General features: G+C 38.1%; 6 protein-coding genes and 1 pseudogene across 10 annotated transcripts; 3 read left to right on the top strand and 4 right to left on the bottom strand.

Moving 5' to 3' along the window:
• Window positions 1-51,960: 51,960 nt before the first annotated feature.
• LOC113095427 (cdc42-interacting protein 4 homolog) lies at window positions 51,961-80,286 on the bottom strand. The gene is made up of 16 exons (XM_026260954.1): window positions 80,192-80,286; window positions 78,186-78,240; window positions 70,010-70,125; window positions 67,976-68,032; window positions 66,684-66,831; window positions 65,227-65,289; window positions 63,141-63,245; window positions 62,839-62,967; window positions 62,575-62,721; window positions 62,093-62,281; window positions 58,750-58,914; window positions 55,505-55,614; window positions 55,151-55,283; window positions 54,978-55,066; window positions 53,453-53,577; window positions 51,961-53,370 (listed from the first exon to the last, which is right to left on the bottom strand). Exons 1-16 carry the CDS (start codon window positions 80,284-80,286, stop codon window positions 53,219-53,221), a joined length of 1,878 nt encoding a protein of 625 aa, XP_026116739.1. The 3' UTR covers window positions 51,961-53,218.
• LOC113095417 (hemicentin-1-like) lies at window positions 80,227-98,530 on the bottom strand. 4 transcript variants are annotated; one of them, XR_003288338.1, is made up of 18 exons: window positions 98,410-98,530; window positions 93,951-94,220; window positions 93,516-93,845; window positions 93,154-93,393; window positions 92,832-93,059; window positions 90,671-90,910; window positions 90,350-90,577; window positions 88,554-88,793; window positions 88,233-88,460; window positions 87,041-87,280; window positions 86,718-86,945; window positions 84,921-85,160; window positions 84,600-84,827; window positions 83,409-83,648; window positions 83,087-83,314; window positions 81,894-82,133; window positions 81,569-81,796; window positions 81,227-81,482 (listed from the first exon to the last, which is right to left on the bottom strand). XR_003288338.1 is itself a non-coding variant. In XM_026260940.1 (17 exons), the coding sequence occupies exons 1-17, from the start codon at window positions 98,477-98,479 to the stop codon at window positions 80,988-80,990; spliced, it is 3,879 nt and encodes a 1,292-aa protein (XP_026116725.1). In that variant the 5' UTR covers window positions 98,480-98,530; the 3' UTR covers window positions 80,227-80,987. The 4 variants fall into 4 exon arrangements, 3 of the variants coding, with proteins under 3 accessions (XP_026116725.1, XP_026116727.1, XP_026116726.1); XM_026260940.1 differs by lacking the exons at window positions 81,569-81,796; window positions 81,894-82,133 and adding an exon at window positions 80,227-81,130 and having other exon boundaries at window positions 81,225-81,482; XM_026260942.1 differs by lacking the exons at window positions 81,569-81,796; window positions 81,894-82,133; window positions 83,409-83,648; window positions 84,600-84,827 and adding an exon at window positions 80,227-81,130 and having other exon boundaries at window positions 81,225-81,482.
• Window positions 98,531-98,802: 272 nt separating this feature from the next.
• On the bottom strand, window positions 98,803-109,144 carry LOC113095419 (angiopoietin-related protein 2-like). Its single transcript, XM_026260945.1, has 8 exons — window positions 109,032-109,144; window positions 105,727-106,058; window positions 104,071-104,570; window positions 103,114-103,239; window positions 102,418-102,625; window positions 100,370-100,563; window positions 99,121-99,391; window positions 98,803-99,024 (listed from the first exon to the last, which is right to left on the bottom strand). The coding sequence occupies exons 3-8, from the start codon at window positions 104,527-104,529 to the stop codon at window positions 98,840-98,842; spliced, it is 1,443 nt and encodes a 480-aa protein (XP_026116730.1). The 5' UTR covers window positions 104,530-104,570; window positions 105,727-106,058; window positions 109,032-109,144; the 3' UTR covers window positions 98,803-98,839.
• On the top strand, window positions 107,124-111,628 carry LOC113095418 (suppressor of SWI4 1 homolog). The gene is made up of 12 exons (XM_026260944.1): window positions 107,124-107,320; window positions 107,582-107,752; window positions 107,834-107,935; window positions 108,225-108,275; window positions 108,474-108,644; window positions 108,807-108,883; window positions 109,066-109,173; window positions 109,347-109,470; window positions 110,166-110,244; window positions 110,340-110,469; window positions 110,841-111,004; window positions 111,076-111,628. Exons 1-12 carry the CDS (start codon window positions 107,306-107,308, stop codon window positions 111,447-111,449), a joined length of 1,566 nt encoding a protein of 521 aa, XP_026116729.1. The 5' UTR covers window positions 107,124-107,305; the 3' UTR covers window positions 111,450-111,628.
• A 2,150-nt stretch (window positions 111,629-113,778) lies between these two features.
• On the top strand, window positions 113,779-115,622 carry LOC113095420 (P2Y purinoceptor 11-like; annotated as a pseudogene).
• A 59-nt stretch (window positions 115,623-115,681) lies between these two features.
• On the top strand, window positions 115,682-119,087 carry LOC113095421 (eukaryotic translation initiation factor 3 subunit G). Its single transcript, XM_026260946.1, has 10 exons — window positions 115,682-115,799; window positions 115,885-115,931; window positions 116,728-116,816; window positions 116,910-116,969; window positions 117,066-117,170; window positions 118,004-118,193; window positions 118,281-118,388; window positions 118,469-118,605; window positions 118,796-118,902; window positions 118,982-119,087. The coding sequence occupies exons 1-10, from the start codon at window positions 115,777-115,779 to the stop codon at window positions 118,995-118,997; spliced, it is 882 nt and encodes a 293-aa protein (XP_026116731.1). The 5' UTR covers window positions 115,682-115,776; the 3' UTR covers window positions 118,998-119,087.
• A 925-nt stretch (window positions 119,088-120,012) lies between these two features.
• LOC113095424 (DNA (cytosine-5)-methyltransferase 1-like) lies at window positions 120,013-137,182 on the bottom strand. 2 transcript variants are annotated; one of them, XM_026260948.1, is made up of 35 exons: window positions 136,970-137,182; window positions 136,305-136,347; window positions 135,301-135,408; window positions 134,982-135,216; window positions 134,785-134,857; window positions 134,561-134,645; window positions 134,451-134,488; window positions 134,310-134,364; window positions 134,148-134,231; window positions 133,656-133,765; window positions 133,449-133,567; window positions 133,273-133,365; window positions 133,034-133,185; window positions 132,767-132,954; window positions 131,987-132,001; window positions 131,328-131,508; window positions 131,140-131,237; window positions 129,807-129,957; window positions 129,617-129,732; window positions 129,339-129,537; window positions 129,128-129,261; window positions 128,871-129,050; window positions 128,417-128,641; window positions 127,242-127,434; window positions 127,024-127,114; window positions 124,687-124,818; window positions 124,004-124,286; window positions 123,767-123,908; window positions 123,470-123,636; window positions 123,183-123,360; window positions 121,063-121,258; window positions 120,824-120,987; window positions 120,600-120,716; window positions 120,423-120,513; window positions 120,013-120,340 (listed from the first exon to the last, which is right to left on the bottom strand). In XM_026260948.1, the coding sequence occupies exons 1-35, from the start codon at window positions 137,014-137,016 to the stop codon at window positions 120,303-120,305; spliced, it is 4,521 nt and encodes a 1,506-aa protein (XP_026116733.1). In that variant the 5' UTR covers window positions 137,017-137,182; the 3' UTR covers window positions 120,013-120,302. The 2 variants fall into 2 exon arrangements, with proteins under 2 accessions (XP_026116733.1, XP_026116734.1); XM_026260949.1 differs by lacking the exon at window positions 131,987-132,001 and having other exon boundaries at window positions 136,970-137,181.
• Between the last annotated feature and the right edge of the window lie 3,278 nt (window positions 137,183-140,460).

Genomic DNA, 140,460 nt, shown 5'->3' with positions numbered 1-140,460 from the left:
TCTGATGTGTGTCACACTGCGGCATCTAAGACTAGTGAAGTGTTCTAAACAATTGTTTCATTTGTATACGTACAAGGAATTAAAGCTTCGATGCATTGAGGCCGCTAAAAATAGAAATCATGCTGAGAATGCAGCAACGCTTTAAAGCCGAGCTAAAGAAATCTAAAGAAAGATGTACCCTCTCCCTTCTTCTTCTTTCTCTTTCAGGCACAAACATGCACCTAGGCCTCATGAATCTTGATTGTGGGGGGAACAACATTAGCACAGTCACATCTCTTATTTGAGTGCCTCAAATCAGCAGGCATCCCTGCTGAATAAAAGATGAGCCTTTAACAGCCTCCATTGCATCTACACTGCGTCCTTCTCTTTACACTGCTCAAGCAGACTAGTGCATTGGGACTACAGTAAACTTTAAATAACATAAGCAAAGCTGTCTGTTAGCATCCTGCAGCATGTTTGTTTAAGTGACGGAGGTGATGTGATGGAGAGAGACAGACTCACGGATACACCACCCTTGTGATCGTTTGAGTCTACTTGTGGTTTTGTGTAAATGTGAGACATCGGTGTGATTCACACAGCATCTTCTGCTTCTCGATGAGACTGCAGCCGGCCCAGCATGCACTTCTGTTTAATTAAGACTTACAGCCCAAACGGCGGGCATGACAGCTGTTTCATTCGCACCCAATTAAAGGAACCACAGGCCCTGCCTTCCACTGCAGTGTAAAACACTGTAACTGTAAAATGGCACACTCTCCCGTACATCATTTCTTCTTCACATCCTAGAACATGCAGGGTCCACTCACTTTGCGGTTATTTGAGTAAAAATGCTACATTTCTGGTAGGTTCTTTCGCTATGGGTTGGCGTGAGCTTCTTGCTAAGCTAACATAAAAACACAGCACAAACAAATCTTGAGCAAGATAGATTTCAATTCAACTGAATTTCATTTGGTTGTGTTAAGAACCATTTATCACTTTTTGGTAGTGAATTAAGTATCTTTTTACTTGTTGCAATGCATTTTGATATTGATTGCCCTGTTGAATGAAAAAAAGCTTATTCTTGATGTTTTAAAGCATGGCAACTAGTTATGAGCTAGTCCTGAGCAGGAGCTAGTTGCTTAGAACCAGCATTGCCATTTTTCTGCCCTTATTCAAACTATACTTAACCAGAATATGCTTTTTTTTCAACAGGGTAAACAGTTAAATTACGTAAATGTTTAAACAACTCCAACTGGTATTGGTTTATGTTGTAGTGACAGCGTTTTATCATCACTAGCATCCCTAGGTTTCTGCACTGAAATACCAAAAATAAAGTGCCATAAATGTTTGCCCTTCAATCTTTCCGCCTCCATTTGAAATTAATTCTGGCTCTCTCAAAGGTTTGCACAGCTGTTATCCCCCCCCCCCCTTGAGAAAGAGGTGTAAAAGAGGACAGCTGAGAGGAAAGCAGGTTGTAATACGTTTTCATTCTCTTTCTTATCTCCCATGAGACACCCCTTCATAATTGCCCTCGTAATTGCAATTTTTTAACTCACAGTGATTGATGCACCCAGCTCTAATTTCATCACATGCTGATTTGTGAAAGACAATAAAGCAGAAATATTTTGCAGCGAAACCACAGGTCGTTTGTCTTTATACCCCTTCTGGTCGGACACAGCACACTCCACTAAAGCAATAAAACCATTACAGCTGGTTTAATATTATAAGGTTTTAGTGAAATTCGGTTTGACGTCATAGAGGGGACGCTGCAGGTGTGTGGGTCAGAGAGGTGGTTGTGGTGTCTGGGTCAACTCCGAATCATTTCGATAAGAAGAGAACAAGATCAAGACAAGTTCAGAGTGAGATCAGGTGGAATAAAGATGTACTGTGCCCCATAACATGGAAGAAGAAGAAAAAAACCTTGCCGGTACAGCTCCCGATCGTTATCAGGTAAGAATATAGGGTAAGCTAGCCAAGCAGCCGTAATAGGAATCCAGCTGCTCAGCCAAGCCGTGCAGTCGGTGTGATTAAACCTGAAGCAGGCCGGAGGTTCACAAATAGAACATTCATAATCCGCCCGTGTCCGTCTCAGACAGTATTACCTCTATTTCGCTCAATCACAAACTCAAATTCTCCTCAGCCCAACAGCTGCATTACAATTTGTGAGCAGACGCCATACTGTGACCTATAGAGTTTCCCATACCCTCCTCTCGAATACACCTCTCTCTCAGTAGGAAATCTGTTTTCTGATGGACTGCCTGTTTTCTCCCAGAACCCCTTGAGTGTGCCATCTGTGCTCGTGTTGTTGTGGGAGTCTGCGTAGGTGTGTGGGGGCTGGATAGACGGGCACAAACTAACCCACACCAACAACAGGGCAAAGCACTATGTTTACAACAGATTACCCAACACTTCTGCTAGGGAAAACAGTCACTGTTAGCCATGCCCAGACATTATCTCAAGACTTGTTTTCAGTTTTTGATCTGACTTTGTCAACATGATCTTTATGCATCTTTAGCTTTATGCATATTCCTGCTTTTTTTGTGAAGTATTCATCCACAGAAGACATGTTACACTTTATTTTGATAATCTACCTTAAACATTCTATTAACTATGTGACTTCACAAATACTTGCCAGCTAACTCTCATTAATTTGCAGCTACATGTCAAATAACTCTGATTAAAGTATTCGTAGATTGTTAGGGTTTAGTGATTGGTAGCTGACATGTAGCTGCAAAATTACTTACAGTCAGCAGAACATCTCAAGTGGGCTATCGATATAAAGTGTTACTGTTATTCCAAAGACAATTATATTTGTCATCATATTTCATCATAAAATGTAATAACTTTTTCCGCCTGGGAAACAACTTTTCAGCCGATCCAATCAATTTCTGATGGTTCAGAAGTTCTATCCCATTTTTCTTTTCTCCCATGTATTTCTAGTTTCAGAAATATGTAAAATACAGGAGTAAAATGCAAATGTTGTGTTGCAAATGCTGTTTTATTGTCAAAGTGTAGCTGTAGCCAGGGTCAATTTATTCCAAAATATGTAACGGACCCACAAGAGGTAGGGAATATTTTTGATTGACACGTTTTCAAAATCTCTAAAAAATATAGGTAGATTTATGTTTCTGCGGCTGCAGACTCCATGTGGACCTGCATATTGCGGCTACTTTCTATGAATACAAAAGCCTTTTAAAAGCCTCTGAGGCAAACATCCTATGTTTTTCTCTGAGAACTATTACATATGCAAGATAAAACTAATACCATATGCAACAAACAAACAAAAAGCCCAGCATAACGTAGGACATTTGAAAAACATTAAATCAGTATGCACCTGCTGGCAGAGGCGCCGTAATGGGGAATTCTAAAACTATTTAACCCTGTTCCCCAAGTTACTGTAAGTAAAAATTATTATCAAAATGTATTTTCTTCAATTTTTCTTTCAAACATATTTATAGAATGAGCACTGAAAACTTAAAATATACAAACTTTGGGAATTTAAATAGGATCATTTAATGTTTATTGCGATCACGCTTTATTTTAAGGTCCAATTATCGCTGTTAATAACCATTAACAACGACTTTTACCTCAAAAAACAAAAAGATTTGCTGCTTCTTAATAGTTAGTGAGGTTGTTAGTTCAAGTATTGGGTAGGATTAGGGATGTAGAATATGAATATGTCTTAAGTGACAATTTTTCTAAATTGAGATTTATACATAATCTGAAAGCTGATTCAGTTGATGTATGGTTTATTAGGATCGGACAATATTTGGCTGAGATACAGCTATTTGAAAATGCAAAACAAATCTAAATACTGCGGAAATCGCCTTTGAATTTGTCCAAATGAATTCTTAGCTATGCATATTACAGTACTACTTAAAAATTACGTTTTGATATATTAAGAGTGGGAAATTTATAAAATATCTCAACCTGTCCTCCAACCAATACGCTTGTATAGGTCGTTTGTCCAAATCCCTAAAATATGACCCATCAGAGCGTATACTACAATTGCTCCCCTATCGGCAAAAGGTCGTTTTCATATTTATGTTTTGTACTCTTTTATTTGCCCCCTGGTTTGCATTTCGTGTAGCTCAGTTAGTAGATTATTGCGTTATACCTTGATATGTAATCATGCTATCATGGGTTCGATCCCAGGGAACAGATGTGCACGAAAATGTATATTCTCAATAAATCATAATTTAGCACGATTTCTGTGAGGGTTAAGTTTAGGGGTGGGGTTAGGTGTGGTCATTCGAACTAATAAGCCACCTACAGTAGTAAAATATGTAGTAAATACTGTGAGATCAGTGTAAAACGCCCACACATTGCAATTTAATAAACGTGCGTTTTGACTGGTAATGACGTTATACGTCTATTCATGATGACAATTCATGACGACAGACGCAACGCGATACTGTCATTATTTTTGACAGGCTCAAAATATCTTCATGGAACATGATCTTTATTTTACCAATACAACGTTTTTTGCTACAAATATACTTAAGACTGGTTTGTGGTCCAGGGTCACATATGTGCTAATGTGTAAATAGCCAATATACTAGTTATATGCATGATAATAAGCAGCTAGTTAATAGTGAGAATTGGTCCCTAAGCTAAAGTGTTACCTTTTAAAAATGACAAAATTACAAATCATACAGTGTGTTTTTCACTGTATTGACACATTTCCAAAATTAAGAGTTATGAAAAAATTGCGAACCTTTTGTGGTGAAACTAGAAAGTCAAACCAAAACAAATGAGACTTTACTGATGCCACAAACAAATAGAAACACGAATATAATATGAAATGACGTCAGGTCAATTTCTTGCACTGCAATTATATATAAAAATATGTATTGTTTGGCCCTCTGAGGCTGACGATCATCATTTTCTGATGGCTGAGCACCTCTTTTCACTCACTATTTATGATAAAAAAGTTTTAGTCTTCAAGAGTTTGAGTTTCAGTACAATTCAGTACACACTTGATGTGTATAAAATGAGGAAGCGTGAAGCTCGCCTCACTTTGGCACCTGTAACATTACTTAAAATGAAGTTGTATCCCATCAGTTTTGGTGTCCGCAGGAAAAGTCTGGAGCTCTGAAACAAATGACCGGCCTTCGTGAGAGCTCTCAGTGTTTCAGTGTGATTGAGTTGTTCTCTCTGCCTGAGGATTTGGAGCAGTCACAGTTCAGCAGAAAGAGAGTCTTTCCTCTCACACCAGCCCTGAGATAAATGAGAGACCTGTTGGAGAGAAAATTAGAAAAAAAGACAGTCTGGATAGTGCAGCCACGGGCAGAGAAAAGCAGAGCAGAATTCAAAGAGACAGAGAATAAGATAATGGCTAAAAACAACACAACAACTAATTTGCCTTTTCCGAGAAATACGAATTCATAGAGGCCAATCTCAGGGGCATCTCTTTAGATGCACATGCACTGAATTCATACCGTATTCCTTTTGCATATCTGCTGTATAATGCAGGTGTAGCGAATGCAGCTGTCCCCCAAGCTATCACGTAAATCTTTATTATGTCTTTGGGCTCAAAGTGTCAATTCACCACACACCCCATACATAATACATCAAAATATACATTAAAAGACAAGTGCCTGCAAGTTTATAAGCTCTGCTGGAATTTTGAACTGTATAACATCTACATTACCAAGAAGCTACCAGATTATGCTTACATAGCAGATATCCGACACATGATTCCCAGAATGAAGAGTGTGTTTCCCACCATTATTCCTCCAATGTATCAAGGGAAAGACTGTTTCCAAGCTGAACAAACAAAACACAGCTCAAGGGGCAGGGAAGGTGATAGGTGACGGCTGCTCGCCCAGAAATGCCTCATGCGCACATTTTCATTAATATGGAAATTGGGGCGAAGCCACAATCACAACGCCTTACTGATCTTGTTATTAAATTAATTTCCTTGAAACAAGCTGCTGGTGCTGCTGAACTAGTCAATGGAGACTCCTCTTGTCTGTGAATTTCAATGAGCCCTATCAAATTTGCATTCATCACATCTAGCCAGTGTCACCGGGAGAACGTCGCTGCGGTCTCCAGCCCGTCACCACATTCCAACATACACCCTGCAGTCCTCAGTCCAGCGCTCATACGTCACCGCCGCGTGCTGACGAAGGGCCACGCAAGACCCCCCGGAGGGCCCTGTTCCCCATCTTTCCGAATCAGCTAAAGATTCCCCTCACGTCTCAGTCTCACCCACGCTCTCAGACAGTTGACTTCACTGAGGGATGCCGCAGTTCTGTCTCTGAGAGCCCATTTCCCCAGCTCTTTAACACCAATAGAGTGATAAGAGGGTGTCAGAATGGATTCTATGCCATGCTGAGAAAGATCAAAAACCATTTAGAGCAACAGGTCTGCTGGTAGAGCTGGACGCAGACATACTTTGTAATTAATCTCCCTGCTGAAAATTCCTACATGGCTGGTTTGAAGCATATGTTGTGTTATGGATGCAGGAAGTCTCTGAAGGCACACCTACAGACCGCCCATTCTGTTCACGGACCGCCTGATGCATACTGCACATAAAAATTGCCAGCCTTTTCTTGATCTGGCAAGCTCTAATATGACTGGATTATGTGCAACTATACTAGGAGTTATAGCACAGTCCACTTGGAAGCAAATGCAGCAGGTTGCAACATTTCAAAAAGTTTCAACTTGAAAAAAAGTGTTTATGCTGCCTTGAAGTTTAGTCAACTGAAGTTTCAATTCATTATAAGAACATTTCAAGTTCACAATTTACAATAAGGAAGGCTTTTGAGAAATAATGGAATTATGAAGCTTCGCACATGACAAGCGGGAAATCATCCGCCCAACTTAATAATTTGTTCCTTTGAGTTAGGTAAATCGTGCACTCGATATAATAATTTGTTCGCTCTGTTTATTAAATTGTGTGCACTATTTACTACTGCGTTCCCAGGTGCTAAGTAAATCATATACTTAATAAAAATGTTAAGGTGTCCTTGTTACACATTGCATCTACTTACTATTGTAATAACAATAAATGATGCATAATTACATGCAAGGAACCCTAATCCTAACAGGTAGTTTAATAATATAAAAAAATGACAAATTCCCACCTCAAAATTAAACCCAGTTAAAGTGTCTCTGTCCATAACATATAACAAAACATAACAGCAGCAACAGGTTTATGAGAATGCACAAATTATTATTTTGAGCACACTGTTTACTTAAAACAAGGGAATGAATTAGACCAAGGGAACGAATTAGTAATACTTTACTTTTTTTCCCTGAAAATCACTTTGCAGCTAGTAAACTAGAACTGTATGTTCCTGTTCTCACTAAATATATCATTCAAAAAATATGAGTCTTGGATAAAAAAAATAAAATAAAATTTTAATAGTAGAAAATTCCACTATATAAAATAACGTATTCTTGAAAGAAAATAAGTATTCATGAAAGAAAAAAATGTTCCAACAAATATTTTTCAAAATAATGACAGTCAACATACAAGAAGAGTAAAGGTTGTAAAGGTTGCCTGCAGGCGTTCAGGGTGCAGTGTTTATTATGTATTAAGCCTGTTCTCTGTTTAAACTAAGTATTCAGCCAGATATCAAAGTCTTGTCATCAGCATTACAGCGACATCACCACATTAAGCCAGTTTCCAGCTCGGAAACAAGAATGCTTATTATGCGGGGAATTTTTTGTGTTTTATGTTTCTGAACACTTAGCTGCTAACATACCGTAGTGCCGGCTTAATGTTTAATGTTAACAGGCTGTATTTTAACATTATTGTCTTCAATTACTGTATGTTGGAAACTGCAAGTGGAAGCAGAACTGTGACACTGCAATGACGGCTGCATTAGGAGATCTTTGTGTCATGCATGTGTGACACAACAGTTAGTCTGCTTCCTGCACTGGGCTTCAGGTGACCTTGGACAGTAGCTGCTGGTCTGGGATAGCTGAAGCACAGTTTGCAATCGTTAGAGCAATTACTACAAAAACAGAAGGCCACAGGGAGCAATTACACACTCACTGTTTACTCTCCTATGCTAGAGGCCAACGGGGTTGAGGGACTGCTGATAGAAAGAATGCAGGAGAAGAGATGAAATCTAGCGAAAGGACAATGAAAGAACAGGCGAAAGGGCACAGGGAAACAATAGCAGGGTTGGATAAGATGAGTAAAGGGAAAGAATTTGCTGGGGAGGAAATTTAGGAGGAATCCACTGGAGAGGATCTGATGTTAGAGGGGAAACAAGGAAATCCTATAATCAATATTTTGTCACACTGGGCAGCTAGATTAAAAGCCATTTTACATGGTACATGGTAACCCGATGTTCTCAGTTTATTTCAATGGGAGAAAGGCAGAAGATGGAACTGAAAACGACAATGCTTGCTAAGACCTAGCTAAGATGAACTCTCTACTCAAAGATACCTGGAAAAAAATTACAAAATGTATTTTGTAATACATTTGTTTTCAACATTGATAACAATAAATGTTTCTTGAGGAGCAAAGCATCCTATAAGACTGATTTCTGAAGGATGATGTGAGACTGAAGACTGGAGTAATGATGCTGAAAATTCAGCTTTGCATTACAATAGAAAGAAAATATTTTACAAAAGAACTGTTATTTTAAACAGTATGTGTAATTGTGCACTACATGCATTTATTTTGTTAATCACATATACGGTTTCAAAATCATTTTAATACAAACCTCTATCAGTCTCTTCCCCATCTCTTCATTTGATACATTTTAAGCAGGTAAAAAAAAAAGAAAGTTGCAGACAGCAGTAAACAACTTAACACAAGCAGATACAGTATAGCAGAAATCAACATGTTGGTACTACACTTTTTCAATCTCAACAATTTTAGAATAAAGTAATATGTAATATTACAGTGAAATATAAACCTACAGTCATATAAACCCATTTCATGCACATTTACATTTTTAGCAAAAAATCTGAACAAGCTCAATCTGATTTAACCCTAGCCACAAAACAAGTTAGCATTTACAATGCATTATTTTTAAAAGTGTTAACTGAACAAATATATCATATTTCATACACTCTTGGAAGCAAATATATAATCTGCTCAAGGCCCGGTTCCCCAAAACGTTCTTATCGCTAAGTAGTTCTTAACCTATTCCTTAACCTCTCTCTTAATCTTGTGGCACGATTCCCGACACGTTCGTACACTAAGTATATCTTCTGTAAGTCATACTTTCGTAAGGTTGGTCCGGACCATTCGTAAGCTCTCTCTTAGCGTTGTCTGAGCTCAAGACGCTAGTGTACAGCAGTCTTTAGAAACCCAGCGCAGCGAAGTACAAGTCAAACTATGGTATGTTGACAATGTTGTGGCTCAACAATGATTTTGTTATTTTTTAAGACTCATAATAAATTATGTTCGCAATGGATACAGGCCTATTTATGAAGTTGACTTTATGTGGTGGTAGTTAGCCTAGGCTTTTTCGTAATGTTATTAAAACGAATTGGCAATCAATCTTTTGATAATTAAAATCTGGCAAGAGTGAGCGTTATCGGGAAACCGGGCCCAATACTGTATATAGCAACTCCACTGTACAATCTGTATATCATAGCTTCACTTACTCTGCACTTTTATGTATATAAAACAGTATATTCTTGCACTTCTGGTTAGATGCTAACTGCATTTTATTAGCTCTGTACTTGTACTCAGCATATTGACATTAAAGTTGAATTTATCTATCTATGTAATTGTGTAACTATGCTTGGAAACCTGAGAATGCCATGATTTCTGTAAATGCTGGTAATACAGCTGTAGTTCCTTTCATTTTGTGTGACGCTACACTCTGGATGGATTTCAATCAGACAAGCTCATTGTTTTCATGCTATCTCCTATCTGTCAGCACGGATGCTGGCCTGGCTGATCCGAGGGTTGCTCTCAGTATGGTTTAAAGAGGCCGAGGTGGAGGAGGTCAGCACTCTCACTGGTGACAGAGGGAGATGTACAACCCCTCAGTCTCATCTCTGCAGACACAATACTCTCTGCTGCAATCACAGGCTTTAAATCCATCTCTCCATCCTGACCTTTCCCATACCGCACGAAGGAGAAGAAAAGAAGTGGGCGGGGGCGACGGGGGGGATTAGCAATAGCCTGGAAAATCTTCATTTCCAGTTTCAGCGATTGAACCAACTGATTATGCCACTGTATCTCCTCAAGAAAGAAGAGAATAAGCGCAGAAGGCCTTTCCCATGGATACAGCAGTGCTCCAGCTGAGCACATAAACAAAAAGCATTTAGATAAACATTACGGATGCCATTTTCATAATTGATTAGCTTTTATTTAAAAGAGTTACTGTGGACACCTGCGGCGAGGAAGCTCCTGTCCGACTCCTGATTGGGTGGGTGGACGGACGGATGGGAAAGGAGATAGAGAGTCGACTACGACTCAGTGGAACGCAGACTCATTCTGCAGTGGCCATACATCAGCTTGAAACAAAATAAAAGATTTACCATTCTGTCCTACTTACCATCAAACATCCTGGCATTCCCTTGTTATTTTACCAGCTCCCGGTTCAATTTTTAATGCAGGCATATGCTTATGCTAAAACCGCACCCTGCTGCTTTCCCGCCCTCTCAAGTTCCTCCAAAGACAACAACATTCCTGTCAATCCAACCGAACTCAGATAAGAAAAAGATTTGGGGACAAAGGGCCGCATGCATGATGCAGTGAGACATGATTGCAAAGCCTCACTGCTGGTCGGGAAGGTCAAAATATCAATAAAACAGCAGCCGAATTATGTATTGGGTTATTTTCGGTTGCTGTAACTCAACTGGTTGAGGGTGGCAGTAGCAAAGCCAAGGTCACGGGCTTGATTCGCAGGGAATACACAAACTAATAAAATGTTTACCTTGAATGCTCTGCAAGTCTCTCTGGGTAAAAGTGTTTGTCAAATGGATGAATGTAAATTTATGAGGGACTCTGTTTTGATATGAGGAGAGGAGCTCTCCCAAAAGACGAAAGACTTTGATATGGTGAAATCTCTGGCACTCACACAGACACATACCACACATTTCTGAATGAAACATTTGGATAGATTTGACAGAGAGGGGAGAATCACAATGATTCCCATTTTGCCTTTATACTGTCATGTATTTCAAAGTGAAACAGACTATTCAGCTTGACAAAAAATAAAAAAAGCTTCCCATTGATAATTGATTGCATCATAAAAAAAATGGATGTTACATACCGACTTCAAGTTTGCAGTTGACTGTGGGTGGAATGCTCTTCTGAAAATGTAATCACCCTCACGCCATTCCTGTATCACTTTCTTATTTCTGTGGAACACAAAATAAGTTGTTTTGAAGAGATTTTTTGGGAGAACAATCCATTTTTCAAAATAACTTAAACTTTGTGTTTAACATTTTTTAAACAATGCTTTTATTAGATTTATACAAATAGTGTTAACATTAAAGTTACATGGCCTATAATTGATAAATAGGTGTTTAACTAAGGTGTAAAATACTACACTTTGTTCAGTTGTAATGCATTCATGATGAGGTTGATGTCATACTCTGCTATTTTTTTTTTTTCTATATTAATGTTAGAACTAATTATCTAAAAACAAAAATAAGTAAGGTATCTCACTTTGCTATAATAATAATAAAAATTTGATATTTTAAATTGACATTATGGGAAACAAATCAGATCAGAGAATATTTAAATTGCTCAACAGTCAACAAGGTTGTTACTTATAGTATCCTGAATATAAAATTCATATTTTATCATAAATGCACTATACAGTAAGGACCAGTGTATAAGGATAAATGTCAGCCGAACTCACAAAGATCACTGGTATTGGATTTGTCTGTGTAATGAACGACAAACCGCTCGAATGTGTACTTTGCACAGTCATTTTTATAGATGAACTACATACTTGTGCTGCTGCGTTAATGCCGATTTCTCATTTTATTGTTGACGAAGATTGAAAACTAAGCTGTGGGAGACTTACTTGACAAGCTTTTTGGCAGCGTAGAGAAAAAAGCCATTTGTGCCAATGAAAACAGAACAAAATTGAGGCAAATGTGACGATCAAAGTAGCAAAAGATCGAGAGAAATGCACATCCCTCCAGTTTGGCGCCAAATGCGGGGCGAGGGATGGCAGAGAGGATGAAGAGGAAGTGATGAGGGGCCCAAAGGAGAAAAGCGCCTGATGAAATGATTGCAGGATAGAGAAAATACAAGGAGATGGATGCTAGAAACACGAGTCTGTGGCACCAGCACGCTCTGTAATCATCATACCCCTCATTTCCCGCTATTCACCACCTATATTCTCCCTCACAGTAAAGAAACACTCTCAAAGCGAGAATCCTGACCTGATTACCTATTGTGTGGAGTTTATTATTACAACAAAATAAAAATGCACACACACAGTTCAAAACCTCAGCCCGAGCCACATTAGCCAGGTAAAGAGAGAGAAAAAAAACCAGCTGAAGAGTGGGAGGAAACAGACGGCCAGCAGTTTCTATGGAGATTTCAAACTTGATCATGCAGCTACCATGGCGGGCTTAGACAGAGCCGTCAAAGGTCATCATTTATTATATCTCTCATCAGACCGGTGTGTGTGAGCACGTTCACGGGAGTCAATGAGTTCGTGAACGTGTGTTGTGTGATGTGAGTTGTGTTTACCATGTATGGTGAGTTGTAATAGCTTGTCTTCTTTGAGGAGATAGACTGACAATAGTGGATGGAAGGGAGAGGCGATGGATGGCAGACTGAGAATGGGAAAAGAAAGGGAGAGGAGGAGGATGAATGCGAGCTTCACTGATGTCACTCAAACACCAGGGATTCATTAGTCAGACAGCAATGCAGCAACTCAGCCATGAGATCGTGAAACATTTCACACTGGGCTTCTCCACTTCTTCCCACCTCTCCTTCCTTTCTTCTCCTGCTAGGTTTCCTTTCTTGTCAGTGATCCCTGCGAGGGCCAGAGCTTCAAAATCGAACCTCTGGTGCTCTGTCAAACAGACACCCAAACGGGAGGCATAGTTTCATTTGTACATTGAGAAGGCAGGTCGGCCTGGTCAAGAAATATTATGGCTTTTCGGAGCCTGTCTGGCTTTTAAATATGAAATAATGTGAACACCCCTTACTATAACATAATTTGTGTAGGCTACATTGAAATTCTTTGAATCTTTTATTTTTTTTTTCTTCATTGACTATATTGTGTAGTTTGTAAATCGGTAAAAGAGTAAGTTGTGCTCAGCAGGGTTGAGTACCTGCCGTGCGTGAAATAGGGGACTTGTCAAACTTCCAAAATCATATGAGACTGTTTAGCTGTTTAACTCCTGTATGTAGTCACCTACATTAAATCATTTGACACATGTAATACGAATAGCTACTTCTAGCTATGTTTATTTCAAGGTATCTTTTACCCTGGATAAGCGGAGTTGTTTAAAACTGATTCAAATTATTCCTTATTTGTGACCCTGGACCACAAAACAGTTTTAAGTCACTGGGTATATTTGTAGAAGTAGCCGAAAATACATTGTATGGGTCAGAATTATAGATTTTTAATTTTATACCGAAAATCATTCGGATATTAAGTAAAGATCATGTTCCATGAAGATATTTTGTAAATTTCATACTGTAGCTACAGTATATTGAAACTCATTTTTTTTATTAGTAATATGCATGGCTAAGAACTTCATTTGGACAACTTTAAAGGTGATTTTCTCAATATTTTGATTTTCAAATAGTTTGTATCAGAATCAGAATCAGAAAGAGCTTTATTGCCAAGTATGCTTACGCATACAAGGAATTTGTTTTAGTGACATAAGCTTCCAGTACACAGAGACAACAACACACAGAGAAGAAAAAAAAAAAAAAAGATTTACAATTTGACAAATAAGTGTATAAACAATTGTGCTATAAATGATAATGGAATAGGATTGAGTGAGATGCAGGAATGTTCTAGGATGGAGGGTTAACAAATAAATATAAGGATATTGCACGTTTATAAGCATAAGTAGGGAACATTTAACTGTTCATGAGGTAGATTGCCTGGGGGAAGAAACTGTTCTTGTGCCTTGCTGTTCTGGTGTTTGCGGCTCTGAGGCGCCGGCCAGATGGCAAAAGTTCAAAGATGGGGTGACTTGGATGTGAGGGATCCAGAGTGATTTTCTGAGCCCTTTTCCTCACTCTGGATGTATACAGTTCTTGAAGGGTGGGCAGGGGAGCACCAATAATCCTTTCAGCAGTCCGAACAGTTCTCTGTAGTCTTCTGATGTCTGATTTTGTTGCTGAACCAAACCAGACAGTTATTGAAGTACAGAGGACAGACTCAATGACGGCCGAGTAGAACTGTTTTAGCAGCTCCTGTGGCAGGTTAAACTTTCTCAGCTGGTGAAGGAAATACAACCTTTGCTGGGCCTTTTTAACAATGGAGTCAATGTGATTATCTCAGCCAAATAGTGTTGGTTCTTTGTTCATAACAAACCTTGCATGGAAAGCTTATTTATTCAGCTTTCAGATGATGTATAAATCTCAATTTCGACTAGTTTTGTGGTCCAGGGTCACATTTTACAGTACATGCAATAAAAAAAGGAAATCATTTAGAATACTTCACTAAAATATTTGGCAGAAGAAAAAAAATAGAAAAAAACAGCACTCCTTTAGGCCTAAGCTACAAATCTGCATAAAGCCTTCACTAAATAGAAAATAATCTGAAACTGCTCATGTCATATTTATTTGTTTATATAGAAGCAAAAACACAAAATTAATATATTAGTATATTTTTCAAAGCTTTGCCTGCATACTCAACCATGGGTGCACAGCAGTTTGTGATAGGATCAGTGAAAAATATGACTCGTTTGCCTTAACTTTGTGGGTTTAACAGGTGCATCTTATCCAAACTTAAAGATAAAAAAGAAATCATAACATTTTTGTACTAAATTCTTCAAGAGTGTTGCAATCACGGAGCGAGACGCTATATGTGCTGCTGAAATGAAAAAGGGTGCCTACACTCTAGAGAAAGCTCTCTGATCGATATAAACATGCAAGATTTGTTTAGAGGGAATGGAAAGAGCTAGTCTATGTTAGTTTGAAATCATTTGAATGGATTTCTAAAAGCACAACTAGACTTGGCCCCTTCATGAAAGTTACAGTATTTTCAATTCTGACTAACCAAAAAAAGGTAAAAAAAAAAAAAAAAAAAAAAAAAAGAAACAAAGAAAGCAGTTAGTGCGTACATACATACATATGTAACAACACAACAGTTCAGAGTGAATGGCATCTTGAGGTCTTGACAGAAGAGCACATTCTTCCTGAAGAGCACATCTGAAAGCTAACGAACATACAAAGCTCTCCTGCTGCTCCGACACTCTGAAAAGCCTTCACAGCAACAAACAACACTAGCTCAAATGGTTTATTGGCGATTGCTTGCTTCAAGGCGTATTGTTGTGAGCTACAAAAGCTTGAAAGAAAGTTAGAGAAGCAGAAATAAAAATGGGAGGCATCTGTTAGCGGCAGATGAGTGAAAGATTGAGGTCGTCCTCCTTCAGATCCTCATTAAGTATTGAGGCTCCAAATCAGAGTCTGCAAACCCTGCCGTTCCACATGGTGTCAAATATCTCCAGCTGCAGGCTGAGGAGTCGAGCACAGGGACCTACTGTACCCTGTGTAGCTCAGAAGCCCAGTGTTCATGTCAGACTGGAGCACAGACATCCCGCGAGTGACTGAACAATCACAGACAACTCCAGCGCAGACTTGTGCGCATTTTCGTTTCATGTTATACATCGAAATTCACGCCTCAAGGCAGTTCTTCCTGGGGGGGTTCTGCAGAGGCAGTCAGGCTTGTTGTGTTTTTGACAAACGAATGAAATGTTCCTCTGATGCCATCAGTCCCGATCTCGCCGCACATTACTGCAATATCACGGTCTTCATCACGAATGTGTTGTGGCTTGAGACTTCTGTGGGGCTCACCATTTTTTATGGCATATGGCAGCTAATGTATTTCGCAAGATATTGAATGGCACTGCTCTCTGCTGCTTCTTTATAGGTTAATTAAAATTTCATATTCGCCGCTTTTTATCGCCATATTGGTGGGCTAAATGGCAGAAATGAATTATCGTTAGTCCCCTCTAAGCTATTTATGAGAAAGCTGTTAGACTTTGTGCTAGTGGCTTGTCGGTTGTGAACAAAATGTTCACCCATAGAGTCGTAAGTCCTTCTAATGTAATACACTGTCCTATAGCAAACCCGAGATTGAGAAAATAGCCTTGGATGGTGATCTGTGAAGGAGTCTATAGACTGGACAAGCTCACTTAAGAACAAAGACCTTTAGTGAATGAATTGGTGATTTAAACCTAATGAATGAGGGAGTGCAGTGCAATGTTGGTCATTCAGTTTGACATATTCGCTATTAAAATTCACTACTAAATTAACAATTTACATTGTTTATGAGTTTATGGTCATTAGTGACATTTACTATATATGTATATAATATTTAGCTTTTTAGTTTTAATAGACATTTAGTTCAAGTCCACCAACGTTAATGTACGGTTTGATTGTCGAACAAAATCCTAGTGTTATGATTGGTGAGATCACCTGTCAATCAAATTCCTTGCAATGGTTGCAGCTGCAGTTGCAGCTCTTTTGTTGGTGTTGGTTTAGTGAAGTTCTCCGTGGTCAGTTTTTGTTGAAAGAGGGTCTTCATGGTGAATATTGAGGATTGCTGTCACTTTGCTGCAGTAGTTTTGTGTTGATTGGACAATCGCGTTTGACGGTCCTTTATCACTTTTTGTTTTCAACTACTATTCTTTTTTGCTAGTCTTGCCAAGCTTTGCATATGCAGTCATAAAGACTGATGTTTTTAAAACACGAAACAACTGGACTGTTTAAGTTACACCTGCTTCTGCTTAACAGGCTCTCCTGATTTGTCGTTTTTCTAAGTCTCACAAGTCACCCATTTAACCAAGCACTTATACCAAAAAATGCAAGCAAAATGTATTTTTCTTTTTTTTTACGGAGCATGGCCAAAATGCCTGAAAAAAAAAACTAATTAAAAAAGGCACTGAGCAAAGGAATTGGGCCAAACTGGAGTCCATCACAAAAAAAATCTGCTCCACAATATCTCAGAGCAACCTTATTCCGCCAATGTATTGCAAGTAACATTAACACTTTTCTGGATACAATGCAGGACACAATGCCTCATTCTCCACCGCCGTGTTCACCTTTACTCTCAGCGGAAGCTTCGGGTCATAGTTCATTGCTGCGCACTGAAACACAGGCATTGCTAAAACACGAACTACAAGGGATGCTGGGGTGGACTGAATACTCAACAGTTCAGAACAATACAAGCACCTCCCCTATAGTCTCCTGATGGGATAAGCATCTCATTCATTCCGCCTGCTCAGGGTCATTATCACTCATGCGTGTAATCTGCAAATACTGCACGCTTACCGTCAATATTTTGACTCCCATGGAAATGGAATCACTTCTTGCTTTAATTACATTGGTTTGCAGCAGTAAATGAAACGCATACCCCAACCTCAGAGAAATGAAGTCATTCACTGTGGAGATCTGCTTCCACACACACACACACACTCGCACCTCTCATTACACGCCACGTGCCAAGAGAACTGGTGCGCGCAGGCAGGTGTGCTACGTTCCACTCTGCCTCCAAGGAACCAGCATATTTAATTAACCTCCCAGCTGGCCTCCTACCTCTCCCAACACACACACACACACACACACACACACACACACACACAGCAGACATATGCTCCTTAATTACTATGCACATTTCCGTGACTGCTAAGAAAACAGTAGATTGTAGAGTAGATAGCGACAAATACTCAACATGCAGTTAAATATGCATGCATTAATTAATATGCACGCTAGCTTCTGCGGTAAGAAACCAAGGTGTGCATAGTACACCTCCCATTCTATAATACAAAGTTTGCTTTGTAAATGCCATGGCGCTCACTTGCATACTAATAAGATAAATTGAACACAGAACCCCCGAAAGCCCTAATGTTTTTATATCTTCCATCTGTATACCAGACCTTTTTCATCCTCACAAGATGTTATTGATGATCCCCATTTCTATTTGTGCAAAACTAGGTCTTCTGCAGTAGGCTGGCTTCGCCTGCACACAGGTTAGCCTAATTAAACGCTGTTATAAAATATGGATGTTCGCCTTATAGTTATGCTCCTTCTGTTTCGTATGGTAATGCGATTAAAATGAATGAGAAGTGGGAAAAGTCATCAATAAGAAAACAGGGGATGAGGCGAGTGCTTTTATGAGCGGAAATCAGCAGGAGTAGAGGCCGGGTAAAGCAGGCATTAGCCTTTTAAAGCTTCTTCCTGAACCACAACGCACTTAAAGCAGTTAGCAGCAACAGACAGCACTGGGTTTTCTTGAATGCCTGCAGCGTCTAACCTCACATTTACATTAACATCTGCCGCGCTTCCCTCTGACTGACATTTATGTTATCCTTCAATCATTTTAGGACGGCTCTTACAGTAGCTGGGCTGAAACTAGTAATCATGCGGCATTTGTGATTAAAGATCAAATATCGTAGTGTCCAAAAGACGGATATTAGCACTGAAAAGTAGCAAGGGTGGCGATTAATAATTTTCTGGTGTTCAGTTCACCTTTTCAAATTGCTTTTTGTTGTTTTTTATTAATTGTTTGAACTGGACTAATAAAGTCAAAAGGACTAATATCATGCAAGAAAATTTTGTAGCTGAATAATTGAAGATAAAGATTAGAATAAGTGTCCTTCTCTTAATTTAGCCTTTCCATACCCCGAGCAAAGACACTGAAAGTGTCCAAAATAAAGAAAACATGGCACATGTGGCAAGTTCTTAGGAATGCAATTTTTGTTTTCATGTTTCTTTCATGTGGTTTTGGACTTTTATATCATTTTCAAGAAAATATTACATTTAATGATTAATAATATCATGTGGTATTATCAAATATTTTCATAGGTCTTGAATACTTGTTAGAGGGCACATCTTAACCATCATGTATCATTAATTTATAAATACACTGTTTTGGGGAGGGTAGCATGACATTCCTTTTTTTTTTTTTTTTTTTTTGTCAGACAGTATTTTTACAGAAAATATTCAGTACATCCATTTTACTAAAACTGTTGTCTTTCCAAGAAACCATAATAAAAGATTGTCAAAAGAATTTACTGTCACTTTTGATTTAATGCATTCTTGCTGAATAAAAATAATAATCTCTTAAAAACAAAAACAAAGACCAACCCCAAGCTTTTCAAGGGTAGTGTATGTTCTGTGTATTTTTCTAATAAAAAAAATACATAGATCCACACACCAAAACAAACAAACAAACAAAAACCATTCTCCTTTAACCTTTCTAAATATTTGTTGTTTAAAAAAGTTGAAAAGTGGCAGGCAATAAATTGTGGTGTTGTCAATCAGCGTGCATATTGTTTTCTGCAGGCTGTGCACGAGAAGATGAAGATGGATTTGCTACAAGCCCCAAATTGTGTAAGCAGACTTAGTTTTCACACAACATATCCCAAATTAAGTCTATTTTTCCTATCACACAGGCAGTTTGTTTTTGGTTAGTGCCCCCAAACTACACAGACTGCAGGAGGGTTGCTGGACACCAGACCCTGAACCTTCAGGGCCCGAAAAAACAACAGAAGCTTCCTTGTTCCATCTTTTTAAAGCCAGCTGCACAGGGATTGACCCAGCAGAAAACACTGAGGGACAAGTCGAAATAACATTTTAGACATTAAATACTGTAAATTCGAAAACTTCTCTAGGGCCAAATAATTAATAAAAATGAGCAGCAATAACAATGTTCTTTGCGAGCAAACAAACGATGCTTCTTCTCTGCTTCTCGTCTCGGAAGAGAGCGAATCCAAAACATTTGGCACCAAATGGTTTGTTCTGCTGCCAATAACGCTGATTTGAATTTTAACATTAGTCAGAGGACACGGGCAGGGAACGGGGCAGGGAACGAGAAAGAGAGGGACGAGGGAGCAGGGGCTGGTAAGTACAATCAGTCACAGATGAGATTCATTTGTCTCAGTCTGAGAGGTACTCATTCAATTATTCCCTAACTGTTTACTCTGGTGGGAAAAGAGACATGCAGGCAGGAGTATTGATTCATTTATTTTTACACCACACCATTAAACAGCAATACACAAGCAAAATGAGATTGAATTAAGGCTTCTCACTTCCACTGTAGCCATGGCTGAATTTAAGGTAGTGCTTATCCGCCGGTCACAGACTCCCTCGCTCTCGCTCTCTCTCTCTCTCTCTCTCTCTCTCTCTCTCTCTCTCTCTCTCTCTCTCTCTCTCTCTCTCTCTCTCTCTCTCTCTCTCTCTCTCTCTCGGCTCGTGTCGGCGCATGCTGTGAGGGATAGCAGTAAATCGTTAGTTGTGAGACCGCCATAAATTGCTGACTCACGTATAGAAATGGTGCCCAATTACACAGCGGGACTACCTGCCACTGTTATTTGAGCTTTTTAAAGTAATTTGTTATTTCAAAGATTTTTTGTCCGTCTTAAAATTGTACAAAGCAAGCCACACAGCCTCAGCTGAGAAGCCAGAAAGGAGCTTACTGACAAGTAGCTTTTACAGCCCAAATTAAGTTCTTGCTCATGTTGGCAGCAGCTCAGTGCCTTCTGTTTGTGCCCTTGCATTGCTTACAAAACTTCTCCATCACATAGTCTCCGCAGCTAAGAGGTCCCCCATCGGATGTGTTATGTGGGCAGTGAGCCGTGTGGCTCTAAGTATAATTACTCAGTCCGGCCACGGCGCAAGGCAACAAACCCAATTTGCCAGAAAATGGAGATTCTAAACAGAGGATCAAGATGGACGTCCAAATGGAGGGTAATAGAGCAGATGGGCTATGATGGGATTTGGAGTGTAGCGCCGACAACAACAACAACAGGAGGTAGAACAACAGGTTTGTTAAGCAAGTGTAACGGGAACAGACCCATGCAGGACTGCTTTTCTCTCAGCAACTATAAACCAGGTCTATTATACCAGAAACTACACAACATTTTGGTGCTAGAATTTGATAGGGAAAACACTTAAGGTAGAAAAGCTGTCACTAGGGTGGTACCTTTCAAAGGTACACCTTCTACTTTGTTTCACCCCAATAGTGCATATGCATAAGTACATTTGTGTTCTTTGAGTGTAGATTTCAGTACTTAAATGGCACATCTCCATACCTTTTAAAAGGGTACTGCCCCAGTGACAGCTTTTGCATCATTTTTCCTGAGAGTGCTCATATTTCATAGGGGGGACCACTTTGTACCTTATTTACTTATACAAGGTTCACGGTAGTAATTCAATTAAATGGAATTATAGAAATTATTTACTCAACCTCAAGCCATCCAAGGTGTATGTGACATTCTTCTTTCAGACGTACACAACTGGAGTTGTACAATATTTTAAAAAGGAAGTTCTGGGTCTTCCAAGCTTTATAATGGCAGTGAATGGGGGGTTGAAATTTTGAAGCCCAAAAAAGTGCATTCATCCGTGCAAGAATAAAGGTTTTCTGAAGTGAAGCAATGCATTTGTGTAAGAAAAATATCTATATTTAAAACTTTATAAACTGTAATGTATTTTTTTATGTAACTCCAATTGTATCCGTCTGAAAGAAGAAAGTTATATACACCTACATAGGATGGCTGGAGTATGAGTAAATCATGAGGTAATTTTCATTTTTGGGTGAACTAACCCTATAAGGATAGATATTACTACTCATCATTAATATGCACATTTTATGGGAAGATAAGGTACAGATTTGTCCATTAATAGTACTGCCCTGTTGTTATCTACTGATTTATTTATTTTCACATCTAAAGCAAAATATTACAAGCTAAAATACTGTTAAAATAACCTAGAAGATGTGATGATACCACATCTTTTTGAAAAGTACTTTTAGGCGTATAAACCTGAATAGAAACATTTTCAATTCAGCTCAGTTGCACTTTCACAAATGCATACTTTTCCAAAACAGCTTTACAGAGCTTCTCACAACAGCTGCTTGCAATATTGCCTTACAATACGCTGTGAGCAAGGAGATAAAGGTGACATTGGTGAGGAAAACTTCTATAGAAAGATACAACAAAGGCAAATACCATTCATGAATGCAAGTGCACATCGAAAGGAAGGACACTCACAAATATATTCACAAAATTAAAAGCAGATGTGTTTGTATTTCTTGCCTGGCTGCTAACAGAATAAAATAAAACACATTGTTTCCAACTAGTCTTTAGAAAGCAAAGTAAAAAAGAGAAACATCAATCCCTTTGGCCCTTACACTCCATGAAAACCCTGCTTCAGTGTATTAGAGTAGAAACTAAACTAAATGAGGAAACAAAAAGATGTTATAGAAGAAGAAAAGCAATGAAAGTATCCATCTTCTCAGCAGACACCACTTCATCAGTCAAACCGCGAATGCTACATAATAAATGGGGAAATTTGGGCAGAGTTGTGTAAGCTGACTAGCACACGGAGACACAGACACATTACTGTAACTTAAAAAATTATTTTATGTGACAATATCTTCATATAAAAACTATTTCTGTCTGCAGTCTGGAGTATTTTGTCTGCAGAGACAATATTTGCTGAAAGTCTGCACACACTGAAAGCCTGCTGTGGAGAAGGGACTTATAATTCACATCACAGCAGATGTGCTCTCCACACTTGCCTGCCGAGAGGTATTTCCACCTGTTGTTATTCTGCCACTCCTCTGTTACAGCCTCATTTATAGGCTTTCCTGCTCAGGTCAGACCTGCGGCCATCAGGGTTGCACCGAGGGACTGCCTGTCCACACCTACCAATACAGAATCCTCTGGGGAGGTGAACTACAGGAACTTGATGTCAAATCGAGAAGGAATAAATGTTTTTTTCAGGGTGGGCAAAAGTGCAATGATGCGTGTGAACATGCAAGAAAAATCACATCATTATTAATCATATTAATCATTGTGATGGCCACAAACACTGTCATGCCTTTAACATTTTACAGTTGTGTTCTGTCTGCATTGTTTGATTTAGATTTTTTGGTAATAATATAATTGTGGTATGTGCAATATGTGCTGCTGGTCAAGAATAGGATGTCACATTTACCATGCAAATTGTTTCAAAGCAGCTTCACAGCAATAAAAAAAAAAAAAAAAAAAGGAAAAACAAGAATAAGTGTAGATGTTGCAAAATTCAACCATTCTGAACAGTGTTGGTATGTCTTGTTTGCTCAATTTAGTTCAATTTTCATTCAGTCTAGTTTGTTCCTAAGAAACATACTCGATTTAATTTAGTTTCAATTAAATTCAGTTCAATAACACAGCTATAAGCAGCTCTACAGAAAGCAATATTGTCATTATTCAGATGGGTTCGATGTTCATTCAGTTCAGTTTAATAACATTGTCAATGTTGCAAACGTTGCACTGTTATCATCATTATCCAGCTCAATTCAGTTAGTCAAATCAGATGGAGTCAGTGCAGTCCAATCAATAATATTACTGAATATTGTCTATTTAAATCCCAAAAACACACTGCAAATGCTGTGCTATTGCCACAAGCTTAATCAGAATGAGTTTATTGTCAACCAACTTGTCAACATACTTTAAAAGTGAACAAAAAAATCTTGTTTACCTACTTTTCAGGGGGTCCACAGACCATGACAGAAAATCAGTGTACAACTCCAACCTAGCATAAAAAAGCATGAAGAAATCCTACTATTGCTGATTACTTCACATTACAACACATTACTATAACTTCAAACGTTAGAAATGTATTTATCTTACTTGTATCCTCTCATTAGCCAGTGGTTGGAGCAGAAGATCTAACTTGTAGGCTGCAGTGAAATTTGTAAATGTTGTTCAGGAAACCTAAAACTTTAATAACTTCAAACAGGGCTGACTGTTTTTAAGTTCATCCTGGAGTGAGAATTCGGGAATAATTAATAAGCCAGCGATAACTACCAATCAAACATTTTTGAACAGAAAGATTTGTAATGTTTTTAAAGAATACTTTTCCGCTCAGCAAGCATGCATTTATTTGATCCAAAATACAGCAAAAGCAGGAATATTGTGAAGTGTTTTTGCCATTTAAAATAACTGCTTTTTTTATCTGAATATATTTTAAGACTAAATGTATTCCTGTGATTTCAAACCTCATTATTCCAGTCACATGATCCATCAGAAATCATTCTAATATCATTCTTATATTCTGAACTGAGGCATAGTGGGAGCGCGCATGTGAACTGTCACGCCAATAAAGAGCTCCAAAATTGTATTTATCAGTTGAAATTCTTAATAAAGTTACAACAGAATTTGAATGCTGGGACTTTGTTTCCTATTATCAAAAGTGACCTGCTCTGCGATGTTTTTCACTTTGTAAATAAACATGTGGAGCGAGCGGCTGGAATTGGGCGAGATAAAGCACGATGCAGAACTCCAGACACGTTGCATTCTTCATTTTGAGGCTAAAATAAATGCTTTATTCAGAATGATTAAACAAGGAAAAATAAATAGTAGCATAATTATTATTGGGGTGGCACCCAGTGTGGCCGATCAGATGTCAGGGGTGTCCAGTGCCACCCTGGACAACCCTCTAGCTCCGCCACTGCATCTGTTTCACATCCCTAGAAAATAGTGCAAACTCAGCTACTTTGAAGAGCTCCTTCCACACCTGCAAAAGCAGCTTTATCCTCACCATTCAGTAGCCAGAAATTTAATATAGAAAAGAGAAAAGAATGAACAGACATTTTCATAAAATCGTTAGTAATTTCCTGACCTCTCTGCACTATTCTGTTCTTTCTCAATCTCAAGGGCACGAGAAGAGATTGAACAGCAGATTTCAATCATACTGTGTGTGTGTGTGTGTGTGTGTGTGTGTAGGCAGTGAATGAGATGGGTAAGGAGATAGTGGAAGTGCAGAACAGGGTCCTTGGGGTAACATGCTGTGCTGGCACACCAGACTTTTGATAATAAATGAGGAAATTCATGAAATAAGATTTGAATATAAATGCCTGATATGACAGATGGGTGATATGGGTGAATTCAACCACAGTGACACGACATTTAATTCACAGAAGAAAATTCCAAAAACTGCTTTATGTATTTATCAATGCAGTGATTATTCACAGCAGATTTCCACACTGATAGCCACAGCGATGACCTTCATTTGACAAAGACTGTTTCGAGGAAAGAATTGTTGAAGATTTCAAGAAAAACGGTCACAAAAGCATCACTATTTCAAGGCTTCTGAAGCCATAAAATAGCACTGAGTCAGAAACAAACCAAACATATTCCCAAAGTTTTTCCCTGAAGATAGAGAAGAAACTGAAAACCCAGTTGTGACCAGATCGAGCAAGTGAATGCATCCACGGGCACAACAATAAACCACTACCAAAAACACTACAAATCTATTTAAGTTTACATTACATAAGGGTTTATGTTACACAAATCAATAAACCAGCAATGCAAGAAATTGTTTACATAATTTTTAATCCAAAATGTCCACAGGAAACATGTCAGGAGTAATATAGTACTTAAAGGTGTTTAGATACAAAGAAGAATAGAGGTATTGGGAAAAAAAAAAACTGTTAAAACTGTTAACATGACCTTGCAAATTAGCAGATTATTAAGCATAAACACTGTGTATGTAAAAGTTAGAGACACAAATCTATCTGATTCATGAATGCATCTTTGAAAGCATTTCTGTGGCCTGGATCAAGTCCAAATTCAATGGAATCAACTAGAGGCATTGTTGCTCCTTTTCAGTGAAGTTTACTTTTCTTTTCTTTTTTTCAGTGAATAGTGACCAAAATGCATGGTTCACCCAAAAATGAAAATCCTGCCATTTACTCACCATATGCCATTTGTAACCCATACAATTTTTGTTAATCTTTGCGACACTTTTATAGCACTCATATATCATTGCTCTTTTTGTTGTTTTTGATTGCTTCCATTGCCCTCATTTGTAAGTCGCTTTGGACAAAAGCTAAATGACTAAATGTAATCGAATGTAAATGTAAACACAAACGATGTGCAACAAGCATGCATCCCTTTCTCAATGCTTTGAAGATGAATTATCATATGGGTTTGAAATGGGTGAGTAAATGATGACAGGTGAGCTATCCCTTTAAATAGCTGCTGTTCCAAACACTTATTTTTTGTATAATAGAATTTCATTTCATTTCATTTAAAAATCCAGTCCCAATTTATTATAATTGTATGGAAAAGAACAACCACATTCTTCAAAATTTCTGGTTTTGGAATGACATGAAGGTGTAAATGATGACAGAATAGTTTGTTCCCTAAAAACGGTCACAAGAGCCAACACCGATGACAGAGCACATCCCTTCTTTTGTGTGACTGAACAGACAGCATCAATATGTCATCTTCACACATTCAGAGAACACATCAATAGATAGTTTCAATTAGAAGTCATTTTCTTATTCGGTAACAGTTCTTAAAAAAAAACTACAATCAAAAATATTGATAAACGATCAAAACTACTTTATCTACAGTGAGACAGGAAGTGTTCTCTATCAATAAATGGTTTTCTGAAACTACATGGAAAGTTAAAGCAAAAATGTAAATAAATAAAAATTAAGCTTTTTCGAACCATGAAATGTCCAGAGAATTAAAGAATGGTTCCATGTGTGAAAGACCTTGATTAAAAGTGTATGAGAGCTCATTTGAATGATTGTTTGTCTGTGTTCTTGGTTGTGTGTTTAGAGCGTCCTTGCGTGCCCCTGCATGCATCTCGGCTCTCCGCTCAATATGTGATGGACCTCAATGAAAAGGCAAGCTGACAGCCATGTTTAATTTCCCTGCAATAACAGAAAATTGAACTCTCCAGTAGGACGGCGGAGCGAAAGAGCTTTTCATCACGCGCACAATAATGTTATAATATCGGCGCACGTCCCGCACATATAAACACCACACACCTGCATTTCTGTCTCATGACCTGACAAACGCGCTTTGAAGCTCGCTAGCAAAAGAAATCAAAACAGGAGAGGACAAAAACAGCATTAACCGTCTGAGCTGGGGAAAACAAGGACATGAGGGCGGTGTAATCACTGAAATAAGTCAGAGGTGACCTTCCCTCACCTAAAAGAGCAGCGAGAAAGCCGAGAGCGATTCTTTTGTGGAACAGAGATAAAAACCATTAGGCCATGGAGATGAGACCCGGCTTAATTTGTTCCACGTCCGGCTTTCCCCGGGTGCCGTTTACGTGTGTCAGAAGGGGTCACCGCTGATCCCAGGTCTGTAATGAGGCTAAAAAACATCACCTCCGCAGTGTAGCTAAAGATGCGCTCGCGCGGATCCAGCTTCTGCTGCTAATCGTGTTTCAGGCAGCTGAGCGCAGCGCCTGATCCTCACTCGCCTCCAAACAACAACAACAGTGAAGAAGGAAAAATATAAATAAAGAAAATACCCCACCGACTATTTTCTGAAACTCTGAGCTGAGATGAAAGTGTTCAGGCTTTTGATGCAAATGCTAAGATGATGAATATTTATACATATTTAGATGGAGCAGAGCATGTAGGGAAACTCCGTGGAGTTGTGCGCCTCCCTCAGCCTCTTGAAGCTGAAGGCCAAAACGTGTCAAAAATGGCGGTGTTTTAAAAAACACACACACACACACAGAGAGCAGCATGGCTTCGTATAACCATGGGAGTCGGGTATTTGTTTAAACCTGAGTCAACAGAGCCGTTCAGGAACATTCTTGAAAAAGGGAGAAATACAACATTCCTGAATTAAAACTGAACAATATATGTATTTTTGTTTTGTTTTGTTTTTTGTACAAGGAGGTCATTTTCCTGGAACAAAAGCTGCAGTAGAATGGGACAAAATTATATCAGCTCGCTCCCAGTGCTTTGAGCACCGCGGCATAGACAAAGACACATAATCCTGCTGTTAATTTCGTAATTTGGGAGCTGAGAGGGGAGCCCGACACTGACATAATAATAGAGCCATTTCGCAGTGGCTGTTTAATAAGATAGGGCAGAGCTGACTCAGACCTCCTGTTTCAGTTCAGAAATGGACTATGAGTAATGGGTGGGATACATGCTGAGATCTGTAGAAATAGTCAAAGCGTAAACGTCACCCAGGCCAGTGCGAGCTGCATCTTTTGGGTCTGTTGCAGTGGTACTAAACCGAATTCAGGAGCCAAGCTCACTAATTTCTTTCGTTTGTGAGAGGCACGTGTTTAAAGCGCTCTCTATACGTGCCCTGAATATTCCCTCTCCGCTCTCAGTGTTCTGGAATATCTCTGGTTCTGTTTTTCAGCATTGTGACAACATTTACAATGAACTAACAAGCAAATGAGTCAAGGTGAGTTAAGGTGTAATGGATGAGTGTCACTTTAAATGTAATAACAAAGAAATTACAGATGTAATTGGAGGTACTTTTAAAAAAATAAGTAAAATGTAAAACATATGTTCACAATAAGTGCATTGTATTAAATGATTCATTTAAGTACACAGTAATGAGATGAGTCATTAAATGTTTATTTTTTATTTCTAAACTTTTGATAAATATACGTTTTGTTTAAATATACGTTACAACAGAAGTATTTATTAAAAAAAATTATTTAATACCTAATTTTTATGAATACAATGGATTAGATATACATTTTAAACATCAGATCGATTTATTTTGACTGGGTTTTTGATTTGTCTGGCATTAATAAATTATTTATCTAAATTCTCTAATTTGCAATAAATTTTACATTCAGTAGTTAATTTAGTACTTTCCATTTGTGACAACTTTTATAAAATTACTTTTATGTTTTGGTGTATAACAAATAAATGGGCAAATGTTTCCATTAACAAATTATGATGCATTACACTGCACAACTACGTTCTAAATATGTTGCAATTTAGCAGTACGTACTGTTCTTCCCAGGGTAATTCTCCCTACCCACAAACCTTTTATCCCAGGCCCAAACATGAATTTCAATTAATTTTAGCCTCCCATTTCTATAAAAATAAATAAATAAAAGCTTACATCACCTTTTATCTATAGTTCTGCTCAGTGAAGTAGACAAGAGCTGGGCAGTTTCCATTTTAAGACACACACACATATCCCGAACACCAAGTCCATCCACTAACGTGCCTACTTAGGATGGCTACAGGGCACACCGGCGTTCCCAGACGAGTGTGAGATTGTCTTATCTGGATGAGTGATAGCATCTGAGACTATATGAAGCCTGGTGCATGTCCTCCTTTTTTTGGCTGCACAGCCGGCAGCTACAATAAGCACATGGCAGTTTTATCACTTCTGCAACCTTCATAAAGCTTGCCTGGAAAAAAAGACTTGTCTGCTGATAATAAAAACATGTTTTGGAAAGTTGCAAAATTGTTTGGGGACTGTAAAATCTAAAAGATTGATGCCATCCCTTGCTCTTATTTTGGCTGCGCCTGCTCTCTTTGCTTTCTTTGGCAGACAGGAATATGTTTACTGCGGCAACAAGAGGAACGGGACACGATCACTCAAGATGTGCAAGCAGTGCATGGACACTTGACACACATTCATTTTCAATCTGCATGGATTTGTGCCATCAAATTGGCATAGCATTCTTTTTGTAAATTTGTTAAGAAATTGAGCTATTTATTGTGACACAAACAGGCCAGCGGTATAGGGTACAAGATGTTAAAACCACAGGATGCAAACAACAGGTGAAGCTGAGGTCACATGATCTAAAGCAGGCCATTTAAAGAGCTATGAACATCAAGACTGTGCTGAATGAGAGAGTATTCCTCTTGAGATGGACTATAGCCTGTGGTCATAAATGCCCAGACTGGATAGGGTCCTAAAATTGACATCTGATATTTGAATCCTTCACCAGAGAGCTTTGTTTGATTGACCAACACTGTAAGACTCAGTCTGCCTGCAGGCAAAAAGAAAAACCCTCTTTGAACACACCTAGGTGAACCTAAAGAAAACAAAAACCCACGTCTTTTCTCCACAAAATCAAATATGTCCTTGACAGAATTTCCAGGATTCACCAGTGCACAAACATTCTAGCAGCGGGTAGACTCCTCTTCACACCACAATTTGGCACACATGATATTTTTAAATTAATGAATAAATGTTAACGCTGCTCATGCTGACACAACTCTAGAGACTATACTTGCAAAGAAGTGTTATCATTTGGGCTTTTTTTTTTTTTTTTTTTTTTTAAATGCACTGCAAAGAAAACTGGCCAATCAAAAATATTTGTGCTTTTGGTCACATGCTCACATCTGCTGAACAGACTATTTAGCTAAGATGCAAATAGGGTTTATCACCATCTTAACGAGAAAACAGAAAATTATACTGCCGCTAGAACTGGGCAATATGACCAAAATATTATTGCAATAAAATTTCTAATCTCTATTTTCCTCTCTAAATTTTCCTGCCTAACATTTGTGTTCCTTTAAAGTCACCACCAAATACATTTTTTTTATTAGAATGCTGCAGTATTATTTTAAATGATTTATCCATGCACATCGTTAAGGCCATGTACACACTGTAAAGTTTCAGGAGTGACAGCAAGGGGTGCACAATAAATATCGGCCAATAATTAATGCGCATATTATCAGTAAAGCCAGGTTCTCTAATCAGCGGTAAATTCCATCAGGTGCGTGATTTCACATAGAGCAGCGTTTACTACACAGAGCCGACAGACATGTCAATGAATTGGCTGGACCACAGACAATAGGCGTTTCTCAATGTCAAGGATACTTCCTTAGCAGGACTGGTCTTTCTAAGTCACTTCCTTCAGAGGCTAGGCAATACTCCTCTTTAGCATACGGAGAACACGTAAATGGAACAGACTAGGAACTAATGCACGTAATTGCGTCATTACGTCAGTGAAAAGGTCTGTTTGAATAATGCTGTGAATGGAATCATTAAATTACTTTGGACAACTTAACTAGTTATGTATAAAAGAAATGCCGATGACGCAACCAATTGTTAAATGACAGGTCCGGTTCAGTTAACCATTTGTATTTGTATAATTTACAATATCAATAGTGTAAAAGTAGTAATTTGTACTGGCATTTAAAAGTCAAACGTATATTTACTACAGTTATAACAAATTTTTGGTAACGTAAATAAAAACCGTTAATGCTCGCACTCTGACAAGCTGCGCACATAGGATTGTGGGTGATTTGAGAGCACGAAGAGCGGGAAGGATACACATATGCATCCTTTCCTGTGTATGGGATATTCTTCGAACGAAGGACTCAGTCCTTGGTTGAAATTCCGAGGATCCTCGACATTGGAACAGTCCTTCGACGGATGTCGATGACGTAGCATCCTCAAAATACTGGCTTTCGAGGATGCTTCCTTGACACCTAATGTCAGAGGCATCTTACCTGGGCTAAGGAGAAGAAGAACTGGACTGTTGCCCAGTTTTCCACAGATTTTAGGAATAAATTATGGGTAGGGTTAGGTTTGGAATAAGGTTAATTCTATATTTTTGGACATTAATATTTATCCAGGGACATGTGCATTCACGCACCTGGTGGAATTTAGCACTGATTTGGTATTCGGCTTTACTGACAAGATTGCGCATTAATTATCGGCCGATATTTATCATGCACCCCTAGTGACAACCGCATTTAAATTACTGTTTTGCATGTGATCAGAGTAAAATTCTCAAAATTGATGATTGAAACGATGATAACCATAAGACTCATTATGTATACTAAGTATATATTTTATGTATATATTTTTACTATTCCACCATTGTCAGAGTCATCGTGTTTTGTTTATGTTTGGAAGCACTCTTGATGGGTTGCCATATTCACTTACTAAGTTTTGCTTGTTAAGCTTGTTTGGGATTGGCTCATAAAGCAATCCAGTGCATGTTAACAATGTAGGCAGATGCGGGTCACAAAATGTATCTATATGATAAAGTGTTTGGATTTAGGATTATTATGGGCTTGTTCTTATTAGATTTTTCTTTTTTTCTTCTTCTTTTTTTTTAAGCAAGATCCAATTCTAAAGAGTCAAGTCATACCTTGTTCCCTGTGATATCTTGCACCACACATACAGAGGACAGACTCAACTCTGATACATGATAAACCAGTTGATTAGTTATTTTCCGCACACACTGAAAATATTTTTTGTAAATGTGGATGTCACTACAGTACCTTAATTTTTCAAGAACTAATTGTGTTGTAGAATGTGGTCTTCACTTCTACATAGCTCTGAAAAGAGAGGTGTGCTCTGATTGGTCAGCTAATGCATTGTGATTGGCCGAATACCTCAAGCATACGACGGAAATGTTACGCCCCTTAAACATACTGTGATGCTGTGTGTCCCGGTGTTCTAACAAATAATGCTACCTATCTTCTTTCTTTGTGTGAACATTTAGCCGGTGCCATGCATATTGTCCCACATCGTGACGTAGACATGTTTAAGGAGGGCATGGACAAGTCTTAACTTTTATAAAGAATCTCTTTGGATTTGAGACTTTTGTCTTTGCAACTTTAGAAATCTTATCTATTCACTAACAGCTTCTGACACTCCAAAGAGAAACGAAAACATGAAATCACATCATATGACCCCTTTAAGACCAAGTTACATCAAATCTATCAAATGTGCGAAGTAAAATTATTTGTCTATTATTACTATAATTAACAATAATAACATAGAGTTGAAAACCCTTCTGCTTACATCTCCCATAACAAAAGGTCCATTTGGCATTCCTGAAGGCACTTTTCTGTGCTGGTGATCTCTTTCTTCTCTGGGCCCCCTTTCTTGGGACTCTGCTCCCTCTCTTTCTCTCTATCTTTATTACTCTCTCTCTCTCAGGTAATGTTTTACATGGATGCTGGGTACAATTAACAGTTTATGTTTTACCATCCTTCATCTATTTTGTAACCAATTCAAGTGCAACCATAACAAAATACTGTTATTAAACCATTTCAATAATAAATTCTTATAACTTGTCTTGATTCAACATTTACTTTGAAGTGCTACATTTTCCAATATAATATTGCCACACGATAGCAATGCTCTCCCACATAATTTGCTATTTTAACTGCACTTATATTCGTTGTTGGTATAAGTGGAAGTGGGTGGTAATAGAGTCATGTTTCTTTAGTCATTCAGCAGTCCTACAGCCTGAACTACTGTAGGGAAACCACCCTTACTAATAATAATAATAATTCATAAAAGGTGAAAAATGAAATCAATAAAAATATATGCACAATTGTGCTCATAAGTTTACATACCCCTTGCAGAATGTGCACAATGTTTATAGTTGAAACAAAATCAGAGGTATCATGAAAATTGAATGTTATTATTATTATTATTATTATTATTTAGTACAGGCCGTAATAAGCCATATCACAATATATGTTTACATATACTCCACAAAACAACATAATAACAGAATTTATAAAAAAAATAACCCCATTCATGAATCTTATTACTTGTGTCATTTCCTGGATGATCCACGACTGTATTTATATTTTGTGATAGTTCATGCAAAAGATAGATCATGAGTCCCTTGTTTTCCTGAGCAGTCCTGAGCAACTGCCTGCTGTTCTTCAGAAAAATCCTCCAGCACCTGCACATTCTTTGGTTCAAAAGTTTACATCCAGCTCTTATTGCATTGTGTTGCCTTCTTGAGCATCAGGAATTGTTTCCAGCTTTTGTAATAGTTGTGTATGAGTCCTTCAGTTGTCCTCAGTGTGAATATACGGATCTCAAAATACAGTCAATGTTGAAAAAGGATCAAATATGTAGAAGATGCTGGAAAACCAAAGAATGTGCAGGAGAATTTTTCTGAAGAGCAGCAGGAAGTTGAACTGCTCAGGACAAGCAAAGACTCATGAATAACTATCACAAAATATAATCATCCAGGAAATGACACATTGTATAAAGATTCAAGTGTAAACAAACTTTTGAATGGGCTAATTTTTATAAATTAAGCTATTAATTTTTTTGCATATATATATATATATATATATATATATATATATATATATATATATATATATATATATAGGTGTGTGTGTGCGTGTGTGTGTGTCTTATACATTATTTGATTCTTATATTCTGTAATATGCATTTTATTTTTGTATATTTTCTGTTTTTCTCATTTCTAAATTGTTCATCTCTCTAGACGATATTTGTCCTCTCTCCTCCAGGCCAGCACGGGCTGCCCCTTCTAACCCCTGGTTATCCGAAGTTCTTTGTGAGTATCGGACCAAATTAAGCCAGCAGAGGGAAAATGGCACAAATCAAAGGACCTGTCAGACCTGATTATGTATCAGTCTTTGCTTTCATCTTTCTCTGCTGAAGTCCACACTGCCACACATAATCTCTTCAAAACATTTAATTCTCTCCTCTGTCCCCCTCTATCACTTCTATAACAGCTAAAGATTTGCCACATTCTTCACACACAAAACTAGAACAAACAGTAGTCAATTCTCAGTTCCCCACACACAGGACCTCAAACCAAACACACCCACTGCTAAAACCCCCATATTCTTCTTCTGTCCCCTCACGGAGGCAAAATTATCAAAACATTTCCTCTCCAGCCATCCTACAACATGCCCTCTATACCCAATCCCCTCACACATTCTCCAAGCAATATCTCCTACACTCTTACAAGCACTCACAGACATCATCAGCACATCTCTCCTCACAAGCACCTTCCCCACTGTATTCAAGCAGGCTTGGGTAACACACCTGCTCAAAAAACCTACATTAAACACTTCACTTACAGATAGCTACAGACCTGTCTCTCTACTTCTCTCTCTCAGACTGCCTGGCGGACATCTCTGCATAGATGAAATACCGGGAGAAGTTGGGGGTTCAGTGCCTTGCTCAAGGGCACTTCAGCCATGTGTATTTAGTGTGGAAGAGCACTGTTCATTCACTCCCCACACCTACAACTCCTTCTGGCACTGAGACTCAAACCTGCGACCTTCGAGTTACAAGTTCAATTCTCTAACCATTAGGCCACAGCTACATCTTGCAGGTTTGCATTTTCCACATCAGAAAGATCAGGGAAAAGCTAGAAAAAAAATTCTAATTGGACATGCTGCACAACTTCTTGTCCAGGCCCTTGCCATTTCTACACTGGACTAATGCAATGCTCTTCTGGCTGGACTTCCATTAAGCACAATCAAACCTTTACAAATGATTCAGAATGCAGCAGAATGACTTGTCTTCACCGAGCCCAAAAGAGCCCATGTTACACCTCTATTTATCTCCTTGCACTTGGTACCAGTTGCGGCTCGCATCAAGTTCAAGAAATTGATGCTTGCATATAGAACAGCCACAGGCTCAGCAATCTCCTACTTTAACTCATTAATACAAATCTACATCCCCTCCAGAAGTCTGAGTTCCTCTAGTGAGTGACATCTCATGGTACCATCACAGAGAGGCTCAAAATCACTTTCCAGAACATTCTCTTTCACCATTCCTGGCTGGTGGAATGATCTTCCCACCCTATTCAGAATTCTGAATCCCTGGCGATTTTCAAGCGACAGCTGAAAATTAATCTCTTTCGTCGCTACTTGACTGCTTTCTAAATATATTAAAAAAAAAAAAAAAATTATTTATCCCTTTCTAGCTTGTACTTATTTGAACAAATGGCTCCAACTTGGTATTACGAGCAGTTCCTGTGCCTGTTTACCTCTTTAAAAATAATTGCTTTATGTATTCCCCAATTTTAAGTCGCTTTGGATAAAAGCGTCTGAAAAATGACTAAATTTAAATGTAACTGTTGAATAATTGTTTTGTGAGTAGGCACTGGCTGCCCGACAGTTTCTCAAACACAGAAACCATTGCCTGATCCACTGCATTCATTATGCACTTGTTGCCAGTGAATAAAGAAGCACAAGTGTCTAAACGATGAAATATCCTTGCATGCAGCCTAAATGTCAGTGGTGCAATGCAGTGAGCCCCAGGGCTCTAAAGAGAGGCTGAGAGAGTTAGACAACAAGGGAAAGGCAAGAAAGAGAAGATGGGTAAAGGTGATAAATGATGTAACTGCTGGGTTCATCTTTGACACACCACACTTAAGCACAGTGCAGCAACCCTAAGACAACACATATGAAGATAGATGCATTTAGTCACTAACATTCATACTCCAAGTAAACACGTTTTGTTACTAAAGCCATTTGTAATGAAATACACAACTCGTTCTATTCTAGTCATCCAATTAGAAGCGCATTAGTGTGTGAGTCCGTGTGTTATGAATCTACTTTTGATGTTCCCTGGAACTCCTTGCTACAAGGATCGACTCCAAAAAATTCTCATTAGCAAAACAATAGAAATCTGTTAACAAATGGCAAGATTAGCACTGAGCTGGAGAGCCTCAGACATATGTTTGCGTCTGGTTGGAAATGGAGAGCCAGCTGCTGCAGCAGGGGTCGATGGGTAACAGCAGACAAGCCAATAGAAAAGTGTTTGTGTGCAATGGAGGAAAAAGATTGACATTATCTGAAACCGAGATGAGCATATGAGAAATAACAAGTCCCTCCAGCTCCTCCTGTCTCTGGTCATGATTTCAGGCTGCCAGAGCTGATGATTCCATGCTTGGTTTCCGTCAAGTGCCTCTCCACCAGGTGCTGACATTTAATCTGAAAGAATTAGTCTACGCTTTCCACAACACCAATTTACTTTCCTGGTAGAGTGAGTATGAAAACAGGCCTTGACCAACAATGTGTGCGCATCATAATATGGTGGCTTAGTAAGATAATGGACTAAAATAGCAATGCTGCTAACATAACATTTTTCAGTAGATAAAATCCCAAAACCGTGCATCTTTCCCATAAGTAACTACGTTTTCAAATGAATAACAGGGTAATGTGACAAAGCTAAATCACAGTTGTTTTTTTTAACAGTTGCATCGCAAACAGCATAACAACCCTAGACTTTTTCAATGTACACAAAAGGCCTATTTCTCTCAAATATTGTTCAAAAATCTGTCTAAATCTGTGTTAGTGAGCAGTTCTTCTTTGCCGAGATAATTCCTCCACCTCAGAGGTGTGGCATATCAAGATGCTGATTAGACAGCATGATTATTGCACAGGTGTGCCTTTGGCAGGCCACAATAAAAGGCCACTCTAAAATGTGCAGTTTTACTGTATTGGGGGGTCTGGGGGACCAGTCAGTATCTAGTGTAGCCACCATTTGCCTCACGCAGTGCAACACATCTTCTTCACAGAGTTTAACAGGTTGTTGATTGTGGCCTGTGGAATGTTGGTCCACTCCTCTTCAATGGCTGTGCAAAGTTGCTGGATATTGGCAAGAACTAACTGGAACTCGCTGTCGTGTACACAATCCAGAGCATCCCAAACATGCTCAATTGGTGACATGTCCGGTGAGTATGCTGGCCATGCAAGAACTGGGATGTATTCAGCTTCCAGGAATTATGTACAGATCCTTGCAACATGGGGCCGTGCATTATCATGTGGCAAAATTAGGCCTCAGGATCTCTTCACAGTATCTCTGTGCATTCAAAAATGCCATCAATAAAATGCACCTGTGTTTGTTGTCCATAACATATGCTTGCCCATACCATAACTCCACTGCCACCATGAGCCACTCGATCCACAACATTGACATCAACAAACCACTCAACCACACGACGCCATACACGCTGTCTGCCATCTGCCCTGTGGAGTGAAAACCGGGGTTCATCCATGAGAACACCTCTCCAAAGTGCTAGTGCTCACTAACACAGATTTAGACAGATTTGTGTATAATATTTGAGAGAAATAGGCCTTTTGTGTACATAGAAAAAGTCTTAGATCTTGGAGTTCAGCTCATGAAAACAAAAGTGCTGCATTTATAATTTTGTTCAGTGTATTAGTTTTAGTTAAATCGGAATAACCAGATACAGTTCAAATTATCTTTCCCAAAAAGCTTAGTTTCAAGTTCAAGGGCAGCATGACAATGGCTTAACTGTAGTGGTGGAAAGAGCACTAAAAGAAATTGCACTTAAGTAAAAGTATTGCTGCTTAATTTACTTGAGTACAAATAAAAGTACTGAAAAATAATATGACTCTATTAAGAGTAAAAGAGCAGTTTGCTGAAAAACTCAAGTTAATGCATTACAAAGTACTTTAGTATTATTTTTACCCAAATTGAGACTATGTGAGCATTATGGAGCAGGGTTAACCCTAACCCTAGTCTCGCATAGCCACACTGAAGGTCTGAAATTCATGACAGCTTTCATTGGCCAAGGCCCGCCCATGAGGCCGTTTGACTGACATGTCAAACAACCAATCACAGTTCGTTTCATTCAGCATCACGTTTTGGGGTGTGGAAGTGTCGCCACAATAACAGACCGGTGTGTAAAAATCTCTGACATATTTTAGAGATTCTATGGTGCGCACTTTAAATATTTCCATACTTTTGAAAATCCAGCATTTAGATGATCCTCATAATCGCTCCTTGTCACAGCTGTGAACACAACGACATTCTTCTTTTGTGATGGGGTTTACTACCACGGTATCTTTGTTTCCAGGTGGAACGTTAAAGAATGGCGACACACACGTCTCGTGGAATTTCTGTAGAATTCAACCAATACGATGACCACTACGACACTTCTGAAGTGTTTCCACTTTTGTGTCCCATATGCATCAGACGTTTAGCCAATGGTCTGTGGGTGTGACATCTTAGGCTGAGACTACCCTAACCATAACACTCATGCATTTTAATGTCTGTTTCACAAGTGAGACCCTGGAAATCCCTTATTGAAACATGAATCAGATACCACTACAGCTGAATATAACATGCATATAGAAAGGCTTTGATTTGATTGTTTGATTACTAACTGTTTCAAACGTGACTGATGATGCAAAACATAATATTAGTCACATTAGGTTTGACACTATGTTAAGTAAACATACTACCTATCCCTGTTGCCAGGAGCAACTGTTTTATAACTAATTTTGAAAAGTACATTCAAGTAAGACTCAGGAGGAGAGAAGAGAGTGAAAGAAATGGGAAGAGGAAATGCACAGGGAGAAAAATAGGAACTATCTCTGCTGGACCGAAATAGCTCTGTGTTGTTTTAAAGAAAGGGAAAGGCAAAGAAGGGTAAGTGAGGGTATAAAAGAAAAGAAAGGGTTTAAAACAGTGTGAATAGACATGTGCCAGTAAAATCAAATGTGAGTTATAGGTAAGTTTGGGGATTGTTTTTTTATGATTCCGATTCTTGTCAATTCCTACTTTCAATTCCATTAAGGTAAAATAATAATAATAAAAAATTAATTAAAAATCTTAGATATCATTAACATTTATTCTAACTCTTATTGCAAAATATTTCCTTGTTGGCTGAGTACCATAAATGAAAATCAACAGGCTAAAGAACAAAGAGTTAACAGCCTGCGAGTCTTCTTGACTTAAAAATGGTTTACAATTACATTGAAAGTGTAGGTTTTTCCAATAACAAAGGTGGACTCCAGGCACATTTTTGGTAGGACAAAAAAAAAAGCATTTTATTTAAAATTTTAACCCATACCTAGGTTTGAGAATTCAAAATCTATTGCAATTCTAGAAATAAGATGCTTAAGGTCAGGAAATGTTCAATTTAAATTAATTAAAATTAAAATGTCTTCTTATAAATTCCTGTGATTTGCGACTTTTTATGACTTTAAACCATTCAAGCACAAGAAGACTCGTTTTCTGTACTGCACACATAAGGGCTTAGCCATCATTTCCAGAAAAGTGCCTGTCAAACGTCAGAATTTTTTTAAATATTATTATTATTATTATTTTTTTCCTTTGTATTTTTGGTGGAAAGTAAATGTAGCTAAATTGAATACTTTAATTTTATTCTACTCAAGTAAAATTAAAAATAAAAAAATTCCATTTGAAAGTGAATAAATCTAATTTTATGATACATTAGCATTAGAAAGTACTGACAGTGTGCAGGATTCATAAATTTTTGCTTTGATGTTTGTCTTGCACGGTGTCTACACCTGACGCAATAGTTGTCATGTCATGCCTGGCTGCGTCACAACAGCTAAAGTCTGTCTACATTGAACTAGACAAAAATAGGTTTTCAAGAAATGTCAGTTTTAGACTTACAGTCAGGATTAGATGCTTCTAGGTTAGGTTTAGGGGTAGGGATTGGGCTAAATCTATATACTTGGACAGTAATGCTGATCCAGGGTCAACAAAAGATGTAGATCCAGGAACATGTCTTACTTGGCAAAATCATGCTGACCCTCGCACCGCGCTACATCCAGAGTACACAGCATCACTGATTATAATAAGTTCTACAATATTTTGTGGCACCGCGCCACTCGTGTCCAAATAGTGGAGAAATAAATATGAAAGCCCAATAATGATAATAACATATTTAAATCATTCTAAATTGAAACAAATTTCACACCAGAACTATAAGCTTAATGATTTTGACACCATTTTTTTTTTATAAAAAAAAGTATTTCAGCTGAGGAATGATAAAAACGTTGACAGTTAATGAGAATCTATTCTGCTTTTTAGAGCTTAAGCATTTAAGCTGCACGCAACATAACTGCTCCACATACTGATAATTAACTTAATGTTATCATACATTGGTATAGACGCTATTGTAGTATTGTTATAGTTATCTTTATGGTTATCATTCCTGGTGGGAACAGGCCTTTACGAAAACTTGTGGTGGCTTGTCACTAATGCAACAATGCAAATGTCTAGTGATTAAAAAAATTCAGGACTAATAAGCAGTGGGCAAATATCAGAGCCAATAATGCTTAATCAACGGAAGAAATAATTTGCGCTAACGAACACGTCATCATTCAGACCTAGTTTCTATGTAATTTGTAACAAACCAATGTATTAAAAAAAAGGCCCTCTTTGCACTTCTAAGCTACTCATATCAGATTCATTCATATTCCAAGTTCGAAACAAAGAGGGAAGTCACAACCATGTACCCAATAGCAAGGTTAAGCATCTCTCGATTGCTAGCTTTTGGCAAAAACTTGAGCAAAACCATCATTAGCATATCCACCGCTGCGCATGAGGGCATCAGGAAACACCACTTGAGCCTTATGAATAGTGCAGTAGGTCAGTGCGGCTCTACCTATTATTTTTATGAAAGAAGAAGTGAGGACTAACGAGGCTGCAGGCGGGGTAGGAAAGGGCTCAGGAGTGGAGATCCAACGCTGTCAGGCCTGATGTTTTCATAAAGCTCATCTCAAAGCCTGTGAGCAGTTATTTCTACCTCTTAAGATTATAAAAACAGGGATTATATTCATTTTCTGTCAACCTTAGTAAAGTCTTTGCCCATCACAGACTGATTTTGGTACATTCACAGAAGTCAAATAAGCTTCTGCAAACTTTAAAAGAGCACAATGTGTTTGTATTAACAGTTTTGAGCTAGATTCTCTTTCTCTGCTAAGGGAAGTTAAAGAAGAAGTGACCAGAATAGAACTGCCAGCCATCTTCACAGAGAGGAACACTGATTTACTGTAGATGTGTTTTGGTTTGACAACATGAAGAAACCCAAAACACCAACAAGTAGGACAAATAAAAAATGAATCATACTGCCTGGATGACAAGCTGAAAGAGTGATACAAACAGGAAAAAAAAAAACATATGAATTGAATAAAAAACAGTAACCTGCACATGAACTTCCTGCCAGACAAACACACAGTAACACACCAGGGAGAACTATGGTGAAAAACTATGATGCCTAAAAGATCTGTTTATATAAGTGGTAAAATAGTGCATTAGTAGATTATACAAGGATTTTAAATAAAGCTCAGTGGATTTCTATGAAAAGGCTTTTCAAATAATAAAAGAAATGAGTAACAGTAATTAAAAAATAATACAACCCACTTAAAAATAATGAAACCCATTTTTCTATAGAGTACAAAAAAAGTGAATAAAAACATAATTTTGCAATTACAAGAAATGAAGTTGCAATTATGAGAAAATCATGATTATAAAATTATAATTAAGAACGGTTAATTAAAACAACAACAATGTGCAGCTTTGAGATATAGTCCCAGGTATGAGAAATAAAATTGTAGTTATACAAGATAAAAATCAAAATGAAAAAAAAAAATCAAATATCTTTTTACTTGTTTACTTTAAAGGTAACACGCGTTTGATGATCATGTTTGCAGTAATGCTTTACAATTATGGTTAATGGTCGGAAGTACTGTAAAAGGAAGACCATGAAGGATTTTGTCCAAGAAATGGGCAAAATGGTGCAGCGCTGTAAATGATAGAGACTTTAAATGGCAATTTTAGACACATATGTGCTGGTGAATGTGTCTTGGCAAGGACAAACATCAAATGAGATTTTTGCTTTGTAACATCATAAAATGGCAATTTCAGAGCTTTATCAATGTTCTATGACACTATTCAGCAAAAATTCAATAACTTCAATAAGACTGCCATGTTGCAGCGAGTAGACTCTACCACAAGAATGAGCTTATTTCAAGACACAGCCTTGCACAGATCGATCAGATTAACAGTCATATCAAGCCATACGGTGAAACAGTATTGTGCATGTCATACCATTTGACAAATGAGTCATGCTGGAACTGAAGACAAATGACACAATATTATTCATCTCAAGCAACTACAATCCACACAAGTATGTCTTTTAAATGAAGATCTTCCACCCACCTTGTTTTCATCCGATATAAGACATTTCCCTTTAGATTCTCCTTCCTACCAATGTAAGGGCATACACATTATCTCTCAGAAGAGTCACAGTAATTAAACATAATCTCTTTCATCATGAGACAGACACAATAAAGATGTCAAGTGCAAAACAAGACAGTACAGGGAAAGAATATAAGACATTACAACACAATGAAGAAAGTAATTCTTTAAACCATTATTCTTTGAAGCATTAGTACAAGCAGCCCTGTCTCAGAAACCCCCTCAGCCCTCCTGTAGCAAATCCATGCAGTTTTGTAAGAAAAATATCCACATTCTAAACTAAATAAACACTACTCTCTCACTTCATCTAACCATGATGCATGGAAGAAGCCGTTCCGACGGATGACGCAGAACGTAGGCGCTGCGTGATTAAGTGACGATCGCAGAGAGAGAACAAAACAAAACACTGGTCATAAATTAGAAGTACAAACGAGACTTTGTAAAGAAAAACTTAGGAGGATTTTAATATAAGCTAAGAGGATACTTGTTTTACCTTTGCTAAAGTAAGGAAACTTTGTTTTGTTTTCTCCTTTAGACAAACTCGCGAGATTAAAAGAGTGAGCTGTGCACACGTCCTGCGTCATCTGAAAAACGTCGGAAGATTTCGATATAAGCCAAGAGGAGACTTGTTTTACCTTTGGTTTGCTCCTGTAAACAAACTTTCGAGCATTTCTCAAAGGAGCACGCTGCGCATACGTCCTGCGTCATCTACCAGAACTCATTCCGTATATGACAGATACCGGATATGAGAGAAAAGTGTTTATGATGTTTTAAATATGGATATTTTTCTTACATAAACACAAGGATTCATTACAGGAGGCCTATATTCACCCCCCGGGAACTGTGTGAGGCACGTTTTGTTATGGATGTGCATGTTTTATTAAACGTCTTTTGGACTGTTGAACAGAAACACCCACCCACTAAAATAATAATGCTTGGAAGAACAAGGACCATTCTTGATATAACTCCAACTGGATTCATCTGAAAGAAGACACCTACAGTATACACCTAGGATGCTTAGATGGTGAGTAAATCATGAGGTAATTTACTAACTAGGGTGTCTTTAAATGAACTGATCCGGGATAAATTTGCCAATAATCTTTATTAATTGGCGCATCATTATTTGATATTACATAATTGACATTACATATTATTATATAATCTATTATAATAATTTATTTATATTATATCAAGCAAATATCCAGAATAATAATGAGGATTTTTAGGCAAACTGATTCATTAATAATTAGCATTTAAATAATTAATAATGGTAAAAATGTCTTGCAGCTGTTTGCCTTCCTTCTTAACATCAGCCACATACCACAGTCTTCTGCTATAAAGAGACTCAATCTGGAGCGTTACAAACCCACCCACAGACAAGAGTGACTAATATAACATGAGGAGTCATACGCTGTTGTGCTTATTAAAGCATCTCAACCCGGGACAGGGTCAGCATATAATACAAAGTGCATTTTTTTCTGCTGTACTACATTAATGGAAACATCAACATACACCAAACAACTGCACAAAGTAAGACAGAACAGATTTTATTTCATGGAGCATGAATAAGGAGGCTGTTTCCTTCTCTGAAATACACAGCCCTTCTAGGATTGGAATGGCCCATGACCCATCGGGCCAGCATGCAGCTCAGAGGGGCCATCCATCACTGGGCCACGGCTGCAGCCTGGGGATAGAGCTGCTCTCCCCCAGCTGACTCATCCATCAGCACTGGCTCCCCTGCATACTCAAGCAACCTGGAGAGGCCCAGCAAGGCCAGGCAATGTCAAACTCTTCCAAAACCTGCCAAATGCCTTTAGATAAGCACATTGAAACCAGTGACCAGAGGCAGCTTACTGCTTTACTCCAATGAGACCTGAATCCTGGGAATATTCATATACTGTATATTTGCGTGATCTATTGCATGGCAAAATGGATGTTGCTGAGAAATGACCGGGACAAATCTGCTAGCTAATATTTATAACATTTATATTTATAACATAACATGCACTATTTAAACATAATCCTCACTCAATTTTGTCTGATTTATAAAAGAAAAAAAATCAAAAAAAAAAATCTAAACAATTTGGTATCACTTTAGGTGATCACATTAGGAGTTTACTGAGGCAAAAGTATTAGTTAATGGTTGATTAATAGTGAGAATTGGACTGACCAAAAGCGTTCAACCGTGACCAAACATTTGAATAATATTTTATAACCAGGGTTTTAAAGTATATCAGTGCCATAACGGTTATTAAATATGTAATTGTGCGTATTTTTACATTTAGATTACCTTTGCCCACATCTAACACTTAATCTTTAACACTTTTAATTTAATATCTGTTAAATGTAGTCTTTAGCACATTTAAAAAAAAAAAAAACTTATAAAAAACAGTATATATATATATATATATATATATATATATATATATAGTACATCTGTAATAAAACAATTTATGCTTATTTTCAGCATTTTATACTTAATTTGTTAACAACAAGTTAACATGAACAATGAAAAATACTTTAATAAGTTTAACTTAAGTTATAATACTTTTAAGTTTTTATTATGCAATAGCAGTTGTGTTTATAATAACTGAAATAATAAACACTTTAACAAATGATTTGCTCAAAATTAATTGCATTAACTATTGTGGACTAATGGGACCTTATTATGTCACAAGTTTATCTAGACAAAATTTAGAATGAGCAATTTATCGCTTTACTGTATTATGAATTATTGGCTTATTACTATAGCCAGAATTTAATCAAACAACTTTTTCCCCTCTTCTCTTCACTACTAATTTGGCCTCGTTTGAAACATGTTTAGATATTTTGACTGGAAAACAAGCCAAGAAGAAATTCTGATTAAGAAAACTATTTTCACAGCCTTCCCTTTCATATGTTACCGTACTACTTCGGAAACACTACAGGAACTATCATTGCTCCGAGAGCTAACCAGAAGCGATCTCTGATGCAATCAGCCTGAAAGATGATGACGAGGAAGCAGAGTAGAATTTGCATGTGGCTTAACTCAAATCCAGTGCATAGCCATTTAATGAAGGAACAGTATCGCAAGGTTAATAATGATGCAAAGCCATTATCACAGTGCTGCTCTGGGCTGCCATGTCGACAGAGGGTCTCATAGTGTGTGTGTGTGTGTGTGTTTATAAAGTTGACCAACAGTGTGTCCCCAAGTGTCAACAGAGCGGATGAGAGAAGTATACAGTTGTCACTGTTGGATGACACCTGTATACACCCCCCCCCCAGCACCCCACCCACCCCTTTGACTGACAGCAAGAGGCCAGCACCGCTAGCAATTAAAAACTTTAATTAATCAGAGCTATTTAAAGATGCCCATTCATCCCCCTCGGCAGGCGCACAGACGACAACGGAAGATAAACGGCAAAGCTCTCTCCCTTTCCCTCTCTCTTCTTCTTCTTTCCTGCACCTCTCTCTCTCTCTCTCTCTCTCTCTCTGTCTCATGCCTCCATTCTGGTCTGCACGACCGGAGTGACACAATATCAGCGGCGTGAGATTTCTAGGCTTAATAAAGTAACTATATTAATCTTTAAGAGCTCAGCTGGATCACTGGAGGTCTGTAATCTGTGGCGCTTATTAAAGCAAGCATAACTATTACTATTGCTCATGCTTAGGGTGAGAGATTTGAGCAAATCGTTTGTGCTACAGACGTGAACAATACTTCAAATGGTGCGGATTGTGGAGGAGAGGTGTGTTATTAGTTTTCCAATCGATCAAGCGTACTATTTTTACCTGGTGGAGGATAAAGCAGGTGTAAGAATCCTACATTGATGGAAGAAAGAGCCATAACTAGAGACCATATCAAAGAGACTGTGGGTGGGATATTTGAACCACCTAGCAACCGTCCAGAAATCCCTAGCAACCACCTATCAGTCTGCACTGTAGCATGCAGCACTTATATTTTCTAGAGAGAATTTAGATGCTAATAGTTCAACAACTGGTGCATTACAATTAAGAATTTAAACATTTTAAACAATCAACATGCATTTGATCTTTGGGAATTGGGGATTTATCACAAAGCAATGGTTCTTGATTGAGAGGTCTCTTCAGCTTCAGGAAAACGCCCTCGGGTCAAACACAGAATGTGGGTGGCTCATCATTTACTGGCTGTCATGACTCTCAAATGGGACGTATAGTGACTGATGCGCTCAGAGGCTGATTTGTGTTGCCCTGTGTGTGGCACGGCTCACAGAGCATAGTCTTTTATCTCTGCTCTCTTTAAACAGGGACTTCATGATGAAACTACTTTTTAAACTTTAATCAGCAATGTTAGGCTGCGAATTAATTGCTTGCTTTGTCTCAACCTGCTAATGAAAATGAGGGTGATATGGCAAAAACATGAAAACACTGGCACTGAAATACGGATGCATGAAGAACATTGTAAAAGGTCAGACGTTAACCTTAACACAAAAACTGTGATTTCACCTAATCCATTAATTATATTTTACCTGCAAGCTCACGGGATTACATAAAAACATGAATGAAACTTTAAAACCAGCTGAAATGCACATTAAAACTCACAAGTATGTCTAATTTAAATAGCACAGACAGACAGACACAAACATTAAAAAAAATGAACGGATGAACCGATAGATAGATAGATAGATAGATAGATAGATAGATAGATAGATAGATAGATAGATAGATAGATAGATAGATAGATAGATAGATAGATAGATAGATAGCCAGACAGATAGACTGATGAAAGACAGAACATTTACAATAGCTGTTTTGGTTGAACTGCGGTACTAAAGGATAATGTTTGTATAGGGCTGTTCATAAGTGGCTCATTCTCTAGTTAGGAGACTAATGTTGTGTGAAAAGAACATTCAAAAGCTCTCTCAAATGTTCAGATAAGCAATTCCATCCCTGAAAATATTCAGCCGCTGTGATACAAACGCAAAGCGGAAATTGGTCTTTTGATAAGCTGTAAACAAACCACTCAGACATATATACAGTTAGCACAATACAAGCAGAAGCACAGCCACGCGTGTGACATCAAATGCATCATACATTTACACATAAAGAGCACATATGGACACACACACACACTCTTACACACCTTATCCCCACCAGCAGCTCACTCAGTGAGTCACACATGCTGACAAGGAAATGGAGAAAAAAATTGCCGAAACAATTCATCATCCTCCCTTGGGAACGTCCTCCGTCATGCTCATATTTCTGCTGTTTAGTATATGTCATGTTAAATCAGTATGTTAAGTGCTCATGTGCCATGTTTTATCGAAGTTAAAAATCATTAGTCGTTTATAGATTATACACCAGAGTAATACATGTAACCTCCAGACTAGACGTATCAAAATTGTACAGCACAAACATCATTCATCATTCCATTAACAGAATGCAGGTATTGCCTCCTAACAGATTTGGCTGTTATTCCATCTAAGCGCAAATAATTCTTGCTGCATGAGCTACATTCAATACACACAAACCTTGGGGACATACATAGTCTATAGCACAAATAACCTTGCTGTAAAACCTACAAATATCATACTGTGGCAATGTGCTCATCCTGACATCAACTACACAGCAAAAAAATGCAGTTAGGAAAATATTTGTATCTTGTTTTATGCATGTTATATTTGTAAATTTATCTTGAACAAGACAAAAAATACTTAAGAAAATTATGTGTTGCACTGTGCGAAGTCTCTGAATGATAAGAAAATCAAATCAGTTGTTAGACATATTTTTTGCTGAGTACAGAATAATCTTGAATGCTGGAGATGTTTAATGTATCCGCTTTTATAAAGTGCTGGTCTTGCTCTTCCCAGTGAAAGAGTGATGGTTCCAGTGGTGGGGTGGCTCATCTTTGTGAAGAGCCTGTTCACCAGAGACCCCTTCTTTACCACAGACCTCTCAGTTTCAGCCAGGTTGGCACAGTGTTATGGTAAAACTGACCTTTAATGTGTTTTCGAGAGCAATGTCAAAGCATACAAATGAGGCAGAACACCGCCTGAGGAGCAGACAAAAGAGACACAATAAGAGCACATCACAACACAATAAAAACACAAAGAAATTCAAAAAGCATGTAAAAACAGTAAATTAAAGCAAAAAATTATGCTTTAAGATGATTGCATATAAAACCACTGCAGATATGACTCAAGTGCATACGTAGTAGGTACAATATGAAGTCACAATCTTCTTGAATGAGGTGTACAATTTTTTAGCCACTAGCGTCCAATTTTTTTTACATTTTTTTTTTACTGTTTTCAAAGACACTCCAAGCCCCGCCTCAAAATTACACCATTGGTTGACTCAATCTAGTTTTGCCCGCCTCCCAATGCCAATCACGTTAATAAAAAAAAGGGGGGGGGGGGGCTCCCTAATGTGAGTGAAATCATAACATCTGTGCTATTATAAAATATTCTAAATTATCGCAGAGTTGTTGCGTATAGAATGAAATAACTGAATTGTATAAAATAGATACAATTATCCTAATTGCATGTTTCTCTGCTTAATTGTATTCAAAGCTTATTATTTCTTGCACAGTAGGCCTACCAAGGCGATTGCAACTTTTTAAGAAATACTTTTGTGAAATGTTAAAAATACTTTTTAGTATATTACTATTTTAGTTTAATGCTTGTTATGTAAGAGAGAGAATGCATGCATGCAGAGTATGTTTTAATGCATTAGAGTAGGCTGGTGTCTGTTTATAGCAGATAAAAGTGAAAATACTTTGGTAGTCCTCCAACCTACTTAGCCTTACTTAACATAGGTTTTCATGTCAGTGCATTAACAACAGCTGCTTTATTGAATAGGCCCGCCATTATCTTCCTTTTCAAGATTACAAAGTGGAGACAAATTCCAATTAAGTATGTGTTCTGACACAACATAGGGGACGAGGGAGAGGAACAGCCCGGATAATTGGGTTAATTGCAAAAAGCATGCAATTAGCTCTAATTGAAGTTACTACGGCTGTATTCAGAGGTATACTGATTCACTGCAGAGAGTAGATAGAGTAGCCTGTGTGTTTAACAATGTCTTCTAAACATTGGAAGCAATATGTATGCTACAGAAATCATTTATAAAGGTCTATCAAATGTCATGTTTTGGGCAGATAATGAGATGTGATTTATTTTTTAAATCCTCAGGGCTCCAGACACAAGGGAATAAAAATGGAGCCACAGGTAGGCTGCTATCAAGAATCCAAGACATTAGACCGCCGCTGTGTCCTAATTTGCATATCTGCCCCAAATAGTAAGATCACGCATGTTTTTGTCTCAAACATAGAAATTTGAAAAACCGTAGGCTATTCCAAATGTGAAATGGAAAAGGAAGTGATGAGGAGTTAAACTGCAAAGCAAGAGCTGTCACTCACACACAAATAATTTATTTTAAAATGTTTCAGTTTGAAATTAACAGGCCTAATGAATTTAATGCTTTGAATAAATGTTCTTATTTGCAAACATAAACAGTGCATGACAAGGCAGTTCTATGTTGGAAGTACTACTGTTGCACTTTTACATACAGAAACATACATTTTTTAATTAATAAAATTCCTAAATGAATTAATAATCTTACATGATAACAGAATCTGTTTAAAGACTGCAGTCTTTTTTCCTCTTGATAAACCTACACCTACAAAACAAATGCTTTTCTAAGCATCAGACTGTCGGATGTCAAATATCAATTATAAAAATCCCACATCTGGACTGAATGGACTGTAATATTTCTAGTTACTGACACATAAGTAGCCTATTTTTCTATCAGAAGCTTAATACATATTTTGGTTAAATCTAAATAGTTTAGTTGCATGCCATTGTAGCATAAGCAGAATTAAATAATTTATACCACTATATTTAACAATATAATACTCCGTTTCATTTATTTATTTTTTTATCCACATTTGATGAGCGAAAATCTTTTACATAAATTCACATCAAATTATGTAAAGTGTTTGTACAAAAAGTGATAGGCACAAGATCACAGCATTTGAGGGTTTTACATTACAAATTTGGATATGTTTAGCTTTAGCGCCCTCTAGACAAGCGTTGATGCTGAAAATGTGGAAGAAGCTCAGTGATTCTCCTTGATTTCACAGCTGAGAATCATTTTTCTGAAGCACATTAAATGGCCTCTTTATTCAGTCAGTGCCTGTATAGCGAACATGACCAGGCCTGTTGACCGATGCTGCTTCATCAACTGTATATTTTCGTTTTTGTGTGATAACATTGTTAATTTAAGTAGGCTAATTTAATGGTATTTTATTTTTTTTTAATTGCTGTAGTACAGTTTGCAACTGAACATCTGGAGAAAGCTGAACTGCATTAACACCTGGATCTTATATATCTGTGGATTTTTTTTAAAGGCTTTTTTTTCCTTCTCCTTCTTGATTGTCCTATTCAGATTTGCAACGTCTGTAAAAACATCACTCTTGGAGATCTGTCAGTCAACACAACCTTGACTGATTTTAGATTTACTCTAGAAAGACGTGTCTGATTGTTTGTTTTGGACTGGTCACATAATATTTCAAATCTATTGCAAATGCATGAGCAAGAACGACGAGTAGCCTACCGGTTTATATTTGCTGTGCAAATACTGCCACCTGTCGGAAGCCTTCCTTAATAAACCATTAGCCACGAGAGGTCGTGATTTCACGACTGTTCTTTTTTACACGAATGAAAAACACCGATGATCAAAGGTACATTCATCAAGTAGAATAATGATAAAAAATTGGCAGAGTCATTTAGTTCATTCGCATAATGTGTAGCCTACGACTGGGAAGCAACGCAGCAGTGCCGTTAATATAACGTTAGAAGTCAAATAACGTGCGGTCACGATTGTACTTTAGTTGTATTACAGCTGATTTATTAGTAAAGTAATGTCTGTGGCTAAGAGTACTTGAGTTACGTTTTATTTTAATAACCCATCATAAATGTCCCTAAGTTCCCCCCTCAGGTTTTAGAACTGGAAACGGAGCAGATGTATTTAGCACTACTTATAATAGTAAATGTTCACTTATGAGTTAAGGCTCGCTGTTGCTGCATTATTAGTCCATGAACATACTACCATTTTATTCCAAAGAGAATTAATTCCTATTAATCAGAGCTGACACTCCAAATATGGCAAGTACATTCAACAGCAACCTCCTCTTACCAGTAGACACTTGTTAGCTATTTAGCTATGAAAAGCAATGGTGGCCTATTGTGATCATCAACATGTAATATATATATATATATATATATATATATATATAGTATATAGTATTCATGTAAAAGTAGTTTAACTGCTGCTAGAAATAAACATTTCTTAAAAAGGTATACAAATGTTGAAACATTGAGGATTGCACCAAAAAAGAAAAGAAAACGACAAGACAGCTTGTCAACTTGGACATTTATCAATAAAGACAATCATTAAAATAGCGTATTCTGAATATGGTACATACACAAAGTTGAAGGCACCTTGACTTAGCCAAACATTAACAGTTCTGCCTTGGACTTGTTCCAAGACAAACAAAACAAATGCTGAACACAGAGGCTCGAACCCTTGCTTTTAAAAATCTATTAACTATACAATCTTTAATCAAGAACAGAAAGCTATTAAGACAATAGTGGTGCTGTGATGCCTAAAATATATTATTTCATATATCTATATATGAAACTCCTAAATTTGCTTTTGTCACCTAAAATAGTTTTTCTTAACTGTGAGTACACGGTGCATTGTGATCTATCTGAAAAAGAAATTTGTGCAGTCAACTCTTATATAAATGTGATAACTTGTTTATTATACAAACACCTATTTATATACTTAATAAATTATATTTTTATTTCAACAAACTATTTATCGTACTAAATATTCTTAGGTTTGAGAAGTGAGGCTTTTTCTGCAGAGTGACACTATGATTGTCATAATTTTGCTGTGTATGTTAACTTGTGTATTTGTGTAACAGTCTTAAAAATATAAAAAAAAAAAAGAAAGAAAAAAAAGAGGAGTTACTTATTACTTGGGAGCTCAGTATTTTCTAAAAACAAAAATGTTAGATCTAATTCACTCTTAGACGTGGTATTCTTGTTACTGCACATTTAAGAAAGCATATGCAACACTTAACTGCTGTAAAACATAATTTTTGCCCACTTGGATCATCAAAGCAAATACTTCAAGTTAAAACGCTGCTGGATTTCTGCCAGCGGAGATAGTTACGCTTTTCACTCCAGACGCAGAATCACATCATCAAGTTGCAGATGGAAGATCTTGCTGAAGGACATGTTGAGTGGATCACGGTCAGACAAAATATCTCAGCTCTGTTGACAGACTGCTATTAAAAGTCACCATCAGAGTCACCACAGGAACCAATGTGTCTGTTGGGCAATAGCTGCATTTACATGGCATCCTGCTGCATTGTTTTTCATGCATAATAAGGAGAAAAATGATTCCAACCTTCTCTACCTCATTTACTCACATAATACACACCCTGAGATACGCATTCATCCTTAGAGGAGGAGTGTATTTGCCAAATGTGCAGTGATTCCCCCTTAAATTATCCCTCTAAGAGGTGCAGCAAGTCATGGTGAGACACAAGTGGTAATAGTGTTTGGTATAGTGCATCTCTGCTGCAGCGAGTGGAAAGGGAATGAGGTCAATTATTAAGAGTGATGGTAGCATAAGAAGTTGGGATATAGCCCTCATCCCCGTTGTTCCGGCGCACTCGCGTCCATCCGTCTCCCTTATCCTCTTCCACTACAGACAGCACCTCCCCTTCCTGCATGGAGATGGTTCCCTCACTGGAGCCTGTGGACAGATGGAGGAGTATCAGGGGAAAAGAGGTGGGTATGATCTTCGCAAACGCTCAGGCAAAACTGTATAATCATACCTGGGAAATTGTAGAGTGCTGTGCATTGACCAATAGGTGCAGCCAGTTCCTCTTCCTCAAAGTCGTCATCAAATTCAGTGTAGATGACCTGGGAAGATTCGGTGTCATCTGAGATAGCTTCAGGACTGAAAAGAGCACAGGAAAATTCTGATCATGTAAACAGAATTCAAACGGCATAACCGGATTCAAGCAATACAATGCCTAGAAACCTGAACGTGACAGCTGGCATGTGATTTGAACTCTATATTTATTTCTTTGCATAACCACATTACCAAGTAATTGTATAAAAATGGAAGGGGTCAAACGATGAAGAATAAAATCTTCACACATCTAACACTTTAGACTGTAAATGTAACAAATATAATGTGATTTTTTTTATAAACCCATTTCACTATACCTAATTTGTATTTTCTGTACCCCCGCTGTATCATCATAGAATTTGCTGGTATTTGTGAATAAACTTAAACTAAAAAAAAAAAAAAAAAAAAAAAAAAAGTGAATGCCACCTCATGGTGCAATCCCAATAAGGCAAAAAACCACCCTCACAGACCTTTTCCTAGACTGTTCCCGGCTGGTGGAACGACGTGCCCATCTCAACTAAAGGAGGCGAGTCTTAAGCCATTTTCATCAATTAATCATTATCAATTACTACTAACACTTACCTATTCTTATTAGATTATTTTTTTTTTTTTGCCATTTTTGCCTTCATTTTGGTAGTACAGATCAGAACTGACAAAGAGAAGTGGGAGAGATATGGGGGGCAGGATCGGGAAATGTCCTTGAGTCTGGATTTAAACTTGGTTCGCCCATAGCACAAGGGCCCTGTATGTATCGGCGATGACTCGACTTAAAAATGGTGTTAGACTAACTGAGACTTGCCAAAGCACTTATAAGAAGTATAATGCTTCCCTCGTTTGTCTGCTTGCTTCTATTGTTCTCCTCATTTGTAAGTCGCTTTGGATAAAATTGTCTGCTAAATGGTTAAATGTAAATGGATACAAGGTCTTATGCAAATTGCCCCAAAGTCAAATTGTGAATTTTTAAAATGAATTCTAGGACTGTAGGATAGTGACAGATTCATGTTCAATAACATGGAAATAAAACAAGAAACATACTGACTTCAAAATCTTTTCAAGTTTGTCTGCTCCACTTATGTAATGTTTGATTATTTAGATGATATTTTTAGATTTTATTTAAAATCAGAGCATAAAAACGAGAGTCTCATGACCTGCATTTTGCAATTCCCTGCAGTCTTGTGTGCTGTTCTCAAATACACAAATGAAAACGAGTTGATTAAATTATAATATAGAATTACAAGTAGTGAATAAAATGGTTGTCTATGGTATTTCCTCAAGAGTGTAGTAGGAAAACAACATGCAAGTCTTAGTTTATTGCAAACATGCTGATAACTTGTATATAAGAAACAACCCAATAGCTCAGAAGCATATAAACCTCTTATTCAGAATAAGCTTAATCAGAATACACACCATAATCAGAAAATCATGTTCATTGAAATCAAACTGACCTGCTGGGGTTAGGAGCACCGTTATTGTTCAGAGAGTGTGTCGAGTATCGTATCGAGTCTCCTCGGCCCCCTGCTTCTGCGAGCCAGGACTACCAAACAAACCAAGACACCAGTGTGTTAAGAAAAGTCTTTATGAACTGTATAAAGATTTACAGGGAGTGTTAAACGGAAACCTCATATTTGTTGAGTTCTCCTCTCAGTCTCTCCATGTTTTGTGCCGTCTGAGTGATCTGAGGTGCCAAACTGGCAGGATCCCCCATCTGAGGGTTCTTTTCATAGACATCTTTCATTTTATCCAGAGCCTCACTGCACAGACACATAAATAGATTTATTTAAGATCTTGATCGTAGCAGACAAAGACAAAGAACAAACAGATACAGTTACTAGCGGCTCTCAACACCACTGATTCCTCCGAGACCGGAAGAGCTTAGTAAACAAAACCCAGACCTCGGCAACCCTGTGGATTCAGCTGTGGCCGGTTGTCATGGTGATAGTTGTCGGAGAGACGGCACGGCAAGGCGACTCACCTCTGATCCGTCTCCTTCTGCAGCTCCTTGCTGATGTCATCGATCTTCTGCTGCAAGCGTTTCCTGCGCTGCTCAGGAGGAAGATGGGTGAAGCCCTCGGTGTCCACAGGCTGAGGAGATGGGCAGGGAGAGAGTGTCACTCACAGAGATGCACACAAACAAAGAAACAGCCACCCCTCCAACACCACAGTGTACCCTCCAAGCAGTGACAGACGTGAACAAGAGAGCCCACAGTGAGACTTCAGGTTTACGAAAGGAAAAGCTGTAGTGTAACAATTCACCACCAGGGTAACTACACCGCCTGATATAACTGTTGCACTTAAACACAACAGGATGAGTGCTTTAACAAGTTTTGCAATACATTTTTCATGTGTGACAGGTAAGTCAAGGAGGAATGCTTAAATATGTGATAAATAAACCGTTTACTCAAAGGAATGATCTGGGTTAAATAAAATTGCACTTTTAGAAGACCTTTTATAAAGAAGCAATGTGAAGCTAATATGGAATATTCAACAAAATGTCACCTATTTGCTTAAGTAAAAAAAAAACATCAGATTAGGACTACTGTTCTAGGTTGTATGAAGATCTGGTCATGCTACATTATTGTAATGGACACTTCGCAGGGAGTTTGACTGACAGGCAATCGAACCGATCATAATGCCGAACCTGCCATTTTTGTCGGACAGGAGATTAGATTAACGTCTGTGGACTTGAACTTGAAACATTGTGTGTATTGAGATCTTTCTACGGCTGATGTTCATTCTGATGTTCATTCATGTTTATTTTATGCTATAACTATTAAGTGTAAAAAGATGATCAGTTCACGTGCCACTTGAACCGAGGCAATACAGTGATCTGTCACGACATATTAAAGAGCCACAAAATGGTATTTATTGTTTGAATTTCTTAAAAACATTTTTTTTAAAGACACATTTTAAAAGCAGAGACCTTGTTTCATACCAGAAGTAACCTGCCCAGTCTTGTCTGTCAGTACGTGGTCAGTTTTCTGTTTGCTCCACAATGTATTTTTTCACTGTGTGAGAGTGGGTCTTTGTGAAGGGTCAACTGATGTCTACAGAGTTTGCTCCATTTATAGTGTGTGACTTGAGTTATGTATCAATGCATAGAAAAGTAGAATTTAGTTTTGTTGCAAGGGCTTGGCATATGTGTACAACCGAATTCAGTCTTTTTAAGTATACTTCCATTTGCTAGCATACCTTAAAACTGGTGATCAACACCAGCACAACAGAAAGTTTGGGTCTAAAACCCAGTTTCTATCAGCGTAGTACTCGCGCAGCCAGATCTGTGCGGATTAACTTTTCTGTGCTTGGTAGTTTGGTCACAAAGTGGCAACATCATTGGCAGCCCGTTGTTTCACATGGTTGAAACAAAAACAGACAAGACGTTGAGAGATCCTTGTGGTGTGAGGGCTTAAAAGAGACATAAAACTAGTTAAAAAAAAAATACAAAGACTGACGACAAATAGTGCAGACACTAGACTGGGATTAAACTAGCGTCAAGTGCTTTTTTGAGCATGCGTTTGCTTCAAAACTGAAGTATACTTCGGACATTAATGTGTTTACTTGCTTTAGATTTTGAGGTTGGATATAACTTTGAACAGGCAGGTTCACTAGCCTAATGCTAATACTTGATAACAATGTTAAAATAATGGCTATACTACAAAAAAAATTACATTTCATATTTAAGCATTTATTCACATAGTGCTGTAGACTTGCCATTTAGACATCTACCGTAAGTGTATTACGGTTTTGTTTGTTTGTTTTTTGAGGCAAATGAGGTAAATAGAGTTAAAGGTCCATTTAACCTGGAATATTCCTTTGAAGAACCCTTGATTTAAACCACATGCAAAAATGTATCTATGCAAAAGATAAACATATCCAATACTGAACACCATAACAGCCAGAATCAGTGCAAAGATTCTTTGCTTTGCAGTGTCTCACCCTGGAATTGCTTGTCACTGTTTAAAAGACATGATGGATAGTGTACTGTAAATTAACCCAGAGGCTGCAGTGCCTTTCATTAAAAATGGCCACCTCTACAATAGCGAATTATAGAAAATCTGTAATTTTCAGTGAAGATGTGGAGGTGGTCATATTATGTGAAATCCTCACAGGCCGAAAATGATCTGATAAAAACAGAGGAACTGAAATAAACAAGTACACGGCATGTACGGCCCACACCACTTTAAAATGATTACCGTGAGCTTCTCTGGAGTAAACTGAGGAAGAGAGATATAAACAGACAGTGTTTTATAAGCTGCCATCACACTAGCCGAATTTCGAAGTTTCTCTCATGCAGGTCACTTCACTTTTGTGCAGTATCACATCTCACAAAAGCAGCTCTAACCACACACACAGTAACAAACACTAGTTTCAGAGTTTCAGATTTCTGGGTGACTTGCTTCTTTAATTCAACTGATCCTGAAGTATCAATGCAATATCATAGGCAAAAGAATCATGATGCATTATTGTATTGGCACAGCCCTATAGTAAGTCTGCAGGATCCATGTGTCAGTGAACATTTAGCGGATTCACCAATCTGATTCACTGACTTGCAATTTGTCCTCCTGCAATCACATCCAAACAGCACAGATGTTGACTGTCGACTGTGATTGTGTAAACATGCATTTTTCTGTGGTTTGCCCTAAACTTATGACTAATAATATAAGAATGCAGAAGCAGAACAGTCTATTTTTATTCAAAGTAAGTCATGTTTTCACAGAAGCTGACAAGCCCTGCCAGTATATACGAGTATACTACAAGCCCCAGAGGGACAAACACACATCACGCTGACTTAAAGGAGAAAGTTACTGCATGCACTACATTCTAATTCACTCTGACAACTCGTTACATTGCATGGTGCTCCTGGTCTTATTTCAAGAAGCTTTATGTTGATTGCTACCAATATAGGACAATTAAATGCATGGGAATGAGAGAGAAATGTCAGAAGCAGTCGTTTAGTCGGTCACCGAGCTACATTTCTCAAACGGCGAGCATGAAAGAATCACTGACAAAAGAGGGTGAGATTTCAGCAACAGGTGAGTTAACTAGTTGTGACGTCAGCCTTAAATGTGTGGCAGGAATATGTGAAGTTCTGGTGCTGTTGTGACTAAAGATTAGTAGTGAAAGAGCTGTGATTTCTACTTCATTGTGACCACTACTCAGACCCAGATCAGTGCTGCTGACCACCTTAAAGAGACAGTTTGCTTCATCCCTCACACTCACCGTTTTCTTGAGGGTCCGGAAGGAAGAGATTCGGGGTTTAACTGTCTTATTGATTTCCTTCAAACAGTACGACAGGGGATCCCGGCCAAACTTGGGGGAGGGGGGTCCGTTAGCGGGCGAGGGGTTGGGGGGTGTGGATAAAGGACTGGGTGAAGTTGAGGGCAGCTGGGACAGACATCAGACACAAACCAAGAGGGACACAGGGACAGAACAGCAGGAGAGGGATTGTTGGAAGGATAGGGAAGGGTAAAAACAAACAAAAAACACAAATGACAAGGGAAAAGAAAGAGACACCATCAAACACCTCAAAGCAACATCAAAACAGCAACGAGGACAACACTACAGCAACCTCAGCAAGAGCCAAGGGAAGCAAGACAAAGAATAACCAAACCCAAATCCACAAGCCCCGACAACCAGATGAAGAAGCAAACAATGGCTCCATCAGAAAACAATCATTGGCCTTGTTCAATGGATCATGTGGCTTTCAAGTGATGTTGGAATGATTGTGAAGATGAGATGAATGCGCATGAATGGCACCACAAAACTTTTCAAGTTAAGGTCATGCCAATTACACTACCATGGTGAAGCTAATTGTTATTTGTCATAACTAAGTTTATATAAACTGATAATGTATATCAGTAATAAAGCTTTCCAAAATAAACTGAGGTGCCAGGATTCTGTGGTGGACTACCCAATGTTATCCAAACTACACAAATAAATTCCCAACAGTCTCATGGCAGCACAAATTAGCCATATGTGAATCCACTGATCTTCACTTCATTGCGCTAGTTCTACAAAGTGTCCGGTGTTTGTCAGAAAGAAAAAAAAATTACAGAGAAATTACACCAAAATATCTACTTAATTTCAACCAAAATCACTTGAATGCACATTATATTGAATTAACTATAGCCAAACTTATGAGAATCTCCCAGGAGAATTGGTGCTGTTCACGGAGTAAGAATCAACAAATGTAAAGAATCTCCAAATCAGAGCTGCCATTACGTATTATTCCCCATCCCATTATGGATCTAACAAGTGGAGCCACTTTTTGCCAAATCAACATTCAGAGGCTTCTGTTGGACTACATAGCAACAACAATGCCTGAACTTGAAAGGAGTCCTAATATTACAGTGAATTCGCTATGTATTACTAGCTCTGTTGCAGAACCAAGCGAGCTGTCTACAGGCGAAACCTTACAGATGAATCTACAGGTCACAGTTCATTTCAAAAGAAGGCTAAACTACTAGTTATTCTAAAAAGCACAAAAAGTATTTAAATAATACAAGTAACTAATGCTCAAAGCTTCATATAAGGAATCTGTCATTAGCTGGTTGCTTAGCTAAAAACTTCCTATCCTAACACTAAACTTATACTGGATGAAATCATGCATTAATTAGATGGAATTATCTATTTTTAAATATACATAAATAAACGTTTCATTCTGGGATTATTGTTGTAGAATAAATGTGATTCTGCTTTCAATCATGACCAAAATTACACGTCTTACATGGCAGCATAATATTGTTCCCTTACTTTTTAGGATAATTTTTACATTGGGTGTGCCTATGACACTGTAGGTGAAACAGAGTAAATAAGTTTCATCCTGATTCAAGAAAGAAAAAAAAAAAGCTTTAAATCTAAAATTGTTCCGAACAATCCACCACAAATTTTGGGGTAAACAAATGAAAGCTTGGCACTAAAAATAAGTATTTCCCCATAAATTGGTTTTAGCTTCTCAACATCGTGACTGTCTCGGCCGGAAAGGAAACATGCACAGTGAGCAAAAAGTGAAGCAACAAGGAATAAAGGAAGATGTTTGATCTTAACTACTAAGGGTAGAGGAAGAAAGAAGCAGATTTGCAGTGCAACTTTGGTAGGCACAACAAAAACTCTGTAATAACTAACACGCAAGACAAAAAAATGTGAAAAGGGCCTTTTTAATGTGTTGAAGAAGCAGGAAACTAGATTTTTGGAGAAGCAGGAAATTGTTAATAATATAATATTCCTAGAAAACTTCAGACTTACATAGGCCTCTGGGACAAATCCTACGCAGGGCTCTGAATCATCACATGACTGAAGAGAATGTTTTAGTAATGCTTTGCCTCCTACCCTCATTTTAAGAGGATTTATCACCTTAACAACTTAACCAGATGCAACCGAGCATCTATCCTGATGGCACACAGTGCACAAAAGTGTCATTGTGATGGGACTGAAGGATATATTATATAGCATATAATAGCAGTAGTGTGTGTGTTAAGGCCCATGGCAGAGAGAGAAGTGTCCCAAAGAAAAGCACAGACGCAGCAGAATGAGCACGGAGTCACATGCTGAGCTAAACAACAGAGCTGGAGGCTTTTCCATCAGCCCCTCACAGCCAAATAGCCATGCAAACTGTGCATACAGGAAAACCATAAGGATCTGTTTTGGGTACGTAAGAGAGATTGAGAGTAAGGGGTGAGAAAGGGTCAAGGCGTATTGAACCATCATGCATCGTTCAACTGTGGCAGGGAGACAAATGGCGCAGGAAACCATAGCTTTGGATCTAATACCTTTTCTAGTCAAACCTCTCAAAGACCGATCGATTTCTTATCCTCAAATCGTCTCAAAACCTTTTAGACTGTGACTCTTTTCTCTCATCTTACAGTCAATAAGTGTCCAATCCAGCACCTTGAAAGGCCACTTTCCTCTAGACATTAGCTTTAGTAAACTTGAACCAATTATTCAAGCTTGCTAGAGTCTTCCAGAAAAGTGTGTTGGAGCTTAAACTTGGGATGGTGGTCCTACAGGAGCAGGATTGGACACCACTCCAAGGATATGTACTGTAGAACCCTGCTGGAAAAATCACATAAAAATATACTCTATGGATCGGATGGCTGGGTTTAAAATGGGTTCTAGCTGATAAAATAATGGGCATGGCTCATTTAGATCATGGGTGTCCAATCCTGCTCCTGGGGGCCACCTTCCGGCACAGTTTAGCTCCAACCCCAATTAAACACACTAGATCCAGCTAATCAAGCTCTTTAACATGCTTGTCTGCCAGTATCTAATGTTACTGGAGATAAAACTCTGAAGAATGGAGCCCTTCAGGAGCAGAATTGGACAGACCTGGTGTAGATGGTGGAGCATGTGGACTACCAGGAGTTGGGACTAAAGTCTACCTGGTTCAAGCTGGTAGATCAGCATGGACAAGCTGATGGGATCTGGTTGAGTCGAGCAAATTCAAAAGCTTTGGCAACCTTTGGCAGGGCTTTTCCAGCAGGGTAAAAGACAACTTTCCATCTCCACACAAATCAAATCAATTTCATCAGAAGGAGCTCTACCTTCAGAGAGCAGTGAAGCCTACCTTGCTCTTCTTATTGAACAACCGGAATGTTTTATTCTTGTTCTTGCTGAGCAACTCTAGAGGACCTTTAGGAGTGCTCAGGCTGCTGTCCGAGGAGGCCCGATTGATGCCCTGACTGTAATCCTCAAACTCCACATCTCCTGGTCTCTCAAAGCCAGACTTGTGTTGCTCTATAAGACCTAAAGAGTCCTGAAACAACACAGAAAAGTGTTAGCAAATCAATGTCTTAGCTTGCAAAGGGTTTATGCTTAATGGAAGGTTGTCCGATCCTTCCCCCAAAGAGCCAATGTCCGGTCAAGATTAGCTCCAACCTGCCTGATCACATTTACCTGGAAATTAATGATCTGGTTCAGATTTGTTCAATCAGGATTGAAGCCGAATTCTGTAGGGTAGTGGCCTTCCCAAAGCAGGATTGGACACCCGTGGTTTATTGAGAGCAGGAAACAAAAGTGATTTTCTTAAAAACACAACAGAGAACTCACATTCCTCTCGTTGACATTCGTGCCAGCTCTGGATATGCCCTCCAGACACTTCCCGATGATGGGCATGACGTGACGCTCAGTGTCTGCAAATAGGATGTAACCTTGCGCCAACATTTTGATACGCCGTTCATCCATGTCCTGCAGCCTCTACAGCGAACAAACATGCATACAGAGATCAGTATGCACTCTGAAAGGAGCATTCCTACAGTAAGCTGAGAGGATCAAATGTGCCTCAACCTGTTAAAACTGAGGCATGTGTCTTACATTGAAAATAAGAGGCATCTCCGTGAAGTAGAACTGATTCTGTTCTTTGTTGTACTTCTGAAGTTGTAAAGCGTAGTCGTTTTTACACTCCTCTGCTATGTGCGTTCGCATATGCGCCTGCTGTTTGGCCTACATTCACATGCAGAAGTAAAGATAAAGTTTAATCAGACACGCATACATAAAGAGGAAGAAGGAAACAACAATAATGCATTTGGATATGATGGAAATGAGATGGTGGGATGGGAGATGTGCATGCAAGGGAGTGGCAAGACCTGTAAAACCTTTTGGCGCAACATAAATACCTTTTCCACATCGGCTTTGGTGGCATTGAGGTCCTGATCGGTTTTCTCTGCATGTTGAGCCGCCTTCTCTGCTTCTCTCCACTCCCTCTCAAATCGCTTCTTACTCTACCATGAAAATAACATCCAGAACATGAATAAAAGCGTTTTCATACACAATGCTCTTATTTGCAGCCATTACAGGGGTATTGTCAACCAAAATTAAGATTGTGTCTGCATTTTCCTTGCATGTTTTTCCAAATCTATATCACTTTCTATCTTCCACAGGCATATCAATGCTGGCTATGTGAAATACAGCAAAGGCTTTTGGTGCCACTGAATTCAAGCTCGCTTAAAGTGCTCTATGTGCCATTCAACATACAGAACATTCCTGTAAGGCTTCAGATAATATCATATTTCTATTTCTTAATTAATATGATCAATTGGAAATGCATTATGTTTAAAGGGGGGGTGAAATGCTATTTCATGCATACTGAGTTTTTTACACTGTTAAAGAGTTGGATTCCCATGCTAAACATGGACAAAGTTTCAAAAATTAAGTTGTACGTTTGAAGGAGTATTTTTGTTCCAAAATTTGTTCTTCCGGTTTGTCACAAGTTTCGGAAAGTTTTTTCGAGTATGGGTCTGTGTGACGTTAGATGGAGCGGAATTTCCTTATATGGGTCCTGATGCACGTCTGCCGGAAGAGCGCGCTCCCGTATAGCAGAGCACTGAGAGCACAACAGACTTCACTGATCAGAGCGAGAGCGTCGCGAAATGTCACAAAAGGAGTGTGTTTTTGGTTGCCAGGGCAAGACAACCCTGCACAGATTACCAAAAGAGAAACAGCATTAAGGGACCAGTGGATGGAGTTTATTTTTACAGAGCATCAATGGAGTTGTGCAAGTGTTTTTGTTTGTTCCCTGCATTTCGAAGATGCTTGTTTTACAAACAAGGCCCAGTTTGACGACGGATTTGCACATCGTTTATTTCTTAAGGATAATGCAGTCCCAACGAAAAAGGGTCACGATCGTGTGTTGGAACCGCAGGCAGTGAGTAAAACTGCTTAAAATATCTCTGCCTCCTTGTTAGTGCATCCGCCTCCCATGCGCAGACCCGGGTTCGAGCCCCGCTCGGAGCGAGTCGTTGCTGCTGCTGCTCTCGTTCGGTTTCAGCCTTCACAGCTGTCACAGCTTCCAAACGCTCTCAACGCAAAAGCCTACTGGCGCTCGTGATTCTTTAGCTCCGCCCACACGTCACGCCTCTAGACGCTCGTGTTTTTCAGGGAAAAATCGGTACAGACTACCTTTCTCTTATGAATATAATAAAACTAAAGACTTTTTGGAGTTATGAAGGATGCAGTACTACTCTATAGGTACTCAAGATTAACAGGATATTGAGTGAAAACGAGCATTTCACCCCCCCTTTAAAGGGATAGTTCACCCAAACATTCTGTCATCGATTACACACCATCATGTCATTCCACACCCCTAAAACCTTTGTCTATTTTCTGTCAACAAATTAAGATATTAAGGACATTGTTAAAATAGTCCATGTGACATTAGTGATTCAACCATAATCTCATGAAGCTATGAAAATACTTTCTGTGGGCGAAGAAAATTAAAGTATTACTTTTATTCAACAATTTCTCAAAATGAGGGTGAGAAATTAATGAGATGGATGAACTATCCCTTTAAAGGTGTCTAAAATATCTGCTCATTGCTAACTGGAAAATATCAGCTGCTTCAAGAGTACTTGAATGTGTGTGTGTGTGTGTGTGTGTGTGTGTGTGTGTGTGTGTGTGTGTGTGTGTTTACGCTCCTGACCATCACCTGACCAAACACAATGGCCACAGAAACGATCGGTAAACAATCACTATCAATCCCCCGATACAACCCCACACTGAGCAGAAACAATAGAGACAAAAGAGCACTCTCCCCACAGTCAGCGTTTACGCCACAAAGAGACTTGCAAAGAGCAAGCCTTTGACAGGGATGTAAACTCATCAAGCGCAGTCTGATCTGGTGGTTCAACGACACGTTTAAAGATACTGTAAGAAACACCACCACAACAGAGTCTCCATCACAACCTGTCACAGAGAGAAACTTACGTTGTCAAGCTGCTTGAAGGTGCCCTCCAGAGACTGTTGTGCTTTCTTGGCTTCTAACAGATGCTGCACATTATAGAGAAAGAGAGAGTGGAACCATGGTCAGTGTGCTTTGGGCTTTCATACATAAAATAAACACATCCAGATTTTTACATTTTCTGAAGAAAAATATGAGTGCTGCTTGCCTCCACATGAAGTCCAAGTTTAAAGTTTGCACAAAATGTAAATTAACTTTTATATATTTATGAATCTGTTCTAAATGCACGTTACATTTTCTGTGTGGGTCTTTGTAACTTTTAATATAGGCCTGGGTGATAAAACGGTCTCTGTATTTATCGATGGTACACTTTCATTGATATATATATATATATATATATGAGAGAGAGAGAGAGAGAGAGAGAGAGAGAGAGAGAGAGAGAGAGAGAGAGAGAGAGAGAGAGAGAGCACAATATAGGTCAAACCAAAAGATTCCCGAAGACTTATTTAATCTGTAAATAAAACAATATGGAGGAGATATGTTTACATTTTATTTTGTGTGACACAATAAAAAAAATTAACATTACTTGTTGTTTGTATTAATAAATTGGCTAAAATAAAAATACAGTGGTTAAAATATTTTTCTATTGCTCTAGGTTTTTTTTGTTTTTTTTTTTAAGTTATAAAAAAGTAAATCATTATCAGGTTTTCCAGGGTCTTGCCATTCGGTTGCTAAGATGTTTTGGATTTTCATTATTACTATGAAGCTCCTTAGGTGCTGTGAAAGGACATTATTAGGCGTTTGCTGCTAATCTGAGTGATTTATTATACTGTCATGCGGTTGCCAAGTCATATACAAGCAGTTGCTAGGTTGTTTGTTTATTGGCCCACCTAAATTTTATTTATATTCTTAGCTCTAGATACTCAGGTCCCTCCTTCTATGTACATCTATGTTATTTTTTTCCACCCATTTAATTATCTGTCAGGCAAAAATATGGTCACTTACAAAACATTACAATTGCACACTTCTTTCAAACCAAGTGTATAAGTCGAATGTATTATTCATGTCTGCAGCAGAGCCAGTATAATACTCTTAAAGTTAGTCATTTGTTAAATCCCTAACTTTTAGTATGAGAAATGCTAATGGTGATGTTTGCCTTATGAAGCACTAACAATAAAACAGTATCCCATAAAATCAAAGTGACAAACAAGAGGAGACAGCTGAGGTTATATGCCGAGCCTCGACTGTTCTTTATGAAGATCACCAAAGCATTCCTCCGACAGCGTGGCACAAATCAAAATGAGGCTTCCGCCCCCAAAAGACTCGAATGTTTCTTCTCAAACAAGCTGTGTGACGTGTTCTCCACCACCTCTCCTTCATACCCACAATCCCCCTCTCTGCGTCCTTCCCGGCCCTCTGTCCCACAGCATGTTTTATTTTAAGCCTGGCCCAGTTTCTCCGTCTGCCTCTCTCATTCTCTCACCGTCTTGCGCTCCTGTTTGAGCTCCTGCAGGTACTTTGTGAGCTCGATGCAGATATTGATCATCATGTTCTCAGCGATCAGCTCCCTCTGGCCCGCATAGTCGTTCATCTCATTCAGGATGTCCAGAAAGGCCTGGTGATTGGAGAACCTAAAGAAAAGCAACACAAGTGAGACAAAATGTGTATGGGTAGTAAACGTGACCTTTTCAGTCATTTGGGGTTAATGCCATTTTAAAAATCACTTAACTTATGAATCATTCTTTTCAGAGCAATTTGGGAACTGGTTTGACAAAAAAACACTCCCCAAATTTTTTTTTATTACACATACATTATTACACATACATATACATATACTTTCATGCTTATCAAGGCTGTATTTATTTGATCAAATTTACAGAAAAAAACAAAAACAAAAAACAGTAATATTTTGAAAAATTATTGCAATTTCTAATATTGGTTCCATATTTTAATATACTTTCAAATATAATTTATTTATGGGATGCAGCACAGAATTTCATCAGTCAACTCATTACTTCAGTGTCACATGACCTTTCAGAAATCATTCTAATATGCTGATATATTATCAGTTTTGAAACTGCTGGGCTGCTTAATATCTTTTTGGAACCTGTGATAGGTTTTTTTCTTTGATTATCTGATGAATAAAAAGTTTCATTGAATTCAATTTTATTCAAAATATTTATATTTCCTAATAATATAAGTCATTACTTTCACTTTCTATTCATTTAACACATCCTTGCTGAATAAGCACTAAATATAATATCATATAATATAATGTGTATACATTCATACATATTTACACACACATTGATTTTTAAAACAAGAAAACAATAACTAATAATATCAAAATCTGCTTTCCCAATCCAATCAGACCCTGATGAATAAAAGCTATTTTCAGTTTGACTTTGAAATGCACCAATGGTTCAACGTGTTGCCACTGTAGGTTCTTCACCTGTGGTACCTGATTTCCATGAGTGACTTCATTAGTTTTGCTCTGAGGGAGCATACGTGAAGTCACTGACAGGTGTATGCGTTTGTTTGTTGAGCTCATGTGCTTTTGTTTGGAGACAGCGACAGCCCCACAGCTACTGCTGCTCAGGCACCGCAGCAACATCAGACATAGCTCAGCGTCCCACTGTGATCTGATTATGGTGACTGGGGATCTGTCAGCTTTCTTCTCTGATATCACATTGTTAAGGTTGGATAGTTCACTTGTCATCACAATTGTGAGGAAAAATAAGTCAATCATACAGCTTTGGAAGCGTGCAAAATTACCTGCATTCCTGCTCTTCTTTGCTGCCTCGTTTAGGGCTGTATTTCTTGGTTAGATTCCTAGCAACCAGAAAAAAATAATAAGATCAACTACATCATAATAATGTCATTTGCAAGTACTCAGGTTTCAAATAGCAAAAGGTTGCATAACATTCCACGCTGGAGACTGAAAACTGCAGAAGTCCTGCTGGAGCAGGTGGCTATGTAGCATTTGCATGAGACATTGTGAGCACAGCATTTGGTCTTTCAAAAACACAGACGTCAGGGTATTTTGTGTATCACTGGGAAATTTTCTTACATTTTTCTTCTCATAAGACTAATCAGGTGCAAAGGGAGTTTCCAGTGAGAATTAACACTAAATATGAAAACATTGTGTGATATGGCACGATCTTATACATATCTTATACATTTATTTTGCAGTCATCCTGGAGCAAGATTTCGGAGCAGTGAAAGTTGACTGTGGACAAGCACATCACTGTAGAAATACTGCAGGAATATAAGAGTCAATGACTTTTTGTCTGGCCCTATTCAATGCATTTAAAAATACATTACAAATGGTATTCCTACATACAATAACTTACAAACAACTAGGGCTGGGCGATAAAATGATAACAATAATTATCACAATAAAATTTTTGTGTTTGTCATGTTCTAACCATAAAGATTCATTTAAACCCACAATTAACAGGCTGGTTTCTACAACTTTCACTTAGGAGAAAAAATCTTCCTTTAAACTTATAAAGAAAGAAACATCTGAAGTTTACTGTGATATTTATCGATATCAACTGATATGCAAAAACTGATCATTATCTTTTTTTGGCCAGATCACCAAGCCCTAAATTTTGGTGTCCTGATGTCATAATGAAGAAAAAAATACATAGAAATCAAGTAGTTTGGAATAATCTTTTGATTACTGATTATGGTTTCCTAGTTTCCTTTCTTATTTATTTACTCAAATATTAAAAAAATACAGTTTTTTCCAAGGTGTAAGGACATATATTATAATTTTATCTGAACTGTTATATATACCACATGAAGTGATAGTTCTCCAGCCAGAAAGGAAATCATTGACCCAGATGTCATCATTTACTCACCTCGGTTTCATTTCAAACCAGTATGACGGACTTTTCTGTTCCACAGAAAAAAACGAGATATTTTGAAGAATATGGATGGCCAAAAAGTTTTGGTTCCTTTTGACAAAAGATTTTTTTTTTTTGTGAATACAGTGGAAGTAAATGGGAACCAAAACTGTCTGGTCACCAACATTCTTCAAAATATTATCATACATGAAATTTAACATTTTTTTGGTTTGCTTTCCTGTTAAATGTCAACTTTTATTGAAAAAGGTAAAATACTGTTATTCCGAAACCAAGCCAACATAAATTCAAATTGTAAATCATGAATACTGTCATTGACTCAGAAACGAAGCGTTTGACAAAATGCAAAACGTCCTGCCATTTGTCACAGTCATTCAAGACTAAAGCTCACTTACATGAAATACCGTGGGGTTTCAATTTTGATAAACCAATCACAATGGTGTAATCGAAAGAACTTGACTAAACAAAAGTAATGAACGTGTTAAAAAAAGGAAGGCCATCATACTGAAAACCAGATTGCATTTCTTTCCTTCATCTGCACGACAAGTAGAGGCAGATGCCAATGCTAAGCTGCTTTCCACACTTTCACTCCATCCATCCACATCCCCTCAGTCATATGCTCGTCTGCTCCCACTTCCTCTCTTCTCTCACAACAGGAGGGAGGGAGGAAAAAGAGAGGTAGCGGGTGGATAGTCTGGCACAGATCAAGCGAGCGTCAAGGCCTAGTCATGAATTAGAAGGGGTGCAGGCGCGGATATGCTTATCCTCTGGGCCGAGGCCAACGTTACAGCTCAGAGGTGCCAAACGAGTTCAGTTCTGCCCCAAATAAGTCATAAGACATGGATATTTCACAATCAGACCAGCATACATACACATGTACACGCTAACACACAGCTACATCCAGAGCAGACAGCATATCCCACATATTCAAATGTCTTACCTCAGCTGCTTGGCGTAATTCTGTTCGATTTCTGTTCGCTCCTTTACAAACTTCACGTATTTGTCCACCAGGTCCAGCCCAGATTGTGTGTGTTTATCAATGATGTCACACTGGTCCTGCAATACAAAATCAAGTAAATCAAGCCCTCAAATAAACATGTCAAAAATCTAACTTCTTTTCATTTTTTAGACGGATCCAGAACCATTTGACTGTGGTGATCCGACTTCACTCTTCATTCTTGTATAGGTAGCTGTTGCTCCGTTCAAAATAGTTAGAATTTATGAAATGTGACCCTGGACCACAAAACCAAGTCATAGCCATAGGAGTCTTTTTTTATTATTATTGATCATCTGAAGGCTGAATCAATAAGCTTTCTATTGATGTATGGTTTGTTAGAACATGACAATATTTGGCCGAGATACAAACTATTTGAAAATCTGGAATCTGAAGGTGCAAAATAAATATTAATATTGAGAAAATCCCCTTTAAAAGTTGTCCAAATCAAGTTCTTAGCAATTCATATTACTAATCAAAAATTAGGTTTTGATATATTTATAGTAGGAAATTAACAAATTATCTTTATGGGATAATATAGTTGTTTAATATCCTAATCATTTTTGACATAAAAGAAAAGTTGATAATTTTGACCCATACAGTGTATTATTGGCTATTGCTACATGTACATATACCCATGCTACTTATGACTGGTTTAGTGCTCCAGGGTCACAAATAACTATAGGGAGGCATAATGCTTTCATCGTGTTGATTTTCACCATGCCATACATACTCTAAAACGGAGTATTTTAATTCATTACATTTACATAGTGCTTTTCTAGGCACTCAATGTGCTCTACATTGCGAGGGGGGGTCTCCTCGTCCACCACCAGTGTGCAGCACCCACCTGGACGATGTGACAGCAGCCATAGTGCACCACTACGACCACCATACACCAGCTTATTGGTGGAGAGGAGACTGTGATGAAGCCAATCAGCAGATATGGGGATTGTTAGGAGGCCATGATAATCAGAGGCCAATGGGTGAATTTGCCCAGGATGCTGAGGTCACACCTCTTTTCGAAAGAGATCCTGGGATTGTCTCATCTGAAGGATGGTGCGGTTGACATTTCCATTTTTTGCTTGGTTGGAAGAGCTCATTTTTCTCTGTTTCTGCGATGGGATCTGCATCCGGAGTAGACACTTATTCGGTAATGCAATACATCAAGGTAATGAATATGCACAGTATTGTTCAAAATACTGTGAATAATTCTCGATTACAAATTATTCCGATTTTTTTTAATTGGAATGCATTTTAAGAATATTTTCCCTATCAACTGGTCACACTTGCACAACAGCACTGTATGCTGTGTGAAAGACACGTGCGCTCTCTGATGTAAACAAACACGGATGAGAAGCGCTTGACGGAGCGTGTGAGACGCTCTGGATGAAAGCACATTCACTCTGACAGCAGATGATGCTGAACAGCAGAAATGCAGGCGTTACTCTGGAAAACCCATCAACAAAGCTACTACTTTCTAAAAACAGATTTAAATGGTTTAAACCATTGATACATATATATTGTTTAAACAGCCATTCCGATTTTTGTATTCGCAGTGGTGACAGCACCAAATACTTTATAATAATAATACTAAAACTTGATAGGCTATTTATTTTGTTTTTACATTTTAATCTGGATTACAACATGCCATAGATATTTAAGCTACATCTAGACTATCAATTAACATGAGTTAAGTCATTAGTTAACATAAACTACCAATAAAACATTCATTAATCTTAGGTAATTCCAATATTTAATTACACCTTGTTAAAATCAAAAGGTACAAGTGTTACTTCATGACCTAACAGTTGTATTCCTTTAAACAAAGATTAATAACTTCAGTAGCAAATGTATCTATTGCTCATTATTAATTGTTAATGCATTAAATAAGGTTTATTAATGAGATCACATTGTAAACTGCTATTGTTCTTTTAATTCGTTTGCGCTTTAATTTGTGTGAAAAAATTTCACTTTATACATTTTTAGTGCATTACTTTATTGTATGTAAATTTCAGTTCTTTCTGTTATATGAAAAAAGTCAAACCTGTTATTAGTTTATAACAATATTTTTTATCAATACCGTGATAAAAGCATTAGCAATTACAATAACAACATGAAAATTTCATACCATCATATGTCTAATCCCTAAGGTAACTAGGAATTACACCAGCTTCAGTCTGGATCTGAGATGACCGAACACAACAGAAGAGATCATGACGATCAAATTTTGGTAGTCTAATCGCAACATATAAAAATGGTTATTAATAGTGTTCACTGTCATTAACTAAATGCATGAAGAACGTGTAGAAACGTTCATTTTCTGTGAAACTGCTTTACAACCACTTGTATCGTGAAAATCACTATATTGTGGAATACACTTGTAAGTTACTTTCCTCAGTACTCCAGGTGTATTCCACAATGTAGAAAACATTAAACTATTTATTTGTACACAAATAAACATCAATTGAATTGAAAATGGATTGAATGTGCAGAGCTGTCAATGTCACAGAAACTATAGTATAGTATTTAATAACCCTTTTAAAAAAGCTGGTCTGAACAGACATGGCAGCCAAAAAAGGGAACAAAAACACTCCTGAGATGTTGAAACTGCAAAACAGCTAAAGTGAGCAAAAAAAAAATAAAAAATGGGCAAACCACAGAGATTTGGTCAGTTAGGGGCCTAAAGAGTAATCATCATTTTGAGCTTTTTGGTTCCAGGTAGTTTACTTATAACATCTTCCTGATCTTTTTTTTAAAAGATACAATCTACTTTTCAATCTACTTTACCTTCACTAGATGATTCTGCAGAAATTACTGTTTAAAAATATAAATTTATATTACACGTAGTCTCTTACTATTTACTATGAGCCAGCAAATGCTGCATGCATAATAATTTAAAAATAGAACTAGCACAATGCTTTTTAAAATAGATTTAGATTAAAGATACCATCACATGACATTTCAACATCTGAAAAGGTTTCCATTAGTATCAATGAGCATGCATTGACTGTGCTTTTGAAAATGAAAATGTGATCATGAAGATGTTGCACCAAGACTCATACAGGGCAAGTAGTTTCAAGTTTGACTAACCTCAAACACTGGTCAGTGTTCTGCATGACATATTTAGAGCAGAAAGCTTGCATCAGATTGTGTAAAGTGATGGCCTGGCCATACTTGCTTCCTCACTGGAATCAATCAAACTAATTTGAGAACAGAAAATGTAAAAAGAGGAAGAGCAGACAGCACATAGAAGAGAATTGCAGTTTCTACAGAAACAGCTAGACTTAACGCCCATAAACAATCAAATTGTAACATTAAATGCTTGTTTTTTCTTTTTAATGTTTTTACATGCACTGATGGTCAAAAGTTAGAAATTACTAAGAGTCTATATGCTTACCAAGGCTGCATTTACTAAATATTAAATGTTTTCTGTTTTAAAATGTTATTAAATGAATTTTTTTCCTGTGTTTATTATTCTTTCTATCTTTTTAATCTTACCTCAAACATTTAAATGGTAGTGTGTCACAACATTTTTCCACCAAGATAATAAATAGCCAAAAATCATCAGGATGTTATGCCAAAATCATCAGGATGTTAAGTAAGGGATCATGATCCATGAAGATATTTTGTAAATGTCATACCGTAAATCTATCAAAGATTAATTTTTGATTAGTAATTTACATTGCTCAGAACTTAATTTGGACAACTTTGAAGGGGTCATATGATGCTTTTTTAAAGATCATTATTTTGTGTATTTGGTGTAATAGAATATGTTGACATGCTTTAATGTTAAAAAAAAAAAACACATTATTTTTCAAATACTGTACATTATTGTAGGTCCTCTATGCCCCGCCTCTCTCAAACACGACTTTTCTACAAAGCCCTCCTTCTGACAAGCACAGTCTGCTCTGATTGGCCAACTGACCCAGTGCATTGTGATTGGCTGAACACCACAAGCGCTCGTCGGAAATGTAACGCCCCTTTTTCCATAATCGCATGCTTCAGCTTTCAAAATAAATGTAAAGACAGTAAATAATGTCCTTAGTTTTACCATCAGTTCAAGTCTGAAAGGGGAACCGAGTCACGTGACAGACACAGTGATGAAGCTCCTATGTGTTTGCAGTAAGTAGCTGATTCAGAAGTGCCAAATTGTTGTAGTAAAGTCAGAGCCACTGTGAAGAGAATTTTTTTTTTTTTTTTAAATCTCATCATATGACCCCTTTAACAGCAATTTTCAATATTGAGATTTTTTTGCATCCTCCAATTCCAGATTTTCAAATAGTTGTATCTCGGCCAAATATGCTATCCTGTCCTAACAAACAATACATCAATGGAAAGCTGATCTCTTCAGCTTTCAGATGATGTATACATTTTAATTTAAAAAACACTGACCCTCATGACTTGGTTTTGTGGTCCAGGGTCAATAATACTAATGTCATGCCATCTGTAATGATGATGTCAGTCACGTGAAAGGGCCATTACATCTGCCCACACAGAGAACATCCCAGAGATTCCCTGCCTGTCCACAACCTTTGACCCTATAAAGTTATCTGTAGGAGGCAGGGGGTTCCTCAAGGCTTTAAACTCATCCTGCCACAAGCTTTTGAGCAGGCAGTACACAGGAAGTGGAAGTCTTCTCTACTTCCTGCTGTATTTCAGTGCTGCTCAACAAAAATATGAATATCACATGCTATTTCCTAAAACACGGCCAAAACATAAACAGACCTAGGGACTAACTTGTCAAACCTTTGACAGCATTTTCCCAAAAGAACAAAAATATTTGAAACGGTCCACTTTGGCTTTATTTTTCCCTTTTCCCAGATCCTTATTTGGTGGGGCAGTGAGTTACATTTCAAGTACGGGCCTGACCATTTGAGAGTGCTGATATCTTAAAACATCCCCCCACCCCAGTGTTACCTCCATCGGCCTGGACCTAGATGTGCATTTTAAAGTGGAAAGGAGGGAGGTGCCTTTGGGATGACATTCCTAACAAGCCAGGCCATGTCCTGACTCCACCTACTCCTCCTCTCTCCTCAAAATGGAGTCCATTAATATAGAACAAGAGAAGAATTCCCTACCCCCTCACAACCCACTCACTCACAAAAATACAGTGCTTTTCAACTTCATTCAAAACAAAGCCTCAAGAGGCAGCTGTTTATGTCAAGGATAATCACAAGCTATAAGCTTCTGTTTGTATGCAAATATTTATACATCAAATTTGTACAGAAAATGTTTCTGTTGACAAACCAGAATGTCAATGCGGTTAAAAAAATAATTTTTTGTTTTCTTTTAATATAACCATAATCATAATCTTATTCTCAACTTTAATAAAAACGTTAAAAAAAATCAACATCAGATAATTACAGCACATCATACACAACTGTGACGTATATTTAAAATGGCATTTGAGATATTTTATTTATTAACTTATTAATAATTTCCAAATAATAATAAATTTAATGCATTAATTTTTGCATTACAGTAGGCTACTGAGGATTTAGAGGCTTTGATTAGTTTATTACAAAGAAAATAATCTAAATAAGGCAAAATCTTCTACATGTGATTTCTTATATAATTTATGTATAACCAAGACATTTCTTAATTGTTTGCATGAAACTCACATGAATAAATTAAGTGTTCAAGGGTTAGTTCAACCAATTGGTTTCATTTTGTCATCATTTACTACTAACCATCGTCTATTCAAATTCCTAAGATTTTTGGAAATTTGGGGATTTAAAAAAATATTTATCATTGTTGTCTGTCCATTGAAAGAAGTGTTCATTTTGTCAGCTATTTTCATTTCAGTCTTCAAGACTTCAATTTTAGTCTAGGACTAGGCTGAAGCCTTGTCTGTGAAACGGGGGTAAAAGACTAAAATATTTTAGTCTAGTTTTAGTCAATGAAAACTTGACATTTAGCAATAAGATTATTATTAATTGACTGTACAACAGTATTAATTTTGGCAGCCATTTTTAATTATTTAGTCTTACTCAAATGTACATTTTAGACTAACTTGTCCCGTTTTTTTTTTTTTTTAATTCAAAGAAATGTATGAGCAATTTAATCTGATAAGCAAAAAACTAATAGGTTTGTAATGGTTTTTTAGTTGAACTAACCATTTAATGTAGTTTATCCACCAAAACAGCTTCCGATTAGATTTGAATCAGCGGTGACTTCAATCCAACTTTACACTAACTGTGCTATCATCACAATCTTAAAACCAACAGAGATCCCCTTTGAAAACATCCACTGAAGCTATAAAAACAGTCCTGGGCATAATTTACAGCAGGGTTTCTCTTATCTGTAGCACTGTATTCAGCCCAGTCTTGACCCCTCCCTTGTACTTTTCCACCATCATTAACTCCTCCTCCCCATAATGCAAAGCTATTCTCCCAGTCTGTCCAGAGTACCAGTCTACAACCTCCCAGATACAGCGAAATGCCACTGTCCTTCGTCATGCTCTAATGACTTAATAAGGAGTCTGCTGTGCAGCATTTCTCAACACGTGCCAAACGAATTTAAACAAACACTAAAACCAACAAAAATTAGCCACTCTCTCATCAGTAAACGGAAATCTTGAGCTGTCAAAAATAGCTAGGGGATTAACAGCACACGAATGGACAGATGCCATAGTGTAGCCATGGGAATGCCACTTTAATGACTAACCCAAACAAAACCAATTAGGTGAGACATTGCTCAGAGTGACGATAAACCAATGTTAGACCTTGTGAGAATCGTCGCACGCACTTTCCGCCAGGAATGCCTAAAGCGTCTACACCTGAGAAATAAGTCCTCACCAACCCCAGCTTTCACTTCTGTTTACTACCAAGCTGAAACTTCTGTGATTTCCCAGGCTCGCAGTGGAGTCCTTCAAAAAGCACAGAAAAGGGAAACTTTCTAGTGAGGCAGAACACCAAAATAAACAGTGAGGTGGACTGGATGATGCGTTTTTATAAAATTAGGGCAAAACTAATTAGGCTGGTGCAGTAGAAGATGGAAAGAGGGACAGAGCGGACAGAGGCCTAGGGGGAGCGACAGCAACGAGGTCAAACAATCTCCACCCACTTCAGCGCAGCGCTCCATTTACACACTGCAGGCTTGTAAAATCTGCCTTTAGTCAAAAGAGATGGGAACCTCTGTGCAGATGGGATGTTATGGGATGGCGGTCAGGGCAATGGGGTGACAAACAGGAAGGATGAAGTACAGGTGGTGATGATGATGCAATCAGAAACTTGCACTCGCTCCATTTCTCTAACACAGTTCTACATTTGTCAAAGTGCTTGGAGTGACACAGTGTTGCGTAATTGCTGGAGATAATTTTGGACAAAAATGACCAACCTGATGTCACTAAATAAAAAGCATCAATTATTTGTCAGCTGTCATTGATAAGCAGGGTCGGCTTATAAAACTCTCCCAAATGATCTACAGAATACACTGAAACCAAACAACAGGATTTGTAACATAAATTCTCAAACAAGCAGCTAGCACTTCTCATTAGCAATAAGCCTGTCTTAGAAGGTAAACAAAGCCAAAGCACCTTTCCAAAGCAGCCTGAGACCTAAAAAAAACACAACAACAACAAAACTAAACACATAATCGTGATATTCATGTCAAAATATGTTGGTTATAACTTTACCCCACTTATACGTAATTAAACAAGCAACAAAACAACTCCCCCAAAATGAAAATACATTTAGCAAATACTGAAAAAATGATAGATAGATAGATAGATAGATAGATAGATAGATAGATAGATAGATAGATAGATAGATAGAGAGTTCATTAACAGTTCAGTATTTAACGCTGACTTTAGACGGATACAATGATTACGGTTAACGGTGATACTGTTTTTGCTATGATTCTTCTCAACTTTGAGTTTAAACGAATGTACATTAAACGTGGCAATGAATCTAATTAAATTGTAACAACTTCGAGAAATTAGGCCATAAATATGTTTAACAATTTGCCAGATAGTCTTTTGATGCATTTATACTCTTCCAGGTTGGTCATAAATCACGCTAATTTACGCAGTTGAGACGGTGTTGGATCGCATTGCATCGGTTAAATTCTTGGGAACAGAAGGATGAAATATAAACCATAAAAGTCTATCCTCCGAACTTACCCAAAGCTCAGTGCCCCAGTCATGTTCAGCTCTCCTAGCGCTCCCCTCTATTGGGCTGAAAAGTTATCCCAAGTTACAAGAGTAACAGATGTTCAAAACAGGATCAAAGGCAGCGAGTCATTTCTTTCCCCACATTCACGCGCAACGCTGAACAAATCGCGAACGTCACGGATCTCCAGCGCCAGCTACTTTGCGGTGGCACAAATACTTGCGTCGCAAAGCGAGAGAAGGATCAACTGGATTTCATTGCCGCGTCACTCCAAGATCCCTAATTCTTAAAGGAGCCGCCGGATCCAGTTTCAAGCTCTAAGATCTGTCTGTCTGCAGAAGTGAGAAAGACTTCAGAGAACTTCAGAAACAGAGAGGAAGGACATGACCTTTATTCAATTATTAACACCGCACGGGAACAATCGTTAACAATGCTTCTAAAAACATAGGTCCTGTAAACATTTGTTCACTGATTAACATGCATTTTATAAGGAAACAAACTTTTTTCTTTTCACATATTTAACTACATTTGATAATCTCTCAAGACAGACTCTTAGAAGAGATTGAACCTTTAGAGTAAAAAAAAAAAAAGAACTTTAAAGTGTAAAAATGAACTTCTAGCTAACAAAAAGGTTCAACGTTTAACTTAAAGGTACTATAATGATCCACTGGTTATTTGGCAGTTATTTTTGAAACTTTGTTGTGGTAAAGGGTTCATATTAGAACAAGGTTCTTTCAGGAACCTTTTCTAAGATGTACTGTGATGACTAGACAGAGTACAGTTAGAACACCTTTTTCTTGTTACATTAGTAAATTGCTATTTAATTTACTATTACTATTTTTAAATTACTTATTTAATTTTATTTAGTTAATTGTGGTGTCAGATGCAGTTGTGGTGGCCTCCATCAGTTTAACCAAAATGTTTAGGCCTTGAGTTGATACAATGTGTTGCGTCTGTATCTCACTTATTTCTAAATTGCACAATAATCTTTAGTGCACCATGTTGTTGTCAAATTTTAGAACACAAATGAAATATCATAAAAATCAATATTCAGTTTTAGATTCATAAATGAACAAGAAGCTATTCTGTGTTAAATTGAGTGAAGTGAAATTCTTACCCCTAAAAATAGACTTTGTTCAATAGTTTTCATATTTTACAGCCGTACATCCTTTAAATTTTCCCCATACCACATTCAACCTTTAAAGCTCAGGGAGCCTACTTATTCAGCTCAGAACATGACAAGTGACAAAAGCAAATTATTTTAAATGAATCTGGTTGGAAAAACACCTTTTAGACATGATCAGGTTGGGCACGTTTATATTATTGAGGAACACCATTATGTAATTCTGTAACACTTCTACATATCTGAATCATATCTATGTGTTGTGTAAGGTTTCATCAGCAACATTATTTATCTTTATTTTTTCTTTCTTTCTTTTTTATTATTATTATTACTATTATTATAATGTTGTTTAAAACTTTATGACTTAATTTTTTTCTGTGAAAGAATTTTTTTTTAACAATGTCACTGAAAATCACTGACAAGTTGTTTTGGACACCAGTTATTTTAATTATATGGACAATATCTTATTTTGTTTTCTGCAGAAGAAAAAGTTATACAGGTTTGGAACAACATCAGGCAGAGTAAATGACAACAAAATATCCCTTTAATGAGGTCATATACTTTTGATAACAATTTTGTATATTTACAATAATATATTTATTATAAAAATGTAAAGTAAGGTAAGTATAATTAAGGGATTCTTACAACCAAAACATTCATAATTTAGATTTTAATGACCACTTGCCACCCTCTCTATTAGTTTACACTGCCTCATCTTTCTTTTCAACACCTCGATTACATTGTGATAGGTTTGTTACTGACTTATTTTTTTAATCTTTCTTTTATTATTATAATAACAATAAATGACTACTCTCCACTACTAAATATTGTTATAGTATAATATTATTTTCTCCTTGTTTAGGAACCACATACACCCAACCCTGTGCTGTTTACAAAAGGAAGTGCCTTTGATGCAGAGTCTCTTTAGAAATAATGATGGAAGGGGAGGAGGAGTTCTGTGAAACAGATGATGAGAACACAGCTCTCATCCTCAACAATGAATATGCTTCAAAGTTGAGAGACACCCTGACGTTCACTGAAAACTGTTTAATGTATCATAATGCCGACACCAGTATGCCACCCACAATTGCCTTTTTTTTTTTTTTGGATTAGATTAATATATATGTATATAAATGTATGATATTGATAGTTTCTTTCTTTCTTTCTTTCTTTCTTTCTTTCTTTCTTTCTTTCTTTATGTGTTTGTTGTTTTGTTTGCAATACATATTTATGTATTAAACAGTTTATGGACACTCATGATGTTCTGTTTATTTAGTCAAATTATATTAGTAATGTATAAAATTAATAATAATAATTTTAAATGTTATTGCTATCTAGACAAATGTTCAAGAAGGAACGATGAGGGTCATTACTGCCTCTTTAATCGAAGGTTCCAATTAGAACCTTTTCAAAAAGTTTCAAAAATGTAAATGTAAATTTATAGAATACCCCCACAGTTTTTAAAATGTTCTTCTAAGAGTGATACTGTACAGCAAATAACCATAACCAACATACCGCAAAACATTTTGTTGTCATGTGACAAGATAACTTACAGGTTACACCACAGACATTTATAGAATGTGTTTATTTATTGTAACCTCAATGATGTTCCCAATATTTTGTCTTTTTTCAATTTTAAGCATATTCAACCTATTAAAACAAGATAAAACTCACTAAAGGCTCCCATTGCTTAACGGCTGCATTTCTGAAGTATGCCTATTTCATAATGTCCACTTGATTTTCTCCTCCTCCATATTACGACCACTAAAATGATGATTACAGCAAGCAGTGCAAATACCACTACAACAATTAGAATGTAGTTGGGAAAGACATCTAAAAAGGAAAAAGCAGAAGAAGAAAAATCAGTAATGTATCACGCAATTAAAGAAAATCATTAAATATCATATCGTATTGTTTTCAGACTCACAGTCCAAAGCTTTTATCTCCACTATGAAGGTCTTGTCATTGCGTCCAAATTTATTCGTGGCACTGCATGTGTAAACTCCAGCACTGGTAGACGTGGCTCTCTCAATGTTAAAGTGGCGCCCCCCAGTGGAAATGTTCCTATTTTTGAAGCTCCACCACACCTCAGGTTCAGGGTTACCAGTGGTGTTGCACTCTAGCGTTATATTGCTGCCTTCTTCCATAACAAATTTCTCTTGGCTGTCATAAAACACTGGGGCATCTATGTTAAAGTAGAAGTTGTTTTTTTGTTAATTCATTGCCAAAGGTTGTTAAAAAAATATAGATTGTAGAGCATTTGTTTCTTACGTAGGATCTTGATGGTGAATGTAGAATTACTAGTTCCGTGTTGGTTATGTGCAGTTAATTGATACAAGCCACTATCATTCCAATTGGCATAAAGTCATGCTGGATAATTTTCCCATTTTTGTAGAGGAAATATTCAGGCTTTGGTAATCCATCGGCTATGCAAGGAAGTTTGAAGAGTGTTTTTTTCTTTTACTTCATAGCTCTTGTTGCAGTTCAGTTCTGGAGGATCTATTTTGGTGGGAAAAACAATCAACTTAAAGACACAATCAGAGACACAAAACATCAGGTTTTAATGCAGAAGTTCCTGAAAATCTCAGACACTTACACTCGACTGTTATGTTCATGAAACAACTGACATTATTCAGGTCATTCCTGGCAATGATTTCATATAGGCCAGAATCATATCTGGTAAGAGGCATAGAGGAATTGACAGGTGATGATTTGTGTCTCCAGGAGATGTCTGGATGAGGGTTACCCTCAACAGAATATAAATTTAAAGGATATGAATCCAATGAGGTCCCTGTCAATGGTGACCAGTCTCTACAAAACTTTATTATTGGAGCATCTGGAAAAGAAGAACAGATAAAGATTAGAACAACATATTTATTTGTTGGCATTCTGAGAGATTTTCACTAACAGCGTTGGGCATTGAGTGCAGCTAGTTCTCCTCTCACTTTAGGAAGTCATTATGCTGAGACCTTCACTCTTAGAGTTCCACACTCCGGTGGGTAAGTCTATGATGATTGGAGCTTGAGCCTCCCCGCAAAGCCTAGCGTTTCACTAGCAGGGATGCTGTTCCTTGAGTCTTGACATGTAACTGTTACCTGGGCACTAAACCCTCAGCATGGCGGCTTTGGTATTTTGTTCCCCTAACCTACAGTCCACCTACATTCCCTTGCAGAATACCTTCAAACCATTCAAAACACCGTAGTTACCACATCTATATTGTTAGGATTTCTGTGCCTGCTCTTCTGTCCAGGCACCACCAGAGGTCACTAGCCACCACATGGACACTCTTACACTTGACCACTACTGACGCTCACAACACACAGACTGTTACGTATGACCTCAAACTACATTTCCCATCAGCCACTCCCCTAATGAAACTCTCACCTGATCACACATCTGCAGCCAATCAACTCAAGCTACTTTAGTTTTGGACTTTAGCCCACTCAACGCAGAGTATTGTATAGCTGGTAGGCTATTACACTTCTGGTGTAGCTATTCTGCTTAGCCATTGTCAGTGTTCTTAGCCCAGCCTTGCCTGTCTTCCCCTGTTTTGATTCTTGCTCAGATACTTTGGATTTAACCCTTTGCTTGCTTCTCAAAAAAAACAAAAGAAATAAACAGAACTGCACAAATAACTATGAACTCCCTCCCTAGATGATTTGTTGGATTCTAGCTGTCAAACTAATTTAAAAATTTGTATTTATTTTTTTAAGACAGAAGCTGTTTTTTTGTTAATTCATTGCCAAAGGTTGTTAAATAAATATAGATTGTAGAGCATTTGTTTCTTACGTAGGATCTTGATGGTGAATGTAGAATTACTAGTTCCGTGTTGGTTATGTGCAGTTAATTGATACAAGCCACTATCATTCCAATTGGGATAAAAGTCATGCTGGATAATTTTCCCATTTTTGTAGAGGAAATATTCAGGCTTTGGTAATCCATCGGCTAAGCAAGGAAGTTTGAAGAGTGTTTTATTTCTTACTTCATAGCTCTTGTTGCAGTTCAGTTCTGGAGGATCTATTTTGGGGGAAAAACAATCAACTTAAAGACACAATCAGAGACAAAACATCAGGTTTTAATGCAGAAGTTCCTGAAAATCTCAGACACTTACACTCGACTGTTATGTTCATGAAACAACTGACATTATTCAGGTCATTCCTGGCAATGATTTCATATAGGCCAGAATCATATCTGGTAAGAGGCATAGAGGAACGGACAGGTGATGATTTGTGTCTCCAGGAGATGTCTGGATGAGGGTTACCCTCAACAGAATATAAATTTAAAGGATATGAATCCAATGAGGTCCCTGTCAATGGTGACCAGTCTCTACAAAACTGAATTATTGGAGCATCTGGAAAAGAAGAACAGAGAAAGATAAGAACAACATATTTATTTGTTGGCATTCTGAGAGATTTTCACTAACGGCCTTGGGCATTGAGTGCAGCTAGTTCTCCTCTCACTTTAGGAAGTCATTATGCTGAGACCTCCACTCTTAGAGTTCCACAATCCGGTGGGTAAGTCTATGATATTTGGAGCTTGAGCCTCCCCGCAAAGCCTAGCGTTTCACTAGCAGGGATGCTGTTCCTTGAGTCTTGACATGTAACTGTTACCTGGGCACTAAACCCTCAGCATGGCGGCTTTGGTATTTTGTTCCCCTAACCTACAGTCCACCTACATTCCCTTGCAGAATACCTTCAAACCATTCAAAACACCGTAGTTACCACATCTATATTGTTAGGATTTCTGTGCCTGCTCTTCTGTCCGGGTACCACCAGAGGTCACTAGCCACCACATGGACACTCTTACACTTGACCACTACTGACGCTCACAACACACAGACTGTTACGTATGACCTCAAACTACATTCCCATCAGCCACTCCCCTAATGAAACTCTCACCTGATCACACATCTGCAGCCAATCAACTCAAGCTACTTTAGTTTTGGACTTTAGCCCACTAAACGCAGAGTATTGTATAGCTGGTAGGCTATTACACTTCTGGTGTAGCTATTCTGCTTAGCCATTGTCAGTGTTCTTAGCCCAGCCTTGCCTGTCTTCCCCTGTTTTGATTCTTGCTCGGATACTTTGGATTTAACCCTTTGCTTGCTTCTCAAAAAAACAAAAGAAATAAACAGAACTGCAAAAATAACTATGAACTCCCTCCCTAGATGATTTGTTGGATTCTAGCTGTCAAACTAATTTAAAAATTTGTATTTATATTTTTAAAACAGAAGCTGTTTTTTTGTTAATTCATTGCCAAAGGTTGTTAAATAAATATAGATTGTAGAGCATTTGTCTCTTACGTAGGATCTTGATGGTGAATGTAGAATTACTAGTTCCGTGTTGGTTATGTGCAGTTAATTGATACAAGCCACTATCATTCCAGTTGGGATAAAAGTCATGCTGGATAATTTTTCCATTTTTGTAGAGGAAATATTCAGGCTTTGGTAATCCATCGACTATGCAAGGAAGTTTGAAGGGTGTTTTTTCTTTTACTTCATAGCTCTTGTTGCAGTTCAGTTCTGGAGGATCTATTTGGGGGGAAAACAATCAACTTAAAGACACAATCAGAGACAAAACATCAGGTTTTAATGCAGAAGTTCCTGAAAAACTCAGACACTTACACTCAACTGTTATGTTCATGAAACAACTGACATTATTCAGGTCATTCCTGGCAATGATTTCATATAGGCCAGAATCATATCTGGTAAGAGGCATAGAGGAACGGACAGGTGATGATTTGTGTCTCCAGGAGATGTTTGGACGAGGGTTACCCTCAACAGAATATACATTTAAAGGATACGAATCCAATGAGGTCCCTGTCAATGGTGACCAGTCTCTACAAAACTGAATTATTGGAGCATCTGGAAAAGAAGAACAGATAAAGATTAGAACAACATATTTAATGGGTGGCATTCTGAGATTTTCACTAACTGCCTTGGGTTTTTTTAGTGCAGCTGGTTCTCCTCTCACTTTAGGAAGTCATTATGCTGAGACCTCCACTCTTAAGAGCTCCTAAACTAGGATTGAGTGTTGTTAGGCTTCCTCTTGCTAAAGAGAGCTATTCTGCTGAATCCTCCGCTCTTAGAGCTCCACTTAGACAGTATTTTAGAACGTAGTCTCGCCAGCAGTCTAGAGTGTGATCAGGTCTCCTCTCGCTCCATAGAGTCGTCATGCTGAAGCCTCCACTCTTAAGAGTTTCTCTACTAGAGCTGATTATTGTTGGCTTTCTCTCATTTAAGAGAGTCGTCCTGCTGAAGCCTCCGCTCCCCAGAGGTCTGTCATTTGCAGTGAAATGATTTTGTAGGTGCTTTCTTTGAGCCTCACTAACTTCCTCTGGCATTGAGTGTAACTAGGTCTCCTATCATTTTTGGTAGTCGTCAAGCTGAGACCTCCACTCTTAAGAGCTCCCCTACCAAGGTTGTGTGTTGTTAGGTTTGCTCTGATTTTAGAGAGTAGTCCTACAGAAGCCTCCACTCCCCAGAGCTCTGCTAAAGCAGTAATATGAGTTGTAAGCTCTTTCTTTTTGAGCCTCAGTAACTGCCTTTGGCTCTGAGTGTAGCTAGGTCTCATCTCACTTTAGGAAGTCATTATGCTGAGACCTTCACTCTTAGAGTTCCACACTCCGGTGGGTAAGTCTATGATGATTGGAGCTTGAGCCTCCCCGCAAAGCCTAGCGTTTCACTAGCAGGGATGCTGTTCCTTGAGTCTTGACATGTAACTGTTACCTGGGCACTTAACCCTCAGCATGGCGGCTTTGGTATTTTGTTCCCCTAACCTACAGTCCACCTACATTCCCTTGCAGAATACCTTCAAACCATTCAAAACACCGTAGTTACCACATCTATATTGTTAGGATTTCTGTGCCTGCTCTTCTGTCCAGGCACCACCAGAGGTCACTAGCCACCACATGGACACTCTTACACTTGACCACTACTGACGCTCACAACACACAGACTGTTACGTATGACCTCAAACTACATTTCCCATCAGCCACTCCCCTAATGAAACTCTCACCTGATCACACATCTGCAGCCAATCAACTCAAGCTACTTTAGTTTTGGACTTTAGCCCACTCAACGCAGAGTATTGTATAGCTGGTAGGCTATTACACTTCTGGTGTAGCTATTCTGCTTAGCCATTGTCAGCGTTCTTAGCCCAGCCTTGCCTGTCTTCCCCTGTTTTGATTCTTGCTCAGATACTTTGGATTTAACCCTTTGCTTGCTTCTCAAAAAAAACAAAAGAAATAAACAGAACTGCACAAATAACTATGAACTCCCTCCCTAGATGATTTGTTGGATTCTAGCTGTCAAACTAATTTAAAAATTTGTATTTATTTTTTTAAGACAGAAGCTGTTTTTTGTTAATTCATTGCCAAAGGTTGTTAAATAAATATAGATTGTAGAGCATTTGTTTCTTACGTAGGATCTTGATGGTGAATGTAGAATTACTAGTTCCGTGTTTGTTATGTGCAGTTAATTGATACAAGCCACTATCATTCCAATTGGGATAAAAGTCATGCTGGATAATTTTCCCATTTTTGTAGAGGAAATATTCAGGCTTTGGTAATCCATCGACTATGCAAGGAAGTTTGAAGAGTGTTTTATTTCTTACTTCATAGCTCTTGTTGCAGTTCAGTTCTGGAGGATCTATTTTGGGGGAAAAACAATCAACTTAAAGACACAATCAGAGACAAAACATCAGGTTTTAATGCAGAAGTTCCCTGAAAAACTCAGACACTTACACTCAACTGTTATGTTCATGAAACAACTGACATTATTCAGGTCATTCCTGGCAATGATTTCATATAGGCCAGAATCATATCTGGTAAGAGGCATAGAGGAATTGACAGGTGATGATTTGTGTCTCCAGGAGATGTCTGGATGAGGGTTACCCTCAACAGAATATAAATTTAAAGGATATGAATCCAATGAGGTCCCTGTCAATGGTGACCAGTCTCTACAAAACTGAATTATTGGAGCATCTGGAAAAGAAGAACAGAGAAAGATAAGAACAACATATTTATTTGTTGGCATTCTGAGAGATTTTCACTAACGGCCTTGGGCATTGAGTGCAGCTAGTTCTCCTCTCACTTTAGGAAGTCATTATGCTGAGACCTTCACTCTTAGAGTTCCACAATCCGGTGGGTAAGTCTATGATGATTGGAGCTTGAGCCTCCCCGCAAAGCCTAGCGTTTCACTAGCAGGGATGCTGTTCCTTGAGTCTTGACATGTAACTGTTACCTGGGCACTAAACCCTCAGCATGGCGGCTTTGGTATTTTGTTCCCCTAACCTACAGTCCACCTACATTCCCTTGCAGAATACCTTCAAACCATTCAAAACACCGTAGTTACCACATCTATATTGTTAGGATTTCTGTGCCTGCTCTTCTGTCCGGGTACCACCAGAGGTCACTAGCCACCACATGGACACTCTTACACTTGACCACTACTGACGCTCACAACACACAGACTGTTACGTATGACCTCAAACTACATTTCCCATCAGCCACTCCCCTAATGAAACTCTCACCTGATCACACATCTGCAGCCAATCAACTCAAGCTACTTTAGTTTTGGACTTTAGCCCACTAAACGCAGAGTATTGTATAGCTGGTAGGCTATTACACTTCTGGTGTAGCTATTCTGCTTAGCCATTGTCAGTGTTCTTAGCCCAGCCTTGCCTGTCTTCCCCTGTTTTGATTCTTGCTCGGATACTTTGGATTTAACCCTTTGCTTGCTTCTCAAAAAAACAAAAGAAATAAACAGAACTGCAAAAATAACTATGAACTCCCTCCCTAGATGATTTGTTGGATTCTAGCTGTCAAACTAATTTAAAAATTTGTATTTATATTTTTAAAACAGAAGCTGTTTTTTTGTTAATTCATTGCCAAAGGTTGTTAAATAAATATAGATTGTAGAGCATTTGTCTCTTACGTAGGATCTTGATGGTGAATGTAGAATTACTAGTTCCGTGTTGGTTATGTGCAGTTAATTGATACAAGCCACTATCATTCCAATTGGGATAAAAGTCATGCTGGATAATTTTTCCATTTTTGTAGAGGAAATATTCAGGCTTTGGTAATCCATCGACTATGCAAGGAAGTTTGAAGGGTGTTTTTTCTTTTACTTCATAGCTCTTGTTGCAGTTCAGTTCTGGAGGATCTATTTGGGGGGAAAACAATCAACTTAAAGACACAATCAGAGACAAAACATCAGGTTTTAATGCAGAAGTTCCTGAAAAACTCAGACACTTACACTCAACTGTTATGTTCATGAAACAACTGACATTATTCAGGTCATTCCTGGCAATGATTTCATATAGGCCAGAATCATATCTGGTAAGAGGCATAGAGGAACGGACAGGTGATGATTTGTGTCTCCAGGAGATGTCTGGATGAGGGTTACCCTCAACAGAATATACATTTAAAGGATACGAATCCAATGAGGTCCCTGTCAATGGTGACCAGTCTCTACAAAACTGAATTATTGGAGCATCTGGAAAAGAAGAACAGATAAAGATTAGAACAACATATTTAATGGGTGGCATTCTGAGATTTTCACTAACGGCCTTGGGCTTTGAGTGCAGCTGGTTCTCCTCTCACTTTAGGAAGTCATTATGCTGAGACCTCCACTCTTAAGAGCTCCTAAACTAGGATTGAGTGTTGTTAGGCTTCCTCTTGCTAAAGAGAGCTATTCTGCTGAATCCTCCGCTCTTTAGAGCTCCACTTAGACAGTATTTTAGAACGTAGTCTCGCCAGCAGTCTAGAGTGTGATCAGGTCTCCTCTCGCTCCATAGAGTCGTCATGCTGAAGCCTCCACTCTTAAGAGTTTCTCTACTAGAGCTGATTATTGTTGGCTTTCTCTCATTTAAGAGAGTCGTCCTGCTGAAGCCTCCGCTCCCCAGAGGTCCGTCATTGGCAGTGAAATGATTTTGTAGGTGCTTTCTTTGAGCCTCACTAACTTCCTCGGGCACTGAGTGTAACTAGGTCTCCTATCATTTTAGGATGTCATCATGCTGAGACCTCCACTCTTAAGAGCTTCCCTACCAAGGTTGTGTGTTGTTAGGTTTGCTCTGATTTTAGAGAGTAGTCCTACAGAAGCCTCCACTCCCCAGAGCTCTGCTAAAGCAGTAATATGAGTTGTAAGCTCTTTCTTTTTGAGCCTCAGTAACTGCCTTTGGCACTGAGTGTAGCTAGGTCTCATCTCACTTTAGGAAGTCATTATGCTGAGACCTTCACTCTTAGAGTTCCACACTCCGGTGGGTAAGTCTATGATGATTGGAGCTTGAGCCTCCCCGCAAAGCCTAGCGTTTCACTAGCAGGGATGCTGTTCCTTGAGTCTTGACATGTAACTGTTACCTGGGCACTTAACCCTCAGCATGGCGGCTTTGGTATTTTGTTCCCCTAACCTACAGTCCACCTACATTCCCTTGCAGAATACCTTCAAACCATTCAAAACACCGTAGTTACCACATCTATATTGTTAGGATTTCTGTGCCTGCTCTTCTGTCCAGGCACCACCAGAGGTCACTAGCCACCACATGGACACTCTTACACTTGACCACTACTGACGCTCACAACACACAGACTGTTACGTATGACCTCAAACTACATTTCCCATCAGCCACTCCCCTAATGAAACTCTCACCTGATCACACATCTGCAGCCAATCAGCTCAAGCTACTTTAGTTTTGGACTTTAGCCCACTAAACGCAGAGTATTGTATAGCTGGTAGGCTATTACACTTCTGGTGTAGCTATTCTGCTTAGCCATTGTCAGCGTTCTTAGCCCAGCCTTGCCTGTCTTCCCCTGTTTTGATTCTTGCTCAGATACTTTGGATTTAACCCTTTGCTTGCTTCTCAAAAAAACAAAAGAAATAAACAGAACTGCAAAAATAACTATGAACTCCCTCCCTAGATGATTTGTTGGATTCTAGCTGTCAAACTAATTTAAAAATTTGTATTTATTTTTTTAAGACAGAAGCTGTTTTTTTGTTAATTCATTGCCAAAGGTTTTTAAATAAATATAGATTGTAGAGCATTTGTCTCTTACGTAGGATCTTGATGGTGAATGTAGAATTACTAGTTCCGTGTTGGTTATGTGCAGTTAATTGATACAAGCCACTATCATTCCAATTGGGATAAAAGTCATGCTGGATAATTTTCCCATTTTTGTAGAGGAAATATTCAGGCTTTGGTAATCCATCGGCTAAGCAAGGAAGTTTGAAGAGTGTTTTTTCTTTTACTTCATAGCTCTTGTTGCAGTTCAGTTCTGGAGGATCTATTTGGGGGGAAAACAATCAACTTAAAGACACAATCAGAGACAAAACATCAGGTTTTAATGCAGAAGTTCCTGAAAAACTCAGACACTTACACTCAACTGTTATGTTCATGAAACAACTGACATTATTCAGGTCATTCCTGGCAATGATTTCATATAGGCCAGAATCATATCTGGTAAGAAACATAGAGGAATTGACAGGTGATGATTTGTGTCTCCAGGAGATGTCTGGATGAGGGTTACCCTCAACAGAATATAAATTTAAAGGATATGAATCCAATGAGGTCCCTGTCAATGGTGACCAGTCTCTACAAAACTGAATTATTGGAGCATCTGGAAAAGAAGAACAGATAAAGATAAGAACAACATATTTAATGGGTGGCATTCTGAGAGATTTTCACTAGCAGCCTTGGGCATTGAGTGCTGGTTCTCCTCTCACTTTAGGGAGTTGTTATGCTATCGTTCTAGAGAGTCGTCTTGCTGAGGTCTCCACTCTTAAGAGTTTCTCTACTAGAGCTGACTATTGTTGGCTTTCTCTCATTTAAGAGAGTCGTCCTGCTGAAGCCTCTGCTCTTCAGAGGTCCGCCATTTGCATTGTAATGTTTTTGTAGGTGCTTTCTTTGAGCCTCACTAACTACCTCGGGCACTGAGTGTAACTAGGTCTCCTATCATTTTTGGTAGTCGTCAAGCTGAAACCTCCACTCTTAAGAGCTCCCCTACCAAGGTTGTGTGTTGTTAGGTTTGCTGTCATTTTAGAGAGTCGTCCTACAGAAGCCTCCACTCCCCAGAGCTCTGCTTAAGCAGTAATATGAGTTGTAAGTTGTAAGCTTCACTAACTGCCTTTGGGACTGAGTGTAGCTAGGACTCATCTCACTTAGGGAGTCATTATGCTGAGACCTTCACTCTTAGAGTTCCACACTCCGGTGGGTAAGTTAGTCTATGACGATTGGAGCTTGAGCCTCCCATACAGCCTAGCGTTTCAATAGCAGGGATGCTGTTCCTTGAGTCTTGACATGGAATCTCATGTTGGTTTTAAATTATTTGCAAGTTGTCTGAGCATTACAGCCAAACTAATTTCCAGATTATAAAGACAAAGCCTTTCAAGGTAAAAAAAAAAAAAAAAAAACAGATATTTGGGCCAAAGATAAAAATCTTTGTTCTTATTTTTAAATAACAAAGATAAAAGAATGACAGATACACATTACAACTATACATAATATACAAATAAAACAAATTTTCAGATACAATAGGTGTATTTAGCAGGAGCATTCAAGAAATTCAATGAACAAATCTAAAAATAAAACACTATATAAATTATATATGATTCCTAAAGCAACTGTACATTTCTTCAGTCAAGAGCAGTGAGGGATTTTTCTCTTTGGGTTTTCTTGTTTTATTTACATGAAATAGTTCACCCAAAAATCAAACTTCTGTCAGCTGTCTGTCAATTCTGTCATAGTGTTTTATTTTTATATCACCATTTATTCACTCAAAGTGGTTTTAAACCTGAATGAGTTACTTTCTTCTTCTGATCATAATGCTATTTTGAGGAACGTGGAAAACCAAACAGTTGCCGGTCCACACTGACTTCCAGAGTATTTTTTGCTACTATCATATTCAATGTGGACCAGCAACTGTTTGGTTACCCACATTCTTTAAAATAAAAATCTTATTTTGTGTTCAGCACAAGAAAGAAATGAATACAGGTTTGGGACAACGTGACAGTGAGTAAATAATGACAGAAATTAAATTTTGGTGTGATCTATTCTTTGACAGCAATGACAGTAGGCTGCATGTTTATTAGGCCTACTGTCCCTTTAAGACCTGCACGCATCTGATATACAGGCATATATAATTTTTTTCTCTCAACGGCATACTTTCATTTTAGATATAACCAACTGAGTCTACATGTAAACTTTGTGTGTTTTGACAGTTTTAGCGCAAAAGACAACTCTTGTCAATAATCACCGCTGAGGTAACACTGCTGTGAATGTATGTGGCGTTGTACAGATGACGGAGGCGCCAGAACTGCAGCTGATAATGTGCGCTGTAGCATGATATTACGATATTTCCTCAAAACCAGATCGTGGATTTTTATCGTCCGCGATCAAAAATAACCATATCACACACCCTTATGTCAAACTAATTTAAAATGTATTAAAAAAAGAAAAAAAAAGGAAAAGACATAAATTGTCTTTGTTAATTCATTGCCAAAGGTTAGAGAAATATAGATTGTAGAGCATTTGTCTCTTACGTAGGATCTTGATGGTGAATGTAGAATTACTAGTTCCGTGTTTGTTATGTGCAGTTAATTGATACAAGCCACTATCATTCCAATTGGGATAAAAGTCATGCTGGATAATTTTCCCATTTTTGTAGAGGAAATATTCAGGCTTTGGTAATCCATCGGCTTTGCAAGGAAGTTTGAAGGGTGTTTTTTCTTTTACTTCATAGCTCTTGTTGCAGTTCAGTTCTGGAGGATCTATTTTGGGGGGAAAACAATCAACTTAAAGACACAATCAGAGACAAAACATCAGGTTTTAATGCAGAAGTTCCTGAAAAACTCAGACACTTACACTCGACTGTTATGTTCATGAAACAACTGACATTATTCAGGTCATTCCTGGCAATGATTTCATATAGGCCAGAATCATATCTGGTAAGAGGCATAGAGGAACGGACAGGTGATGATTTGTGTCTCCAGGAGATGTTTGGATGAGGGTTACCTTCAACAGAATATAAATTTAAAGGATATGAATCCAATGAGGTCCCTGTCAATGGTGACCAGTCTCTACAAAACTGAATTATTGGAGCATCTGGAAAAGAAGAACAGAGAAAGATTAGAACAACATATTTAATGGTTGGCATTCTGAGAGATTTTTGTTGTTGTTGTTTCTTCACATGTGTGGAGCCATTAAACAATATTTTGTACACTAACAATATACAGTAATGCTGAGAGGTTTTGATGAATTTTTAGGGGGAGGTTGAGGTCCTTCTGCTCCCAGATCCAGCTCTGCTTCACACCAGTATTGAGCTCCATCATCATCTCTGTCTGGACGGATCAGGAGTGTGACAGTTTTATTCTCTGGAGTCTCGATGGTGTCACTGAAGGTGGTTTGATTCAGCAGAGTCTGATTTTTGTACCATTTGACAGTGAGATACTGAACAGGAGCCACATCATGAACGTCACACTGGAGCTCATACTGCTGTCCCTCTTTCATTGGTCCTCTGTGATTCACAGTGCTGATGGACACACTGTCTGGAGTCTCTGTGGAGGAAGATTTACACACTCTAAGATCTGCTGTGATGAATGTACATTTGTTAGATATTTCTGAGAATGAACAGGAAAAATATCAGTAACTGAGAAACTCACTGTAAACAGTGACTGGGAGCTTTACTAGACACTGACTACTATCACCTATTTTATATTTTAGGTTTATGTAGCAGTATGGATTTATGTCCCATTCTGTCAGGTTTATCACTCTCCATGTGATCAGATTCAGTTTTTTGGTCATAGGCACTCCTCCCTCACTGGCTTCCCATCCCATCCCTTTATGGGCGACTGAATTGTTACAGGTAACTTCAACAGAACCGCCGTATCTCACAACAGCTCTCTGTGGGTCGAGCTGAAGAGGACATTCGTCTACAGAACAGAATGAGATAAAATCATGAGACAGGGCAGTGGAATAAAAAATAAATAAATGATGTATTCCTCATTCCTTAGGAGTCCCACTTCTGATCACTGGCAGTAAAAACAGACAGAACACAATAAGCATAACATTTTTATTAAATGAATAAACTGTATTTTGTTTCAGTGATATTTGTAGTAATTTGAGGGAATCAATCTATCTATCCCTACAAAAATATGCTCTTTTGTACAGTAAAGGCCCTTATATACGATATATTCTTCGTTTCGTGGCAAAAAGAAGTTCGAAAAGGCTGAGCGATTGTATAATGTTCACTGATTCTACCTTCTCTCTTTTCTATTTCATTCTTTTCATTTGAACTGAGTTGGCTACACATGCTTACATTCATAAATTTAAACGTTATTTCTAATTTATTTCATAAATTTAAGTTGTAAATGTTACAGACATATTATCATGGAACTGTTCAGTCTATTATTAATTTTTATTTCCACTTTTATCCAAGGAGACAGAACTATTTGCAGTGCATTTATCATTGGGACAATATTCATACAATACTATAACCTAGAAATAATTTAAAAGGGGTCACTTGCAAGTCGCAACATCTGATTCAACTATTATGCTAATTAACAGAGTGGTGGTTTCAGACATTACACACTGTAAAAACTAATCTATAGAATTTACCCAATAAATGTGAGGTAACAATTTGCATCGACTTTGGTGGGGTAGATTTAATCCCATATATTGATTATAAACTATCTGAAGTAAAAAGCTATTAAATGCTTGCATAAATTGGGTAACAATACCTCACATTTATGTATATATTCAACAGCTACTTACTTAAAAAAATTATTTTTGTGTTGTGATGCTCACGCTGATTCTTGATGTCTGTGTTTCTAAACATAATAATTCTTTCTTTATGTAGAACTAACTTTTAAAAACATGTCATATTATGCCAAAAAATGCTGGACCACTATAATGGTAACACACAAATTGTGATTTTCTAGTTTGGTGAGTCTGCTTGTTAACATCAGATGTCTTCAATAATGGTCAATCATGACCCAATTAATTTCTTAATTATCTCATTAACTTCAACTCTGCTTCAGTGTTACTTTTAACACTGCTTCAGTGTTTATATGAGTCCACACTCAATCAAAAACGCGGGCTGACGCATGCGCAATTTAAAGCAAAAAAAACCTCACGGTTTGGGGGTATATTTTACTGCATTTTTCTATGTGATGGTTCTTACTGTTGATGAATGGGTAGCATATGTAGAATTTACCCATTACTTTAGAATTTGTTGGCTGGCTGCAATAATCATGTACATTTTATATGGTTTCCACAGATTATATTTACAACTCTCCAAAATCACTTTTTTTCAGTGCAGTGACGCACTCGTACTGACTCTTATTCTGCAAGAATGAAAGAGCCGTGCTGAAGGTGGAGCCATTCTCAGACATGTCTCATGACATGTTTCATGTATGCCTTGAGCATAGCAGATAATCAATTTTAAAATATATGAAATATAAGTGACGTAAAGATTGCTTTCAGTTTGTAATGGTAATACAATCTCCTACCAGCCGCTCCCTGTATTAATTTCAGCGTAGTAGGATGTGCACGCCGATGTAAAAATTCACTACCATTAGCAAATAATAAATTAAAAACTGACCATGAAAACAGCATTGTCCAGTCAAGATGTTAAACAGATTATCTTTTTATTAAGTTCAAGGGGATACTTATATGTTTGGATTGGTTGGAAATATGTTATTTAAATAGTCATCACATCATACGTACAAACATGGGGACGCCAGAGTTGCACTTGTCTCAAATTCAAAGCTAAAATGCAGTGTCAGCAAAAAAATTTTGCCAAATGCATGACAGAACTGTTTGCACTGAACTATGCTTTTAGGGTTTCCGCGGGTCCTTAAAAAGTCTTTGGTTAAATTGTTTCAATTTAAGGCCATGTAAACTCTCAAATTATACATAAAGTCATAATTATTAGAGGTCTTAAATTTGGGTACAGAAAGACAAAAATAGCAGTATAGATTAGTATGCAGATTAAACTTCAGAATGCTGAATTTTAATATGATTTCACTGAATAAACTTCAGGCGCGCTGATTTGTACCACCATTCCTGGGGAAACTGCTATATTTCTGCAGTTTCGAAAGTGAAAATTGCTGGCAGAGAACGAATTAGCTTTTTCAATAAGCCCATCTGCTTCTATTGTTACATATTTTTAAATGTGAACCAGTGCTTCAACAGAAAGCTAATGCATTATAAAAATCTAAACAATTAAGACACTAAGATATATTTATGTATTTTAATATAATAACTGTCTAATTACAGCCTCATTGTTTAAATAAATATATTCATTTATACTTCCCTTTTCTTAAAAAAAATAGTTTAAAGGCTGAAATATGAAGTGCAGGTCTTAAAAGCTCTTACATTTTATTTAAAAAATCCTGCAGTTACCCAGTTATTTCATGTTACCATTTGGAATAATTATTTATTTATTTATTTTTAATAAGCCCTTTTTAACTGTCCTCTTATGATGTTTTGAGAATATTCTGTAATAAAATAGAGGACCTCTGTACATTTATTTGTTGAAAATTTACAAACAATGCAAATGAAATGTTTATTTGTTGGGGTAATGTGGGCCCCATTATGGGCTTGCACCCGGGATCCACATTGGGGCAAGCCGTGGAAGCCCAGACGTACTAAAAGTGGGACCTGTAAGGGTACTGCATGGGTCTTAGTTGGGTAATTCATGTCAGACCCATCTGTGCCCCACCTGCCCAAATGGGTCTAAAGTGAGTTTGCACCCAGGATCCAGCCTGCAACCTTTCTGAGAGTCCACTAATCAGCATAATTCAACACAGCATTAACTTTGACCTATTTCGATGTTTTTTGGGAAGTTACATATTTGCAGGACCCATATATGCATTCCCAGATCAAACCCAACCGGCCATCCCCACTCAGCCCATAAATATGCCATGCAGGACCCATATATGCATTCCCAGTTCAAACCCATGCCCACTTGGACCATAAATATACCATTCAAGACCCATATATGTTCCCAGATCAAACCCATGCCCACTTGGCCCATGCCTGTCCCTTATGGGGCCCATGTAATCAGCTCATATGGGCTTCCTATGTGGGACTCATACTACAAAACCTACATTGGACCCGCTGATTTCACCCAGCCAAAGCCCATGCCCACAAGTAACCATGGAACCTGTATTTAACCCATTGGGACCCACATGTCATTGAATGGTCTTAATGGTGAAAAGTTGATGATTTGTAGTGGAAATAATTAGAATTTCTGTGATGGTTTCTATTGTTTTTGTCAGCCGGGTCATGATAAGTTTTGTGATGTTATCTGGCATAAATGCGACAGAATTGCTGTAATATTGTGAGATAGTAGTAGGACTATTTGGGATAAATTCCAGGGCTGTTTTTCACTACCAATCCATCCCTGTACATAGCTGATCCTGAACCATAAAAAACATTAATGACCAGTCATGTGATTTGTTGCTATTATTTTGCCAGACCTGCTAGTAAGCATCCACCCTTGCAGAATACCTTCAAACCATTCAAAACAACATGCAAAAAAATCAATATTGAGTTTCTTAAAAAGCTTTCATACATGAAATGATCTCATTCATATATTCTCACCCTATGTACAGTAGGGAAACATACTTCAGTGTCTTTAACATTTGGGCGTTGTAAGTGTGAAAACTACTTGACACACTGTCTACATGTGCTGTAGATTCTGTCCAGAGACTAACACTTACCACACCGTAATAACATTTCAAAAGTCACAACTTTGACAAATAAAAAGTTAATGGTCTCTGGCTTTAGAAATGAAGATCACTTGTCAAATAAAATCAGAAAGAACACTTTGCAAACTCTGATAGCTTTAACACACTTAATTATTTGTAAATGAACATGGAAGTCTAACCACATCACATTCAACACCATCAAAACAGCTTCAGTGTTAGTAGAAATAGGGCTAAAGAAAGAAAGAAAGATATTACAAATAATAATAATAATTAATAAACAACTGCAAAAAATAACAATGAACTCCCTCCCTGGATGATTTGCTGGGTTACTAACTGTCAAACTAATTAAAAAGTTGAAAGGATCCACAGAAAGACAACCTGTACAGACAGAATGAGGAGAACTTACCACCATGAGAAAGGCTGATCAGCAAGAGACTTATCAACAGCTGAAGCAGAAGCATTGTGAAGCAAGCCATGAGCAATGATGCCAGTAATGCCTGAGATGGATGATAGATGCAAAGTCTCCTTTGGTGTTGTTTGTGAAAAGGATTTATTTTCTCTTAATAGCGAAAGCATGAAATGAAGTGTCTGAGACCAGGAAATCCTGTCTTAACTTAGCAAGTGAGAGGAAAACCACAGATATGAGGAAACAGAACAAAAATATGCAACAATATCAATAAACTTCAAGACTAGATCTCTAACCAAATAACCTGAAGCTCCACAAAAACATTTAGTGCTCATTGTCACATCTTTGTGTAGACAAGGGGGCAAAAGATGGCACTCAATCTAAGTACTCTCAACTCTCTGGGTGCTCTGTTGATTTGTTTCTGTGGCTGTTAAGCAGGTTTGATCATCATGTCCACTTTCTTTAGAGAGTACGAGCCTCCGTGCAGCTCTGCCCAGTAAACACCATCCTGGTATCGACTTCTGTAATGGCCTCCTCTATACCACACCCCATTCAAGTTGGAATGGGCACACATGTGGTACCACCAGCCACCCTTCTGGTAATGAGCACAGTTTCCTATGGAGGACAAACAACAGATGGTTTAAAAAAACAACTTTTTTTTAATGACAGTCCATATAAATTATGTGAAATACAAAAACATAGACTGAACACCTGAATAAGCATCCTTATCACGGTCCAGAGTGGTGAACGCTTTATTGTTGTGCCATGAAAGGGAGTCTCCTGCGTTGCCTTGATAACTGCCTAATCGTAGACGATACCAGTCACTCTCCGGTTCCACCTGAAAGCTGTCGTACTCTGCAAACGCCTGTCGTCCTTGCCAGTCTTCCATGGCTACTCGCAGCTTGTAGGTGGCCTGAGAGGTGAGCCAGTACAGGTGCTCCAAACCCAGCCAGTATTCACCATCCAGATTCCCAAAACCTTGCTGTATAGGCAATAGTTATATCATTAATTAAAGAAATTCTTTTTTTTGCATTAAAATCTGCTTTTTATTATTCATAAGGATGCTCATGAGTGCCCCCATGGACACTATTTTTCAGCTTATGTGGCCTGTGTCATTTGTAAAGGGCCATGGACTAAAGCTGGACAGACAACACTGCTACACTACATGACTCAACAGATAACCTGAACCGATTTTAAAACATTGGGTATAATATACATTAATATACAATACACAACATTGCCAACTTTGTAAATGGTAACAGAGGAGAAATCTTGGCACAAGTTATGTGGTGTATTCTCACCTTTAGTGGTTGGTATTTTCCAATGCCATTTTCTACACAATACACAAGTAGATGATGAAAAGTGACCATCTTTATGAGTGAGTCATTGATTCGTCCATTCAAATGTTTTTATCAATCACACTGATTCATTAAGGAACAAGATAGCTTGCTGTCCCTATGAGTGAGTCATTGAATTATTCACTTTGAACAAAATGATTTGTTCAAACACACTGATTCATTCAGGAGCTAGTGTTGGCAAATGATTAATCGTGATAAACCGCATCCAAAATAAAAGTGTTTGTTTACATATAATGTGTGTGTATAAATTGTGGCTGCATCTGAATAGACACACTACTCTTCTATATATTAGGCGAAAGATGGTATATGAAATGAGTAGTAGGACTTCGTCGGAATTAATAGTAAACACATGGCAATGACAACATATCAATGTAGCACAGATTAAATTCATACTATAAAGTATGTACTTGTGAGCTGTCACAATGTACTGTCACAAAGTACTCTAACTAAGAGATGTGCAATATTTTGAATTTGTTGCATTTGATTTGAACTTGTTGTTTTGGCAGAAATGTTATGCACAGTTCACTTAGAAAAGATAGTACGTAGACTTATTTACAGGCCTACTATATCAACTTTAGCACATTAAGTAATGTTTTGTGCACCTTGTACTGTTCCCAGGTCCTGAAGAAGTTGACAGAGCCATCCTGTCTCCTCTGGATTACGGTCCAGCCACCCTGCGCTCTGCTCTGGTCACACCAGGCCTGCAGAAGTGTGTTAGTATTGCGCGGTCGCAGCAGGTAGATGCCGCTGGTCTTCTCTCCTGACTCCAGCACATGTTGGCAGTCATTCCACGGTCCTTTAAAAGAGACAGTATACTACAGGAATATAACAGGAATTGAATTTTAAAAATCATTTAATTACACTATTATATATATATATATATATATATATATATATATATATTTTTTTTTTTTTTTTTTTTTTTTTTTTTATCTTAATCGTCTTTTGTATTATATGACAAAAGCCAATGAGTAAATGATATTACCATTCCAGAAAGTGGCATCTTTAGTGGTGGGAAAACAACCCAGAGTTTTGTGATATTAGTTGGCTTGTCTCACTTGTATCATGTCATTAAATTTCAAAAGACAGTTTTTACCATAGCGCTTCAACAGATCTGAAGCGTTCAGAGAAGCTAGTTTCTGTGTTCAGAATTGTAGGTTTAGCATTTGATTTGAGTACATGAGCTGTATGGCAGCACTCTCTAATGAACAGATAGTGTGGAGGAGCTGGATGGATGGTAAAGAAGGGCTGCGCTTCTGCTGGTTCAGAAAGCAGCAAGGTCATGACCTATATACTGTATACAACTGTCTCTCAGCCTTTAATTATCAGTCCATCATGGAGGAATTCACACTCCTACTAACCACCAGAAGAATTTGACCTACTGCACTCAGTGGCATGTTCCATTTGTACTTAGATACAGACTTATACCTAAAAAAATAGTTTGCATTGTTAGATAAAAAAAATAAAACATTATTTGATTTATTAAAGAAGAATACAAACAAATAAAAAACCACAAATATCAACATATGAACCACTGTATTTTATTTTGATATTTTAAAACTTTTTTAAATGTTATACAATTATTTTATAATTCATTTAAATTCACTCTGTAAATGTTTTTCTTTTAAAAGTACATTAACTGTAGCTTCTCAGTACATTAACTGATGGACTTGAGTTGTGTGTATTACTTGTGGATTATTGTGATCAGTTGTTTGGACAATCATTCTGACGGCACCCATTCACTGCAGAGGACCCACTGGTGAACAAGTGATATAATGCTACATTTCTCTAGCAGTTTTCTGATGAAGAAACAATCTTGGATGGCCTGAGTCAATTTTAGCAATTTTTTATTTTTGGGTGAACTGTTCCTTTAAATACAAAGATTTGTTTCGACAAAAACATCTAACTCGAAACCCTTCTTCAGTTATTAATGTCAGCATGAGTGTGTTTTAAAACTGTTTAGTGGCTGCCGTAACAGTGGCAGTAATTTAGGTCTGTTAAATGGAGTGAACTTGTGTCCTGTAATCTCACACCCGAGTTTGTGGCGGTAAAAGCATTGCATTGCAATTCAAGGGTTGTGTCAAAAAGCTTTTTGAGGTGGTGATTAACTTGCTTATGCTTTGTGCGTGTGTGTGCTTATGCTAATAAACAGCTTTCAGCCTGAGCGCAGCTCTCACAGTCCTGTGAAGTGTAATGAGGGTCACCATCTCTGATAAGACACTGTTTGGAATTCTCAAAGATAAAGCTTCCTGACCACAGGTCACTGACACCCAGGGCTTCCCAACTCCTACGTGGGAAACATGGATATGACTGATATCTGGGATTGTTACTATTTTGCTAAGACAAGGATCATTATAACCATTGCTCTTACTTTAAGTTAAGGATTTAAGCAAACCTATAATTCTAAATATTAAACTTTGGTGCGTAAATCATCTTGCACCATTTGTGCTGCGGATGTTAATTATACTTCAAATGTGGTGGATTGTTGAAGCTTGGAGGATGATAAATCAGGCAAAAAGATGCGTCCACATCAAAGGATGGACAACATTGGGTCATTTAAGTAAATAATAGGTCCTTCAGTACACTGAAAACTCAATAGCAACACACTAAAAATCACTCAAAACAGCATTGCAGCTACACCCTATCCTACCTGGAGATTTAGTCACGGGGTAACTGGTGAAAGGTGTGTCTGTTGGCAGATGGGGCAAGCCATCAAAGGGCTCCAGCAGTTCTGAAGGACTCTGTTCCTGGTGCAAAGGGGCACTTTGGTCTCTTTGGACGTTGCTGGCAACTTCTTTAGCCTCTGTGTTCACATCCACCAACCCACTAGACTGCTGAACCGGAAGTGATGTGGTTGCCTGTAAAGAAATTCATAAGAAATGTCACTTGGTTTTGGGGGGATGTGACTGTATGTTTGTGGAATATCCAATGTGACACCTGAAAGCTCAGACTTGGAGTTAAGGGGCACTTGGATCCAAATGAAGATTTAAAACAATAACAAAGCACAAGAAAACCACAAAAGGGAGAAACAAGAAACTGTTGCTTGTGGCTGTTGTGCACACTCTGTGCTCACTTCTTCAAAACCTGCACTGAGACAAGCTCCACAGCAGACTTCTACTCTACAGTGGCATTTCATTACAAGCATGCGGCCTCAGATGAACACCACAAGGTGCTATTTTGAAACTGTGCCAACGAACACAGGAAACACAAGACGGGTTAAAAATACTAACTGAACACAGTTGGAAACAAGCAGACTAATGACAGGAAACAAGTAAAACTACAACTTAAAGGTCCACCTTACAAAGCAAAAGCACAAAGGCACAGAACACAGAACAGATGTTCTTACCTGCGGGTTCTTGAGCTGGCACTGTTTCTCCAGATGTGTGATTAGTTGGCTCTGGTTGCTCACTAGAGAAGTCAGTGCGTCGTACTTCTTTTCCAGGTCTCTGTAACTGCTGGACACCTGAAGCACCTGTCAGGATTTGCCATCGCACAGATGAAAATAATGATCAAAATATATGAAAAGTAGAAAACGTAACTATGAGTGCGGTCTAAATAACTTTGCATAAAATGAATGCATGAATCTGTGAAAATCTGTGTACTTCAAATCTTAAAATTGATTTGCAAAAAATAAATGCAGATAATATAATTGTATATTTTTAGTGTAATGCAATATATTTTTTTATTATAATGTGTATTGCAGATAATATAATATTAATGAAATAAATGCCACTTAAGTTTATTTAAAGAGTCTGTAAACTTTAATTACTGTTTTTAACACATTTAAACTGGGCTTTTTAATAGTGTCACAATAAAAGTTTAACTTTACAGTATTCATTTATGGTTTTAATAATATTGTGTCTTGCATTAAAGAAATGTGTTATGCATTATTACATTAAAATATTACTTTAAAATCTAAAATTAACCTATTTAAAATGTACTAAATTACAACTTCATTGTTACAAATTTGTGTTTACAAATATACTGAAATATATGATACATTTAAATAGAAATGGCATTGAAATATTTTAGTTGACCATAAATGCTTGTTAAAACTATGCTTTTGGGTTAAAGAAATCACTTAAAAGTTTAACAAATTGCTTCATTTAAGTCACTAAAGTAAAATAAAAATAAGTATATTATTTCCATATTAACTACTCTTATTAAAATTCACTTTTATTTTTTTTTTACTTTTTATTTTTTATTTTCTAGTTTAATCTATGATTTTTCATTGCACATTTTGGTATTACGGCTAATCTGTGCACATCTTGAGACATTTGCAGTAGATAATGCTTTTAGCTACCTGGGCTGTTGCATTAAGCACCAAACTCTCGAGCCTCCGTTGCTCCAAAACCTGATCCTTCTTCTGGATGATCTCATCCAGCAGTTGGGCGTAGAGTTGGGTGATGCGGGCGTTCATGTTGACACTCTCCCTGCGCAGAACTCTCATCTCATTGGCCAGTGTGCCCTCCTGCTCCAGCTGCCCACGCATTGCGTCCAGCTGTTCCTGCTGCCGGTCCAGCAGTGCGCGCAGGGACACCATCTCAGAGCGGTTGACACGAGCCGTCTCAGTACTCACACAAAGCGCCCCTGTTAACTTCTGCTGAGGTACGATGAAAGTGTAGGAACAGCGGCTCGGCTTTTTCTCTGTTGTTCCAGACGATTTTTTCTGACCTGCATCTTCCTTGGAGGTGTCTGCGTTAGAGCAGGCCCCACCAAAAACCAGCAGGAAGCCCAAGACACAAGTCACTGGAATTTCCATAAGTGTTGCGTTACTGAGCCAATAAACTGTCCAATATGATCCTAACAAACAAATAAAACAAAAATCTGAGCATTTTAAGAGAGAACAAATTCATAAAAATTTCATCAAAAATAAATAAATTTCTATATGTGTGTATATATATATATATTTATGTATATATATATATTTATGTATATATATATATATATATATATATATATATATATATATATATATATATATATATATATATATATATATATATATATATATATATATATATATATATATATACGTATATAAGTTTTCCAAAAGAAGTTTTTAGCAATGCATATTACTAATCAAAACTTAAGTTTAGATATATTTACGGTTGGAAATTTACTAAATATCTTGTTGAAACATGATCTTTACTTAATATCCTAATGATAATTTTGACCCATACAATGTATTGTTAGATACTGCTACAAATATACCTGTGCTACTGATAACTGCTTTTGTGCTCCAGGGTCACAATTATTTATAATTGTACAGTGAGCTAAAACCTGCCTAAATTGTAACATTATAACCACCCACTCAGTCAGTCTTGAACTGAAGAGGCCTGCAGTTTTGATGCATACCAGATGTGCATGTTTAATGATGGGATGTAAAACCCAGTTTTGCCTTCTCTTGGGTTAATTAGCATGTCAACAGAAACAGAGCCTGGGTCAACCTACCATTTCATTTGATTGTTAAAATCAATAGCTAAAGTCAATACCGATTAAAATTACAGCTTTGGTACACATCTTAAATGTCATAAGCAATTAACAAATCTAAACATTGACTGAGGCATCTACTGAAAACAGCTAAACAAAGGTACTGAAAAGAACAGTGCTGCCTATTAGAGAGGATACATATTACCCTCTCTAACCAGGGTTTTTTTAGTTTTTTGTTTTCTTAAATCAAAGTTTTTGACTCAGAATTTAAGCAAATGTACCTAAAGTCATAGTGAACTGTCGATTAATAAATCTTTTGGAAAAGTTTCATTTTTGACAAAAAATTCCATATTAAAATACATAAGTAATACTTTTGGGATATTTCAACAGAAGATACATAATTGATATGCTTCTTTATAGTTAAAGTAGTTATTTTTTATGTTTTTATTTGTTTAAAAGAAAACATGTGGAATATAACCATGATTCTGAGAAAACAAGTCACATTATGAAGAGATATTTCTCTTACCTCCTTATATCACCAGATGATCTTCTTTTTTTGGATTTGGTCTCTTTTTAAGGTAATGCCTTGTCCTCCGACTGATGCAAACAAGATGTTCAGCTCCGAGCTTCAGATCTGAGCTCTTTATAACGAAATGATTATAATATCAATGAAAAATCACTGTCATAAAGGGAAACGCCTGTGCTATTAGTAATTGAACATAATGACTGCGCAGTGGATGTCTGGTCGGTGCTCCCGCTGGTCTTCAGTGGAGATGTTCAAAGACACTGGGGAGTGGGAGACACCCAGACTGACACTAAACTTTTAAAGCAGGAAGATCAGCTCTTGTCAGAGGATCTCTAAACAAAGAAGAGTGTAATTACAAGCCATCCTAATGAGACCAGCCCCCTCCTTTCTGGTCCTACACAGGCCTGTCCCCCACACAAGCGCTCCCAGCACCCTCTCCTTCACTCCAGTCATCATGCAGACTGACCATGACTCTACAATATGTGACCCTGGAGCACAAAAGCAGTCATAAGTAGCTCAGGTATATTTGTAGCAATAGCCAACAATACATTAGATGGGTCAAAATTTGCAAAAACAATCATTAGAATATTAAGTAAAGATCATGTTTCCTACCGTAAATATATAAAAACTTTTACACACCTTGCTTTACAGGCGATTTTCTCAATATTTAGATTTTTTTTGCTCCCTCAGATTCCAGTTTTTCAAATAGCTGTATCTCAGCCAAATATTTTCCTATCCTAACAAACCATACATCAACAGAAAAAATTTATTTACTATAGTAAATAGTATTTATTTATCCCTATTTATCCTTATGACTGGTTTTGTGGTCCATGTCAAAATACAGCTCATTAAAAAATAATAATAATAGAATTCACAATAATGCAGTTTGCAAGTATGTGCAAGAAATTGCTGAAATGGACATGATTACTTACATTCTACTGCTTTGAAATTAAGATGCCTGTAATGGTAGTTCTGTCATGGTGGGGACTTTCTATCGACTTCTGCAATTATGAGCTAATGATAGTTACATTCTCTGCTACCCATCTAATTCTAGAAGCTAAAATAAGAAGATTTTTACAAGATCAAGTGTGATAACTAAACAATTAGGAAAAAAGAAAAACCTTAACAAGGAAGAAAAGGAAAGCCGACAATACTTTAATGATTTAGAAAGGTTTTAACTCACATCGAATTCTGACTCAGCTCAAAGTGAAAGTGAATGAGAGTAATCAGAGTTCAGCAGTGGACATTTCCTTTAAATTGGATTCAAGGCTAGTGGGACATTCAAAACTTAATCGAAAGTTTAAAACCTGCTTGGTTTACTCATTCAAACCAACCCAGCTACATGCAGTAATACATCCCATCCAAAAGACGGCGCGTGTAAAATCTAACATCCAGCGTGTGCACGTTCTGCGCATGCGCAAGCACGCCACATGGTTAGCATCAGAGTTTTTAAGATGGGTTCTGGTTAACTAGTCTTGCGATACATTTTACTTCAGATATTCGTATTAAAATAAAATCAAATCAAGTAAAGTTCAGTTTTGCGCCCTCGGCTTGGATACGTTGTACTTTCCCTTAAAAAATGGGAAAAACAAAGGTAAGTTACGTGTTTAACTTGAAGTTAAGTGCGGACTATGAAGTAACGTTAACTTACCAACTCCGTCTGTCTTTATCTTTGAAAAAAATCTATTAATTTCGTTATTTGGAATGAGATTCGGTGATTTATATGTATGTGTAAAGATATATGTGTCAATGTTCTAACTTTTGGCAAAATAATGGACAAGATCTTTTCATCTTGAACACTTTTGTTTGACGAATTGAAGGTAAAATAATGATTTTTTTTGTTTTTGTCTCATAGACTAGGAACCAGAAGAAAGCCCGCGAGGCTGCCAGTCGTGTGGCCGAGGAGACTTACTCGACTGTGCCGCACACCTTCGTGTTTCACCGCGGACAGATCGGCAAGAACGTCACTCAGCTCGTGACAGACATGAGGCGAGTCATGGAGCCCTTCACCGCCAGAGCTCTGAAGGTGCGCCTCACGACTGATGCTGCTGCTAGACTCCGCTGTCGGGCCTCGCTTACACACTGAAACTCTTGTCTTGGTTTGCAGGTGCGACAGAAAAACGTCTTGAAAGACTTTGTTGCAGTGGCAGGACCATTAGGAGTCACGCACTTCTCAATATTTACCAAAACTGAAAATACTATGAACATGGTGAGTGTATCTGTATTATGTAAAATGGATAGGGAGGTTCCTGGATGCTCATTTTGTAATGGTGTCTATTTTTGACTAAATGGATTTTGCACCTTTTATAGAATATGTTAGTTGATCTATAATGGGCGAAGTAGCCTAAAAGTTTAATCTATTGACCTGCAAACAAACCCGTCGTTTTACTTAAGTAACTGATATTTGTGCCATGCCATAAAATATTTTTAATACGACTGACTCTTCTTTTTCAGATCAAATATATTAAGACCTAAAATTATTCTCTCTTTCTCCACAGAGGCTTGCACGTCTTCCCAAAGGTCCAACGTTACATTTCCGTGTTGCGAAGGTATATATCTGCACTACCTTTGACCCGTCTTTGGTTTGATTTCTCATGTCCGAGGGCACAAATGATGACATTTTAGTATTTTGACCGTTGAGTGATGTCTTAAAGTAAACGCACTGATGTGTCTGGTCTCACACTGATTATATTATCAACATTCTTGTTCATAATTTGTTCTGAAAGTTAATGGTCTCTTTGTTCCAGTACACACTCAGCAAAGATGTAGTTTCGTCTTTAAAGAGGCACAGGATGCATGAACAGCAGTTTTCCCATCATCCTTTGCTAGTGCTGAATAATTTCGGCATCGAGGGCATGCACATCAAGCTGATGGCCACCATGTTCCAGAACATGTTCCCCTCGATCAACGTACACAAGGTAATTCACTCGGTCAGAACTATATAAATGTGTCTCCACATGTGATGCAAGTATAGTCTTCTGAAACTTGTGATGTTTACAACCAGCTGATGTTGTTGTGTTGGTGGTGAGAAGAAAATAAGATTTATGCATGTTTTGATCATTTAACTCCTTGTTTCTCAGCTCAACCTCAACAGCATAAAAAGATGTGTGCTGTTAAATTATGACCCCGTGTCCCAAGAGGTGGAGTTTCGTCATTAGTAAGTAGCTTGGTTTTGTTTGTGTGTTCTTGTCTCTAGTTCAAAGGTGCACATGATGCAACTTCTAAACATGACTTTCCTGTGATTGTTTTCAAAGTAAACGCACTGATGCATTTTCAAACGAATGCTATTTTGGGAGGTTACTCACAGTATCCGCTAACCCTCTCCATGTCCTCCTGCAGCAGCTTGAAGGTGGTGCCTGTGGGCATGAGTCGAGGGGTGAAGAAGCTGATGCAGGAGAAGTTCCCCGACATGAGCCGGCTGGAGGACATCAGCGAGCTCCTCATGAAGTTAGTCTTCCACAAGCTTGAGATCATTCACAGAATTTGATGCATATGATGAAGTCTATTATAATTGATGGAACAGTGATGTTTCGAAGTAAACGCTCTGATGCACCAGCTTGATACTTGAGTTCGTAATGTGCATAAGTGATTTTACAAGTCACACTTTGCACTTTCTGCAGAGGTGTCAATCTTTCAGAGAGCGAGGCAGAGCAGGACGGAGACCACAACATTACAGAGTTACCACAGGTGTACTCTGGTCGTGGAAACATGGCCTCGCAGCAGAGCGCAGTTCGGCTGACTGAGGTGAGGAATCCATCACGCTATTGTTTAAAGGGCCCAAAAATTAAATTTCTGTCATTAATTACTCAACCTCATGTCGCTCAAAACATGTGCGACCTATGTTCATCTTCAGAAGACAAATTTAAGATTTCTTTTTTTCTATTAAAGTCCGAGAGCTTTTTGACCCTCCATAGTTGAGACCGAAATGGGCCACGTCAAAGTCTCGAAGACAAGTCGTGCCACTTGGTGGCCATCTTTGAAACGCCTATTGGGCATCCAAGTGCAGCTCTTGAATTGGGAAACATCAAATTCTCAAATGATTAAATTACATATTTGAAATCACCAAAGAAATCTGACAACAAATGTTTCATAAATGTTACTTTTGCTCAAATAGCCCGGGCTTAAAGCTCTCTGGCACCATGCCGGATTTCTGTTTTCTGATTTTTGAAAGGGGCTAAATTCTTCCTCTGTATGTATTTTTATTTTTTTTTAACCCCTGAATAGCGTTACAAAAAGCTTATTGCTGTTCTAAGCGCACGTCACTGTTTCTAACAGCATGAGCTTGAGAAAATAATGACAATTTAATTTTTTTTGGTGAACTATCCCTTTAAATATTACTATGTTACTATGCTAACAGCACATGTTTAAGCACAAAAAGCACATCAGTTGCTTAACAGTTTGTGTCCACTGAAAAGTGATGGGTGTCTGTTCTGCTACAGATTGGCCCCAGAATGACTCTGCAGCTGGTGAAGATATCAGAAGGCATGGGGGAAGGAAAAGTGCTTTATCATTCCTTTGGTATGTGTAGTTTTGTGTAAGAGACCATTTAGATGCCCGACCTAGTTGTGTTTGAGCTTATCTCTAAACTAGACCTAAATGTGCTCTGTCTGCAGTCTCGAAAACAGAGGAAGAGCTTCAGGAGATGCTGAAAAGGAAGGAGGCCCGTCTGAAAGAGAAAGAAGAACGGAAGAGAAAACAAGAACAGAACATTGCCCTGAAAAAAGAAAAACGAGATCAGAACAAGTGAGTAGATCTGCTGCTCTGGTGGTAGTAAAGAGCTGGATGTGGTAGAGGATACTGGTAAGAAAAGCAGACCCAAAGACACGTGTTAGCTGCAGAAGTACTTTCAAGAAGTTCCGAGAATCCGTTGTTTCCGCAGAAGTAAATATTACAGCATTTGCTTACTGTGTTTTGAAATGGGTATTCTGTATTTCTGCTAAATGGTTGCTGCCCATTACTTCAAAAACATCATCTCCAATTAAAAAGCTTTAAAATATCCCACGATTAATCAATTGTACATTTTATTTATATTTTGAGTGTTTTGCAAATTTAAAAAATAAATCAGAATAAATTAAGTTCTATTGTATTTGTTCCAATGTTTTAATTTCTTAAAGGCAAAAGAGCTTGGAAGGCATCAAGAGAAAGCGTCAGCAGGAAGGGCAGGAATCAGATGATGAAGTGGAGGATCCTGGGAAACCGGAGGGCCAGGCTCCAGCCGAGGACTCTGAGGACGAAGCAGAGTATTACAGACAGGCTGTGGGGGAGGAACCAGATGAAGGTATCGCGTCATTCCAAAATTGTGTAATTTTTACTGTTGCACTGGTTCTAATTTCTTCTTTAACTCCACAGACATGTTTCCTGGTACAAAAAGGAAGCGTGGTCCTGGAAAGTCTACAATGCCCTTTAAAAAGAGGAAGTTGACACCGGGGAAGGGCCCTCCTCATGACAAAAGGAGTTTTAAGTCTGACTGGGGTAATAAAGATGGCAGAAAGCGGTTTGGGGATAGGAAACCGCTAGAGGGGAGAAACAAGTTTCGAAAGAGCGAAGGAGGCAAAAAGTTCGGCCAGAAAGGGGGAAAAGGCAATAGATTTGCCGGGCAGAAAAAAGGAGACACCGGTAAGAAGTTTGGCGGACAGAAAACATTTAAAGGACGTGCTGTTATGAAACGACAGAAAGGTGCCGGAGGAAAAAAAGACTTTAAACATAAGAAAGGGAAAAATTAAAGGAACTGAAAGCAAGGTTGGATGCATCCAAACTGCTTAACCACAAGATGGAACTGTTGCTTCACCGATGCATGTATTACATGACTGATGTATCATCATGTATAAATGCAAAAACATCAGCAGATCAATGCTGCTTTCTGTCAGATACATTTTACCAATAAAGCCTTTCAAACAATCAAGCGGCTTGTGTTGCAATCATCTAGAAGCTTTAAAGGTCACGTGTGCTTGCAAGTGTGATTTCAGTCATCATTCTTTTTTTTTCTTTTTTTTGAAAATGCCCACTCCTTGCATGACACAGGAAGTTTGATACTGTTTCACGAGTGACTGTCGGAGCATTTAGTTTTGCAGACTTGGTAAGTTTTATCGATTTGTGTTACTTTTATTTGGCAATTTTTACAAATGTACAAGAGTGAGACTTTATTAATATCTCATACATTTAAAAAAGAAAGGTAGAAAAGAAAAAAAAATGGTTGGTTTATATGTTTGCCGTGTATGCTTGGAATATGTATGTCAAGGTGTATTAACAGCATAAAGCATATATTTTGAGTAAAAGGTTCTGTAATTTATATTTAGCTGTACCTGACTGGGCTTGTTGGGTTGAATACATCAAGGTTTTTGTGCTTGGATCTTATTTGGTGAAATATCAGTGTTTTGTTTTCGTAATAATTTGTGAGTGCTTATGTTTCCAAATATGATGACCGATTGTTATCAAAATTCTAACGCCTGTTTACTTCTGTATATAAAAAAAAAAAAATAACATTACCATTAGCAAAAAGGGTAAATATATTCTTCCTCAATATCATGAACAGCCTTGGATGTAAAGTTGTTTTTTAGTCCTAAATAAAACTTTTTTTTTTTTTTTTACAGTGCACTGGTCTATAACTTGCTGTTTTCAGTCATAACACTTTTAAACGATGCAGGAAGTCACAAGTTTTGATGCAGTGAATGACTAGGGTATTATTTAAAAAATGATCATCCCTCCAAAACATCTTTTACAAACATCTACATTTCTTTCTCTTATAAAGTGTTAATATGTATTTAATGAGTTGTATTCATAGGGGTTATTATAGCATAGTTCTTTAATAAGGGGCTTATTATAGCAACCTCCTATTGTAGCAAAATTTCAAAGCCTGGCTATGCCAATGCCTGCGCACAAAAGAGCAGCATATATCCACAGCCGCGAGACGAGAGATAAGCAAATCATGAGAGATTATTTCGAAGGCAGAGCTGAGGTCAAGTAACACAAGAGAGTAGTAAATAATTCACTACCATCCCTGTTGAAAAAATATGCTTGTTAAGTATGTTTTGATGCTGGTCCTTAGCTGATCATGTGCTGGTCTGGCCATCTTAAGACCAGCCCATGATCAGCTAAGGCCCAGCATAAACCACCTCTAACAACTCTACATTTTCCAATAATTTAGCAATAAATGTTCAATTTAAAATGGGTATTGGATGGAACTGTAGGATCGAGATTTGGTAACTGCAGGCTTTTGAAGTGACCGAGGAAAAGCAGCAGTGACGAGAAGCATTTATGTAAAGAGGTAGGTGCAGAAACAACCAATGACACAGTTTCAAAAGAGATCTGGGTCATGTCGACAGGAAGAAGAATTGGATTTTGAAATAAGCCCACAGACAGAAGACAGACTGGTAAGGGTGAAGCAGGGCAGGAAATGACAAGAGAGATTAGGCTCACACTCAAATTGATAGCAGTGTTTGAAAAGACCCTGGTGGAAGAACCTAGTTAATGTTTTTTTAAATTTTGTCAACAACTGTGTTTTTAGGATGCATGGTAAAAACAGGTAAAGAGCTGAATCACAAACCGAGGTAACAATTTATAAACATTAGTTAATTCATAATGATACCTAATACAACTTAGTTCACTATACCTAAAAGAAAGGTTCCAAAAGGGAACCATTTGTGAAGAGCATTTTTTAAAACCCGAAGAACCTTCTATGGAATTGAAGAAAGTTCCATGTATGGTAAAAATTCTATACGAGTGCCGAGGTGTTGTATTTCCAGTACTGGACAAGTGGTGCATTTGACCAAACCACAAAACAAAATCAAACAGCAACTACTGTATGAATTAACCACAATCCAACTGTAGGTTTATGTAAAACGCTTCTAAGAATCTGTAGCAGCATTACACAAGATGCTAAGAAGAGAAGCTTGAGATGAAGCAGAAACGCGGTTGTGGTATATTTATTTTCTGATTGCTAAACCGTGTATGTTTTGGTGAAGAAAAAAAAAAAGATGCAAATGTTTTGGATTCACAAGGTTTTTCCAAAAATTTGATTTAAGATTGGTGCTGTACTTGTTTGTATTTTTGCAGGGGTCAGAGAACACAGGGGACCATGAACGACAGTTTACTCTGCAATTCTACATTTCAAATCAGACTCCTCCCCCCAATGTATGGCATTGAGATGTGCGTGGCTCTGATAGGGAATATATTTGCCCTGTGGCTCCTGGTGACCAGAGAGAGGCAGAACTGGCACACCGGAGTAGTGTTCTCCTGTAACCTGGCCATCTGTGACATTCTCTATGTCCTGACCTTGCCTTTGCTCATCATTTACTATGCCAATGACAAGCAGTGGAGCATTGGAAATGGTCTGGATGCAAAATCGAACGCTTCCTCTTCAGCTGCAACCTCTACGGCAGCATTTTCTTCATCATGTGCATCAGTGTCAACCGATACATTGCCATAGTTTTCCCCTTCTTCACCAGGAGCTACGTGCACCCTAAACATGCAAAGATCGCAAGCGTGCTGACGTGGTTCATCGTGATCGTCGGTTCATCCCCAGTCCTCAAATTTGCTGGAACCGAAAACAAAGAAAACCACACTCTTTGTGTCTCAAGTCATGATGAAAGCCTGAGAATACCCCATTTTAAGTACACTCTATTTCTTATGATTGTAGGATGCATGATTCCTTTGTTAGTTACCTTTGCATCATATTTGGGTGTGATTTGGACTGTTCTGAAAAATAAAAACATAACCGCGCTGGAGAAGAGGAAGGTGGCTCTGATGGTTGCTCTGGTCTGCATCCTTTACGCCATATCATTTCTGCCCTATCATATTTTGCAGACGTACCATGTGTATCTGAAGTCAATTAAGATCATGAAGTGTACAGTGTATAATCCTTATCAAGTGTCAAAGGGCCTGACCACTCTGAACATGTGCTTGCATCCACTTCTATACATGGCTGTTTTTGACAGCATACGGACAGTTTGCTGTGGAAAGAGCTCAGATGACTAACTTTCATACATACAATATCTTGTTTGCACAAAATCTCACACTGTGGCTTCCTGAATGTAAATTAAGTGTAACATTCTTGTTAATGGCTGTACTCTTTGCTTGTACGTCTGCAAACCACAAACCACATATAAATTATTTTCTTTGTTTCATTTTTGTGCTCAAAAGCAAACAAGAACATATCTAACAGGAAAAACTGACCATTAAAATGCTTGTTTTCTAGCTGCAAAGAATACCAATTAAATATATTTAAGAGAAGACAGGCTCAGTTTGTATTTCTTTATTTATTCTTTTTCCAATATAATGGCTTTGGGGTATATCATTTTCTCAATATTATTTTAGTCTTTTGTGATATAAAATATTACTTTCCTTGTACTTCACAACTGATAGCTATTTTTAAACATTGCCCAGAAGTACAAGAAACCATAAGATAAATCTAGACAAATGATCCAGAGAACTGAGACCTAAACTGACTAATTAAACAACATTAGTGCCATAAAGATGTAATGCATTAACTCAAATTAAGTTTGTTTGTGGCATTATATCCCGTTTCAAAATATATGTGGTTAAAAGCAGTTTTAGTGAAAATCATCCTTTAAAATCTACTTAATGTTCAGACATGTTCCCAAGACAATTAAACATTTCTAGTTACTAATACTAATGCCCACTGAATAATTTACTCATTTAATGAAAGAATCTTCTTAGTTGTATTTACTTAAAGTCTACATAAAATAACTGAACTGAAAAGTTATGTTCAATACCTAAGTACATTAAATCCATTAAAAACAAAGCTTGTTACGATTTAAACACTTTGAGTGCTTTGTTTAACATCAAACATATTTATGAAGGCATTTTTATATGTTCCTCCTGTTTTCTGAAGACGTTCTGGAAATGTACTCCATCTTTTCAGCTTTACTTCTATCGTGTTTCTTGTCTAGATGTCAGTACTAGCTGATCTCACCACACTTTTTCTCCCTCGCTGCAGTCCTCCGCTCGCGCAGAGGCGCTGTAGCGGCGCGTCCTCTCGTCAAAACCAGCCCCGGGAAACGCTTCCTCTCGAGCCTCGAGACAACCGTCGAGATGCCGTCGATCGAGTTCGACGAGTAAGTTCTTCGTACGAATGAAACAATATCGTTTTATTAGTGCTTATTCTGTGTAACAGGCATCTAATATCTTGTGTTTCCTCAGCTCAAAGCCCAGCTGGGCCGATCAGGTGGAGGAAGAGGGAGATGAAGGTAGGCCGCGCGCAGCCACGCGCACGTGTTTAAACTACACTCATCACATTAAACAACACGAGAACACACTTTATAGTTATAAAACTATTCCACCGATAGTGACAGTTACAGTCAGTGAGCGGGATGTCAGCCTGACAGAAAAAAAAACACTGGTGCTTTGTGCTGTGACGGTTGTAAGTTACTAGGCTAACGTTATATATGTTACACATGCACTATACTATACTATTTGTTTTATGCAACACATATCTGTAAAATGTTACACACATCGTGCTGCTATTCTTTGACATTACATCGTACCGTGTTGTGCAATGTATATAACGTTACTATCACGATGCTAATAGTACCATACTGTATGTCAACAATTAGACAAATAGAGGATTTTGTTTTTTGAAGAAGAGTTATGGCTGAAAATAACCTGTGCAACGGGGTTCATATGTTTTTAACATCAAAGATTGTGTGTAAAATAAATTATGAGTATACAAGGAAAAGTGTATATTTCAGGTGCTGTACTTGGTTACAATTTCTAGTTTCCCACCATTTAAGTCCTCTTGAAGTTTAACAGTTCGTTTCAATATGTAATAACAAGTAAACATTAATATTTCACTTAGTCCGTTAATGTGAGGTCAGAGAAAAAACCTTGTAAAAAGGATTTAAATAAAAACGATTAAGTAAAATTACATAAATAAATAAATGCTTTTTAAAATAGTATTGGTTTGTATTCATGCATTCTGTGACTGCATGGCATGCCGTATAAACTGTAGTTATGTATTCATAACTGGTCCATGTACTTCAACAGGTTCACTCCCTTCACCAAAAGAGACCGTCAAAGGTAACATCAAGACTGTCACAGAATACAAGATTGATGAAGATGGCCAGAAGTGTAAGGTCAGCAGAGCCCTTCTTAATATTATATCGTGCTTGTCGAAAGGTTTCAGAAGAATCAGGTTTCATATTTGTCCTTTGCTCCTCTCTGGTCAGATTATCAGGACGTTCAAAATTGAGACGCGGAAGGCCTCCAAAGCAGTCGCCAGGAGGAAGGTATGTCTTTATTTTTCCTTAGTATATTGACATCTCTATTAAAAATATTGTTTTTGTTTGTTTTGGAGGGGGATTGATTGTGGTTTCATCCAACAGAACTGGAAAAAATTTGGCAACTCTGAATTTGATGCCCCAGGTCCCAATGTTGCCACCACCACAGTGAGTGATGACGTCTTCATGACCTTCATCTCCAGTAAAGAGGTATGACCATGAGAACCTGAAGAAGTTTTCACACCGATGCATATTAGAGAAATAGTTCTCCCAGGAATGAAAATTAGCTTGAAAATGCACTCACCCTCAGGCCATCAAAGATTATAGATGAGTTGGTTTCTTCATGGGATCAGATATTAAGCATTATTTACATCACTTGTTCACCAGTGGATCCTCTGCGGTCAATGGGTGCCGTCAGATGGGCATGTTTGTAATAAATCAAGTCATTAAGATGTTTTGAAACTTCAAACTGATGCTTCTGGCAAAAAATATGTAATCTATCCATTATATTGTTTTATCCAGTGAAAATGTAGTCCTGTCTGAATCAGGAGAGAGATATGCACAAGCATTGTTTATGGTCCTAAAACAGTTTGGTGGGTTTTAATGTGAGATGATCACCTGATGGACTTTCTTCACTAGAGGAAGAGTGATTGTGGATTATAGACACATATTTTGGTCAGAAGCATTGATTTAAAGATAAAATGCATTATTGATGGACTTCCAGTTTATGAAACGTTTATTGATAGAATAGAGCCATGTGGATTACTTGTGATTTTTTTTTATCAACTGTTTTATTGACGGCACCCATTCACTAAAAATTATTCATTGGTGAGCAAGTGATGTAATGCCAAATTTCTCCAACTCTATTCCAGTAAAGTTAGAAACTCATACACATTTTAGATGACCTAAAGGTGAGTAAATTGTCGGCAATTTGTTTTGGGGGAACTATTCTTAAAAATAGTTTGTTCACTGTGTTGCTAAAAGTTTCACTTCTCTGTTGTAACGATGCCAACTTGAAGTGATCCTCGTGTTTGTTTTAACAGGACTTGAATGCTCAAGACCAAGATGAAGATCCCATGAACAAGCTGAAAGGACAGAAGATCGTGTCCTGTCGTATTTGTAAAGGGGACCACTGGACCACTCGCTGTCCGTACAAGGACACACTCGGTCCCATGCAGAAGGAGCTGGCCGAGCAGCTCGGTCTGTCCACGGGAGACAAAGAGAAGACTGCAGGTTTCCTAACCTTCATGTCGTCCTGTTATGCATATTTGGCGAGTCGATTATTTATTTTAATCTAAATTATTTAACTCTGATATCTAGAGCCCGAGCCTGCCCAACCAGTCCAAAACAAGACAGGGAAGTACGTTCCCCCCAGCCTGCGGGACGGTGGCACGCGCAGAGGAGAGTCCATGCAGCCGAACCGCAGAGGTACATGTCTGACATTCAGATCTTAAACTGATCTTCTCAATCATGAGCCTGATGGTAAAGTGGTGATGTTTTCTCTGCAGCTGATGATAATGCTACAATCCGTGTGACCAACTTGTCCGAGGACACCAGGGAGACAGATCTGCAGGAGCTTTTCAGGCCTTTCGGCTCCATCTCGAGGATCTATCTGGCCAAGGACAAGAACACGGGCCAGTCTAAGGTGAGCGATGTGAAACAAATGACAAATAAACCAAAGAGAAGTTAAAGATTCAAGTTGACTCATCTACTCGGTTTAAAGAACTGAACAGGAACATTAACAAACTTGCTGACATTCGTTTTAATAATATGACAGCATGAACCATGTGTTTTCAGAAGAATAGCGCATGTAACTTATTTCCCCTTTACTCCAGGGCTTTGCCTTCATCAGCTTCCACCGGCGTGAGGACGCTGCCCGTGCCATCGCTGGAGTGTCTGGCTTCGGATACGATCATCTCATTCTCAACGTGGAATGGGCCAAGTGAGTCCTCCTGAAAGAGTCTGAAACAAACACCAACCATGCTTTCTCTGATCTAATCGTGTTTTCCTTGTCTTTCCAGACCCTCCAACAACTGACGGAGCTCCAGACATATTCCAGGAGGACTAGATTTGTTCTACCAGTTGTATCAGGCAGTGATCCAAATAAATGCAAATGATAAAACATCCAGTTGTCTGATGTGTTTCACTCTGTAATCAGTCTTTAATTAGCTTGTTCTTGAAGTACTTGCATTTGAGTGTATTAGTAAAGCTGCTTTACTTAGAAATAAAGGGGAACTAATGAAGAAATCTTGAGGAAAATGCAAATATTCCTTTGTACTAGGGTAAGGTTCTTAGAAATTGAGGTTTCCTGTAAACCTGATTCTGCTATGTGGAAGTTATTTTCTGTCAATGTGCAAGGCTTCAGATTCATTAACTGCTGTTGGTAAATAACTAGAGGAATAACATGGAAAAAATGGTAACAATCACCAGACTATAAATATGGTATACCAGTAAATAAGGTGAATCGAGAAAATCTTAAGATGGACAAACATCGCCCACTGTTAAGATAAATTTAAAATGTTCCCCAGCAGTATGATAGTGCTAGTCAATGGCCAATCAAATAAAAAAGGTCAGTTTTAAAGGTGACGAGTGTAAGGCAATATACATATAGCTGAACATGTATTATCTGACAAGTGTTTCATGATAGAAATGTTGGGCCAACAGTTATAGGGAGTGTGGCAAACTATGACCGTTTTTGACAGAATGTGCAGTGTTAAATTGAAAATACAGACTACCTTTTAGTGATTAGTGTAATTCATAAAAGACTGTTTTCAATGTATTCGACAAAAATATGGTCATATGTAACCGCTTTGTAATCAGGAGAAATAAGATAGTGGCAATTGCCAGTTAAAGGACACGCCAATTAACTTTTTCTACAGGCAGAAGATATTTAACTGGAAAAAAAGATTAAAAAAAATATATAAAAATTTCACATTATCCTCTGACCTACTTGTCTGTTAGGGTGCTTTTGCAAGTGTAACTTCCTTATTACAGAGTATGGAGTGAGCTCACAATGCAGTAATTGAGATCATGCCAAGAAAAGTACAAATAATTTGAAACCATTGAATAAGAGCTTTATTTGAAATATTACAACATATAAAAACTACACAGAACTTAATACCACTGTCTCAGAGTGGATAATTGCAAATACACTGTTAAAATCACATTTAAAAATTGATAAAACATCACATGATGGCACACTGCACAGACTGTCCATTGAAATGCCACTAGAGTGGTCAGCTCCAGACCGGCTTATGGAGAAATGGAATGAGTTTAACGGGCCGATGCATCAAGATGCTCACAAACACAATGTAAATGTGCGGCGGTTTAATGAAGACGGCTTTAGTTGCAAACCTCCATCTTCTCCTGCTTCACAGGCTCTGGGGAAGAAGTTGAACAAGAGATTAAACTTCATTCTGATGAAGAGACCAAAAATACTTGATAAATTTAAAATAAAGTCACCTGTAGCATTCTCCTTCATCTTTCCTTGCACACACTTCTTGATTTCCAGGCCGATGGCTTTGGAGAGGGGTGGAGGCACAGCATTACCAACCTGAGAAACACAATGTCATGGATTAGTGATACTTTCCACCCCCACCAAAAATAAAGAAACTACCCATTTTAGCACAGACGTCATACCTGTCGGTGTTTGTCCAAGACGTTACCAAAAAAGCGGTATGTGTCTGGGAATCCCTGGGAGCGTGCACATTCCCTGACACTCACCACACGGTGCTGCTCGGGGTGGAGGACACGTCCCTGTAAACACAGTTACCAGTATAAATCACAAGAGGGGACGACTTTTACACCAATTACGGTTGTTCCAAATCATTGTGACTTGTTAGCATATGGCATGTTTGCAATACCTGCTTGCCCATAGGCTCAGGATTGGTAACTGTGGTGCTGAAGAACCCGTCCCATTCCAGACGGCCGTACAGACCAGCCCAATGATTGTGGCGATTACCCGTGTGAGGCAGACACCAGGGAATCAGTGTGTTGAACTGCCGGTCTGCAGGGTCACACGGTTTTCCTAGTGCAGGGACAACAACTGGTAAGTCAGGATTTCGATTTAAAAACTTCTATATTAAATAAAAGGAGGACTAACCCTCAGCACAGGAACACACTCCTCTCAGGGCACCAGTGCCACTGCGGCCATTCTTTTTGTCGGAGTGGGTGTAGCGAAGCTTTTTTGTCATGGTGCCATCCCGTAACCGCACCTCAATATTGGGCAGATCCCTCCAGTCAGAGCCAGGAGCCAGAGGAATGTGGCGCATGCGGGCTGCTACCAGGGCACTCATGTCCTACAACACAAAACAAACCATTTAAAAACTGATACTCGTGGTTTGTTTGAAGTGCTTTTTCTCCTCACAAGACTTCACTTGACATTCAGAAGACAAACATACTTGTCATCCAGAGGTGTCAAGTAACGAAGTACAAATACTTCGTTACCTTAAGTAGAAAGTTTGGGTATCTAGACTTTGGAATCTGGAATCTATATTCCTTACATTTTCACGCAATTATCTGTAATTTCTACTCATTACATTTAAAGAAATCCGTTCATTACTGCGATTTAAGACTTTTACAAATAAAAATCGCACCATCCGGATGGAGTGAATTTGATTGTGGTGGGATGAGAAGTATAAGCATATACCATTCCAACACCCTATTGGTTTATATGGGATCCATTGCACCTGCACATGACAAATCACACTCCAGCAAGGACATAGCCAGAGTTGGGTTGGTTTATTAAAAATATTTCTTAAGTTATTTCTCACTACTGGCTAATTTAATAAATGGGTGCTTTCTCTTCTTCCTCTGCAAATTAAGCTACTGTAGGTAGTTCAGTAGAGAGAGCGTTTGCGATTGACAATGTTGTGATGAGTAAGCTATACAAACTTTGTCACTCATTACTAGAGCTGAAGAACTTTCCCGATGGGTTAGGGGTTAATTTATATAATTTTATACTGGCTCGGGCTTGCGCTCTGGTTTGGTAAATTAGCGGTCATGTGATGGGTTTCAAATAGGGCAAGAAAGAAATGCGAAAATGTACGCTGAGAAGGTGAAACGGAAGCTTGACTATGGTGACTATGTATTGGTTGCACCAGCATCTAAAGCAAAGTCTGATGTGTGGAAAAGTTTTGATCCAGTGGGTTAGATTGTTGGATGCTCCATCAGAGAGCACAGGAACGTGCTGAAGCAATTCTACAGTGGATTCAATCATTTTCCTCCACAAAAACATGTAGGCCTAGCCTAATCTTGGTGAGTAATGGTTTTAATTATAAAATATTAATTGTCTTAAATGCATAATGTAGACCGAGTAGGCTAATGTTGCCATTATTCTTTTATGTCAGCTGTTTCGTTATTGCCAAATACCCATCTTAATTTAATTTGTTAAGAAAGAAGTGTTTTATTGGTGCGTTGGCCTATTTATAGGCTAAATGAGCCTATACCTATTTAGATTGCTGAGATGTTACGGAGGACTTATGTTATTTCTTTAGGCTATTCCAACTTCCAAGTGGTGTAGTCTACGTTAGTCATGAACAGTTAAAACATGTATAATTAATTAATTCTTGACAAAAGCCAAAAGAGTGGTTTGTGCACACATTTAAATGTCGGGCTGTAAACAGGTTCAGGCTTTTAAAAAGTTGTACTTCAAAATGTACTTGTCAGGCTCGGGCCGAAATCTGTCGGGCTCAGGTCCTGTCGGCCCTAATTTAAGGCATCACACATTTTTCAACATGAACATTTTAATATAATATTAGTCATTATGGCCTTTAGAAAAATGTTTTTTTTTTTTAGGTGGTGGGGTAGAGCACAATAGGCCCCTGTGGCACACCCTAAGCTTTTGTTCTTAATGGCATTTTTCTTTTCTTACATTACTTTTACACTTTTAGTTTTGAAACCAGTACTTTTACTTGAGTAAAAATTCTGAGTTGATACTTCGGCTTCTACAAAAGTCTTTTTAAACCCTACTATCTATACTTCTACTTGAGTAATGAATGTGAATATTTTTGACACCAGTGTTGTCAACCAACTCTTTAAATGACATTAGGGGTTAGACAAGAGTTTTATCGTGCCAGCTAACTTCCTGTAGGTCTCACAGGAAGTTTCTTACAGAAAAAACACTCTGCAAGACAAGTGTTAAAACAACACTGGCTTTAAAGCCACTGATGAGTCACATAACTGTTCCAAAGGTTAAAACACCATCAAGATTGAGAAACTGACCTTACAGATGTGGTCCCTGAGGATGGGCTGGTACTGAGAGCCACGAATGTGCCTCTGGAACCAGGACTGTGGCTCGCCGTTGTAGGAGATTTCCAGAGCTGCAGCTCCGTTACGGATCTCTGGGAGGTCAGACATCGTGTCCCGCACTGTGATTGTGCGATAAATGCCTCCGTTTCCACTGGACCAAAAAAAAAAAAAAAAAAAAAAAAAGGTGTTGTGATAAGATCAGAGCAGAAAACAGAATCTGTTTAAGGTGAAACACAACTGAGGTAACAACAAATGCTTACCGAGTGACATTGCTGACATATCTCTTCTCATCAACCACCACACTAAGAGAACAAGCACGTGGGGCAAACACATGCAGGGGTTCAGGGAAGCGGGGCAGCTTTTCACCCGGGGCTGCAGCCAGGATGATCGCCCTACGTCTGGTCTGGGCCACCCCATACTGCCCTGCCTACAAAAAAACACATTAAAACAGATTATTAAATTATTAAAAAGTGGGGGAAAATATTACACTTCGTCCTTTGTGGCGAGAGAGCACCCGTGTGACCACATAACCACTTCATTACTGAAGTCTAACTTGCCTGTAGCACACCAAAGGTGCACTGGTAGCCCATGCGAACAAGACAGCGCAGTGTGAGCTTCAGGACCATGGAGCGCTTGAATGACACAAAGTTCCTCACGTTCTCCAGCAGGAAGAACTTGGGTCTGTAGTAGTCACAGTAACTGAAAGGAAATGGTACAATGGTAAACGCATCCAGCAGCATATCACCAAACAGGCAGGACCACCTTATTTTCACAGCAAGACTCATTCTGCTAACCTCAGATATGAGACAACCAAGGAGTTCTTGAACTTGGAGTATGTGCGCGAGTTAAAGCGGTTCATTCCACTGAAGCCTTGGCAGGGCGGCCCACCGCAGAGCATCTCCACATCCCCCTTCTGTGGCAGCTTCTGTCCGAGAGAGTTAGTCTTTTCTCCAGACATTACTAGCTTCAACAGGACGTTACAGTCCTCTGTGAATACTGTGGTGCCTGGGTTGTTCAACCTGAATGCCTGAGCAGCAGGATCCCACATCTCTATGGCCCAATTTGTCTCAGAGATACCTGTTGTTTGGGAAATGTATAAAACAACAGGGTGCTCAAGAACATGGTTTCTGTATCCATTCAAGCCTTTTCTGCTCCGTGTGTGCTATTGATGTAAAGCACTGAAGTTACAGATTGAGACAGCCGTTTTTCCTATCATATAGGACTCCAAATAAACCACGTTTAAACCACATTTTAAAAGCATTGGATCATTTTTGCATTTTACCTAGTATCTATTAAAACAGACACCGTATTTCTCAAGTCTTTAAAATTACAGCTGATTAAATTTGTAAAGTTTTTTTTTTATTACCATTTTGACCGTTAAGAATACTTTTACAAAGTACATCACTGGGAAGGAAACTTTAACTGAAACCCCCTGCAACAAAACATTTCCAAAAACCGGTTTGAATAGAAGGCCAACCTGCTTGATGGAAACCCTCAGACAGTCCACCACAGCCAGAGAACACATCTAGTGTGCGCAGTTTGGGGACTGTCGTCTCTTGTGGCACCTGATCCTGCGATTCCTGTGAGGCTGCTTTACCCTTCCCTTTACCTGCAGAGAGAAGAGAAAAAAAAAAATATATATATATATTTTAGCTTTTGTCATGATTTTTAAATACTGCATTCATGATGGGCAATTTAAAACCAAAGAAACCGAACAGAGAACTACCCCAAAAAAAATAAAAAAAATAAAAACAACTACACAGAATAAGGCCATGACGACACAAATACGTTTTCATTTGAAAACGCATTTCTCTCCCCATTTTGGTCTTCCATCCACACTGAGTGAGTTTATAAATCAAGGAAAACTGAGCTTTGAAAATGCTCTCCAAAGAGGATAAATTTGAAAACACTTTTCGCGTTGTAGTGTGGACTATGATGACTTGAGTTAAGTCATGTGACGCATATTATAACAATAGACATCTGTGTTTATACTGGTATTGTGCATGTTAAGTGCTATTGTTACACTATTGCTACATGGGGCTGGGTACCGAACTTCGATACCTTTATGGTATCAAATGAAAAATTTCAATACTATGAGTATCGAAAAAGAATTTCTTACGGTGCCAAATTTCGGTTCCAAAAGCCAAGCGGCCGTTTTTTTTTTTTTTTTTGCTGAGCGGCTGTGTCTGTGGAGCTTGTAGCATACATGCATGTAAGGACCCAAATTCGCCGTGATCGGCTGTCCACCACCACGTGACGGGGAGGATTTCTGAAGATACTCACAGTCACACAACACAACTGTAGTTGTTTTTTCTAAAAACGTTACAGGCTACACTTTATAAACGTGGATGCCGAGTCAGCAAAGTACAACATATGCGATAAGAGTATTGCAACCAAAGCCGGTGTTAATGAAGCATCTGTTTGGATGAGTGTTTTGCCCTCCCTCCCTGTTTAGTTTGGTCTACTTGATGCGTATCTTGAAACACGCCCCCTTTCACGTCGTCTAAAAAAACAGAGACAGATTTATCCGGTACAGCGAATTTCTCTAAGCAGCAGGCCACTGAATACGTTCACTTAAAACATAACCGACTGTGTTTACGAGAATACTTGCAGAGACAATTATTTTGATATAATTGTGTGTTCATTCAGAAGTTACGATACGCGAAAGATGAATTCATTCTCTGTACGCGCATTGTCTGAAATGCTGCTCACAGCGCGTGCTTTCTGCAAGTTTATGAAACACTGGTTTCGTTAAACAAAATAAATGATTATTTTAAAAGATTGACTCAAAAGAATAATCGGTTCACTAATTGGATCATGAACTTTTATTACCGAGCCAAAGATTATCTATTATTAAACATCTTGAATGAATAAAGACTTCAAGTTCATCTGTAAAGCACATAAAGCTATCGTTTGAGTTTATAAACTTCTATTTCATGCATGATTCATACGGATCTGCTAACTGTATGCAAAGTGTGAGTTCTAGAAGAATGTTTGTGTCTTGATGAGCATGTATCCCTCACTAGGAGTCGCTAAATGAACTTTTTAAGGATCAGTTGCCCTATTGGTTAAAATCACCAAACTGTATACTTCAATATTAAATTAATGACATCAAAACAGGGGTGTTTGCGTTATGATGTGGTGGGCTGCTGAGGGCCAGAAAGTCCAGGGCAACTTTTTGGTCCCAGTCCGCCCCTGAATGGTGCACCCCTATCCAAAAAGCACAACCAGTTGTATTATTAATGTTATCCTGAGTGTGAAGTGTTACCAGAATTTGTTTTAATTAAGGTGAAAAATAAAAGTTGTGTGTTTAAGGTATTTGTGCTGATGTTGAAATGGATTTTAAAATATATGGTATCGAAAAAAGTATCGTTAGGAACCGGTATCGAAATTGGCACCGGATCGAAAGATTTTGAACAATACCCAGCCCTATTGCTACATGTGTGTTACTTTGTACACTTCATATCGCAGTGTTGCAAAGATGAAAGCAATTTGACTCTCGATCGTTATGCAGCAAAACATAAGGGCAGCTGCGTTATAGACCAGACATACAATCATGAGTGTGTGCGAACTGGAAGAGTCTGTGAATGGAGTGCTTTTCGTAAATAAAATTTGCTGTCAGAAACCCTGCATGAAAACATCTGTGAGTATCTGTGTGAAAATCTGTTCTGTGTGTATCATCTGTAGTGAGCTTTTATTTTTAGGCTTTTTGAATGCACAGAAAGTTAAAGTTGTGTGATGTTTCTGTGTGGATGAGACACTTTTGGGAAACGCTAGTGTACAGCGTGCAAGTTTGCATAAAACTAATGGTTACCTTTCCCCTTTCCTTTCCCTTTGCCCTTATGCACTGCTGATCGGGCATGATTGGGAGGATCCTCAAAGCTCTTAGTCCTGGCATTGTATGCCTAAAGAAAACAAACAAACATACTAATGCTTTACTGAAAGTTTTCCAGGACAGCTGGGAAGAAAAATAGGTGCACAATGGCTCAACACCACCATTTTTGCTCTGTAACACCCATCCCTCATCCTCACCTCTAGGAAATAAAAGCGATCAGGTCCTCTGCTCGAATAGTCCTGGATGCTTTCTACCAGGTCCTCTGCATACTCTACTTGACAGCGGCCCAGCACTTCTGCCATATTTACAGTCACCTCTTCATCACTCCAGTAGAGCTGGTTTATGTCAGAATGGTAGGCACCTTTTGGTCCTTTATAAGTGTTTTCAGGCCTAAAAAGCAATGGTCATCATGAGAAAAACTCAGGTAAGGTTTATATAGTGTTGTCACTGTACCAAAATTTCAGTATTCAGAACCAATACCAGTGAAAATCCACAGTTCTATTATTAATATGCTAAGTTTTATTACTAAAAATATAACCAATGTCATTCTTTACACTTATTTACAATAGTGTTTCAAGTTTTACAAGTAATATAATTATGAAAAATGGAATTTGCTATTAAAATTAAAACATGGAAGAAAGTGTGATTTTTAAAAATTATTAATTGTTTCAACAGTAGTAGCAGCATCACATTCTACTAAATGGTTCTAGTTCTAGCACAATGCCTTTATGTAAAAAAAGAAAAAAAAAAAAAGCTTATTTTGACAGGTTACCGTGAAAACCTTTAAATTGACACTGGTTTTATTCAAATGAAACTGTAAAATGCTTGACGTGACTCGGAACAGTTCTGGTGATGTTTAGGTCCTCATTGAAACGGCAGATGCTGAAATTACTGCATGCGTCACGCGCTTCAGTCTATGCAGTAAACAAACCCTCACATCTCTGCCATTCATTCACTGCAGAACATGCACGATTCATATTTCAACCAACTTTTGCGGCTTAATATTTACAGATACTGGTCCATACGGAGATTTGATTGGATTAATTTATGCTAACTTTGACAAATTCAGTGACTGTCCATATTGAAATCTAGGTTTCATTTTCACGATTGGATTGAGATTTCGTCTGGTGTTTTCTGCCTCATGGAAATCATAGCGCTGCATGCATCTAGAACCAGTTTGACCGGGTCCTCTGTACCACCGGTACTGGTCCAGTCACATTTCTATTTATTTAGTACTGACTTGGTACTGGAGTAGTGGGTCTTTTGACAACACTTTTATATACAGCCTTAGTGGAAACTTCATGCTAAAGGTTGTACTTCAGGAAACTGATGTTAGTCAAGTAAGCTGCTTAAGAGGAAGAAAATTAGTCACCTGTACAATTTATAGACACGCAGTTTGATCTCCGTTCTGTCTGGCTTTCCATCACAGCGTCTGTTGCAATAGATTTCTTTGATGCGCCCAATACGGAAGGGCTGTGGTGCGTCTAGGTTTGAGCCCTTAATGTAGTCGGAGGACTTCCTATAGTATTCTGGGTACAGATCTTCATCAACATCATCCTTCCTGTGAGAACGCTTCACTGGGCTTGCAGCCTTTACCCTAAAAAACAATGCAGCTTTAATAAAACCACTTTCAATCTCAATATGGTTGCAGCTAGAAGGGATACAGCGCTGACCGGAAACTAAAAACTTAAACATTTTCCACCTATTAGATTGTGTTTTATGAACCATATAATTGTACAGGGTAACCAATTATGCTATATTGATGTGCAAACGCCTGGTAGCTGCAGCGGTCTCCCTTCTAACATTAAATTATAATAAAAGATTACCCAAAATTAAAGGCCTCTGGGGGAAGATAGACACTGTCCCCTACTCTGTACTGCTCTCCCTTCAGGGTCGCCAAACCATAGAAGACTTTAGAGTCGCTCTCCTCATCCTCCAGGGGTTCACAGACACTAGGCACTTCCTGAACATCTCGTTCCTTATTCCTTACGCAGCTGGCACAGAACCTGCCATGAAACATGTATAAATGCATGCACCGAAAAACAGATCTGTCAGAAAGACAAGGTCTTAAAGGGGCGCTCACTTATACTTGTGGTCCTCTGACGGTATGACCTTAGGAGGAGACTCGAAGCGAGCACAATCGCCATCATACAAGAGCTGATAGAAGAAGCTTTTGCCATCATCTTCAATCACTTTAATGTCATCATCCATTCCACCCTGAAAACATACAATTATTAAATACCTCCAGTCCAGTTTGCTATGGATAAATGTAGAGCAGACTTCAGCATCTGTACCTCCATGAACCAGTTTTCAGATGGAGCCTTGTAGAGGACGTTGACCTTGCCTTGGACGAAACTCAGCTGCATATCTTCACACTCATCCACAAGGAAGAGCTCAAGAGGGTCCGATGACTCCCCAAGAACCGTATCAGTACCACGGCAAAACCAGTGCGCATGAAACATCTTCTCACCATCCTCCCATAACGCTGTGATCCTAGAATCACAGGCAAGACTTTGGCTTAATTTAAGGCAATATGGTGCCAAGAACCCAGATTTGCTTTGATAAAAGTTACCTGGCCAAGTAGAGGGGATGTGACGGGTCAGCAGGGCTGACAGACACACAGTCTCCCACCTCCACTATCTCATTCTCCACACACACTTTCATGTAGTACTCCTTCCTTCCATCAGTCTGAAAAGACAACATCAATACTTCAAGTCCAGGAAATGCACATCCAGTTTGTTTTTGTATGACAGATCACATACCTTGATGGGCTCGCCCACCCAGGTGATCTTATTCTTTGTCTGTTTTTTCTTCTTTGCCTGAGACATTTTCTTTGTCTCCTTAACTGGCAACACTTCTTCCTCTTCCATATTCTCATCATCCTCCGCTTCTTTCACTGCCAGGTTGGGACATCTGGACAGGGGACATTAGGATGGATTTAGCTTTATTCCGGCAAACAAAAATTAAAAGGTCATTGAGCTGGAGAACACAAACTGAGTGTAAATAGTGTTTCTCAAAAAGGGTTTAGCTGTTCTCCTACTGTATGACAGGGGGCAGCACACTGACTAGAAGATACTGTGCTTTATTAGCATTAGTCACAGCACTGAGCACAGATATGAAACAAAAGACAAGAGTAATTACAAAAGCAACAGTACAGGCAGATTGAAACTACTGATTTAAACAGCCTTTTAGACACCAAAAAAAAAAAAAAAAAAAAAAACCTTGATACACAGAAATTAAAATGACAGTTCTTATTTTTTTTGTTTACTCCTTCCTGAGCTGATATGTTGCTAAAGCAAAATCAAAGTATAAATTCTTGCAGCATCTGTCCTGTAAGAACAGACATCACTTAGAATTAAGTTTTTCCATTATTTTATATTAGAAATTGAGGAATTGCGGAATTTTGAATAGAAGTATTACTAAATGTTCAAATTAGACAGACAATACCAATGATAAGAGTAAAAGAGAAATGATCTCACGGCATGTCGGCGCACGTGTTACACCTAATGGTGTTACACCTTAAGTCATTGAACTGCATTGACATTTGAGGTTTTTTTTTGAACGCATGAACCTGTATAAGATATGTTTTATAAGATTTGTTTAACATTTAAATCATGTTCACAACACCGTGTGGTGCACTTGGAATAGAATTCTTTAAATAGACCAGTGATCCTCAAATCTGGCTAGCGAGATCCAGTTTCCTGCAGAGTTTAGCTCGGAAACCAATTAAACACACCTGCCTGTGATTTTCTAATGATCCTGAAGACACTGATTAGCAAACTCATGCGTTTGATTAGGGTTAGAGCTAAACTTCACAGGAAAGTGGATCTCGCGAGCCAGATTTGAGGATCACCGAAATGGAGGGAGGGAGGGAGGGAGAGAGAGAGAGAGAGAGAGAGAGAGAGAGAGATAAAAAAAAAAAGGCCAAAACAAGGATTGGAGTGAGGAAACGATCCAAAACAAACAGTCATGTTGGTCTCAATTCAGAAACCAGCTCTGACATTTAGTCTCATTTCACAACACATGGAAACAATACTAAATTTTTGCCAAGCAAAATGATTACGCAAGACAGACGACTGCCCAGAGTTAGCATACCTCCTCTTCTGACAGGCCTGTTTACTTCTGCCACTGCCTCCAAATTTGATCATATCCTTACAGGCTGAACACTTGCCACAATCCGGTGCTTGACACACCTGAAAAATAAAAGATATGCCCGTCTGGGTCACATTGACATTGCAGGCATAGTTTTGGTAGCAATAAAAGGACATTTTTGCCCAACCGACCTCACAGACGCCACAACGGTGTCTCTTCACACCACCATCTTTATTGTTCTGGTCAATCTGATCAGAGAAAAATGTGTCAAAGATTAGATAGACTAGTTTAGTGGTGGTGGCTTTAGTTGGGCCCTTGCTGTCCTTTTCAATCTTGGTGGGATGACGGATGGCTTGTCTTCGGGCTGCTCTCCTGAAAAACAAAATAAATGTAATGGGCTGCAAATACACCATTTAGAAACACAGAGACCACTAACAGCCAATGAAAAATGGAGCCATGCTTGAAATATATATGGATGTCACAGGACAATGAACAGATTGACAGTCTGTCAAATTTCTCACTTTAAAGTTGGTTTTAAAGATCATCAGAGCAGATCGGCTCCATGCTTTACAGAACAAGGACATTCAGTTCTTTCAGAGGCTTAGTTTTTCCTAAATGGGCAACTTGTAAATTCAAACAATGGGAGCCCAAACTAACATCTGTTATGCAGCACCATGCAAATCAGGGAGGAAGAGGGAAAAAAAAAGCTATGGAAAAATGTTCTTGCTCTCATCACCCACCCCTTTCAGCTAGTGAAGTAGTTTACCACCAACACAGGCTACTGCAGTTGAGCGTATGGGGAAAAATAAACCAAGCCACACACTCTGCAGAAACATCAGGCTTTACATACCAGTACAGCTGCCTGCTGCGTTTGGAAAGGTTAGAGGATAATTAGAAACATGAGGAGATCATGCAACAAGCACGAGTGAACCTTAACATCACAACAAACCAAAGAACGATTCTACCATAGCTTTAAGAAATGGTTTACACGTCAAAAGAAAACTATTCAAACATTTATCCACTTTACTAAAAGGTAAACTTCAACACCCAGTGCATTATGGGTGTTGAAGTTTCCCCATAGTGCTTTTTGGCATGTAGCACTGATGTTCAAATGTTTAAAACTTCTCGGGATGTCTAGAAATGTTTTAAGCACAAATTTAAGACACTATGACCTGCACAAAAAATGTATATCATACGAGCTGAGTAGGTCAACATCTATGGTAACATAACTTAACAGTAAACAAAAAAATACATAGAACTTGATATGGGTGAGAAAAAAAAAAAAAAAAAAAAAAAAAACACAACCTTTACATTCAGACTTTTGGAAAAAAGCCAATTTACCTAAGTTTCATTAGCACTGGATATCCAGGTACATGGAGAATATTAAACCATTAGCAGGAGCTTTGCATATCATCCAAGAACAGAAACCCCCATCATTAAAGCTGCACACATCTGCAAACTTTTAGTGGAATTACTCTAAGGACTATATTAAATGTTCCAGGCAATTAAAAAAAATCCTTTAAGAGCATAGACTTTCTAGGCACACTGTTCTTTTAATTATAAGTCGTCCCCATTATATCGTCACTCAAGGCTGATAAATAACATCCAGAAGTTTCACTAGGAAACTCACCTCTTGCCCAAGGTAACACCAGCCAGCTTGATCAAGTCTCTCATACAGGGAGTGACGATGATGGGCTGCTCGTCCGAGTCTCCAGCCTCATCATAACTCTCCATCTGCTCCACCACAAACTGGGCATGTCGCAGAAGTGTGTCCTCTGTGAAGCGGTTGAAGTTAAGCCCAGCAGGTGGAACAGTAGTCTAAAGACATGAAGGAACAGGTCAGCACTGCTACCAATGGGACCACACACACACACACACACACACTAAGACAGCACACCTCAATTTTGTTTAGCAGATCCTCATATGTGGCATCTTGGTTCTTCTGAAGAAATTCAACCACAATCTTGCTCATGTAGATCTTCTCCTGCATCAGAGCAAAAATGGGAGAGTACTCCTCACTGGGGTCCATTAGGATGTAGTCAGCAAATGCTGTGGAGAAGAAATAAAACTGGTTGGATCTCATGTGCATGGACTAATCTGACTAGGATGAGACCGATTCCTTCAGAAAATACTGACCTGTGGTAAAGCCAATTAAAGCCTTCTCCCCACCATCAAAACCAGTGATCCACCAAGCATTGATGGGACCAAGCTTTTTGGCAGGAACCCCACCTAAAGAGAATAATTGCAAACAATTTAATCTGCACTTAACCTTAAAATGGCTTGTGTTCACTGTAAGTAAACTTGGGACATACCATCCATGCATGGGTTGTCATCGTAGATGGGCTTTACGGAACAACTAAAGTACAGCTCCACATTTTTCTCAATGAGACCAGAGTCAAATGGACACAGGTGTCCACGCTTATCATACACACTGTGAATGAGAATTGTAATGTCATTCAAAAAATTTAGAAAAACAAAAACACCAATACCATTCAGAGCGATGCATTTCTCCTCATTACCTGAAGTTCGTAATCTTGTGCTGGGGCAGATCTTCATAGCTTTCAAAACCATCTTCATTTGCATCAAAGAGGGATAGACGCTCATCAGTCAACATCTCCGGTTCATCCAACTACCAGAGACAAATCATTCAATATTAGTGTTGCAAAGGCATTACTCAACTTTGAGTAACAAAATGAAAATTGCCATTTACTCATGTTGTTCCAAACCTGTATGAGTTTTTGGTGTTGAACATGGATATTTTGAAGAATGCTGGTAATAAAACAGTTGATGGCCCCGCCCCATTGACTTCCATAGCCTTTCTTTCCCCCAATATGGAAGTCAATGGTAATCAACATGTTTGGTTCCTCAAAATGTTCATGTTCAACAACAAACGACGACACGACTGAGTAAATGAAAAATTCTAATTTTGGGGTGAACCATTCCTTTATATACCCAATTAAAGACAGCGATTGGCGGCATCCAAACAAACACTACATAAAGGGATAACTCACAGCATCATCAGGATCTCCCTGGAAGAACTTGAGGTCTGAATCATCCAGGTACTGCCTGCAGTCGGGACATTTTGGTGGAGGGGTCTAAAATGCAGATTAATGGGCTTCATTTGGTGCATTAAAATAAGCAGCGGCATGAACGGGGAATGAAATGAGCGTCACCTTTGCTGCGGACACAGGCTTGATTTTGTCATTAGTAGTGTTCTCAGTATCAGGCCTGAAAAAGGTAGAGGTAGGATTAATTATCACAGGTTCATTACATTGGGAGAAAACCTGGTTTAATTTGACTAATGTGGAACTCACTTTTCATCTTCTGTTTTAAGGCGTTTCTCTTCATGGATCTTAAATAGGTGGAGAAAAAAAACTATTAAAATATTTTCATCTTAAAACTGCATTAACCGTCAAAACCTTACCTCCTCTGTAATATCTTCCTCAGGCTTCACTTCGGCCTCACCATTTGTGGCTTCTCCATTCAACTCATCAGACTTGCGTTTTGGGCTATTGAAAGAAGGTACAACACCCATTTATAAAGTGACCAAAGACATACGAGCGCGATCGGATTTCAACAGCCCAAGCACAAAACTGCCATTTCACATCAGATATGCACAAGAGGACAACACTTAAACTGTTGACTTACACTCTGGAGAACATGGAGAGGATAGTTGGCTGTTTTCCAGAGTTACGCGTGACCCTGGTACTGGCTGGAGATTCTGTGAGGGAATAAAATGCATCATTTATAAAAGACTAAATATTCTGCATCCAGCACAAAATGTAGAGATGCAGCTGTTGTAACCTATAGAGAGTAATTGAAAGCCTTAAAAGCTTGAAGCTCACTCTTGGGCTCAGAGTCTGCTTTACTGCGACGGCCGCCCCTTCCCTTTGGGGCGCTGGGAGACTTTATAGCATCTCCATCCTCCTGAGTATCCATGGCTCCCCCCTGCTCGCCCTCATCTTTGTGAGACCCATTTTCGGAGAAGCCGTTTGAATGTCTGTTCTTCATTCCTTCATCCTCCTTGACAACTCCCAGAGCTTTCTTCAGCACGTCCTTCACCTCTGACGTGTAAACCTCCTGAAGAGAAGAGACACTCCTCAAGTTGAAGCACAAGTTCTCACCTGCTGTAAATAGGAGAACTGAAAGGGCAGCGTAACTCACAGTGGAAAGCTCAGAGCTCTTTAGCTTGTCCTCAAGGATTTTGAGCTGGTCCTGAGTATCAGCGAGCAGGAACTCCTGCAGTAACCTGAGCTTCTCCTTTACACACTCCTACACAATGAGGAAAGAAAACTGAGCAGTCAAGCTACAAAAATGTTGAATAAACTCACTCAGGCATTTGGCAGGTGCTTTAAATCAAGTTACATGTTAACATTTTATCAGTTCTTGCTTTCCTTGGAAATCAAACCCATTAACTCAGCATTGCCTTGTTTGACTGTTTAAGCTACAGGAAAGCCTAAGAAACTTTACAAAATGTTTACAATACTCCACACAAATCTAAGGCATGTTTCTCGTTATCTTTCAATAAAGATGTTGGATTGAAAAAAAGAAAATTGTGCCTTTAAGATCTGATCAAAAATAAATATGTGCTGGACCAGGTGAACAGTGCGGACCAAATTTGTTAGAACAACTGGCATATTTAAGATGATTAAGTTGATTGTTGAATTGGCCATTACAATCCCCATAAAACGAACTATTGCCAGAACAACCTGCGATGGAAGGAATTTGCTATAACGTTGAAAATGACGGACTGGCCCCTCAAAGTCCAGACCTCCAACCCCATCGAGAAAATTTGGGGCAAGTTGGAAAATAAACTGGACAGCTCTATTGTATATTCAAAGGAAAACATTTGGCTTCAGAAGTCAAGAGATCATATTAGTGCTGAAGTTCTCAGGAAATATATTGACATGACGTGCTGCTGTTATTACTGCACAAGGTGGGCATACCAAATATTAAAGTCAAAAGTGGATAAAAACAGTACGACTCTCTTCATCTGATATTTGTTGTGCTCAGAGCAACCATCTGCATTTTTCATGTAATGTAATAAAATTATGTTTGAGGCACAAAAAAAAAAGTCAGATGTCACGTGTTAAATCATTAACTTATAATACATGAAGAGCATATTTTTGCAGAATTCTGAGAGAACGTGTAAGACCAACAACCCTCACCTCATCCGACAAACTGTCTCCACCTTCATCCAGCACCTGCAGCCTGGGAAAATGCAGGTAAACATCATTTACATTATAAAGCACACATCAAAATCACTCGACACGCAATAAACATTTTACAGACTAACATTGAATCGTAACGGTTTTATCTACAGCTGACAGCCTTTTCGCTATCATGGGATTACGCAAGTAAACATACACGCACGCATACAAAGTCGGTGTTATTTTGTTATTAACATCACTTTTGATTATCCTGTCGTCAATCAACTAACGTTACACTAAACGCAGGAGGACTCGGTGGTTACGAGTCTAATGATTTGTGATTGAGTAGTGGGACAGGAGGCGGGCAGAGATATACTCGGACACATGTGTATTTGGCGCCAAATGCAGTGGGACTGACACCTGTGAGTCCGTTCGTATCAAAACAACCGTCCACCGCGTGTTTAACCAGCCGCGCTCGAGCTGATGGCGGGTAACCTCACAGCATTTGTAGCACGGCTAAATGCTAACCAGATTAAAAACCTAACATGTTTTACATCTCCAAACAGCACATCAAACAGCGGCTGTTATGTGACGTGATCAACGTGTAACAAAGCCCGCGAATGCGCAAACCATGAAACACAGTCAGTCGTAAGAGTTGCATAAACGCAAATACAGCACCGTACCGTTCCTTGACATCCTCTGGCAAAGACAATGAGGTCCTGGTAGGCATTTCAAGTTCGAGTTTGATCAAAGAAAGTGACTATTTAAAAACACAATTTAAAACAACAACAAATAAAATCGGCGATAGAGATCTGACAGTGCCAAAAGCAGCGCTCACTGGAGGGGCTTTATGAATTGTCGCTAGCAGCTGAGAAATACGCGCGGGCCGCTTTTTCGCGCGGAAACGCTGGTGAGTTGGACGCTACCAACAATATAAAACACGGGGGTCGAATGTGTCAAAGGAGTTTTGCGTTTCTAGTTTGTTTTTAATACTATTAAGATACATTACTTTGAGTGTATGTAAAACATATTAGTATTACGAAATATAAAGTTTAAGAGTAAAAAAAATACGAGATCTTAATTTGTTTTCAAGGATTTATTTCTTGCGCACCCCTTTTGCGGCTTCGGAGACTCAACTTCTATGGGATGTACCACATTTTGCTTTGCCTCAGGGGTGCAAATTCACGTCTCATCTTCATTAACTCTTCCAATGCAAATATTTACATCGCTGCTGTTCTGAAATATACGTGCGAGCACACATGAATATTTACGAGTTTCCTGTTTCGCAGCGACAAAATATTTTCAAAAAAGTAACGTTATATGTCAGCGTATAATTACATTATGCTTAGTGTATTGTTGTTTTTATTATTATTGTTAATATTGTAGAGCCTACAACTATTAAGCATTTTTATAATATTCTTATTTTACCTGGAGACTGCCTAAAATGTTTCGTTTAATAACTGCCAAAATCTATCTGTTGTGCCATAATTCAATTTGTTATGATTATTTCTGTGCCATTCATAATCTCATATACTGCATTGTGGTGCACTTTGAGATGAATTTGAGATTCAGATGAAAATCAAAGGTTTGTCGCTCAAGTTGTGAAACAAGCAACCTTGCAGTACTTTAAAATGTTTTACTTCTATTCTACAAACTTATAACAATTAAAATGTCTTATATATTTTAATGAGAAATGGCTAAACGAAACCATACAGTAATTTGCATATTTTCATTTCAAAGGTAAAAATAGATTGCTCTTGCTGATTAAAGACAGCAACTGATTCTGGGTTAAAACTGTATTAACAGATGTGGTGAAGTCATTTCATAAATGACATTTATAACACACCTTTTTAAATATGAAAGACATGGTCATGTTTAAAAAAAAAAAAACAGGTGAAAGCTATACACAAGTGTCAAATTTGTACAGGTGTTTAGGCCTATGATCAACACAAGCAAGCACATGTCATAGGATTTCTGTGGTCAGTAATATCTCTTATGAATCTAATCCCCAAGCACTCAATGAACTCAATGAAGTCAGTCTAAATGTTGGGAAAAGAAACATACTTCCAAATCAATGGGACCAGAATTGGCCATTCAAGAATGACACGTTTTTAATATGAGTGGAACATCCACCAACATGATCTTTTTTCAAGAGCCTTTATCTATGAAACGTTTCATTAGGTTGTGCTTGGTCTGATTACCTTTGATTATCTTGATGCCACAAGTGTGGATTTCAGCAACAAAAATGTAGTAAAACTTTAAAAAGGTTTAATAATACAACGTGTATCAAATAGTATACACATGTTTTTTTATTATTATTATTCAATTGCTTTTGCAAACTAGGAAAAAAATAACATGCAAAAGTGCAAGTAGCAAACTCTACCGATTGTTAACTGATACATTAATTACAAACAAACAGCTTCTCCACATTAACTGGTTGTAGACTGTCATGCACTTCCATGTGAGAGTTTTCTTAAGGAGAAAAAAAAATGTTAAAGAGTTGTTACTTCATAAAAGTCTTTTTTATTGTTTATTTCTTACCTTACAGTCTTACAATACAGTGAGCAAGTATTATTGTGCCACCATTGGCTACAGACTTCAAACGATATGCTTATCAAACTACATACTTTTAATAGCAAAACATACAGTTGTTTGAATTGGGTTATACTTAAAAAAAAAAAAAAAAAAAAAAATTAGACTGTGGATGGGCAAAATAATCAAATGAAGTATCAAGAAGTATCAAGGCATTCACTGTCTCTATAATTTTTCCCTTAATCACCCTCTCTCTCACTCATAAAAGCACATATTTTAAAGAGTATAGCTAGCATGTTTAGTTTTGCTAATAGCTTAAACTTTACGTGGTTCCTGCTCTGACTCAAAAGCTGAACTGTCCACCCCCTCTTGTTCAACAGCATCAACAGCAAGAGCACTAGCCGCACCAATGCTACTGTTGCTTCCTTCGTCAACTTCAAAATAAGCATTGTACACTAAGCTACATATTTTAGGCTCGAAATGGAAAATCAAATTCTGGTCAATTTTGGCATAAAAAAAAAATACTGTATCCCCATATGTAAAACAGTGTGATAGTTTGTCATTAAGATGCTCTTTTAACACATCTATCATTATATACATTATTTATTTATTTTATAGATTTTATCTATTGTAAGTCGCTTTGAATGAAAACGTCCGTCTGCCAAATGATTATGTAAATATTAGGGTGGAACGGTTCAACTTTTTCACAGTTCGGTTTGTTTCACGGTTTTAGAGTCACGGTTTCGGTATAGTAGTATGTGCTATGTTTATGGAAAAACTATACTTTCAAAAAAATTATATAGATTATCATATTATTAAGAATATTCTAACTACAAGCAACAATACAAATAAATACAATAGAGTAAAGATACAAATAAAATAAACTGACTTTCAGTTTTTTTAGGTAGGTCTTGCATCAGTTTTCAGGTACATAATTAAATAATTAAATAAAGTAATCAAATGTAAAACGGCATTTCGTTTTGGACTATGAATTAAAGATTATTATTTTTTTAAAGTTAAAAAAAGCTTTTTAATCAAGAGCAGTGAGTGATTTCTTTGTTGTTGCTGTTTATTAATATAAAGGTGTCACTGGGCGGAGACATGAATATTCATGAGTTTCCGGTTTCACCTAAAAGCTAAAATATTAGTGCGTTTCCACCGGAGCACGCAAACTTTTCAACAAGGTAATTACATTTCAGCTTCGAACGAATTTAAGCAAGCTTAGAATATAATTGGTCGTTCGTTCGTTTATTTTCAGTAATAATTACATTTATCATAAACCAAAATCGTAACATCTACATATGCAAATGTAGCATAACTCAATAATAAAGAAATAAAGTTAACAAGCATGTTAGCTTAGATTTTATTTTAGACTACTCTATTTGTTTTTTTTTTTGTGGCCAAAAGCAAATGTTGTATTATATCCAACTGTATTAACATTTTGTAAACAATTAAAGAAATATGTAAATAAAAATATATATATATATATTAAATCAAATTCACTCTATCTATCTATCTATCTATATTAAAAATATTACAACAAAAATATAATTAAGAAAAGAAGATATACTTCAGCTGCATATTTTTCATATTTTCTTTTTATTTTATTGTATTATTTTTTTTACCTATGTGATATGGCATG

This window comes from Carassius auratus, unplaced genomic scaffold (assembly GCF_003368295.1).
Source record: "Carassius auratus strain Wakin unplaced genomic scaffold, ASM336829v1 scaf_tig00215723, whole genome shotgun sequence".
Classification (NCBI taxonomy): Eukaryota; Metazoa; Chordata; class Actinopteri; order Cypriniformes; family Cyprinidae; genus Carassius; species Carassius auratus.
Note: the sequence above shows the minus strand (reverse complement) of the source record. Positions and strands in the feature narration are given on the sequence as shown.

Excerpts from the sequence above, each read along its gene's own strand:
- LOC113095427 (XM_026260954.1), bottom strand. The coding sequence starts at position 80,286 with ATGAGAGCTGTGTTCTCATCATCTGTTTCACAGAACTCCTCCTCCCCT. Across the intron at positions 78,241-80,191 it reads CATCAAAGGCACTTCCTTTT|CCCAATAGAGGGGAGCGCTA; the intron begins GTAAACAGCACA and ends ATAACTTTTCAG. Across the intron at positions 55,284-55,504 it reads CAGAAGGAGACGGATCAGAG|TGAGGCTCTGGATAAAATGA; the intron begins GTGAGTCGCCTT and ends GTGTCTGTGCAG.
- LOC113095417 (XM_026260940.1), bottom strand. The coding sequence starts at position 98,479 with ATGGCTTGCTTCACAATGCTTCTGCTTCAGCTGTTGATAAGTCTCTTG. Across the intron at positions 93,060-93,153 it reads CATGAACATAACAGTCGAGT|ATCCTCCAGAACTGAACTGC; the intron begins GTAAGTGTCTGA and ends CCCCCAAAATAG. Across the intron at positions 88,461-88,553 it reads CATGAACATAACAGTTGAGT|ATCCTCCAGAACTGAACTGC; the intron begins GTAAGTGTCTGA and ends CCCCCCAAATAG.
- LOC113095419 (XM_026260945.1), bottom strand. The coding sequence starts at position 104,529 with ATGGAAATTCCAGTGACTTGTGTCTTGGGCTTCCTGCTGGTTTTTGGT. Across the intron at positions 102,626-103,113 it reads GCCAGCTCAAGAACCCGCAG|GCAACCACATCACTTCCGGT; the intron begins GTAAGAACATCT and ends ATTTCTTTACAG. Across the intron at positions 99,392-100,369 it reads GGACCTGGGAACAGTACAAG|CAAGGTTTTGGGAATCTGGA; the intron begins GTGCACAAAACA and ends TTGCCTATACAG.
- LOC113095418 (XM_026260944.1), top strand. Across the intron at positions 108,645-108,806 it reads CCTCGATCAACGTACACAAG|CTCAACCTCAACAGCATAAA; the intron begins GTAATTCACTCG and ends CTTGTTTCTCAG. Across the intron at positions 109,471-110,165 it reads GCGCAGTTCGGCTGACTGAG|ATTGGCCCCAGAATGACTCT; the intron begins GTGAGGAATCCA and ends GTTCTGCTACAG.
- LOC113095421 (XM_026260946.1), top strand. The coding sequence starts at position 115,777 with ATGCCGTCGATCGAGTTCGACGA. Across the intron at positions 115,932-116,727 it reads GGAGGAAGAGGGAGATGAAG|GTTCACTCCCTTCACCAAAA; the intron begins GTAGGCCGCGCG and ends GTACTTCAACAG. Across the intron at positions 118,606-118,795 it reads AGAACACGGGCCAGTCTAAG|GGCTTTGCCTTCATCAGCTT; the intron begins GTGAGCGATGTG and ends CCTTTACTCCAG.
- LOC113095424 (XM_026260948.1), bottom strand. The coding sequence starts at position 137,016 with ATGCCTACCAGGACCTCATTGTCTTTGCCAGAGGATGTCAAGGAACG. Across the intron at positions 136,348-136,969 it reads CCAGAGGATGTCAAGGAACG|GCTGCAGGTGCTGGATGAAG; the intron begins GTACGGTGCTGT and ends GCATTTTCCCAG. Across the intron at positions 129,958-131,139 it reads CAGGCCTGTCAGAAGAGGAG|ATGTCCCAACCTGGCAGTGA; the intron begins GTATGCTAACTC and ends TCCCCTGTCCAG.